At 49.6% G+C, this 142,113-nt stretch overlaps 5 long non-coding RNA genes across 11 annotated transcripts in view; 3 read left to right on the forward strand and 2 right to left on the reverse strand.

Annotated features, from left to right (window-relative positions):
* Positions 1-4,549: 4,549 nt before the first annotated feature.
* LOC310898315 lies at positions 4,550-11,684 on the reverse strand. 2 transcript variants are annotated; one of them, XR_014583191.1, is made up of 5 exons: positions 11,549-11,684; positions 10,507-10,635; positions 8,497-8,616; positions 8,119-8,220; positions 4,550-7,498 (listed from the first exon to the last, which is right to left on the reverse strand). It is a non-coding gene; the product is annotated as an uncharacterized lncRNA (long non-coding RNA). The 2 variants fall into 2 exon arrangements; XR_014583192.1 differs by having other exon boundaries at positions 4,550-8,220.
* Positions 11,685-11,714: 30 nt separating this feature from the next.
* LOC310898311 lies at positions 11,715-61,082 on the forward strand. 4 transcript variants are annotated; one of them, XR_014583187.1, is made up of 5 exons: positions 11,715-12,816; positions 41,681-41,742; positions 48,216-48,260; positions 48,820-52,476; positions 60,933-61,082. It is a non-coding gene; the product is annotated as an uncharacterized lncRNA (long non-coding RNA). The 4 variants fall into 4 exon arrangements; XR_014583190.1 differs by lacking the exons at positions 48,216-48,260; positions 48,820-52,476; positions 60,933-61,082 and adding an exon at positions 42,210-42,284 and having other exon boundaries at positions 11,718-12,816; XR_014583188.1 differs by lacking the exons at positions 41,681-41,742; positions 48,216-48,260; positions 48,820-52,476; positions 60,933-61,082 and adding an exon at positions 13,693-16,777.
* A 16,161-nt stretch (positions 61,083-77,243) lies between these two features.
* On the forward strand, positions 77,244-92,266 carry LOC310886001. 3 transcript variants are annotated; one of them, XR_014575074.1, is made up of 4 exons: positions 77,244-78,106; positions 83,429-83,654; positions 88,159-90,312; positions 90,573-92,266. It is a non-coding gene; the product is annotated as an uncharacterized lncRNA (long non-coding RNA). The 3 variants fall into 3 exon arrangements; XR_014575076.1 differs by lacking the exon at positions 77,244-78,106 and adding an exon at positions 79,094-79,727; XR_014575075.1 differs by lacking the exon at positions 77,244-78,106 and having other exon boundaries at positions 79,094-83,654.
* Positions 90,296-93,577, reverse strand: LOC310886007. The gene is made up of 3 exons (XR_014575077.1): positions 93,441-93,577; positions 92,261-93,242; positions 90,296-90,454 (listed from the first exon to the last, which is right to left on the reverse strand). It is a non-coding gene; the product is annotated as an uncharacterized lncRNA (long non-coding RNA).
* Positions 93,578-136,049: 42,472 nt separating this feature from the next.
* The window catches only part of LOC310885637, a 17,295-nt gene continuing 11,231 nt past the window's right edge, over positions 136,050-142,113 (forward strand). Inside the window, exon 1 of the long non-coding RNA XR_014574862.1 lies at positions 136,050-137,473. This is a non-coding gene — a long non-coding RNA (uncharacterized lncRNA). The remainder of the gene's footprint in view (positions 137,474-142,113) is intronic.

The raw sequence follows: 142,113 nt of genomic DNA on the forward strand, positions 1-142,113 counted from the left end.
GGAGCAGCGGTGAGGCGGCTGATACAGGCAGGGACACCGCGAAGTGCAGCACACTGCCAGCCTCGTGCGCCATCCCTGTCACCAGACTGGAGTGTAAGGAGTGCTTCTGTGCCCTTCTCAGCGAGAAAGGACCACTGAAAAATGAATACAAACAGTGACAGACCACGGGGATTGTTAAAAGAAGAGCTTAGATCTATTTGTCATGAAATCACCTGGTGTTGCTGGGGCAGAGCTCTTTGCTGAGACCCTGAGATGGGAAAAGGACGCAGGATGAAGGAACGTTTGTTCGTAGCAGGAGCTTAAAAAAATGTGCAGTGAGTTCCTTCATACTTGATATTGGTTTTGAGCATCTGGGTACATAGATTTTCAATGGAAGTAATTGACTATGCCAAATTATGAATTTCAAGTAATGTGGCACAGAGGTGATTCTGGATGAAATGAGAGCTCATTTTCACAGAGGAAATGTTGAATGCACAACTCCCAGTCCTTGTAGTGACAGTGAGCAAAAGGCGGTTAAGAAAGGTGCTGGGAATGGCTTGTGGCACCCATTCCCATACTCAGCCACTCCTTTTTAAAAAGCACGGTTTCTCAGTGTAAGGTGTGACTCCCAGGAACCCGCCACAGCAGCCACTGCTCAGGAGCTTACAGCGGGAGAGGGAAATCGCCTGGAATGCCTCTGTGCATCCTTTCTAGCCCGTGAGCTGGCTGCCCTCCTGAGTCGCTGCTGGGGAGGGCTTAAAGCTGTGATCGTGATCCCCTGGTTTAGGGTGAGACCCTGGCTTAGCGTCAGGCACGAAAACCCAATATACAGCGCTGCCCTAGGGAGCGCGGTTGGTTGGCAGCATTAGCAGTTAGGTGGCTATATTAGCATTTTAATCAAATAACTAGATATCCCAGAATTATATGTTTGAATCTCTGTAGGCTAAACATAGCTTCAGAGGCAAATAATTTCCATGTAATTTTAGGGTGGAGAATGTCCTTTGGGTAACAGCTGCCTGCTCGGCATGGGCATTAAAGATCCTGTGGCACTTTATTGAAAGCAGAGGTTTGTCTCAGAGGCCTGGCTTAAAACATCCCTCAGCGTGCTGGCTGCCTGCCCCGCTGCAGTGCTGACACCCAGGAGGGCATGCAATGCAGGGGGAGGTACTGCAGCTCCTGCTCACACTGCTGCTTGTCACGGGAGCCCTGGCAGAAACGTGGGCAGCTTGCCTGGGTCACAGCTAGGATGACTTTGCTGGCATCGGTCTGGGCATGCTTGCTCATGGGGTACCGTGGGTGTACAAGCCCTGGGAAGAGGAAGATCTCTGAGGAGAAGGAAAAGAGGTTGTCCAGTCACAGGCTGGCCCAAATCCTGCCCCATCAGCCATGCCCGCTGGCTGGCTGTGCTGACCTGGGGCAGTCCATTGCTTCCTGCAGCGGAGGCGTACCTACGGGCACGGATCCAGCACGGAAAGCTCTCAGGAGTGCATTCAGGCCACGCTAGACCCGATCTTACGTATTTTCTCCCCGGTTTTTCATAACGTCAGAGATTTAAAAAGTTCTAATGATAAACCATCTGGAATAGGTTTCTTTTCAAAAGAAAAGAATGAAATAGATGTGAGTTGGCAGGAGCTTTCAGAGCGATTTCCCCCACCCCCCTCTGTTTATATATTATGCAGAGAACTCTGCAGGAAAATGGGATACACGAAGTTGAGCATTTCATGACAAGTTGTCACATTCTGTGCATAAATTTCTGTAAAGTGTTAGGCACCAGTGGTGGGAGGAGATATTAGGTCATTCACTGCTAATCCTGGAAAGTTTAGGGGACTTTGCGTGTCCTTTGAGAGCGTCCCTTTGATGGAATAAACATCACCTGCCCAGAATGATTCCTTCGTGGTGCGTATAATCCATGCATTTATTCGATGAAGGTACCTGTAAAACAACAGCAATGACCCAACAACACTCCCAGTACTAATATCATTCTTATCCCCCTTTTCATCTTTATGTCTTCCAGCTTTCTAGTGCATAAAATAACAAGAGCTAAAAGTAATACTCAGTCCCTTTTCTTCTTAAAAGCACATTACAAGTACTAAACTTAATTCCTTTTCTGTCTGTTTTCAGAAGGTTAACTCTGTTTTTTTGCAGATTTAAGCATTAGAAGGTCTTTGAGTGACAGATGTTAAGAACCTCTGAACATCCGAGCCCTATTAAACACTCCCCAGGTGCACGTGAGGGACATATCAGAACCAGCAACAGAATTTGGATGGTCCCAGCTCCAAACTTTGTGGTCTAATCACACCTCTCTCAGATGCTGTTTGCAGGTGATGGCGGAAGGGCACTGCATTTCTGATGGTTCGGCGTTTGCTGGGGAGGCTTGCTTTAGGACACAGTTTTCCTGCAATGATGAGCTCCTGTATTACTCCAGCATTATTCCTGAGCAGTGCTTGGCACCATTGTCTTTGCTCCCTAGGAGGAGGATAATCTAGCACTGAATCTAGCACTGCTGTAGGGGGTGAGTGGGGATTTTTTTTTTTCTCTTAGCATTATTAGGACATAGAGGCAAAATTTCTCTTTGCTGAAATTAATTCCTCGTTCCCCTTCCCCCACCCTATTTCATGTAAACTCGTGAAAGCAATATGCTTTCTGAAGGTGTGTTTGGAGAGTTATTGCTTAAACCCACAGGGAGAGCACGTCTCTCACATAAACTGTGGTTGATGGTAATCTGGGCAGTACTTGTACCGTTGTACAGGCACAGGCCTGATGCTGGCATGACTTGCTAAAGTCCTCAAATCTGCAGTTTGCCTGGACATTTTCAGTGGTAGCCTCAGAAAGCAGTTAGTACTGATAAAACTAGGAGCACTGCTCTGTAGAGCCCAGGAAATATTTCCCATTGACCTGATAAAACCTCTGTCAGGTGGAACACCCCTGGGTAAACCTCAGCGGTGCAAGTGCCCTCTCCACAGCCTGCCCAGCCCATGGAAAAGTCCCTGGTTCAGGGGACTTCCAGGAACACGTATAGCATTATGTATTCAGGCTATTCATATTGCAAACAAGGCAGAACTGCTCAAATAACCCCAGAAACGAAGTCCAGTCCCCTTGGTCTGTTGGTTTGTTCCCACCACAAAGATTAAAATACAAATCTTGATCGTAATATCAAATCTCACTGCCTCCCTGCCATGCTGTATTGCCTGGATGAGGAGGAAAGGGGAAACTTTGTTTTAATTCCCTTCAAATTAATGAGAGACTGAGATAGCTCATCCAGACAGTAACAGGGGTTATTATGTTTCATAACCACATCCAACCAAGGATGTGTTGTGCAGAATTCAGAGTCAACAAGAGTCTCTGGTATCAGGGTCAAGTCAGTACATCCTCTGTAGCCAAAGTAATTCGGCTCAGCATGCTACCTATGTAGGAGAGGTGGCTGTGTGGCCATCAAATCTCAGGTCTAGGAGAAGGCTGATAAGATGCTGCTCAGTGGCATACATGGTAGTCCTTTCCAAATTCAGATTCTCTGCGCTGTATTTTCTCTTTGCACATCTCTTATCATGAATGTAAGTGCTTTAGCTTTCCACCTCCTATATATATATAAATTTATATATATATATATATATAAATTACCTTAATTTTTTTCTTGCTCTAATGATATAGATGAAATATTTAAGCTCACCCCTGCAACTCCCCTTGGGGCATCTGCCAGAAGGTTTGAAATCTGGGTGAGGGATGATGGAGGGGCATACACTGTTAATTAGTGGGGGATGGCAGCCCCCTAACACTTTGACTCATGCTCTTGTTGGCGGCTCCACAGTCTGACTTTGCAGGAGCCGATTCATGCAGGCGACTGCAAATAACTGGACTCCAGCAGCAGCTCCCGTTCTGACAGAAGAGAGCCAGCAACCAGCTTAATATCTTGCTGCAGCCAGCGAAGTCCTCCGGTGAGGAGCAGCAAAGTGAAGAAAAACAAAACCCATTCCAACCGCTGCCACAGCAGACAACAATTGAGAGCAAAGAATCATTTTATTGCATGTGGAGGGGGGGAATGAGGGAAAGAAAAGAGAACGAGATGGTATTTTTTACAACTAACGGTTTAATGGTTTCTTTCCTTTCTCTCCTTCCCATTAAAGGGGACAAAAATACACAGAAGGAGAATTCCACAGATTTCCATTCTTCTTGTAGGAAAGGGCTGTGCAGCCGTAGTTTCTTCCTCACATTAAGTTTTCAGAAGGAAAGTCAGTTCCCCTTTCTCTGGCTCCTCATAGCGGCATTTTTCTGGCTCCAGCAACCTAATAGGTTGATTGCTGAGCCTCTTCTGTTTCAATTACTTTTGATTGATTCTCAGGTCTGTGTCAGCCACTCAGTGCAGCCACCGTCCCAGGAACAAATCTGCAGCGGCTGAAGATGAAAATAGCTTCCATGACCACTTAGGAGGGGAGTTCAAGCATCTTTTCTAAGTATGAGGTTGCTGTAGCCTTCCCTCCAAATTTTCTCTCTGGCCAGGGCTGCTTATGATGAGGTTCCTGTTCCTTACAACTCGCTGAACAGCGCTTAGCCTCAGCCACAGCTAGGGAGGAGGGTGAAAGGAACTTTAATGTTGTTTGGCTGCTCAACCTGTGGTTTCTGGAGGGCACTGCTGTTACCCCACAGAGAGAGGCTGTGGCCTGGCAGAAGTCCCTCTAGGTTTAGGGAGTAGAGGGGGACAGAGGGAGAGGTGGGCACAGAGACTATAAGATGAGCCCTGGGGCCTTGGTTTCTTGTTCCTGATTTTACTGAAGGAGCAATTGGAGAGGGAAAGAAGAAGGGAGTCAGGAAAAGGAGCGGAGGTGACGGTGACTGGTTCCTTACAGAAACAGCCACCCTCTGTAGTCGCTTTTTATGCATCTGAGTCTTAGCAGCAGCAGCAGCCTCAAGCCTTCAGGCTGGCATAGGCAAAGGAGTAGTGAGGACACATCTGTATTGCTGCCCTGGCTGAGAGCTAATCTGGCTTCTTACATAAGTCAGAGCAGACTGAGTACTAAAGCAGTCTGGAGAATTGGGGATACTTGTGTCAACAGTAGGATTATATTTCTGTATTTTTAATTTCCTACTGTTGTTGTCCAATTCAACTCAGCATGGGATCACGGAATAATTCAGATCGGACAGGACGCGGGAGGCTCAGAGCAGAGTCAGCCTCAGGCCAGACCAGGCTGCTCAGGGCTGTGTCTGGTCAGGGATTGAAACCTCACAGGACACAGCCTGTACAGCCTCTCTGGGCAGGCTGCTCCGCTGCTAGACTGGCCTCACGGGGGATTTCTTTTCCTCGTATCTACTCTAAATGGCTCTTGTTTCAATTTATGCCTGTTGTCTCTTGTTCTCCTGCCCTGCACACAGGTGAAGTTCCCAGTTCACTTTTCTTGATGACCATCCTGTAGATGTGAGCAGGCCTCATATTTGCCTTTCTCCACTTGTCAGGGGAATCCCCAGCCCTCCACAGGCTTTAAGAGATGTTAGATTGGCCTTCAAGGACACAGGCCAGCTCTCTTGGTACTCCTGGACGTACGTGTTGGGTCTTGCGGACTTGAAGGGATCTCAGGCAATCCCCGACTTAATGCCTATCCACTTGCTGGTAATTTTCCTCCTTGAATCTTGCTTCTAAGCTTAGAAGCTTGGTAGACCTTGACAACGAGGACCACAGAAGTGAAAGCATTGAGTACCTTAGCCTTATCTGCGTTCCCTGCCACCAAATCACTTTCCCTATTCAGTGGGCCCACATTTTCTCTGTTCAAACTTTTCTGCTATTGCAATAAATGGCGTGGAAGGCTTTGTTTTGGGAGCTGTGGGTTCTCTTGTGGGTTGTGTGTGGTCTAGAAACAGCCCTCACCTCTACTGTGAAAAGATGGCGTGGGGTAGTAGAGTGGTGGTAGGGGGTGAATGTGCTGACAGATTTCATGGGGGCCTCTTCCTCCCACCCTGAAAGAAAGGAGGGGTGGTGCCAAAGGTGATCCAGGACCCTGCTCCTGCCCATGCTGAGAGGGCAGAGAGCCCAGGAAGGTGCCCAGGGGATTCAGGGGTCCCACCACAAGTGACAGCCACAGCCCAGGAGCTTCCATACCATTATCCCTCCTGTACCTTGGGGGTAGGGGACAGAAACAGACCGTGAGGGTGAGTTAATATGAATGGACATGCTGTGAAAAATGGATACTAAATTATCCCCCGATCCAATAAACCTCTCAGCCCACGCGCTCAGAAAAGCCTTGGTGAATAGACAGGCCTCACGAGTTGCGCAGCGGCTCAATAAAACCTGTCTCTGCCCTGTCAGATCGGGAAGGGAAACAAATGGCTGAATCCGGGGCCCTGCGCCGAGGAGGCCTCGCTCCTGCAGTGACAGCAGTGCCTTGCCTGCAGCCAGAGGAGAAACACCACGGGAGCTGCCTGAGGGTTTCCTTTGCTTCCCAATAACCTCATGGAGTGGCATTTTATGGTCCCGTACATGACTACTTTGGATCATAGGTGCCATAACAGCGTTTGAGTGGGCCCCAGCAGAGGGGCTGTGGTGGGGGCAGGAGAATGGAGGGACACGCCAGCCCCGCCACACCATCCAGCTTGCTGAGAAGGCCAGCAGCAGCTTTCTGGGTGGCAGCACCCTTATGGGGCTGCGTATGCCTTCACTGTTCGGCTTGGCCCAGTCTTTTCACTCAGTGTTGGTGTCCTGCCTTGATGAGACCTGGAGGAAAGGCACGATCCCACCATGTCAACACCAGTTTCTTCTGCTGCCTTTGATAGTGGCTCTTGCACCTCTACACATAGGTGTAAAATGATTCACGAGCATGTCTATGTGTTGTGTCTGCACTCAGGTTGTGTGTGAGCTGTTGCTCATACTTAAACACTGACATGGGTAGGGATACTGAAAATAAGAGATGATGATGTGCTCTCAACCACCAGCAGTTCACCTCCTGCCAATCACTACTGCTGTATTTCCTCCCCTTGTCAAAACCCGGGGAGAAGGGTTAGATGTGTGGTTCACCTGGAGGACCATCAGTTCTGAACTCTTCTGGGCAGGCTGCTCCGCCCAAGCCCACAAAGCTCAGAGGACGACTGGGGAATGGGTGAAACCACCCCTTGTGCAAATCCTCTGTGAAGGCTAAGCAAGCCCATCGCAGGATGTAGAGCAGGTGATTTGTGCTGGCAAAGCTTTTCAGCCCTGCCCCTGTGAGTGACCTACTCATGCTCACCCAGCCGGTCGCAAAGCCAGAAATAGCCAGGGCTGCTGGGGCCCTGCAGCCGGTCCGTGGCTGCTCTCCAGCTCTGACTGCTCACACCAGCTTGGTCGTGGGCTTCTTGCTGGTGGAAGGAGAGGTCTGCTCCCTGAAACGGCAGCTGAAGACACAGATGCTACACATTTTATATCATTGTTTTTGATACTGAGCAAATATGGCACAACTGGTTTGCCTCCTTTTTTTTTTGTTGCTGTTGTTGTTATCAGAGCCTGAAAATAAGGCTTCTATTGACACTGCAGTGATGGAAAGGAAGGGCTTGTCCTGCAGTTCTGGTTTAAAAATAAAAATAAAAACAACTTAAGAGAAACAGCTTGTGTCCCTTGTGAGTGGATGTAGGCTGTAATTTCAGCTCAAGTTTCTGCCATCATAACACTTGACAGCAAATGCTGTAGTCATGAGGATCCAGGCTTGTAAGGGCATTAGCAGTCAAATTTTCATTGGGTTTAGCGAGTGGCAGGTGCCTAAAAACCTTTACTGTCTGATCTGGGGTCTCTGTGACTATACCCTCAGAAATTGTTTGTTTGGATTAGATAGGTGGTTTCCTCTACTGTTTTTAAATAAGACTGTAGAAACAGGGCTCTCTGAAACTTAGCAAGTAATGGTAACAGGCCTTAATGTCTAAGTAATTATTAGCTACCCACAGAATAAATGGAAGATTAAAAGGAAGTAATCTTTTTTCTTCTTTGTTGCTTACTATTAATGGCTTCCTATTCTACATACTAAATGATTATTAAGACAGTGTTCCCTTGCAGAAAATCTGGAGCATTACAATTTGGTTTTACTGAGAGCAGAGAATAGGTTAACTTAAATGGGAAAGGCAAAATGGTAATAAGTTTTCATTTACAGGGACTTTGTCCAGGTCTAAATCCAAACAGTGCTTTTCACATACCAGTAGTCATTGGTGGCACTTGAAACTGAAGAGAAGAAAGCCTTTGTGTAAGAGGCAAGGGCATGCTTTGCATTCAGTTCTCTGTGGACTTCAACAGATTGCCTGTAAGAGTCCATGAAAAGCAGCATGGAAAACTAGTTTCAGTATTGTCATAAGCTCTGCCCCATGACTACTGAGGGGGGCCACATCTGCCTTAGAAAATATGCAGGGTCTACCAATTTAAAAAGGTTGAAAACCAGGGCACTATGAACATCAGGAAGAAAGTACTTGGCATCCCCTCTGACATGGGAAATACCAGATACGGGGTGAGGAGCCATGGCTAGGATAGTCATTGCCATGTAATGAGGAGGGAAAAATTCAGTCTTTCCAGCTCCATACCTCATAAAATCCAACTGAAATCAATCCAGGATTTTGCCAGTCATGAGCTATTCAGCAATCCCAAGGTCAGGCCAATGAAGTCTCCATCTCACATCATCATCTGCTTTCTTTATCCCTGTACTGCAGACAGGAAATCAAGAGACAGAGCTTGATCACTGCAATATAGGCAAACATTTGGGCCCAGACTGCAAAGTAATTAAGTGTGCATTAAGGCCCACTCCTGTTTAGCAAAGCCCTTATGTACATGCTTTAAGTGCCACTGGAGCTAGAAACACACAAAGAAACACATTCCTTCCAGGATCAGTGCTAACTACAGTATAAATATTTAGGAATATATTTAAAGGCTTTCTGGGCTGAACCCAGCTCTTACTGCTCAGACAAGTGCTGGAAGAACTGGGATCTTGCAAGTTGTTGTTGCAAGTTGGGGTGCGTGGACGGTGCTGGAGGCAGAGAGCTAGCATGGAAAGGGGGGCTTTCTGTGGCAGCAGGAGAGCAGAAATCAGTGAAGAGAGGGTAGCCAAAGTCTGAAGAATTGCAGGTATACTTTATGCGCATTTAAGGTTGAATTTTCATTCCGAGACTGTCGCATCTATGTACGGGATGGTTCTGGGAAACTGAAAAAGCAGAAGCCAAAACAATTCGTTCTTTTCTACCATGATATATAATTTCCTTCTCTGATAGAGCCTCCTGATTTCCATAGAGGAGAGGAGAGATGGGAAGGACTTTATGTAGTGTTTTGAACTCTTAGGATGGCATTCAATTAAGTAAATCAAAGGCAGGGTGGTTTCAGGGTTATATCCCCCCTATATTTAAAAGCACACATGTATGCTCATCCGATTAATATTCTCAGTACAAATGGCAAACAACTGCTTGAACTGCTTGACGGGGAGGAGGGACAGGTCCCCGCCCTGAAGATGAAATGCAAAGAAGGGGATGGTGCTGCAGGGGGGAAGGAACAAGGCATGAGCCAAGGCACTGTTGTTATTCCTGGCACACTCTGGAGCCTCCATCCCAGCCTGTGGCCTGCCTTTGATGTGGATCATTCCTTCTTTATCTAACAGCTTTCTTCCTGAGGTGCTCCAGAGCCTTTCACGCTCCTGGTTTTCATCCTTCCTCTCGAGGTGTTCCTGCACTGTCTTCTTTGAGGGCTTCTCTCCTCCCTGCTACAAGCCTTCCTCAGGACATCGCCTCAGTCCCTCTCCCCACTTCTCACTTGGTCCTTAAGTGGCTATATCCTCCCGCACACTTCAGCGATCATTTCTGTGCTGACAACTCACAGATCTGTTTCCCCAACACTACTCGGTCCACTCTCTGGCCGTTCCTGAAGCACCTCTTCCTTCGTGTTCCCTCCTGCCTCCCCCCAGGAATATTTAAAGCCTCTTCCCAGCTCGCCCCTCAGTCCTCTCCCCTCCTGCGTGCTGCCATGGGACTTGCAACAAGCCCCCCTACGTGCCCCAGAGGCTGAGCAGAGGGGAGGCAGGCAGAGCAGGGAGGTCAGTGGGCTCTCTGAGCCTGTGCCACCTGGGGAAATCCTCCCTCTCAGAGAGCCTGCCTTCCTTCCTGCCAGTTTGTCCTGGCTAACTTGCCTGGAGGAAAACTCACAAACCCTGCTTTTCAGCTAAATTTCATGCCCTTCTGAAAGAAAGGCCTCTATTTAATCATTCCAACACAGTCTAAAAACCCTAATTCCTTCAACATAGTTACAAACAGTTCTGATTATTTGTAGAAAAGCCTGAAAAGCGTTGAGTGTATTTTATTACCCATGAAAGGTGCCAAACTGGCAGCCACAGAGCCTTGTCCTCTATTTATCTCCAGAGCTGGATGGTACAAGCAGTACGCTTTCCCCAGAATGTCTCTCTGCTCACATTTTGAAAGGCACATGGTGACCTACCACCGCAGGACGGCTTTGGTACCCTCAGTTCAACCTGCTCCTTGTTCAGTGCCAGGGACACTACTGAAGTATGTCAGGCTGTTAGTGGGAGCAGCTGGGGAAGCCCCAGAGGGACTTACCACAAAAACCGCTAGGGGTGACTTGGTGTGTGGAGCTGTGCCTGCTCCTGTCTCTTCTGGCAGGCCAGGTCTCATGCAAAGTTGGTTATGATCCATGGAAGTGCTGCTCGAGGAGCTATGGATAGCCAGCTGGGGATGTATGGAAGAAACAGATCACACACTTCCTTGTTAAAGCAATAAATGCAGTAGATTTGCAGGGAAAAAAATGGAGCTTCATTTTTGCTACCAAAAGAAGGATTAGAAGATTGTTTTTGGGTACTTTTCATTGCAGACCTTAGCCATTGCTGTTCTAAGCCCACAGAAAAGCAAGAGCTCACAGGTACCACCTGCACTTAAAGCATCAGAGGTTATGGGCAGCCCAAACGTGCTCCTGGCAGCACATCCCCTCTCAGAGGCCAGGTTTAACCTCTTGCAGAGGCACCCTCCTGGACGTGCAGAAGTACAGCACTCCACCTCTGCTTTGCAGCAAGTGCCACTGAAGTCACGCCACAGAGAGGTAAGTAGCTTGCAGGATCTCTGCTATTTTTCTTCTTTGTGCCCTTCATCCTGCACCCGTTTGCAGCAATACACGCCAAACACGCAGCTGTGCAATGACATTTTCAAATCACACACTGATTTGCTAGGGTATGCAACAGAAATATTAAGCACTCATTGCTTAGGCCAGGCCAGGCCTTGTATTTTCTTTATGTGCACCGATGCTAAGAGTACAAAGAGGCAGAACTTTAAAGCTCTGCCAGTTTGGATGGAGTTGCTTTTTTATCCCAAAATGAAGTGTAGTCTGGGTGGAGGACTTGCTTCTTTGTCAATAATTAAACAGCTTTGCACTTGTTGGGGCAGCCCTGAATGTAGGTATGAGGATCAGCCAGCCTTGACCACAAGAGGCTAAAACATTCTGCCCGTCTGCACTATAGATTATTTTTTTCTAATATTTTCCAAAGAAAATAAGTCCTTTTACTATTAACCCTGTCAACTCCACTGGTGACAACAGACCTTTACAACAGATGGGGCACTTACCCTACTTTAGAGAGTAGAGTCTCCCTACCTGGAGATCTTTAAAGCCTCCTGGGCATGGTCCTGAGCAACCTGCTCTGGGTGGACCCTCTTGAGCAGGGGGTTGGACCAGACAATCTCCAGCCCTTCCTTCCATCCTCAGCCATCCTGTGATGCTGCGACACCAGGTAGCCATGTGCACTGAAGGAGTTGTCTGGGTTTGGCCTGCTTTGAGCAGAGCTTCATGTGAGGGTGCTTCCTAAAAACAAACCAGGCACAGGTGGTTTCTGCTTGGCTGTTGAGCATTGAGGTGGGATTCAGCTGCTGCTAGTGATGCTGGGACAGGATTACAAAACGACTTCAGCACAAATGAAGGGGAGGGATTTCTGTCAAGGGTTCAGGTTTATATTTCCCTCAGAGTGCATTTTTGAAGGACAGTAATGAAAGATCAATCAGTATTGCCCGTTTTGGAAGTTCATCACATCTTTGAGGACATTGTTGGGAAGTCCCATTGAGGATGAGCACAGGAGAGTGTTGCTAAAGAAATGAGAGAATATTTGGCCTCTGACAAAGGCCCCTACTTAAAAAGAAAAAAAAAAGTAAGAAAGAAATGCGAGGTCTTTATCTCTGGTCCACAGCACTCAGGGCAGAGTTTCAACTGAAGAATCCTTTGCTGTCCTCTGCAAAGGACATGATTTATTTACTTCTGAAAGCTGATGGGCTACAAGTCACCACGAGGTACCAGGCAGGGTAGCTGGATGTTTACACAAATGTGAGGGGACAGTCCTGCAGGATGGAGGAGCAGAGGAAGGGGATCTTTCTGCCTTGTCTTCAAAGTTTACCTTCTCTCTGCACCTGACAGGTAAAGGAAAGGCTGGAGTCACAGCACTGGAAAGCTGCCTCAGCTGAGCTGCTGCGCCTGTGGTGGATGCCTGTGTTCAGAGGAAAGCTCTGCTGGCCGGGGGGATGCCTCCCCTTGAGTAAATGCTCTGAAAAATGCATGGAGAGAGTTTCCTGTGGTCGTGCTTTCCTCTTCTCAAGGCCCTCTTCTGCAAATGGCCATCTGCAGATGGCCGGAAAAAAAAAAAAAAAGAAGAAAAAAACCTCTTCTTCCTCTCTGCCCCTCAACACATTTTGTCTCTTTTTCATGCTGGTTCCTGGTTATCTGACCACAGTCCTATGTGTGCTAAGCCCGAAGCAGGACCAGCCGAGCTGAGGAGGCTGATTCCAGCTCCCCGGAGCAGAGGGAAATGCTGCAAGGTCCGAGCACAGCTCCTCCCCAGAACGACAAAGAGCGAGGGCTGCTGCTAACCGAGACAGGTGAAAACCAGACCTTTCCTCTCCCCCTGATCCCCCCCTTTCCTGCTTTCTATTTCTCCTCTTTATTTATGTTAATGTGTTCTGCATTGGAGCCATAATTAAATACATATTCATATAGAAAATGTACAAAGCTTCTGCCTGTACTGTGAAGCTCTCTGGAGCTTAACTGCTTGAGACTTGTCACAGGAAAATATTTCTCCCCATGAAAAGAGGCTTCCTACAGCTGGGCTATATTATTGCCTTTTAATATTGCTGGCTCTCTCTACCCTGGGAAGGGTTCTCTGACAAACTCCTACTGGAGATACAGCTTTTGCCAGTGTAAGTTACACCAGTTTCCTGAAGAAACTGGGGCTTTCATTGCCAGAGGTATCTCACTGACGGTTGTAATTTGTTCCCACACTCTTTGCTATGCTGGCAAAACTTGAAAGTGCGGTTCGCTGTTTTTCTCTCGGTGCCTTTTCTCCTAAGTTAGCTTTTCTATCCTTGTGCTTACCCCAGCTGTTTCCCTGGGCACATCTGATCATCTATTGTCTTCACAATAGCTCTAAGTAATGAGAGGGGTGGGAAGATAATGCCGCTCGGAGGGTCTAATCAGATGCTGGTTCCCTGTAACCGAGCGATATCAAAATCTGGAGCCTGGTTCACTTCAGAAGGGAATGCAGTGGTGGAGGGGGCCAGGACAGCAGGAACAGTGTTTGGGAGCTGATTTGGGGTCAGTATGGCACAGAAGGGAGCAGAGGACAGCGTGGGTGGGGGAAGCACCCAGCAGAAGGCAAAGGCTGGTGACAGTGAAGGCAGCTAGCGGTGACAGCAGCTTTATCACGACAAGACAGACCGTGCTAACCATGACACGTCAAAGGCCGTTTCGCTTCCCAGGATCTCAGTCCCATGTTGGAAGCAGTTCTGTTTGGATCCGGCGAGATGACTGGCATCGTTCACAAGCTGGCTCTATCTCGGGCATTTTGCATCCTTAGACGTACACTGCACTTTATGAGTTGGGAAACGGAGTCCTCGATACGTCAGTGACATGCCAAAGCTCTAGCCAGTGTCGCCAGTACAAGCCCAGTATCACAGATTTTTAGTTTAGTTTGTGCATTTATGCTCTAACTGATAAACCATTCCACTTTTTGTGCTGATGGGATTGAGGAGCAAGGCCTGGAAGTATGGAGTGAGTTCCTGGAGACTCGTACAGATTAATTGCTTAAAAAATCCTGAGTGAAGTGTGTATTTTCATTGTACTGCCTGAAGAACGGAAGGAACCCTGGGATTACGGATCAAATGTGTGCTGGGTCCAGGACAACTGGATATTGCATCCTAACCCTTCCTTTCCAGCAACCAACCTATCTGAGAAGGTCGACACCCTCCTCTTTCCCTCTGTATGCCTCTCCTCACTTCCCGTAGTCTGGCTCATCCTCTGGCACACGATGCAAGCCTTGGCAGAAGATTAAAATCTTTGTGTGACGAGGTGACGCGCCAGTCCTCCCACCCCATCAGAAATGTTCCACGTGGCGGTCCTCCATCCCGAGGGAGAGCTCCCGTGCTGTGTGGTGGATCAGGTCAGAAGCAGCAGCTTATTACGGAAGCTCCCTGCGTCACCCATCCCCTGGTCCCTGCAAAACCACGTACAGAACCTGGATGCTCCCTGCGCAGGAATGTACCAGGCTCCAGGCTTGGTGCTGCAGGAATCAGAAGACGTTGGGAGAAGCAGCTGAATTTTAGGGCTTCATGAGCTGGTTGATGAAAAGGAAGCGATGTGCTTTTGGGTAACTCTTGGTGTGAGGCGCTTATTTTCAGAAACTGCACAAAGCCCAGTTCCCTGAGCAAGACAGCGGTAGATCAAGCCCGAGCTTCACAGTCATTTCAAGCAGGCATATATAGGTACTGCTACTGAAAGCAGGGGTCCCACACACAAAAGAACAACCAGGCTGAGTCAGAACAAAGCCACGTATCCTATTACTCTTTGCTTTGCCGGTCACTAGCAACAGCAGCTACATAAAATGTTTCAGCACCTGATGCACTGCTGCAGGCTGCCCTACAGCACGGCTGCAAGAAATCCAGGCTGTCCTGGACTTGAGACAACGGGGTAGGTTTTCTTTACACCCAGAAAGTTGGCAAGGCACCAGAACCAGCACAGGGTATGTGCCCAGCAAGTCTGAGGAGTTCGTACCGTATGCCCTTCGTGCCCTACAACTTTTATGAGGTTGCCTGTAACGCAGAAGCGCGTTAGCAGAGCCTGCAGTTGTTCCACATCTGAGACAAACTCATGTGTGAGTTTTTCTTACTCTGGAGAACAAGATCCCTGTGAATGTGTTGGAGTCTTAAGCCAGTCACAGCACCAGAGCTTGAATGTTCTGCCCTCTGTTGAGAGTTCCCCTTTGAAAAACCCAAACAAAACCCCAAAACCACAGTGGCAGTACACAGTTGCTGTAGTAAGCAGAATAAAACTCTCCTGCTGGCTGCCCTCTCCTGCTCCCCAGAGCTCACTCCCTTGCTGGATGCAAGAGCATGTGAGCCCACGCGGTGACCTGAATGAGGGAATTAGTCTGGATTAAAATTAACCAAGAAAAAAAAAAAAGTGCGTCTGTGGGATCAGTTCTCGTGAGGCCAAAGAGGAAGATGACCTCAGGGTGAGAACTGGTGGCAGGAGGCAGGGGATGCCGGGACAGCTTCGTCTGGCTCAGTCTGTGATCACCAAACCGTAGTGTCAGCTGCTGTCCCCTGCCAGGGCTGCGCTGTGAATCTGCTGCTCCCCAGCCTCGCACCAGCCTACAGACCGAATGGCCTTCTGCAGCTCAGCGAACGCGGAGAAGTGTCTCTGCACGACCCAGTTGCTGCTGGTCGCTCAACGCTCAGAAGCACGAACAGCTCACCTTCTGCTTCTGCCCCAGCCACGGTACATGTGGTCTGGAAACGGTCCATCTGGGCCGTGCCTTTCCCTCTGGGTAGCTGCTGGCAATGCAGAACCTGTGGTTTCCCTGTCTGACTGGAAGAGTGGGTTACTCTCAGCCTTTTTAAGACGTCTCTAACTGAAGCGGTTGCGCCAAGGACCAAATGGGAGTTGGGTGGCAGGCTGAAGCCACCATGGCATCTTCCCTGAGCTTGTGCTACGGCAAAGCAGAGCTCAGTTGGTTGAGAGAATCTGCCCCCCAAAAGCTTGGTGCTGCTGCAGGGAAATAATACAGGGTGGGGCAAAAATACTGCCTGGTATTTCATTTTTTTCACCTCATTTTTTTAGGCATTTCAGACATGCAGACGACACAAGCAAGCTCGAGTGTCTATCAGTGCCCACATGGGTGCCTTGTAATCAGCCTTCACCGTCCTGGTGGTGCTTCCACCCCCAATGTGCAGTCCCAGGCACAACCCCTTCATCTAGGCTGAGCCTGAGGATGTGAAAGGCTTGTACCGTATTTCATACGAGATGGTTAAGGATCAGTTTCTGAGAACAAAAGCAATCAGGCTGCTCGGACTCTTGTCTTCTTGCTGCCCAGGTGAAGATAATCAATAATTCAAACTTAAAGCAAGCCCAGTAAGACAGGGAACTCCACTTGCTCCTCCTCTGGACTTGTTAGAGCACCCTGGTCTGAGCCTTCGCCCTTTGGTTTGCTGCGCCACGCTGTGCTACCCCCCAGCTGCTGGCGTCGTGTCCTTGCCAGGTATTCCTCGCAGTGCACAGGGGCATCACACAGTCATCCGGGTGCTCTTGTTTAGGGGTGCTTTAAAAACACAGTTTAGTGCTTGGGATTTCTCTTCATGTTTGTGTCTCTGGTGCTACTGCTGGGAGCACAAATCTTCCCTCGTGGCAGGCATTTCCAGGGCGAAAGCATCTGAGGCCATGACTGCCTCCATTTTTGGTCTCTTGCTATGCTGAGCACATTGCCGCCCCTTAAATAATACTAAAAATAAGTAATGATTATTATTAATTCCTAGGTTCACTGCTTCACTGGCCAAGGTAGATAACAGTGGTTATTGGTGAGTCCTGCTCGGTCCTGCTGAGAGAATTCAGTGCGGAATGAATTTCCTGTGCGGGAAAAGAAGGATAATCAATGACGCACATCAATGGCTAGGGATGGGAGCATCTCACAAAAAAATGATCATGCCCTTCAAGAAGTTTCAAGCACTGTTAAAACTGGAGGTGAGGGGAATTAAGCCTTCCCTCTGCCCCCTCCGCTTCAGAGGAGAGTCAGAGGAGGAATCAAACAGTGCAGCTCCCATTGTCAAAGTTACCTCTGGAGGTAAAAAAGCACCTCAGGATGCACGATGGGTATAAGGATAACCTAGCAAATGCGGAGCACAACGGTGGTAAATTTTTTAAAAAAGTAAGTAAACAAGTGAATAGTCTTGTGAGTGTGTCTTCCTGGAACACGCATTTAAAGAAGTTTCCAAACCCCAGAAAGTCCACGTTTCTCCCACCTCACACTTGTCTTGCTCTCCTCTTCATCGCTCTCAGACAGCAACAGAAACCCCCCACCTTTGATTTACAATTAAATTAAGATTTACTTTGGTAAAAAGCGGCGCTTTTCCCCGCCTGCTTTGTTTTGTGCCTCCAGGCTGTGCAGACCCCTATTGCTTGCTGCGCGAGAGGCAGCGTCACACGGCTTGCGAGGAGCTGCAGGAACTGAAACCAGTTCTATGATTTATAGCACTAATAAGGCTCAACTGCCATTTCTTGTGGTTTCCTCCCAAGTTGTCTTTGATAATTTCTACTTGCGCTGTGTTTATTGTTGCTGCTGCTGCTAGGGTTCGGTTGGCAGGTAACTGTTGCGCCGTTTTTGCAGGGTCTGCTCTTTTTGGCTCTCTCTGTTGCGTGGTTATTATTAATAAACATTTATGTTTGGGGAGTGCCAGGAGGGGCCGGCGAGGCACCGGCCCCCTGCCTCACCCCTTCGTGCTCGGTGCTGCCGGAGGCACGAAGGAGGCGCCCTGCCATGGGGTGTTCGCAGCCGCACCTCGACAAGCCCTCCGCTGCACGGAGCAGCCAGCCTGCGGTGCGGCCATTCGGCCCCGCTCCAAGCGATGAGGCTGGCAGGGACCCCTGGAGACCACCTGCTCCAAGCCCTGCCCAAGCAGGGCCACCCAGTGCAGGCTGCCCAGGGCCGTGCCCAGGCGGCTTTTGGAGACCCCCAAGGAGGAGACCCCGCAGCTCTCGGGGCAGCCTGTGCCAGGGCTCCGTCAAGGCGCGGTCACCTCTTCTGCCATCAGTGCGACAAAGTCGGTGATCACCAGAGGAGAGGTCCTGAGGACAGTGTGCTGCTTTAATATAACCTTTTCGATTGCCCCAGCATGAACTTCCAGGGCTGGCGCTTGGATCCCTCAGCCTGGCCAGAGCAGGTCCCAGCGGTGGGGCTGGTTCCCAGCCGTTTGGAGGCAGGACATAGTTGGTACCAAGAAATCACAGTGGTAGAGAAACAGGGTCCTGCTGCTGCTGGGGAGAAAAACCCGTGTCAGGGGAGATTGGACGAGGAAGGACAGACTTCTCAGGGAACGGCGAGAGTAAACGTAAGCTGCCTCCTGTGTAGTCTGCTGGCTGGGTGAGAGAGAGTCCGTCTGTTCCCTCTAGTTTGTGTTTTTCTCCTGAGCTCACTTTTGGACTACTCTCTGCCTCTTTTTGTAAACTTGGCTCAAGGAAAGGCTGTGAAAACAACCAAACATTATCACCCAAGGATACTGGAGAGTCTTTGCTGCCTCTCACAGCTCTGCTTATATAATTTGCCTGGTAGCACAAGTGTGGAGGGCTACGGGTAACACCACGAAGGTGCTGATGAAGAGAGGCTGTGCCGTTTTTCCTTGCTCCTGAGCAGTAGCAGCAGCCTGTGGTTGGATGCAGCTCTGTGCATCACAGCACAGCTGTGTCTGGGTTTTCCCTGCTTCATCCCAGGCTGCACGCTGTGAGAGGGCACTGGTGGAGGTGGAATTACGGCAGGCCTGTCAGGCCACACTGGCTGAAAATTTCCGTGCTGAGGAAGGGAAATAAGGAGATGGGCACAGAGACGAGTACAAAACTCCCTGCTATTTCTTACCTGCCACGATCTTCAGAGCCAGCGAGGCCAGCATATTGCACATGACAGTTGGCCTGTCATCTGTACCAGGGCCACAAATCCTTTCTTTGTCAGCCTCTCCCATCACCAGGACCGTTTCGTTTGCCAGCTATGCAGCAGAAGGCTATTGCATGTTTGCCTGAAGGGCATTGGAGGGCCCTCAGCATCAGGTTTATCAGGGTGATGGTGTTACCTTCAAAGCTAGGCCACCCTAATGGCAGAGAACCCGAGACTTGGCATTGCCTTGTGCCCAGGAGAAGATAAAACCTCAGAGGAAAAGAAAATTAAAGGCATTGAAATATGAAAGCAGCAACAGAAGTTTCATAATGCAGCTTTTCTTATCTGAGCAAACTGCATACATCGGCTTTCTGGAGCCTGTAGTGTTTCAGGACATGCTTGGGTTTGAAAGGCTGGTGGGAACTCCTTTCATTTTCTGTGGTCTGATTTCTCAAGACAGGATGGTAACTTCTCTTGGAGCTTTCCTTGGAAAAGGCAAGGCCCTTGGCCAGCGGTGAGCCCCAGATCCTCTGCCACAGAACCTCCCTGCTCTCCAGAGCTACATCCAGGCACAAGTCTGGCTGTGGCCACAGCTTCTCACTGAGCCAGGGCTGGAAAGACAGCTCAGTTAAATCAACAACACTAGGACCACGCACTTCCAATATCAAGGCGGTTAGATCCATCTGTTGCTTTTTGGAAAATAGTAAATTATTGCTTCATCCCCTGCTTCATACACACACACACAAACACCCACAGACTTCACAGTCTGAGGATCTGCTGCCTTTCCTGCTAGAAGGGCAATTTCTATTCTCATTTTCTATGCTCATTTGCCAGTAAAACCAGCTCCTCTCTTAGGTGAGGTTTTGAAATAATTCTTACAGGCAGATAAGAGGACCCGCACTTCTAATACTTTAAAATAATCTTCATGACACTTTGCTGGGGTTCATTACTCTTTTCTGCTATCCCGGTGAAGATGAAGTGGAACAACCAAGGCCATTCAGGAAGTCAGCAACAACATCACTGTTCATGGCCCTCTAACTTGTCTTCCAGACCACGCAGGCGGCTCTAACCTGACCTGCTGCTGTGAGAAGCTTCACTGCGCCATTTGCACCATCTGATCGCTCACGGCACAATGAGGCGTTTGAGTCAATCTGTAGGTTGTTTATACTTGAGAAAAGAGCATTCACAGATGAGGTGGAGGGTTTTCCAGGCATTAGTACATACAGCAGATCAGAAAAAAGGGTAAAACACACAACTGCAATTCACTTTAAAACAAAGAAAATACTTTGTTGGGTTTTTACATTTCTGATCCCTTTTAAAATTAAGTAATGCTCCTTTTTTCTTTTTTCTCTTTTTTTTTCCTTCTTTCTTTTTCTCTCTTCCTTATAGACTTTTCCATCTTTGTTACTGAAGAAGAAAGAATAAGAAAGGGGAGGGGAAAAAGGGTCAGAAGACATTAGGAAATTCAAGTGGAACATGAAAATAAAAAATGGGTGAGATTCAGCTGCCTAACCTTAGGCAACAAGAGATATATGAGATACTTCAGGATTCCCTTCAGCAGCAGCTTTACAAAGGCATGGTATCTGTTAGGTCCTCTGTCATGTCTGCAGCTGTGCGCAGACGTCTTGGATGCTCCAGCATGTCTAAAGGGCAGCAGACGCCCTGGCTTGGGCAGCAAAATTGTCTTGACTCCTTCCGTCTTTGTTGAATAAAGCAGGAATTTTCTGAAAGATGCAAGGAATTTTAAGGAGGCAGAAAAACACCTACATATTTTGAGGGACTAAAAAGTAACATTCTCCCTTGTGCAAGTTTACGAAAATCTTAGAGTCAGTGTCAAGGCAATAGCACATGGCATGCCAGCCCAATTGTATTTGCTGCCATCTTCTATATGCACGCCATTAGCTGGCAGGCATACATAGAATTGAGGTTTCCGTAAGCTCTTCTTTTTAATGTAAAATTACCCCTCAGTGTGTTGAACTCATTTGTACCTTTAAGTTGTAAGGTGTTAAATAAAAGAATCTGGGTTTCTCTGTCAAGCTCTGTCTCACGTATATTCACACCATGAGGTATTGTGTATACGATGTTCGTAACTATCATTTTAAAGTTGTGTTAAAAATGTGCTTGGCGGTGCTCATGACAGGATATTCACTATTTGCCTGAAAACCTCATAACTTATATAAGCATTTACCATCAGCCCAGTCTAATCTAATCATAATCAATACCGATACTGTGGGATCTTGTAAAACATGACCCATGTGGCAAGTTCTGCCACTTGCTAATTATGCCCTTGGAGGCAGCAGTCAATAACTCCCAGGGGTTAGATGGTTCCTACTTAGTCAGGTGTTTTCACGGAGTAACACTGACATTCAATAAGGACTTCCACAACTGCAGAAAACTTTACATCCTGGCATACAAATTAGAAGGTGTGTGAAAGATCGCAAGCATTTGGAGAATTGCTTTGAAATAATAAAGAAGCCGACCATAGAGCCCTGCAATGCAGGCCTTTAGGGAACCGATGAGACAATTTTTCTTTTTTGAAAAAAAAATAATTAAAAGAAGTTTGTGTTTCATCTAAAACCAACACAGCAGCCTGAACTAGCACATAAGTCACTTTAAGTACTTCCTTCAAAAAAAAATGGTCAAAACCTTTGGCTTGGGTACTTCAGTGTGACTCCACAGAAGCTCTTCCAGCATCTGACAGGTGAGAATTTGTCCAAATCAGTAAGTTTGCTACTATTCAGAGCAGATAATCTTGTTCTTTCCTCCACATTTACTATGAAAACATTTGTGGCATGAGCAATTCATGAAATACAAAAACTTTAAAGGAAAAAGGATGGCAGAAAATATAAACTCACCGCCTTTTCCTCTCCTGGAGACCCAGATGCATAGAAACTCGTTTATCATTTTGTTTCAAGCTGTTGACGTAAGTGAATGAGTCTTGTGTGGAAAAAAAAAAAAACAAAAAAAACCCAACAACAACACATGCTGTTGGGTTTTTGTGCCACAGTTTGACTTTGTATGTCAATTGGTTTAGAGGAGCAAGAGGGTAGGATGGATGGATTGTCTATACCATATACACATCCCAATATTGTGTTATCAATGTTATTGTTCTTTCCTAATTTCATTGATTTACACACTTTCAGAAAGTGGATAATTATTAGTAATAACAATTAGTAATCTAATTGTTCATCTACAAGGGATGAAGGAAAGGGCCCTGTAAACAAGGACCAGGACTGTTCTGCTGGTGAGAAAGCAATGGAAGGTTCACAGGAGAGGCAAGGAGAGGAGGAACATTGGTGCCCTGCGTTGTGATCCTTTAAGACCTGCTCTGAATAGCAGCATGGAGTTCCCGGAAAGCCCTAGCAGGAGTCACCCGCCCACATCCTGCTGGAGGGGCAGGTCCTGGCTCCATGCTTCACGTGAGACAAGATGTAAACTCATGCCAGGTTCTGAACACAAGCCAACTGGCGCAACACGTCAGCCATGTGGGTACTCCTATGCTAATTGCTTCGCTTGCATCTCAGCTTACGTTCAGAGGATGCTTTGTGTCATGCTTCAGGAACTTATGAAATGTGTGCCACTGTGGTTGGAGATTGTTGCCTCTCAGCAAAGAGACAAAGCAAAACTGTATGGGCATGTACTCCCGGTCTATTGCAAATGCAAAGTATAATGGGTTAGTCTCCTCCACGCCTGAAACTCATCTTACTTTGCAGTACAAGAGACTGGGAGCTTGCACGTGTCCAGTGACCCTGTCTCAGCTAACAGATATTTCTTTGCTGAGGCGTGGTAACATTTTTAGCCATTCTAACATGGTTATAGGGATAAGTCTGGTCATGCCCTCATATGTCTTTCCTTGCCTTATCTGGTTAAGGCAGTGCCCCTTTCAGAACAGAGACGAGCAATGTGACATTTCAGGTACTACAGCAATCTTAATTGCAAGTCATTCTAGTAGCTGAGGTGACTAATGTAATAAATACGCACACGTGCATTGATACAGACAGCACTCATTGCAAAAATGACTTTGCCAGTCATTTCTCTAAACTAACTAGCACATACTATGATGTGTACTCTGCTGTTGGAGTCTTAGCGGTGCCCCTGAATGTCATACAGCCGGGCCCCGCTCTTAAAAATAGCAGCAAGGTATGAATAAGTGCAGTTTGGTTCAGCAGGAAAGAAGAAAACATCACCACTGTAGGAACGGATGAGTTTGGTTAGGTTTTTTTTTCTCTTGCTGTCAAACTGCAAAGAAATAGCCATGTTTCATAATGAAAATTGCATTTAATTCAAAATGAAACATTCAAGCACCCAAAAGAGAAGTGAGAGGAAGGGGTCAGATTCACAGGGGGAGGGTGGAGGTGAGAGGGCCGTCCCTCTGCAGCCTGGTGGCCAGGTCGTTAGGGAACAGACATGCTCATTTCAGGGGAAAAAGTAGGCTCAGTGAGTCAAAGATGCTAGCATGACCCCGACACTCTGCAACGTTAAACACTTAAAAAGGTTTGGGGTTTTGAATTCAGAGACCTCAGCCTACTTGGTTACCATGGCAAACAATCACCAGTAGAAGTCTTTTAACCTTTAATTAAAGATACACAAAAAGGAGGAAAAACAGTTTAAGCACTTGAAAAATAAAGTATTAAGTAAGACTTTCCTTTCTAAAAGCATCCATTATTCCTCTCCCCTTAGTTGTCAACAGTTTTTATAGCAATGCATCCCTCCCTTTATTTAAGTCCATAGCAGCAGTAGCTGTTCTTGGGGAAAGAGGGACACTCATCGAGACGGACTGGATCTGTTGTTGCTACTCATTTTTGGACTCCCCTCTGCCGACTTGTAGACACATGTATGGACAAAGGGAGGGAAAAGGACAGCAAAGACAAAAAATATGACTTCCTTTTCTGGTGTTGACTTTTATTTGCAGCTTCACTGCTAGAAAGAGACAAGCACGACACATGGCCTTATCAGCCCCTCTGAGATCTAGGAAATATGTACCAGTGTCTGTCTCATTTAGACATCGCTTTCCCTGACTGCAGTTCGCAGCTCTGTTGCGCAACCTCCTGTCCAGGATGGTTTGATTAAATGGAAGGTGAAAGAGAGAAAAAAGAGAGAAGCATTTGAGGAAACTACAAAGCAACTAAGAGAGGGGTGACATTACAACCCCAAACCTCATCTTCCAAGTGGGTTTCCAGGACTGAGCTGATGTTGGTGGAGCTAGCAATGCGTTTCCTGGCCAGAAACTCGCCAGAAGGTCTGACCAGATTGAGTAACTAAGTGCTAACAGTGTCACAGTGGAAACTTAGGTCTCAAAGTTGGCCATGACAACTGTAAAGATTTCTCCTTTCTGTCCATCTGTCCATCCGTCCAAGCATCAATACCAAAATGGATGCCCCCAGAGGACGATGAACGTGCCAGCAGTCACCATTAGGTCTAGCTCCTGGCACACAAATTTTGGTCCATTGATTTTGGCATCAGATCATGTACATCAGGCCTGATTTCAGCACAGTCCTTGGCTGATATCAGGAAGACTTTCTGTTTGAACTAATTTGGTCTTCCCATCTTTAACTTGTGCTGACTTCTACAAGTAATTTTCTTTAACAAATTGAGCTGTATTTTCTTACCATGGTGAGTTTTAGCATACGGGTCTGCCTGATGTAGTGCTTGTGTAGGATGTGTAATGCCCTCTTCTGCTGCTGTGCCTGCCCTTCTTTCCCAGGAGAGTAACACAGCCATGACAGTAGGGGTATCCTAGGAGAGGCACTCTGTCAACGGTGCTCTCATATTCCTTAATAGTGCAATACTCATTAGCACAGACTGGGGAAGCCAGATGAACCATGTCCACATGAAGGTCTCAGCTAGGGGTCTGGAAAGACTTTCTGCACAGACCGGGACACATCAATGGTGGGGAGTAAGAACAATCCACCTTAGTATGCAGCACAGCACAACCTTGTGGTATTCTCCTGGGAGATAAGTGATGCTGGTTCAAGTTCCCCCAGGCAGAGGAGGAAATTAAACCCAGGACTCCCACATCCTTTATGAGTGAATAAAAAGTGGCTGTCTTCCACTCAGCTTTGTGAATATAATCCTGACATTTTTTCCAGGAAAGCAATTTGGTAAGTCCACGCTGAATCCGACAATCGTTTCAGGACAATGGAAAAAACATTTTTCAATGAGAAGAATACTGGCTAAAAAAAAAAGTCTCCCGAAGGTAGTGACAATAAAACAACTAGACAGACCCCACTGCTCTGCCACTTTATATCCAATAGCTGTGGGACAGGGAGACTCTAATGCTCGCAGACAACGGAGGGACTTATCTGGCAATGCGAAATCTTGCTAGGAAAAAAAGATTCTGCAGGAGTAATGAAATCCTCTGGGAATGGCAGATGAAACCTGAACACCAGTGGGACTGCCTTGAGTTCTGACACAACTACTGCGGTGTATAAGAAAAGTGTAAAGGTGTAAAGAACAGACCCACTCTACAGGCTGAGATGTGACCAATGTCCCAGTTATTATTAGGTACTAAAGGCCTGAAAAGGTTCAGACTCCATCTTCGTAAGAGTTTGAAGAGGGAGTTGTATGAGGCCTTGCTGACAGCTGTAAGATCGAAAAAGAAAGCAGAGGGAAAGGGGGCATTTCTTCCCTGACCTTCCTTAGTGGTTGCGCAGAACTGTGTCTCTGACGGCCATGTCCAACACGGACAATAAGAGCTGACAGAAGTCAAAATCTGAGCAGCGAGGTGTTCTGCTGCCACAGAAAAGCCACCTGGAGAAACAAAAACAAACGTCAAGCAACGGTGGGTGGGAGAGCTGCTATTGTTTCCCCGGTAGCCTGTCTTTCTGGTCTTCTCCTGAGAGAAGAGTGGGTGAGCATGTGCATGTGTGTGTGTGTGCTGGGCTGAGAATGGGCCCAGGAACAAGTAAACAAGGAAACTTTCAAGGAGCAGACAGTGTCCTCCTGAGCCTCGCCATGAGCAAGCGTGTCAGTGATGGCAAACAGTGTCAGCTGGTGGTTACTGCTCCACCCTGCACTTCCCCTGTGCTGAAGGAATGCAGCCGCAGACGCTCCTCCTTGCTGCTCAGCGCTCAGGGCTGCGGATGACTAACCGGTGACCTTGGCAAGAGGCAAAACTGAAGTTGCAGCCGTGTGTTCATTGCCTGCTTTACAGAGGCAGGATGCAGCAGTAGACACGTTGCGTGAATCTTAAGGGTATCGCATCATGCAACTGGACAGATTTCTGTGTGTTTAGACAGGGACAGAGGGACTACATGCCCTCTTCAGGCACTTTGAAAGGCCTTGGAGTACAGCTAGGAATGAATCCATCCTCGGTAAAGGTAATATTTTATTTGTATTGGTCTTATATTGATGTAAGGCTGTTTGATTCCCCCCTGTCTAGACAGGACCTGAGTATTTTTTCCAGTGTAACACCATGGAATTGGTATAAGGGCTGCCTGGAGACATACAGAGCCACGTCTGGTTGTCGAATGCATCAGCAGTGCCGTTGAGGTGCATGAGATCCACAGGAGGCAAGGGCACAGGTACCAGCCTGTGGAGACTGGGCAGCATGGAGACCAGTCCCTTTATTTTCATGTTCCTCCTGAAAAGGGGACTTCATCAGGTGAGACGTAGAGTGAATTATACTGCAGGTGGCCAGGCCACTGTGTAAGAGCATGTATCTGCCTACGGAAAAGCAAGGTGGCCCTTAGCAAAGGGTAATGGATCTAGAGGTTGTATGGAGGCTGCATGTTTGTTCTGACACGCACCATCCTCACCTTCCTCCAGCCAACACGAGCTCATGTATACACTTCTGTGCACATGCGTGCTTATGCACAGTCAGGTGTAATACAGAGCAAACAGGGACAGGAAAAAGAGACTTGTCTGGCCCCAGTGGCCGTAAAATAGAATTGCTACCTTACTGGCTAACACAGGCAGTGGCAGCAAGGCTTGCTTTATAGTGTCTGCTCCTAGTGCTGCGCACTGGGTGCACTAAACGTTCCAGGTAGAGAAGGAGCAGAGAGTTTCTGAAATTGCCTGCTTGATCAACTTGACATCAAATCTGTGCAGGTACAGCAGCAATAATACCTGGTGTGCTCAGAGCCCCTTACCTTCTCTGTGGACGGTGTTGTCACTGCTTTCCCTGCTGCCAGGCTGGGATACGGGATGGAAAATAAAGATTTGTGCTATCAGACTGTACATCAACACCTTAAACCCCTTTGAGCCCACATGAAGGGCAGTAAGGACAGCAAGAGTGCTGATGTCCTTAGACAGCAAACTACAGCTCTATGAGCGGCAATACACAGAGACTAAAAACTCAGCCCTGGAGCCTGTAGCATAATCCCTTTGATCAGTAAGACCGGGGTTACTGTAGGGTCAGGGTTGACACAAAACCAACCAATCAAGCAAGACCACCTACGTATTTAAATTAACCTTTTTCTTTGGGACAATGCAATTTTCTTTAAGGACTGATTTCTTTTCTAAGGACTGCATGGAGCTCTGTGCCCCTCTGTTTGCCTCTCCACATCATTGCTGTGATAGATACAGCCATTGTTTTTCAGGTACTTAGACCCATAATACTGTAGGTGAGCAATGAGTGAGGTTGCCAGAGATTTGTTTTAAAATAATCTTTTCAGTCAAGGAACTTTCTGATAATTACTATGTGCTTTCATTAAATAAAAAAAAAAAAAAAGAAAAAAAAGAAAAAAAAGAATCAAAGAAACCAAACCCCAAGTGTGTTTAAATCTTACATGTCATTTTAAAAATGCACAAATATTCTTTCATTTCTTTTTTGCAGAGGGGTAGCAGAATCAATTTGCCATGGTTATGCCTCCTGCCAATTGTTTAGAATTTCCAGGATTTAATCTTTCATCCATGTGTGTATCCACTATTTACCTTTGAATGAGATAATGCATAATGCATTGGGCTTTATGGAAACGAACCATGAAAACCTACTTTTTTTGAAGAAGAGAAAGTTGCGCTTTCCCTTTATGGCCTAGAAAAATTAGCGCCACTGTTACAACAACAGTGAAGACACAGGAACATACAGGTTAACTTAGTGTGAGCTTAGAAGATGTCACACGTCAGGGGAAGCACATACAATGCAGTGGTCCTGGATTCTCCCTCTACACAAGGATCAATAATGGTGAAGTAGCATCAGTGCTGTAGCTTGAGCACACGTGGGATGTTCACCGTCTTCTGCCCCTGGATGGGACTCGATCTTTGCTAGTGCTTAAGAATCTCAGGGAAGCTTAGGAATTGTACAGTAACACGGTCAAAATGTAGAAGGAAGGTGCAGAAGGCTGTAAATACCTAACACCTGCTATCAGTAATAGGACAGAGGGCCTTGTGGGTAACAGGAGAACATAAAATGGAGGATCATTCTGAACGATAAGTAGCTCCCAATCACTCTGTGGGTATTCTCCCAACATCATTATCTGTGGTTTGAATGCTGCTTTCTGCTCTACCTACAGCTGAGAATTAAGTAACTGAAATGTATGCTAGCTTTTTTTTTCTTTTTCTTTGTGAAGAAGAGGTAGCAGTAGCTTTGATGTAAATCGGGTGCGATGCTATCTCATGCTCTAAGTGTCGGGTCTGTCTGCAACCGTTAGCAGAGAGAAAGCAACACTTTGACATGCCTCTCCTCTCTATCTGCTTCACACGCATATACGTACATCTACGGAGCCTCAAAGAGTGAGAACCAGCAGAGGTCTTTTAAGAGGTTTTCCTGTCTAAGGAGCAGTGGGTGTGAGCAGTAGATGGCCTTTTATGGGGAATTTTGTCTCGGCTTTCTTCTCATGCTCAGATTTGGCGTTGTTTTTTTTCCTGGTGTCAGGTGTTTCTTCCCAAAAGCTTTCACTAGCTAGAGCTGGGATTAGACTCTTCCTGAAGCACACGCACAGGGGAGTTGCTCAGTTCTGGCCTATCTGATGATATCTGGCTAACTGTGACAGAAGCATAAATGAAAAGCAAAGAGGTCAAGGGCGTGGAATTCACTGCATAGATTGGATCAAACTCCAACACACTGCACTGCACCAGGAGATGGAAAAATTGTCCATAGCTCTCATCCTCTTAGTCAGTGGTCAGTCCCCTGTCCTTTCTCTACAGAGAGGCCAGAAAGGCAAAGGTAGCAGCACCAGGAAGCTTCAAAATTTGCCTTTAACAATATTTCCCTCATTGTCCTAGGTGAAGAAGAAAGCTGTAGTGTGATGAACATCACAGACATAGATTCATAGAATCAGAATCACAGAATATCCTGAGTTGGAAGGGACCCACTAGGATCATCGAGTCCAACTCCGGGCTCCAAACATGACCACCCAAAAATCAGACCCTATGTCTGGCAGCGTTGTCCAAATGCTTCTTGAACTCCATCAGACTCAGTGTCGTGACCGCTTTCCTGGGGAGCCTGTCCCAGTGCCTGACCACCCTCTGGGTGCAGACCCTTTCCCTAACACCTAGCCTGACCCTCCCCTGTCCCAGCTCCATGCCGTTCCCTCGGGTCCTGTGGCTGTCCCCAGAGAGCAGAGCTCAGCGCCTGCCCCTCCGCTCCCCTCGTGAGGGAGCTGCAGGCCGCCATGAGGCCTCCCCTCGGCCTGCTCTGCTCTGGGCTGAGCAAACCAAGGGGCCTCAGCCGCTCCTCATACGGCTTGCCCTCTAGACCCTTCACCATCTTCATAGCCCTCCTTTGGACACTCTCTAATAGTTTTACGTCCTTCTTATACTGTGGTGCCCCAAATTGCATGCAGTACTCAAGGTGAGGCTGCACCAGCGCAGAGCAGAGCAGGACGATCCCTTCCCTCGACCAGCTGGCAGTGCTGTGCCTCATGCACCCCAGGGTACGGCTGGCCCTCCTGGCTGCCAGGGCACACTGCTGACAGAAGGAGGGCTGCCTTACAGTTGTCCCTCTGGTATCAAAACCATGTTGTGCTACATTTTGTTGGAAATGCTATTCCTTTATTTTTGAAAACTGTAAGTCTGTGTGTCTTTCTCTTCCTGGTACAAACCAGGGAGAACTGCTACAGTCACTGATGGAACACAACTGGAGAACCAGTGTAACAGTGAAGAGACTCAGGACAACGGAGTGAATTAATCACCTTGTACCATGGGACAGATGGTCCTGATGAAGGTGTATCTTCCACTGAGAAATCATTCAGCAGTACATGAATGTACTGTTTGATGTCACCTCATCATTCCAAATCAAGAATTTGTCTTTCAAAACAGCTTTTTATGTAAGCAAAGGCCACATGTGAATTTTATCCAAGACAGGAAAGTTACCCTGACTGTCCCCTCACTGCAGAATTGTAGCAGGTGACTCACAGATGGTCCTTTTTTCATCCGTCAGACTGTGGAAAAGATGGGAACACAGCCAGATCTGTATTGCACACAGAGGAATTCTTACATCTGCATATAGCCCTTCTGATTCCACAGGGGATCTGCTCAGGCCCCACAAGCTTGGGTGACTTGGGCTTGAGAAAGCTGAGTGTGGTAACCTCACGTAAAGGAGTGTAACTTCTACAGGGAGAGCAATTGGTGAGGGACTGCTAAAGGAAAATATGGATCTCTGGTTCTGGCAGGAGATGAGAGTAACTTCCTAGAAAGGTCTCCCTCCAGAAGGCAATTTAAAAAATGATTTTGGAGAGAGATACAGCAATTTAATTTGTCCCTGATGAGGGGTTTTGCAGAGTCTCTTGCAATTGTACACATGTTGGCTGGACAGCCTTGCCTTGGCAAGTGCCCTTCCCTGTGCCAGAGATGCAGATAGCTGCTGAGTCTTCCATTGGACTTGAGAGGGATTTTAAAAAGGTTGTGCCTCTTGAAAGGCAGAATAAATTGTGATGGCCCACAGAGAGGTGATCTGGCAAGGCATCCCTATTATGCTTGAAAACTGACAGTTGCAGGCAGTGATAGGACAGGGACTGGTGAATGGTCAGATTAAGGGATGTGTCTTCACTGGGAGGAAGTTTGTGATGAGTGGGAGAAAATTTTGTGGAGAAACCTTCAGAATGCTGGGAAAGGCATTAGCTGCTGCACTGCTTTTGTGCCAGGTCTAGAGAAAGGGGCTGGAGTGAGTCTCCAAAGGACAAAGTTCAGCCAGTTACAAATATTCATTAATATCACTCAGGTGTTTTGTCAAGGTGACCAAATAGCTTTGTCCAGTCCTTCTTCTGACAGGCTTCCTCCCAAACATCACATTTGAGAACACTCTGTTTAATACCAGGTGTTTTCCCTTCTATGCATGAAAATAAGTTAGTCATGCTCTCTAAAAGAGGGCTTGCAAGTATCTGCTCCTTGATGCTACAAGCAACTTTATGAAACAGAGAAAAGGTGGGATACAATGGTGTTCAGAGCTCACAGATCCACACGAACCAAAGAGACCAGCTCAGATGCAGTCTTAGCTAGAAGAGTACCTAGTACTCCCCTCTTTTTGCTTTCCTATATGCCTTGGCTACTTTTCTAGTAGCCAACACCTGCCCTACAAATGGACAACAGTATCTCAGTGCAGCTTCTCTATGTACTAACCACTTGCTCTTTCTTACCTTGCTGGCAGGGAGTGGGTAGTGGGCAGGAACACATTTCCCAGGGGTGTGAACCTGGAGTAAGTAGGAAATAAGACTGTTCCTGGAGTCCTGAAAAGAGAAGTTGTTAGGCTTGAACCCCTCCATCCCATTGTTGCCTTGCACTAGTCAATGACTACAATGCCTGGTGTCAATCAAGAACGATTAATGAACTATGCATGTTTACCCTTGGTGATGCTTGTAGTAAGTGTGTTGGCTAATGCTTGGATTGAAACAAAATGCAGCATTTAACGGACACAGACACTTGCATTGAAGATGAGTCACAGTGCATCGTTATTTTTTTTTTTGAAGGGGGAGGACAATTTAGCCCTCAATGAGTGAAGGAGTTGCTGATTTAGTCAAGTCAAGAACAGGATGCGACAACTCGGTCTAGTGCATTGACATTTGCATCTCAGAGTGAGAGTGCTTGTTTTCATTGGAAGAGCAGCAAGACTGCCCTTTGAAACATTTAAAGGTAATTAAGCTTTTAGAGGAGATGAAGTGAATATATTTTGATAGAAAGTTTTGAGTCTCTCTGGACTTACCAGAATGGCTACAGAAAGACTTTAGCATTTCTGTGTGTACATCTTTTTTAACTGTGTGGTCTGTTTGGGGAGTTGCATATAAATATTTATATTTGTATTTTACTTTCACCTGACATAAGAGTGATTTCAAGGCAACTGGGTAACAGCAAAACATTGCTATCTAAAATTAAAAGAATGTGTCCTTCTAAAGCAGGTCAGCTCATGTTAAGAACAAGTTATCAGAAGGGTCAGGAGAGGAAGGTGTCTGACTAGCATTGACTAGGAGGCCACTAGCATACAGCAGATAAAGAAAAGGCACTCTTGAACGTTGAATTCCCAAATGAATTTTACAGAAGACAAAAAAAGTAAATTTTGTCCCATAAGTGCACCCTTTCCTTCCTTCCTTTGAAGTCCCTTGGGACTCCAGTACTAATTGCTGGCGGCTAGTACCTTGCAAAGGGGCTGAACTGTGTCAGCCAAGGGAGGGAGAAACATGTCAGGGCTGTGTGGAAGAATCCCTGGGCATGTCCAGTCTCCAGAAACAAGCCCGACCTGTATCTATTCCTGGATTTAAAAGCACTACAGAAAAGCGTTACACAGGCAGAGTCTAAATGCGCTAAAAGCTAATTGTCAATGGGACACAACGAAGGACTTAATTCTTTAGTAATGCCAAGGCAAATATGTATTCTTCCTCTAAAGACAATAAAACAAATGCTTTCCTTTTCCATAAGGGATGCCACAACCCCAAGCAATCAAAAAATTACCCATGCAGCACGTGACCCAAACTAAGGTCCATATTCTTCCACCTATCTGTCTCTGAACTTCCATATGATACAGAAGCCTACAGATATACATTATGCATTTACAATTGGGTAGGATCTGTGCCCCTACCTGGAGATCTTTCTTGCTGTACCCCTGTTCTGGTGAGCTACTCCTGGAAACCAGTGCCACAGCATTTAAAAACAGTGATACTGAGGCATTTGTGAGGAGATATGCAAAAATGGCTCACACGATTGGCCAATTGTCACTTCATTGCTAATGCAGATAGGTCAAAGCTTAATTGGTCCATGGTTACTCTGTAGAACTTTACAAAACTTGCTTTAATTCTAATTCCAGATTATCAGGTTGCGTTAATCTTAGTGAAAGCAGGAATCCTAAGGAGGAGAAGCTGCAGGTACAGGGCTGTTCTAAGTGCTGGTGCATCTTATCCTGCCCATCTCCCTATCTGGTTGACAAAGGATTTAAAACAGTGCCAGATGTTCACATCAGTGGGTGAACAGTCACCCAAACCTATCTGGCCTGGGACAACAAATGGCCCTGACTGCAACCAGTCCCCATCAGGAGAGCAACTCCGCAGCAGTGCTCACAGGGTCATGCCAGCCAGGGTCAGGAATATTGTTTGCAAAGTGTCCTGAGTTCAGAGAGAACCTTTGGAGAAAATGCAACTGGGACTGCATTTTACCAGCTGCCCTGAGCACAGATAGATATATTTTTATCTGGAAGCCTCTGTCAGCCAAACTGGCTTCCTGCACCCCTTGCAATGGCCAGCCTGCTCTTACGGGCAGGCTCCTGGTACAGCTGAGGAAACTGCTTTTAGGACTGCAGTATCCCAGTACTGGCCTTTTGCCCAAAATCCGTGGTGCAAATCTCAGGCCTGGCTTGAGCTGGCAAGAGGAAAAATGTCTTATCATTTCCCTAATGATCTGGAGCTAAACATAATCTCCTTGACAAAGGTGCTAATGCAAACGGGGCCTAGCATCTCTTTAACGTGGTTTGTAAAACTGCCTTATACAAACCAGTTTTAAAGAACTTGGCCTCTGGTAGCCAAGTGAAACTGCTGTTGCCTCTCAGGCAAGAAAAGTGTTTATAGGCAAAGTTTTTTTTTTGAAAAGTATTAACATGATTTCCCAGGCCAATGTAGACAGTCCCCCCAGGGCTGAAATCAGCCCTGTATTTCTCAAAAGAAAGCAAGGATAAGATGGATGTTCCAGCTGACTAAAGTTTTCGGAAGATTTTAATTAACTGGAAATGAACCATAGAGACACAAGGCGAAGCACCGTGCTGGGCCACCTTGGTTTGGGGAAGCAAGGCAGCTGTGTCTTTGCAGTGCCATGTATCTGCTAGCAACTCCTGCCTTTAAAGACCCCAGAGCAAAATTTGGTAACCCAGGTACTGGGCCACCCGCTACTGTGGGCAGCTCATGGTCCTGAGCGAGGAGGGCTGAAGCTGGGATGAGGTCCTTTACCCCTCAATCCGTGGTCCCAGGCCTTGGAGCAGCAGAGGGCAAGGCCTGTGGCAGGCAGTAGCTGGTAGATGTCAATGCTGTGTTGTGAATCTTCATGTGTGCCATAAAATGGCGTATGAGAGGAGTCATACCTTGGTGCTACCTGCCTTGATAGCATCTTTTCGTTAAGTGACATTTGCCCTGCCCTGGCACTCCCCCACCCCATTTTAAGGAACAAAAGAAGAAAAGAAAGGCAGCACGCATTCTGATGCTGGGTCAGTGGATATAGGATGATTCAAATTCAGCACCTTCCTCCGAGCTATGTGGTACCCAAGGGACAGTATCTCTGCTCCTTCCTATCACTCTATGCACTTGTAGGGGCTTATGGTATTACTGCAAAACACTCTGGACATGCACAGCATGAAGAAACAAGTTGAAAGGTACATTTGGATGCACCAGACTCAAATCAGATAAACTCGCAGGATTCACGTGGCCTCTGACACCAGGTGATTGCAAATGGTAATAAACACAATCCAAATTTAGGTTGGCACATGCTTTCCTAGCAAGGGGGGAAAATAACTGCGTTTTAACAGACTAAGTGGTTAGAGAACTTTGTTAATTCAGACATAAACCTGTTAGCATAAAATATTGCCAGAGGTCTGAAATGGCCTCAGACAGTTTACATTTTTCATCAGGATCGCTGTTAGAGACAACTAACCCTTTCTCTCCCTAAGAATAATGTTGCTTTTCCACAAGGCAACCCAAAAGCCAATCTCTTTGTACACAAGAGAAATGCCTCTAATCTAGACTTTATTAGACTGATCATTATATAATGGCTTTAGAAACTCTGGACAAAATAGAGCAGTGGGTTTAGCTGATGGTAATGTCAGATTGCTGTCAATAATCCGCAGCAGATGCAAACGTGTGACCCTTTTTTCCCTTAATTGTTGAATATTTATTTTTATCTTATAATGTTAATAAGGTTTATTGTGCTGCAGAGAGAGCTGATATCACATGACCTTCATCTTCCTGACTCACAACAAAACCAGAAACATTACACTGCCTGTCACGTCCTGTTGTTTAATGATAATGTGTAGGTTAGTTGCTTTTCTTCTCCGCACAATATTATTTATTCCTTTCGGACTGCCTTCCCTTATTTGGAGTTGCCATCATACTAAGCAAAAAAGCGTGACTGAAATAGGAGGTTCTGGAGCACCTTTTCAATATGAGCAGTGGGAACAACAACAACAACAAAAATATATATGTAACTAGTTTTTAGACAGCACTTGATCAGTTTATAAATGGTATAAAAAGACGTGACTGCCAACAAGAGCAGGGGACTGGATGTGAAGAAGTAGGAGGGACTGAGCATTTCAGTCTTCCTAAATAAGACCTGATAAAAGGCTGAGTAACCCCAGTCTCAGTAAACAAAAACAGACTATGTGAAGGACGTGGGAGGTAAAAAACAGACAATCTTCATTTTATTTGGAACAAAATTAGCTCTACTCATGTAGATTTGAGATGGCGGGAACCCAAAGTAAAGGTTTGCATCTGGTCCTCTATTTGTACTGTGCTGAGCCAGGATCCCCAACCCAGATAACTCATTTTGGATCGGCTATGTTGGTATTGCCTAGGACATAAGAGCCAAATTGATACAGACAGAAGAATGCAATAGCTTGGAGAGCTAGACCATAGCTTAGGCTGCACATTTTCACAACGCTGCAAGGAAAGGTGAGGCTGGTGCGTGGGTGGATTAACTGGATCTTGATTTCACACACCCAGGAACGAATGGCTGTAGTTCCCAAAGCAATGTGCATCATCGCTGCATCCAGGAACTGCTTCCCACTCCCTCCACGGCAAGGGGAAAAACAAAGCGTGCTTCAGGCCCAGCATCAGCTGCCAGTCCCCGGAGCAGAGCAACCAGTACATCGCGCCACTCAATTCTTGGCCCTGTGTCTGAACTAAGCAGGGGTGTGGAAACCCTGCTTCAGAAAAGCAAGCCCAGGGTGGGGGACACTCAATTAAGAAGCACGGAATAGCTGGGAAGTTCAGCCCCATGGGCAGCTGACACCAGGCTCCGCATGCAGCCTGGCTGTGAGTGGTCCCGCTGTAAGGAACAGGGATAGTGGCAGAGGAGACCTCCGTCTTCTACGGGCAGGCAGGACCTGGCTCCGGCTTTGCATCGAGAGCTTGGCAAGGGGCGCAGCTGGAAACTCAGAAGATTTAGTGTGCTGTCTGTGCCAGAAATCTCCAGCCACGCAGTTCTGAACACAAACTTTGTATACCCCCGAAACACTGCAGGTAGGTATTTTTTGGTTTTGTTACATGTTTTAAATGGAGTGAGAGCCCTCAGCAATTCCAGCACATTCCCTTTGCAGGTTCATTAATGAGACCTATGGGAATTAGATCAGGTTCTTCTTCACTCTGTTATTTGGACTGTGAGAAAAAAAAAATTGCAGAAAGGAGAAGCTATTTTAAAGCCAGGACTTATTTTTTTCTTTTTTCGAAGTTGAAATGTTTACCAGACTTCTGTTATTTAGTCCAGATATTTGGGATATTTATTAGAGTTGTGCAGAGCCTCTAGATTTTTATTTTATTTTATTTTATTTTATTTTATTTTATTTTATTTTATTTTATTTTATTTTATTTTATTTTTGTGTGTGGCTAATTTTACTTAGATTTCTGTGAGCAGTTATTTACACAGCTTTTTTAAACATTATTTTATGCATGAAAATAATGTTTCATACTGTAAAAACATTTTCTTTTTAGTCCACGTGGTAGTGAAACAATGTAGTACTTTTATTTTATTCATAGTGTTTTGTGTTAGTGAAATGCACGTTAAGGTGCACTTGTGAATTTGGCAGTACATCCTGATCACACTGACATGAAAACCAAGTCTCCCTCCCCAGTGGTTTTGCACCAATATAATTTTTGATGAGAGGGATCATTTTTACTAGGACAATAAAAGCTTCACTACCCCCAAGCCTGGTTGCAGTTATACCAATAATGAAAGTGCTGTATCTGGCTCTGGCTGTCCCCCAAATACTGGTATCAGTACTCCTCCACTGACTCTAAACTGGCATAGGCCAGGCCTTGGTTTTCAGCCTGCTACATCGATACCGATGTAGCTAATGCACGACAGATGTCATGGTGAAATCATAGATCCATTGAAGTCACTGGCAAAGCTCCCATTCGTTTAAGTAGTTGCAAGGCTTTGCTCACCACAATTTCGGCTCCATGTGCAATATCCAAAACACAGGTCATCCCTGATTACAGCATAGCTGATTCCTCAACCCAGGAACGAGACAATCAGAAAGCAGCAGTGTGCACAGTGTTTGGACATGCTCCTGTTACCAGCACTTCACTGGCATCCTTGAAGGTTTTCATACGGTGTGCAAATCCAACAGGGGCAATCGCCACAGAAACCCTTCTGCCCACATACATGTGGCCTCAATACATCGCTTTTCTTCTGCCGTCCTGCAGCATCCGTGTGACACCCACAAAAGTCACTGCAGTGGGCAAGCAAAGCTTTAGCTAGTTATGAAGCAATTCAGTATTGAAAGGGGAAGGAAAAAGAGGTGGTAGGGCATTAACTTTCACCTTTCTACTGTCTGCCTAACAGATACTTGGTGATTGAAGACCGAGAAACCTTGATGCTGCTGTGTGGGGTTTCACCGGCAGTGCAGGCTCAGGATTCAGCGCTCAGCTCTGGGAATCACAGGGAAATCCCACTGCATTTACACTTCCTGAGACAGGAGATGGGCCCATGGGCTGCCTGCACCACCTCTGTTTCTGTGCTTCAGAGCTGCATCTGCTCCCATGCCGTGTGTGTGGTTGTACGAACAAAAGCTGCTTGTGCTGCGGAGCTGCAGTCCCAGCTCTGTGCTGTCTGCAGGCACAGGGAAAGCCGCTCCATGTCTCCCTTAGGGAAAAAAAACAACATAAACACTGGTCTGGATTTTTTTGGCGGCCCATCACGAAGCAGTTTGCTTACCATTAGTGGCACGCTTGAGCTCTCTGGGAATACATGGGAGGTGGCGATTCCTCAGTGAGGATTAAGAAGAAATGGCATCCACTTCTGTATGAACCTACTATCTATCCACTATCCACCACTAAGGATAACTTATTTTTTCACCCAAATAAACCCAGCAGCATTAGGGACTGCAACAAAGGAAAAGATTAGGTCTTCAGCAGAACTCAGAGGCAACAGCTTAGTGCTGTTGGAAGTTGTTCCAATTGTGCAATTGGAAGTTCAGTGGAGGGACGTGATGACTGCTTTCCCAGCCCCACTATTTCCCAGGAAACTCTGTAACAGTGAGAACTCTGGCTAAAGAGTAAAACAGGTATCATCACGGCATCACGGTCTCAGTTGCTTAATGAGATGGGTACAAACCTAAAAAATGTATCCTTCTCTGTAATCAAGCACTAGGACTTACATCCAGCAACAGAATATAGACCACAGTCCTGTTTGGAGACTCCAGAGCTAGAAGGGGAAGACCCTAAAAAAGATGAGTATGTCTTAACAGTTCAGGAAGATTGTGGCTGAGGTGAGGATGAATCCACGACAGGCCAAGGAGCAAAATGACTAAGTACTGGAGAACATGGTGTGTAGTGACAGACTGGCGGAGACGCTCCATCTGTTTAACTTAACGAAGATGAAGTTGAGAGGATGACTTGATCACAGTCCCCGAGTACTGACATGGAGAACAGAAATGTGATAATAGAAGGCTTTTCAATCTAGCTGACGCAACGGTAATATGATCCAACTGGAAGCTGGAAGCCAGACAAATTTTGACTACAAATAAGGTGCAGATGTTTAACAGTGAGGGTAATTAACCAGTGGAACTAATTACCAAGGACTGTGGGGGCAAACACCAACATCTTCAAATCGGGATTAGGGTTTCTTTTTGCCCCTGAAGGATGTGCTCTAGCTCCTTCAGGAATGAATTTTGAGACATCCTTCACTGCCTCTGTTACTTGGGAGCTTGGGCCAGGCACTCAAACTGCCCAAGTCTGCCATTCGGTCACAACTGACGGTCCCTTGGTGTGCCTGGACACGGCAGAAAAAACCCACAGCTCCTGCCCAGACAGGCTCACCCTCTTTGTCATGTCCCCTGGGCTCCTAAGTAAGGGGACGAACGGGTAGGAGTGGGAGGAGAAGGCTGTGGGCAGTGGAATCGTAGATCCCCTTTGTGAAAGCCTGTGCATTATCTCCGTGATTCAGTTACTCTTAAAAGACACAAAAAGAATGAAAGAATTAAGACTGCAAATGCAATTGTCTGCCCTGCTAAAAGCATTGCAGGCAAAACGAGCTTTCAGGAAAGGTAGTGACAAAGTGTGCTTTGCGCTCCCCTGGCTGTGGTTGTGTGAGAGCGTTGTCCAAATGCTTCCTGAACTGCGGCAGGCTCGGTGCTGCGACCACTGCCCTGGGGAGCCTGTCCCAGTGCCTGACCACTTCTCAGTTAAAAAGCAGCCTTCACCTGGAGTGAAGTTGGCCTGGGGATCATCATTTGTAGCAGCCCACAGCTCCTGGCCCAGGGAGGCCTTCTAGAACCTTCTGAAGCCTCCCAGAACCATCTGACACCAGTGGAGACGGCGCCATCGGGCCCTGCCATGCTCAGGCACAAAGCAGCCGAGCGGGCCCTGCAAACCCCCCGCTCGCCCCTCGGCGTCTCCCCCGGCCTCCGTTTCCCCGTGCTGCCTCCCCAGGGAGGCCGGGGCTCCGCGGGGGGTAGGGGCGGGGGAGGGCGCCTCAGCTGCCTGCTCGCACCTGCCGCCGCTCGCAGCCGCAATTAGTTGCACCCGGTCGAAGCCAAATTGAGGCCCCTTTCAAACCGTAACTCTGCGCATTTTGTTTCCAAAGGGAAGTTCATCTTTTATGTGCATGCAAAATGGATAACACCCAAGGAACTTTTTTCCTTTTTTCTTTCTCTCTTTTTTTTTTTTTTTTCTGTCTTCTGTCAGTCAGGCGAGGATTTGCTTAAAAAAAATACTACCGTGGCGGTGAGATGCAGTGGCTGGAGGTTTTAGTGATCCTTCTTGTACAGCTTGGGAAAGATCGATTTTTCAAAGAGCCTTGAGGGCTCAAGTGTGTGTGTCCTGCTCCTGGGGAGGGGCGCTTTCTAGCGAAAGTTAAAACCCAAATATGCGCTAGCTTGCAGCAGCGAGAGGGGCATGGATGGACATGGGGGGGGTCCTGCCCCTTTGGGAAGCCAGGCCCTGCCTGTCCCCTCTCCTCAGGCAGGTGGGCAGGGAGAGGCAGAGGATGGGTGGGGAGACAGGTCCCTGAGCTGCTGGTTGTTCATGTCACGTCATGTCACGTCCCGTCCTATCTCACTGCATCACACCACGTCACGTTACTCATGTTGGCGGTGGTCAGTTGCCGTCCTCCGTGTCAGCCGCACGGATCAGCACAGCTCGCCTCGTCGCTCTGCAGAAAGCCTCTCTGCCGCGGTGTGGGTAGGGGCTGCCTGATGAGGGGCAGCTCCCCACCAGTGCTACGGAAAACAGAGGAAGAAGGTGGCTGCTGGACGCCTTTGTCTGGAGTTTTCAGCGCCCACTCGTCTGCCTGCTCCCCCTTCTTCCCTTCTCCCTCCAGACTCCTCTTTCCTTCCATTACCTCTGTTCTCCCCCTCTCTCCTCCTCCCCTCATACAACCAACTCTCGTAGGCACTCTGTTCCCTGAACTATTCCCCCCTCCTGTAGCCTTTCCCTCACCCTCTGGCTCTTTCCCTCCTCCCTTACTCCCCCTCGTTGTTTTTCCTGCCTCCGCATCCACACTCGCTGATGTGCGTTTCCCCCTTTCTCGGGATGCTGGTGCTGCTGGTGCTGGCAGCGTGGTGGTCCCCGGCCCTGCTGAATCAGTTCCTCTGAAGGCAGAGCTCCCCTCCAAGTGACTGACAGAAGGTGCTGATTCAGTAGTGCGTGGGGGATCCGGCAGCAACCGCATTAAGAGGATTTACAAAATAGATAAGAGGCAGCTCTGAGCTTCCCTTGGTAATCGTGCAGCACACAATTCAGGACTGTACTGGGAATTTCGGCGCAGCTGACAGGTACACAGCGCTGATCCAATTGTCCTTACAGCCGTTATTAGCCAAAATAAGGGGCAACTGGAATTACAAATGATTTCTGGGTAAATGCTTAGCTCTGATTCTGAATGATCTCTCAGCAATAATCCACACATAATCCTCAATGCAGAGAGTCTGCTTTAAAGGCAGCTCCATGTTGAGCAGGCCTCAATAATGCATGGATGTCCTGATTCACAAAATAAAGGAGGAGAGAGAGAAATAAGAAAGCCACATTTGTTTTGCAGCCTTTTTTTCTGGGTTGAATAAAATTTAGGGAAGTGCATGACCACATACTGTTTATTAAGAGAAGATTACCTGCTTGGTAATTATTTCTTTGGGAGAATAATTTTACACTGCAATGACCATGTATGACTGTCTCAGGCGGGTCTGATGTATCTAGAAAGTAAACAAATGAATAAAAATCTCCTGTAATGAATTGGTTTGTGATGTTTATTCCTCAAAACACTTTTTTTTTTTCTTTCAGGGTAGAAAGTCAGAAAATGGGTAGCTGCAGGGACTTGACGCAAGGGAGCAAGTATGCTGAAGGTTAGTGTCTGCCCCTTTCTCCTCTGTACGTGCTGCTGTGAAATACTGCCTGACCCGGTGGCACTCACCCAGCCCCATTACCAGGACACCAGATTGCCCTGCAGTCCTTGGTGCACTGGTCAGCCACACCGCAGCCCCATGAAGCGAAGCAGGAAAGCATGCTGCTCCCCGAGGCACAAATCCCCAGAGGGGAACAGGTGCCTCTTGCCTATTTCTGGGTCCGTATCCTCTGGGAGGTTTGCTGTGTGCAGGGCGTGGGGAGGCTGCAGACAGGACTCGGGTCACGTCCATGTGTATGAAACCAGTACCACAGACTCCCAGTTTGTACTGGAGTGAGACCAGAGTAACCCTCTACTCATTTTGTGTCTCTTGCGTGGGCATGAGACCCAGGGCCAGGTCTTCAGAAGGTCTAATTGCTCTTAGCACCCAGTCTAGCACTCATGCCTTGGTATTTGTCTCTTTTTAAGAGTGCTCTTCCTACAACAACCTGATTGCTGGAGAGTGAGCACAGAAGAGTTTTGAGTCTGCAACAATTACTTGTGTGAGTAATCCCTGGGTAATCCCGAGAGGTTTTACCTGGCTGACTAAGGACTCTGAGAGTATCACCAATCTCTTTGATATATCCTCTAAAAATATTTTTGGCCCATTGCTTCCTCTAGGACTTCCAAGGCTGCTGGAATAAGTTTTGTAATCTCTGGTATACCTTAATTAGCATCCCTGCAATGTTTAAAACAATAGGCTCAACTCTTGGCTATACAACAGAGAAATGTTGGAAATGATATCTGTTCATCATGAATCATATTCTTCCAGATACCTGCTACAGAGGGGAAAGCAGGCACTGCCAAATACCACTGAAGAAATTTAATCTTTTCCTGCTAGCAAATTTTGAAAAAGCAAATAACATTTTCTTAGTTTGTTTACTCATTTGTTCCTTAAAAGAGGCAAAGGAATCTGTGAATCAGACGAATTTCCATCTCAAAAATTGCTTTGGCAGCCAGTGGCTTGTAATTTAAGATTAAGTGATTGAATTTCATGCAGCCTTGCTTAAAATTCATTACCCCACACACTGTCGCCATATGCTTAAAAAACCAACAAACAACAAACCCCAAATGTCTATAACATTACTATAAGTCAGTCAAAAAATGTCCAATCAGCTGGGAGGTCACAAAATGTACTTAATGAAGACGTTGTCTGCATGACTGCTGGATTTTTTCCCTTCATAGCGTTCACAGCCTATCAGAGAGTTCCCATTCCTATGCAATGCCAGTGCTGGGCTCACTTCAATCAGGCTGCACAAATCAGTGGAGCAGAAATGCCTCCTTCCCTCCATCACCTGAAACCAATGCTGATTCATCTGTTCAGACCCATTCCTCCTGCCCCTCCTCTGAATTTACTGATTGCTGATTCATTTTTTTTTCCCCTTTCCCCCTCCCCCCCCCCCCCCCATACTAAGCATCCCATGCTGAATGCAACACGCTTCATTTCCACATCTCACTGAAAGGGAATATGGAAATTAATTGGCTCAGGCTGCTAGCAGCCTTTTACACGTGCCCGTACCCTCTGAGAGGTGCAGTGCAATTGCTTTTCCATTGTAACTCCCCACCAGCCACCTATTTCCTTGCGTGAGCACGCTGCCGTGGCTGCTCTCAGCCCAGGTATCAGACATGGATGCCCCCTTCCTCTCCCTACTGTGCAAGAGGGGGGGCAGCTGGCAGGGCTGTCCTTGTGAGGGCTGGAACTGCCCCTGTTTGACTTAAAATAGGCCAGATTTAGTGAATTCTCCAGCTTGCGGTAAATAGTGTGTGACTGGTGCTTTGGCAAGGGCTGCAGAGCGATGCTGTACAGTGCAGTGGCACTTCAGTTGAAACGGTTATTTGTTGTCTCTGCTGGGAGCAGGGCCCAGCTGAAAGAGAGCAGCCAAGAAATGTCCTTCAGCCATGGGAGGAGGGTACTGGGACCCTTGCAAATTGGAATATAATCTGGCTCTGCAACTGTGCTCTATCTCAAACATTTTAATGAGTAGGTTTCTATCTTCCACTGGTTTCATACCAGGTTTTCTCAAGGGTCTTTCTCCTATTTGTGGAGAATTTGAGTTTCCCGGGTGAAGTTGCCCTGGGTCTTGAGTGCTGGAGTGCTATTACTACCATTGCAGAAGTAAGTTGGCCCTGCCGTCCCATGCTGAGAACAGCACAGACACTGTTCTAAGGAACTGCCCCATGTTCTCGTGGAACTTTTCCATCTCTGTGAAAATAAGAAAGTTGGGGAAAGGAGGTTTTGTGACCTCTCCGTGTCATACATGGGTGAGGCCCAAAAGGAACAAGATCTCTCAGCCAGGCAGGCAGGGGGGTAAAGTCAGAGGGGCCAGGGGCACCTCTGTAGCAGGGGAAAGGAATGGAGACCCACAGCATGGAGATACAACTGCCAGAGGGCTCTGGGAGTGCTCCCGCACTTGCCAGAGGGAAATGGGCTCCTTTGAAAGGTGGGTGTTGCAAAACCATCCCTGACTCAGTCCCCTGCTGGAAGGGTGAAGCTGAACTCTAATATGCAGGAGAACAGTGGTCATTTTGTGCTGATTGTTTTTTCTTTGGCAGCACTACAAATAGTGGCTTTTAGAGATCTGAAGAGGGACATCTGTGTCCAGAAGCTTGCCTGATTTTCCCATCTATAATCAGTTGGTCTAACAAAAGATATTGTCTCTACACACAGATTTTGCCTTACTGATGTCCTTTGACCATTACAGTGATTACAAAACTGCTGTGAGGCTGTTGGGGCATTTCTCAGGAGATCAGTGGCATGAACACCACAGGAATAAGAATATTTAGGCAGAGAAACTCTCACCTTGCCCTTAGCATCATCCCTTGCATACTCATCTCAACAGGCTGATGGTGTAAGCCCCGCTAGGCCTTGGGATTGTACTCGTTTGTATTTGTAGGAGCACAGGGAATGACTCAGACTGTTACAGCACTGTAGGTCTGAGGCTGCCTGTGATGTCTCTGGCACGACGCCCATCTTTCTCTTCCACGTTTGAACAGTCTCTTGCTCAAGGAGCCCTGGCCTACAAGAAGGACTACTTCCTATTATTAACACAATAGCCAGAAATGAAAGAGCAGGCACATTTGTAATGTGGTATCATTTACGGAGAAGACATGATCTCAGGCACGCTGGATGTCAAAACCGGATGAGAAACTTTTCTTCTAGTTTTATCACAGTTTCTCCCAGAGCCACTGCTGCTTACATTCTGGAAATTTACAGGATGAAGGATTTTGTCATGATATCTAATTCTAATCTGAAGTGATTTACAGTTAAGTTGGAAATCAAGCTTGTACATATCCCCCTCCAAGTGGTTTCTATGACAGTTTCTATTAACCATAAAAATGTCACTTGCTAGGAAGTATCAGCCTTCTTACAAGCTTTGCAATCATCACTACCAGATGCACACTTACTGAATGGAATAAATATTCTTGTACAATTAGCCTGAGATGCAGGACATATCTGGCTATCTCTCTTGCCTCCAAAGTGAAGTTTTCAAAAGCAAACCCATACATCAAGAGTCTGTCTGGATTCTCTGAAGTTCGTCAGATCTTGCAACGTTATAATGCTTTATGGACAAAGCACACTAGTAGGTAAACTTAGGCTAATGGTTTTGGTCCATGTCTTCTTCTTTTCAGTCTGTATAAGCTACTCAAATACCCGCTTTCTGTTGTTCTGATCCAGCACAGAAATTATTTAGTGTCTGTTCTGTGGTTCATAATGTATTTTGAAACACACTAATGGCTCAGTGGCATTTCCTGCTGTTGCACAATCACAGTAAACCTGGTACTGTGTGGATGCACTGCATACACTTTGTCCTCATCTACCCTTCAAGGAAATGACACACAGCCTTTCTTGAGACTGGGGTTGTTGATGACTTCTGCTGTGGGATGTGTTAGCAGTGTTGAGACAGATTTTTGTTAATCTGGTCCTCAGGTATTAGCCGACATGTGAGTCTGGGTTTGCATCATGCTCTGCTAGAGATCTGAGCCATTCCACTCAAGGTCTCTGTTATTGGCTGGGAACTCAAGAAATTAGCCTGAATAATGAAGGAGGCATTTGATCAGCTGTTCTCATAAAGTCCCCACCTGTTAAGCCATATTCTGAAGAGGAGTCATAAGGAAAGTTGGACCACCATTGCTGTGTTTGAATCTGAGGATTGAAATCCAGGGGGCCACAGAGCTGAGCTGGCGGATTTGGACTGCACAAGACACATTACCCTTGCAGCAGAAAGAGCCTTACAGCAGAAGAAGCAAGATGTTGCTTTCCTCGGCCTAAAAGATAAAGTCATGTTCTGCTCTTATTTGCACCAGTCTGACTAGTGAAGTTAGTGGATGTTGTCTTGTTGGCTGGGGAAAAAATTACTGTGATGCAGTTTGCAGCTGGCACACTAAATGGAGATATCAACAAGTTCTACAGAGCATCTGGCTGTCTGGGCGAAGTGAGCTTAGAGCCTGGGTGTTTCTGATACAGCGAGGTGAGAAAGAAAGCATTTGGTCACATTTCTAGAGTAGGAAGACTATATTTTTAAAGTAGCAGCTCTGAGAGGGACGCATTAACTATGACTTCAAAAAAGGTTGAAACTATACTAACAATAGTTATTCTGGTGTGAATGAGAGCAAATGTACTCCCACATCTGCTCGTAAGGTGAGCAGAGCCCTACCACAAGCGCAGGAAGATGTATGTGGCTGCAGGTGGGAGCTTGCGTCCTGCTCTTGGGCAAGGCTCATGGCAGGAGATAAGGCAGAAAACGGGAGCGTTTACTTCCTTCTCTCCTCTTTGTCTGCTTTGCAAAGGCTGTTGTGAAAGCAGAATGGGCTTAAAATGTCTGGAAGAATCATTTGTGACCTGTCAAACCTGCTCTGTAAGGAGAAGCTGAAGAAGCTCCTATGCAGCTTAAGAAAAAAAAAAAAAGTATGACTTCAGCACAGGCAGAGGGAAAGTATTTCTGAGACTAGGAGGCCCTTTGTCTTTTATCTATCACATAGATGTGTAACCCAGAGCTAAAAGCCACTGTGCATCCCTCACTCATGGAATTTAGAAATAAAAGTTACAATAAAGAATATTATACAATTCTAAATACTGTTGTCAGAGGGAAAAGTGCCTGTGGTCTGCTCGTGACTGCAGAATCCATGATGAATACCTGTAATTTTCCTCTCCTGGAAACACTGTTAATTGTTTTTTCACGTGATAAAATTGGTTTGAAGTGATTTCACTGTCCCTCGAAGTCTTGTGAAAAGAGAAAGCAGATTGTACTAGCATGAGAAAAGATGATGCTCACAGATGTCTAAGAACCAAAAAGCCAGAGATACTCTCTAAAGTTGGTGGGATGAGGCTGCTTTTTTCACTGCAATGTTAATACATGCACCTTGGAGACTCTCATCTCAGCCAGCATCTGATCATGCTCTTGCATTACATCCAATGGCTCAAGAGCAAAAGCACCAGCTTGTATTCAGCACCATGTAGCTCCAAAATCAATGTCAGCTAAGCATTTTCATTGCTAACAAGCTAAAAATCTTCATGGATATTATTTGGAATAGAACTGGATAAATAGCACTGGAGGACTCTGATGAACATAAATTTTCCAAGCTGTGAACCCTTCTTCCCTGACAGCCAGATGAGAGGAAGGACAAAAGCCATTTTTTCGTGTTTTTATCTCTGCTCTCTTTGACGTGGCTCTTGAATGGCTGAATGTCACCAGAAAAAACAATGACTTAGCAAGGACTTTGCATAGAAAGATCCAATTTAAAGAGTGGGATTTGCAGTCCACACTAAAAGAATACATAGAGTTTCCAAATTCCAGCTCAGTGAAAGCCTGGGAATTAATTGGGCCAGTGGGTAAGTGGCCTTTTCCATACTTCAGAGAGATAGCAGGTACACACACACATGCTGTGTGCAAAGGCACTCGCTGAAAACATAAAATTGAACTAATATCCCTGAAAGGTGCCATACTGATAAAAGTGGGAAGTAAAGACTTTCATCTGTGGAGCAGGTATGACAAAGGTCCTGGCAGCATGAACTTCTCTGCATAGTGAAGAACACAGGGACCGAGTTTTGTTTTAACATTTACCTCCATGAGGAGAGAAGGGACAACTCACTAACAACGGGATGATCCCAGCTCAGTCCACGACTGAAGCGTTATCATTATCATGCATTAGATTCCCCGTAGCAAATGAGGAATTGGAATTGAAATAAAGTATTGAAATTGCAGTAGAGGCTCTACATGACTTTCAACTGCATCGTAAAATATATTTTAGATGGCTATAATAATAAAAAAAGGTTTAAAAACCTGGACAGATCAAGATTTCAAAAAAAAAGTTAAAATAAAAAATCCAAACAACCCAAGCCCTCTCACTCTCCACTTTTAAAACAAATGCGTTCATAGCCTTTGACTGTACAAACAGACTTAATGCTGACTTTGTTCCCCTTTGCTTGGTCCACAGGGGAGCATGCAGAGAAAATCAGGAGTTTGGCGAGGCTGTTTGTTGGTAAGCCAGACCGCAGCATTTGCTATAGTGGTCATAGATCAGCCTGCTCGTGGAAAGGGGCCCTTGTCTGAAGATTCCCCCTCATGTCCCATTGACTTTATGGATAGTCCTCGGGATCTTGTCTGAGCACATCCAAATGTTTGTACAGCACCTGATGCAAACAGGCTGTCGTCCTGCTTCATTCGTCAAATGATAAATAACATAATAATGCTATAATTGAAGTTATTCACACAGACAGTAATCATCTGGTGATTCAGTATAGCGCAGACTTGCTAGGTGGAAGACTACACTAAGCTTATGCAGAGATTTCTATCTCGCCCATCAGTTTTTGCACGCTAAATATATTCTGAATTTACGAATGCTGAAGTCTTAAGGTGAGATTTTCTATGCTTGGGCTCAACCCAAAAATGATTCATTTTCGTAATGCCAGAACAAAACCGTTCAAGCACTTTTGAGTTATGTGAGACTGAAAGACAAGGTATTGATAATGTTGCTATTAACAGTTGAATCAAGACTCCCTGACAGCACATATAATAATATTTTTTTATTTATTGAGCAGGGAGCAGCAATACAGGCGGAGGCGGAAGACAGGAAACTTCGGAGAGTTTATGCCTGCTAGCAAGCAACACCTGATCCAGAAATCAGGCTTTGGCGATGTGCAGCGCACGGCAAGTATACTTGAATTAATGCCTGAGACCTGGCTGATACATACCTCATAGTTAATCTGGTTACGTGGGGTTTATTTCACAGTCGGAAGTTCTTGCACTGGAAGGGAGTCCTGCTGGGGTTTTCTGAGCACACGACTGAATTAATGAATGAACGAATGCAGCTTGCCAGCCCAGATTTAAATTGCTTACTAGATCAAAATCTGCTCGTTTTCTCTGTCCTTTTTTTTTCTTTTTTCTTTTTTTTTTTTCCCCAGCCTCTCTGTCTTTCATTTCATTTATTAACGTATTTAGGAAAACAGATCAAGAGCACAGAAAGTGCCCGCGGGCGTCACCAAGGCAGCGAATGCAGATAAATGGCTGGGTTTTGTGCTGGCCTCAATCCTGGCACGAGGCTTTGAGCCGCACTTCTGGGCAAGAGGGACCCTGGCAGGGGCTGGCGGTGTTGGCTGCGGGTGTGAGGGAGCCGCGGCCACTGGCAACCCCTTTCCACAGCCCCTGGGAAAAGGACGGCATTAAGAGCTCTGCTTTGAAAGGGCAGGCAATAAACCCGGGCTGCTTTGCGGGAAGGGTCACGTTGTTTCTATCTTTCAAATCCATGCTGCCTTGGGAACTAGCCAGTTGTCAGATTTTAATGGGCGCTTGCAAACAGTGTAATATTTTGATTTATTTGGCCACTGGGCAGATCTCCAGCCTGCCGTCTTGACTGCGGTGTTTGTATTTTAATAGGAGTTTTAAGAAGGCTTGGTTAGGGGTATTTAAGGTAGTCCCTGAGCTTTCATGTAGACTTTCTCAGCCCTAGTCAGAAACACAGCACTGCAGAGATGTGGTGGCAGGCTTTTAGGAAGCAGAGAAGCAGGAATCCTGTAGGGGTGCCCTCAGTGATGCCCTCCTGAAGCCTTTTTTTGGATGAGTGAGCTCATCTCCCACTGCCCGTAGCGTCTGATTTCGCATCCCAGTGCCTGGACTCCTTAACGCCGTGTCCAACCATGCTGCGCAAGGCCGGGATGAAGGCAGCCCTCGCTCCTCCGCAGAGCAGCGCGCTCCACCCTGAGCAGCTTCGGCAGGGCATTGGGGAAGGCAGGACGTCTGCTCACCCCCCCGAGCCCCCCAGCACCAGCTTCGCAAGGGCTGGACATCTCCCTCCGAGCCCTGGCGCTGGATGCGTTGCAAGGAGGTAACGTATGGATGCACAGAGCTGGAGGCAGCGAGACGCCTCCCCGGACTCCGGTCTGCATGCTTATGAGCAAAGGGGATGGGAGACAAATGTCGCTCGTTCAAGGTGAAGGGCAGCGGTGGCATGAAGGAAAAGCCGCCTGTGCTCTGTGCCGAAGCCTGGAGACCCTCCTGAAGATTCACGGCTCTTCATTTTTAGCGGTGTCTTAGACAGGAATTTTAGAGCTTGTGAAAACAAGAGGCTGATAAATCCATGGGGTTAATCACAAGAGAGCCTGCCAATATATCCAGGTGTCCTGAGCTGCGCTGCCAGTGCTCTTCCTCACCTTCCTCCCCCTGTGCTGCGGACAGACCCTGAGGAGGGATGGATAGCTGTGCTGCATGGTGCAACGCAGGAAGCTGGCATCGCGATATTGACCAGGTTTCCTTTGCTCATCTAGAGACTCGACTGCGAATTTGAATCCAGGTCTCCAGAGGTACAAGCCCAGCGTGCCCACACCGCTCTGCCTGCTGCCGCGGACTCTCCCTGCCTGTTTGGACCCTGACCCCACTGAGGAGGATGAGGCAGGGTCGGCACCAATGTGCATTTCTACTGCACACCATCCCAAAGGGAGCAGAAGCACTTCAAAATGAAAATCTGCTTTGATCTGTGGGACTCAACTCTATTAAATGAGGAGCTGAAGAAGTCACCTCTTTGGACTTTGGAGGGCCATGGTGGCCACGTAATTAATACTCTCCGTGGGGCAGTTCGGTCCCTGAAAGGGCAGCCGCAGCCCAGAAGCAGCTAAAGCAAGGATGGTGGGTGATTTCAAACGGCACCTCGAAGGCCCAGCATGTTGGCAAACTCCGCAGCCATTTGGTTCACAGTTTCATCACAAAGCCCTTTAGAGACAGCGAGCTGCACATGGCCACCCCTCTTCCTCATCTGCCTCCCCTGTGGGCACACAGGGAGAAGAAGGGAAGCCTGGGCAGCGCTAGGTGGTGTGCCAACAGCTACCTGTCCTCCAGCAGCTGCCCTGGGAGGGGAAGGTGTGATCTCGGCGTGCCGCAGTGATCCACCCAGGAGGATGGGAGCACGAGGAGAAACATCAACACACCTTGGAAAAGGGCAGGCAGTGCCCAGGCGCTGAACAGTTGCGAAGTACCCCATTAATTCAGGAGCAAAGAGGCAAAAAGCAGCCCGTCAGAACTTCAGACTTCACCAGCTTGCTGTACTGAGCATCCCTTGAAATGCTAATTAAAACGAGCTGGGGGAGAGGAGCCTGCTAACAGGATCACAGCCTCTCTTGGATCGAGCAATAAACATGTAGTAGGCATCCATGTTTCCCTGTATGCATATTTTCCAAGCCGAGCTGACTGTAAATGTTGCGGTTGTGTGAAACCCACACAGAGCAGGATGCAAACACAAACTAGAAAGAGACGCGAGGCCTACTCACGAAGCTGAAAGAGGAAAAACATGACAGCCTTTGACATATAAATAAATAACTGCCTGAAATGAGGGCTAATTAACTTGCAATAAACCAACTTAACCACTTAGGGGCAGCGTTAACACAGAGTTAACATGCAAAACAAACCTGTGTGTTCTCACCTGGTTAATTTAGTATGCACCGTGAATATTCATCGTGCACCAAATACTGATCCATCAACACACTGAGTGATGCGGTCTGTCAAACCCGGGAGCGCAAGATAATAGGGGTAACTCAGCTGCTGCTCACACAGGGTTGACTTTGATCATTTGGTGTCTCTAAACACATTCATAGATGTAGGACTTTGCTTCTTTTCCTCTGTCAGGGTCACGGAGTATGTTCTATACGAAGATTAAACCTAAAAAAAAAAAAAAAAGATAAAAAAGGGCTTCACTTAAAATAAACAGAAAGACGGTGAAATAGAAAAAAAGCTGTCTTTGAGAAATGCTGCTCTTGCATGCAGGAGCTGAAAAAAAAAACACATTTTGTCTCCATGGCCACATTCAGTGTCACTTCGCTTTCACACAATATGTTTCTTTCTCTTGTACACATTCAAAATAATCCAGGTTCCTTGGATTCATCCCTCTGAAACATTTCCTTGCATTGAGAAAGAGCTCAGACCCACTTCAGGTGTGTTTACACTCCCCGATCAGAACAAGTAAATAAAGGAAAGGCGTTTTCTTCGCGTGACTTGACTAATTTTAGTTAGCTCTGGCAGGTGGAGGCAGCAGGAAAAAACACCGTAACCTGTTTCTTTTATTTATTTTATTTTTATTTTTTTACATCCTCCAGGCACTGCCACTGCCCTGGCCGGTGCTGAGGCACCTGTGTGCCAGCTCCTGTGGTGCTGGGGTGCCCGGTGCTGCCTGGTGAGGAGCAGCAGAGCCTTGCGGCCTGGAGCAGGTGCAGGTGTGTGATCGTGTTTCTGGTGGATTAGCCGGGGCGCTCGGTGGGGAACGTGTGCCAGCTTTGTGCTTTGTGGCTGGGAGAAGACGGACGATACCTGATCTGGCATGAAGTGAGCTCGGTGCAGGGAGACGATATTGAACATGGCATGAAGTTAAAGTGGGGTGGGTAAGCAATATCTGATCTGGCAGAAGAAGCTGCTGGTACAAAGTTGGCCTGTCAGAGCCATTAAAACAAGTTCCAACCAGCAGAGTGAGCGCCGTGTGGCCAAAGCATTTTGGTACCAGGGAGCCCAGAGCCGAATTTACCATGTTGCCCAAACCTGTGCTCACGAACAGAGTGGAGAAGGTGTGACCACCCTCACCGACGTGCCTCTGTGAGGAAAGACGTTGGGATGTGTGGGGAGGCGAAGGTACAGGGATGTCAGATACGGACCCTGTCCAGGATTAACTATGCCCTGGCAGCAATTGCAGAGTGGATTCTGCCCTGGCAAAGGGCTTCCGCCATGGCTGGTGGTGGTGCTGGGGTTGCTGGCTGGGGGTGATGTGCAGGAGGAGAGGGATGTGCTGCACTGCTGCCAGCACCGCTTCTGCTGAGGGAGGGGATCGGGCTTCAGAGCTGCTGCCCTGCCAAAAGCATTAAACTGACTGAAAGGCACTCCCGCGAGAAAAGGAAGCAAGCAGGCTGTCAGAAGAGAGAGAGGAACAACGAGCCCACTGTACAGGATCAGCCACAGACCACCCTTCTCCACCAAAGTGATATTTCTTCTTTCACCTGCCTCAAGCGGATGAAGAAAGCCAATGTTCAGGCACTCGCGTCCTATAAAATTTTCTTCCAGGACAGCCAGCGCAGCCCAGCGCCGCAGTTCCTAGGAACTGGAAGCAGAGTGGTGGGGCTGAGTCGCCATGCGTTATGCTGAATATTTACCCCTCATGCACGCTATTTTATTTTAAATCTAGCGTGTAATATGCTTTGCATCTAGCATGTTGCTCTTGTGTGTTTTTCCCTTGCCCTGCCTGCCTCTTGCTGGCAGCTGCCATCGGGAAACAAAAGGCAGCTGCCAGTTTGAGTGAACATCTCTCTCTCTTTCCCTTCTTGCTCTTGGAGCTGATGCAATGCCACTTCACGGGCTGGGTGGCAGGCACTGATGTGAGGGACTTTGCTGTCCTCGGGATGCTTGGGCATGCGGTGCCTCCGAGACTCGCTGCCAGAGCTCGCAGCTATGTGTAAGCTCCTGAGCCTGGCTCGGCAGTTGCCAAGAGGCAATTGGCTGTCGTCCTGCCAGCGCACCAGCTCAAGCTATCTCCGCTGCAGCAATTGCCCATTTCACAGGATTTAATGTTGCTGCTTTTGGCAGAGCTGACAGTTTATTAAGCACCACTTTGGCCTTCTGCCCCAAGGTGTGTAATCGAATGCAGGGATTTCTTGCTCCAAACAGCTGGTGTCCCAAAATCAGATGAAAAAAAGCCTGAAAGAAGAGGTTGAACTGAAGCAGCAGTTGGAAGACGAAACTCTCTTGTGTCAAATTAAAATACTGTGGGGAGAAAGAGGGAATAGACCCTCACCTAGACCCTCGGGCCAGCTGTGAACCTAGGATGCTGCTGTCCTTGGGCCAGCATGTGAGCTGCTGTGCATGTCGAGGGAGAGCATCTGAAACTCCCCCAGCATATTTATCCCTTGGCACCTTTTACAACTAACTCCGTGATCTTGGAGACTCTGGAGACCATCTGAGAGACCAGTTCAGCTGTTTTTTCTGGAGCTGGAAAGTATGGAAGAGATGTTTCTGCTTTTCTTGGGGAGCCTTTACCCTGAACTATAATCAGAACATGCTTTGGGAAAAAAAGTTGAACTCTTGACTGCTGTAAATAGCCATGGGTGGGATAATGCCTCTCAGAAGGGAGTGCTTCCTGCTGGGAGAAGGGCAGAAATGAATTGAAGTTCACTGGAGCCGCGGTCATTGGCATAGGCTCAGCATTTCCTTATCTCTCCCGGCTATGGCGGGGCTGGGGAAGAGGTGAGGCACACAGGGCAGGAAGGCTGTGAGAAACCAAGCAAGACCCCAAACGATACTCTAAAAGGAAAAAGTCAAGCAAATGCACGCCACAGTTCCAATCAGGAAAGTTAGGAAATGAGATCCGAAACACCCCAGGAGTCTGGTGTGTGCTGGAGAAGCATACTGAAATAAATTCTCATGCAAGCTGTATCACCATGATTGTCAGAGAAACTGAGCCCCACTCCATTTCCTTCACGGCAATTTTCTTTCAGACAGCTCCTTTCTTTTTTTCTTTTCTTTTCTTTTTTTTTTTTTTTCTTTTCTTTTTCCATAATAGAAATGGGTATCCCCACGTCATGCACTGTAAGCTCTTCTGCTGAAATTATGTGAACTGGGGGTTTGTTCTGAGGGATAGTTTGGGAAGATCCTCGTTTGCCTGTTTTGCCTGATAATAAAGTCCAAAGCAGACATTGCTTTCTTAAAGCAGAAGCTAAGTGAGGAAAAGAAGTTGCAGAGGACAGGTCTGGAGTCCCTGAGGAGCTGTCAGGGCAGGGGAGAAAACACAAATGCAGGTGGGGAGGTTGTGCTTTTTATAAACAAAGAGCAAGCTATGCTTCCGAGGTGAAGATGACTGCCTCTAGATTAAGGAGGGCTGAGAATAAACAAAGAATACAGGTTCATCGCCATGAGCAAGAAAGGGCATCTTGCGTTGGTTCACGCTGCTGACTTGCTTCTCAGATAGGCAGGCACTCACATAGCTCCTTGCACTGAAAGGGTGTGCTGCAGGAAAACAGAGGCAGAAAAAGGGAGGCATGAACATTCCTGCCTTGGCTGCCATAGTTCCCCTTGCCTGAGCACATGGATGGTGTCCACAGTTTTTTTTCCAGTTCCAAAAGCTAGGCAGAAAGTACGGTTTATGGAAATGTCTCCAGTTTGATTGATCTGAGCCACCTGCTAGTCAGTGGACTGTGAAGCAGCAGCAGTGTAAGTTAACGGCTGGGTTCCTTCGGGCTGCACTGTGGATCCCCGATCTTGTGCTCCATTTCCCCAAAGTTGTGCTGCGAGACCATCAGCAAGCCCCACCCCAAGGATCAATGTTGCTGGTACGGGACATGGGGCCCAGACCCTCTCTAGTTTACATGATGTGTTCGATGAGAGGTGAATCATGGTCCTGCTCTGAAAATCCAGCTATTTATTTTAAGTCCTGCAGCACTGATGAGTTAACACAGCTATGACCGAGAGTGAACGAGGCAGATCCTTCCCCTTTGTCACCATCTGCACTGGCAAGTCAGGGCCAACAGCTGGGCCAGATCCTGCTCCTGAATGCTATCTTTTGCCATTGCTTTGGCTTCTTCTGTGCTAGCTAAGGAGCTTTTCCTAATCTAGGTAATTTCTTACTAGCCTTCCCCTTTGCAGAGCTCAGTTTAGTAGCTGCCCTGAGAGCTCCTGCTCCACATCTCTGCCATTGCAGCTCTGCCCTATGGTCACAGTTATTTGAGTTTCCTTTCCAAGATCCTCTGTCCTACAGAAGGGCCTCCCTGGCCCCTTTTTCTTTCTTAATATCCCCTTTCTGCCCACTGGCACTCTGCCTGTGCCTCCCTCGTGCTTTCTCCCACCCTATCCTCCTGGTGTGCGCTCTGTCACCTAGGACACACGGGCTACTTCTGGCCCAGGCAAAGAGCAGCCCCAGGACCCTAAACCAGGATGTTTCATCCTGTGACACGATGACCCTGGGCATCTCAGGGATGATCTCAGGCACTAGGGATCAGGAGGATCTCAGGAGGATCTCACAGAGCATGGGGGGGGTTATTCCCCTCTGGGTTTTGGCACACTGCAGTCAACAGAAATCCTCCAAGTCTTCGCCTTCTGTGAGCCTGGACCTCTGTGCATCTTGGAGAGAGATGCTGCTGAAAAACAGGTGAACAAAGCCACCTGCCTCTCTCTGACATTCCTTGCTCAGAGAGAAACTGGCTTATGTTTGACTGATCCCCCCTGCAAAAGGGAGAGAAAATCATTCCCTGCACTCAGAGGAAGAGTCAGGAGTGACAGTGAGGGTGAGTCAGACTTCCACCTCCTAAAACAATTCAGTAGTCATTCCCTCACAAGATCAAAGAAAAATACTTCTACAACCCTCTTACTTGCCACACCTTCAGCTGAAACTAAGGTGTGTACCTGACAGTGTAGAAATAGCCTCTGCTGACCTCCATCCTGGGGGATGCTTTTCAGTGGTACTGTGCCGAGCAGGGACGTGTGTGACACAGCAGAGACCTAGCTCGCCCTCCTGTCCCCTGCCATGTTCCCAAGGAGCGATGCCGGGATGCTGGGACCTGCTCTGTGCTAAGCCCTCTGTCCTGGAGGAATCAGCAAATCATGCTACCTAAATGCTCCCTGTAACACAGCCCCATGCAGCCGTTCCACGTGCCAGGGTCGAGGCCTGAGCCTTGGTCTTGAGTTTTGAGGCCAGATCCCCACACTTGCGTCGTACCTTTCTGTGTTTTCAGCTTGTAGTCAAGGCGAGCCAGGAGCAAAACTTAAAACTCATGCTCAGTCTCAGGGAGAAGGATCAGGGAGCATTACAAGCTCTGAGGAGCCCAAGCAGTATTGCGGAGGACAACTGAAAATGCCAAATGCCTCAGTGCCGGAGGAGATCACAACCATCCATATTTATAGCAGGACTGACAGCAGTGAGCCATGCCAGCAGGGCCATCCCGGGGCCCTCCCTCCCCTGCCCACATGAACCTCCCTTCCAGAAACTGTGGCTATGGCCTGGGATGTGTAGCTGGGTAAAGCTCAGGCAAGCAATGAAGCTTAAAAGCCTTGACAACAAATCAAGAAGAACAGACACGGTACAGGGTGTAACTGTGAGTTTTTGGGGTCCAGACCATATATCTAAGGCAGGTTCACTTCTAAAAGGTCCCAGCTAGGGGAACCTTTCTGGGGGGCTTGAAGTTTGCGGTGAAAATGTGCTGTCACTCTGAAGTGAGGATGTCACTCTGTGAGGATGTGGTCCTCCCAGAAACAGAGTAACAGTGAAGAAGCCAAGTCCTGGTCGTTTGTACATCTCAGCAAACCATGGAAATCCCTTTCATTTTTTTTTTATCAGTAAAAGGCTCTTCTTTGGGGGGGAAGGGTAAGCTGGGCTGGCACACTGTTGAAGCCTCCCTTTTTAGATACCTTATGACGTCCCTTTTATCATGTCTCCCCCTGACCTGTCAGACCTGTCTGCTTCTTGAAAATGCACTGGTGAGGCTGAATTTCAAGAGCCAACTTGCGCCTGTTACTTGCTTATCATCCATCAGAGAGGAAAGCAGAAAACGGGGATGCTGAAGGCTCAGATACAAGCAGCCCGCGCACGTGCGGTGCAGGATGATGGCTTAAGAGGGTCAAAGCTTGCTCTCCCTCAGCTGGACTCATGCTCTGCACAGCCTGGGACGTGTGGCCTGATCTCTCAATGATTTTGGCCTCAGTAAAGACTCAAGATCTGGCCTGTGGATTTTTCTTTAAGAAGATGAGAGGGAACAAAACCACAAAGCCTCCTCGTAAAAAGCCAAACTTCCCGAGGCAAAGCCAATAAAAAGCCTCCCAGCTGTCCCCACTCCTGCAAGCCTGCACGGGCTCTGCAGGCAGCAAAACCCTTTCGCACTGCCTGCGGGGTGCCGGGGGCCGCAGGCCATCCCTGCCCGTTGTGCCTGTCCCGCGTGAGGTGCCTGGCGGAGGGCTGACTCAGCGGCAGGCAGCGGTTTGTGTAACCTCCAGCAATCCATTATTGCAAAGGGGCTTTCAGGAACTCCTCCGTGCCAGGCGCAGCGAGGGTTATTGATTGAGGAGACAGTGTAAATGCACAGAGAGGCTCCATCCATTAGGGCCGCTGCTCTCCACCAATTAGAAAAAAATCATTACTCAGCAGCCATCAATGGGCTCTGCGCAGCGCTGGAGTGCATGCATTCAATCTATCTTCTCCCACCTCCCTGAAAACTTAATGACAACTATTAGAGCTCCGCTGAATGCCCGGTGTGTACAGAAGCAAAAGATTCATTTGGTAATCCTAGTAATTACAACACCATAGGAGAATACATGCTAAATTGAGATGAGGGTGCAAGGGGGGAAGACACTGAATTCCTGTGTTGTGAAAACGCTTGGTGTGCTCAGCCTGCCCCCAGTCCTTCCTGCTCACCTGCTGCCTGCCCTCCTCCCGCAGCCCTCGGGTGGTCTTTCCAATGTGCTTCCTGGGTCTGCTTTTCTGCTTTTTTCCTCCCCTCCCCAAAAGGGAAAAACCATTTTGTGAAAGCAGATTGGAGTGGGGTGGCCTGGGAAATACGCGAGGCCGCTGGATGAGGCACAAGCCAAGCAACGCTGTTTGACAGCATGTCCCTGAACGATGGAGGATATGAATTCCCCTTAGCGAAGGCCCAAAGAACCGCTCCGGAGCCTCGCTGGCATCGTACACACAGGGTGTGATTTATTTTCTCTGCCACAACCCCCTCCTTGCCCCCACTCCAGCTGTTTCATTTACAGGAGGCATAGCGGATGCTGAGGGAGACCCTCCTCTGCCTCCTTGCTGATGCATGTCACACCAAGTTACGAGGAAAGCAAAGTCCCAGGAGGGAGTTTTTGGAAGAGCTCAAGGATGGATGCGACGTGTCATTGAAGTTGAAAGGCGCAGTTACTTATAAGCGATGGTGCTGCTCACAGGCCTCCTCTTCTCCAAGCTGGGAAGAGGTAAAGTCCTCGTTACATGTGGGGCATTGCTGGTATTCATCAGCAGTCAGGGCCCCGGGACTGCTGTAAGTAATGCTGGGGTACAACACCGCACCTCCCAGCTGAGGAGCATCTGCCACACCACAGACAACTAGGCATGTGGCAGATTTCTTGAGGATAAGAGACAGCTGATAGAGGGAAATACTGTTCCCCTTTCAGCATTCTCCCTCTACAGGAGCTGGCCCTGCCAGGCCCAGCCCGCACAGCACCAGCCGGTGTGAAGGGGAGCGCTGCTAACACAATGTCCTGCCAGTGCCTGCCCAGCTCAAGGCCGCTGGCCTCGCAGGGGGTGATGAAGTTGGGTCACCACGTCTCTGGCTAACCTCCATATTTCCAGGCTCAAGACTTTATCCACAAGCCATGTGAGAGGCCTCAAAAAGAGCCGAGAGCGACCAACATTAGATGTAGGCCTTTGCTTGGGCTCCTTGGCTTGGACGCGTTGTAAGAAGAACGTGGAAGGTACTGCAACACCCAACAGGTGGAAAATACATCAAAGGGGAAATGACACACACAATCATAGGACAATTAGGGAAAATAATGTAAATCTTAAAGACTCTAATCAGTTTTTATTTTGGTTTTAGTCAGGCGAGGCCCTTTAAGTTCGGCAAGATTTAGTAAGCACCGACTGAAGGCCTCAGACTTCAGCTGATTGTTAAGAAAAATTAAACCTCCCAACTTTCTCAGAAACAAAAACAGAAAAAGAAAGTCATTAAAGTAGGCCATTGGGGAGAACTGTTTTCCTCCTTTTGGGTAGGTCACATGAGAAAGGCACTGAGAGAGAGGTCACCCTTCTCCACCATGTTACACAGCATAGGACAGCCACAGGGAGCCCTCTCCTTGCTGAAGGCCATATTTGCCTTCAAAAACCTCAGATAAGCAATGTCTTAACACCCATCTTAATGTTATCCAGCAACAATGATGAAAAACCACGTGGCTACAAGCCTCATACACAATGATACTGCAGCCAGGATCTGTCCCGCAGACTCACACACCCTAAGTCAAATAGTTGGAGTGACACAGGTGAATAGATTACACGACAGGATTATAATCCTGTAATGTCAGCAACCTGAGGTGACTCACACTCTGGCATGATGACCCTTTCATCTCTGTCACCGTGCAGATTTTCATGACAGGATATATTAAAGAACAAGTCCCCCTGAACAAGGGAAAAGGATATATTGTGGTTTCATACGGGGACTGGTTGCCAGACTCTGTGAAATGGGAGATATGACAGTTCAAAAAGGGCATTCACAGGTTGGAGAAACCCTCTCTTAAAGCCATTGCTGGCTGCAGAAACCTGTAAAAAGTGTAAAAGAAATGCAGCCAGCAACGAGGTCTCCTTTGCCAGTGCCACTGGCTGTAACAAGAAGTAGAAACAATGAATTACTATGGATTTAATTCTGCATTTGAGTTCAGCCAGCATGGAAGATGAACTCGAACCACCATGTCCCAAACCATGTGGAGCATTCCCCAGGATCTGCTCAGATTGTCCAGTGCAGAGAGAAGGAACTGACTGGGGACCAGGCAATTTCCTGTGCACCTGGACACGCAGGCTTCTCAGACAGGCAAAAGGGTATATCTCAGTAAAAGTCAGTGACAAGAGCAGTATGTGGAAGGCACTGGCAAGAAGAGAGGGTTGGTTTCATCATGAGATACTCCAGTACCTTCTTGTGCTTGCTCCTGCAACACAGACTCTGCTTTTTGGCAGGGGAGGGCTCCTGAGACAGGGATGCTGGAAAAGGAAAGACCACAACAACCAGCTTGGAAGACAGTCACCCTCATGGCCCCAAGCAGGGATGACTTCTGTTCAGCCATCCCTGACCTTGAAGCGTCCATTGGGAATCAGCGCCAGGAAGGGCAGCACGTGAGTCCATCTGATCTTATCCTGCTCGCGGGGAAGGTGCTGGCAGCTACCACACGTGCTGTGGATCCAGCCATCTGCTGCTGACGTGGGGTAGCTATGCGGAGGCCCAGCTGGCAAACAGGCTGATGGCCAGCCGGCCCCTTATGTAGTGAGGAAGATCTGCAGGTTCAACACAGATGGCCCCAGGAGATGGTGGCTGTTGGCTGAATTATCTTGATATGGCAGTGAGTTTTGCCTGTACCCATGGGATGCAACGGACCAAGATCACAGGTGGCCCAGGTGAGAAGCTCTGTGAATTGGGCAGGATGCTATCAGAGGACCAAGCATGATCATGGCCCTTCTTTTTGTGACCCAAAGCCATGGTGGCTGCTAAGGTGGACTATAGGGCTCACTATCTGATTGCCATAAGTTGGGGAAATGATTAAATTGAGCAGGCGGTGCTGGGTGCCTGATATATGCAAACATGCTTTTTTCCAAACCTTGACCACTGTCCTACAAGCTTCCTTGTGAAGACCTCAGCAATGCGTAGAGGGGACAAGGGCAGGTACTGAGTTGATAGCCATTTACTGGCCATTTACTACAAACTGCAGGCTTTGGAGGACAGAAGAGGATATATTGGATCCTTTGAGCAGTGGGGCACTTATTGTATTTCTCTGGCATTGGTGCGCAGAGAATGGTGTAGAGGATGATTGCTTAGAAATACATTTGCTAAGCTATTTGCTTAAACTACAGAGTCACTTGGGCACCATCAGACAGAAGGAAAGCCATGAGCTCTTTCGCCAAGAGACTATTGATAACGCCCTTGAAGAGAAATCTTAAAGCTCTAGGACCATTTGCTGAGTGTCCTTCTCCACATTAAGTATGATTATTGTATTTAAGGGGTAAGGACAGTAAGATTTAGGGTCATAGTTAAAAAAAACTCCAACCCAATAAGGACACAAAGCCAAAGCTTGAGAAGAAGCATGCATGTTACAACAAATACACAAAATATTGCTATTTTACAATTTTGCCAAAGTTAAGACTGATTTTTTTGACACTCTGAACAAGACAATGTCTCCAGCATATACCACCAGAGTAAAAATAAGCTGAGATATACCTCAGTGTGTGCCTCAGGATAGCAGGCAATTTCATCTCCAAGATTTTAATTCATCCTAAATGACAGACACACATCCTGAATGTCTTCTAATAAGATGACATTTGTCCAAGTTGTGTGTCTGCAATTCCGTAGCAGTTTGAAGCAACGGAAAAAGAAATATGCAGAGGGGCTGCCTGCAGATATAAGACACTGTTTTGAAACCGTACAGTATCCTTTGCTGTTTTGCAGGATGTGTGTATTTTCATCATATTTATTTACATTTGGAAAAGAAGCCCTCTTGATGGTCCAATCCTGCTGCATTTGGAAATACTTCAGTCGGAGCCTCTCTGGGCTTCTTTTCAGGCTTCTCTTGCCTTTCATTTTTAACTATTTTTTTTTATGGCATTTTAAATGTTTCTTGCTTGTTATAGGTGGTTGACCTGCTCCTTCTGGATCCCTGAACCAGTTTTGTTAGAGGAAACACCTGACTGGCAGATAGGACAGGAGCCTTGTTTTGGTGGGATCCTTGCTTAGGTGTCTTCCCCTCACTCCTTGCAGTATTTATGAGCTCTCTTTTAGCTGCAGTGTCTTTCCCTCCCTCCTAGAAAAGTGTGTCCTCTTTTCTATAATTTCCTTTCAACACCTACAGAGCGCTTCCCAATCTGTCAACTGTTTACAACTCCCTCTGTGTGTCTTCTCTCATCCCCCACCGTTGTGCTTTTATCAGTCACTCCTTGTCTTCCCCAGCTCCATTCTTCTGCTTCCTCATCTTCTGCTTCCCTCCTCCACCGTCACGGCGCCCCTCTTTCATGTCAGATGTCCCTCTGCTTCCACCTTTACCCTCCGTGCTGTGACTACGTCCTGGTGCTAACTGATTTGCTGTTGTGTGGCGGTGCAGGTCTTCTCCTCCTCACTTGGTCCCCGTCTGACACAGCATAAATGGCTCTCATTACTTTGGATTGCAGACCACCCAGTGCCCCCGGCTCTTCTCTGGCTTGGGGGCAGGATGTAGCCCCATTGTTCCTTTCAGACTGAGCACCACTGCCTTGATAATATTTGCCTCTTCCTATCACTCCCCCCCTGCTCTGCAGATACCAGCTATCATTTCTCTCATATCAACCAATGGATTAGCATAAACCCAACTGTCTTTACCCGTATTTACCTCGGAGAGATTGTTGCTTCTATTTCAGACCTGACGAAGGGCTTGCGTTCCCAAAAGCCGTGCTGTTTTCCCAGCTGCACTGCTTTGTTTAATGAAAGATACTACCTCTGCCTACAACTCGTCTATCCTTTTCGGCTAAAGACATGCTGAGGTACAGTCTCCCTCCCTTCATCCCTGAGACACATCTGCTTTCTCTCCTCTCTCGCATTCAAAGAGATGTTTTCTCAGAAAGGAGAGGCTTCTTGCCGTCTCCCTGGAGGCAACATCCTGTTCTGTCTCTGCTTTCAGTGAAATCCGTGTTTCTGGAAAAGTCCCTACCAGGCTGCCATGAGCAACAACAGAGGGCCCACCAGCTCCCTGGAAAACCAGACAAAGAGGTTCCTTCCAGTGGTGATACGGGGACTACATACCCATTTTCCAAAGTAGTGGACTGGAAAGTACTGGCAAACTCACACCAGTGTTCCCACAGTGTTTGAAGTAGCAATTTTTTTCATTGACAAATTGCATTTGTCAATGCAATTAGACCAAGGCAGCATTACAATCTGAAAAGTCTGCCCTACCCAGCGCTGCCAAAATTACTAGGTGCCGAGGCCACGAAGTCCACAAGACTCATCTCGTGCCTCACTTGGCATGTCTCCACTGCAGGATCTGCTGTGCTGCTGTGTTTCCTGCCCCTCTCTCCAACAACAGGGAGACTTTATCTGCATGGAGGGGCCTTATCTGCGTGGAGGGGTCCATGCATGGCTTTCTCTCCACCAAGCGCTGGAGCAGGGCAGAGCTGCTGTGTGTGGGGCAAGCAGGAGACCGAGAGGGGAGTGGATAAAGGAAGGGATTGCTCTAAGGAAGGGAGTTGCCAGCGTCTGTGGGTTGGGGTGTGAGAGAAGGGAGAGGCAGCACCAAGCCCTCCAGTGCTGTTGCTCCACGGGCTCTGCCACAGATGCAGTCTCTCAGTTTCACTGCCCTGGTGTAACTGGACCAACTAAGCAGTAAAGATCAGGTGGGGATAAAAAGAGAAGCTCTGGCCTTCACTTGGGCTCCTGCACCTTCCCAGCTCGAGCCCAGAGGCTCAGTAGAACCGCACCACTTGATGCTGCCGTGGCCCTTCTCTTGGTATCAGTGTCATGAAAGATTCAAATGGCATTGTCCACCTCCAAAGCTTTTGCAGCGTGAATCAGTTTTCCTATGTGTCTGACTTGACACACATTCCCTGACCACTTGGAGGTCACAAATTTAATTAAACCTCTGTGAATAGTAGCAGACCTCACAGAAATAAAGGCCTTAATCCAATCAAGCCACATTTGTACTCCCTGTATTGCATCAAGCATGGTCAAAGCAGAAGGGACAGACCGTGGCGAGCTAGCAGGGCCCCAAGAAGTTCCTCCGTACACTGCCAATTATGGATGATAATGTGATTGTGACACTTGCAGACAATACAAGCAATTTCTCAAACTGGAGGTCCAAGGCTTGGTATTGTCGTGCCCAGCTAGCGCAAGAAACACGGGAGAGATCACAGCAAGCTCTTGGAGTGAAATGGCTATGGCTTTTGGGAGAGCTATCATTTCTCGGGTGGAGATTAACTTTAACAGCAGCTGGTACGAACCTCTCACCGAAGTCACAGGTTTGCTCTGTAGTCATCAGTTATGGGGGAATCTCATCCCTTCTCTTCCTTTCCTTTTCTGTTAAAAAATAAAAATAATTAAAAAAGGAGAGGCAGAAACAGCCTGTTGCCCTAGGAAGTGCTTTTAATCAACCTGTGCAACGCTAATTAATTTTGCATAACGTCTCATGCTGCATTCCACCCCGGAGGAGGCAATGCTTGATGTGTGGGCCAGGTGATTCACTGGTGATCGGAGGAGCCAGCTGCATTTTTTTTTCTGAAGCTGCCAGCAAAGTATACTGAAATTTTGAGAGGAGGAAAACGTAACAGCGTCTTCACGAGCTGGTCATCTTCAACCCACACACAGGTCGACGCTTGCAGAGTTTTGAAATTTTAGCAAGGCAGCACGATGTCTTTGCTAAAGATTTCCCAGCGTTCACCCCAAGTACAGGATTCCTACGAACCCAGTATGGTAAATATTATTTCACTGATCAGATTAAGGAAGATGCAATCTGTAAGTAAAATTGCACAGCGCTTTGAGGCATTTTCTGTGTGAGAGGCATGTTGCTAACTGCCAGAATATTAGCAGATTGGGCCTTAACTGTACACAGTTAAGTATACATATATATATATTTAAACAAAGCTCTGTAGCGAGAGAGAGAGGCATACAGAGGCAGGATGTGGTTCCTGATGGCAGGTTCTGGCTAGGAGAAAAAGCGCTTGAAGTGTGTAGCAAGGAGATGTTGAAGGATCTTAATGTCTGAGACCTCAAGGGAACCTAGGAACAAAGAGCTGTGCGCTTCACAAAAGTCTCCATCCATCCTGTTTAGGAACAGGACCAGAAAATGGAGTGGGAATTGTTATTACTCCTATGTTACCCAGGCTGTGGGAGCAAATTGCAAGCATGCTGATGATCTCTGTGCTTTAATGCTGTACAGAGAGTAAAAAGATAGTGCTGGTCCCAAAATGTTTGTAATGAGAAAGCAGCAGGGACACTGGAGGGCAAGCACAACTTCTGCTTCGTGGTTTTTGTCGGTAGAGCTGAAGTTTTGCTGCACCTTTCCTTGAGCTGGTGGAGGAGGGGGAGCATGTGCCGACTGCTTTCATCGGAGTCACTCAGGTTGAAAAACGGGGCTTTAAAAGGGAGCGAGCAGGAGAGGGACGGAGCCGTAACATTTCACAAACCATTTCACTGCCTGATGAGCAGCCTGGGATCGGCAGCGGCGTGCACGAGGTGGCTCCCTGATGATTCTCTTCCAGGGATCTGCCCGGGAGAAGGCTCCTGCCGCTGGCCAGACCGAGCACCGAGCAGCCACGCTCTGCTCCTGGTGCTGCTCTGGGCTCTCTGCTACGCTCGAGTTCAATAGGCTTTGCCCCTGTGCTCATTCGGCTGATTAAAAGTCATTTTTTTTAAGCCACCAGCTTGTGAGCCACAAGGATCTGTTCGTTATTGCTCAGCCGTGCTGCGAGATGCTGTCTAGAAGTAATTAATTGGGCAATGCTTTGGAAACGCGGAGGAAAAACATTTTCAGGGGAAAAAATAATGCAGAAGGGGGGGAGGGGGGGCTCACATTTTCCCTTTGAAGTGAGGATCTTTCACTGAGAGGGAGGGAGGCACGACCAGAGGAACAAGCTTGCTTGTTATTTTTACGATGTTATTCTCCACAGCTGTATGGATAAACACGTAACTTCAGCCTGTTTTTTCCGCCTCATTTTAAAAATAACCACAGGAGCGGGACGTTGTTAATGAGAGTTGGTGGCAGGGCGTATTTTTTCAGGAGGGGGACGTCTGCCCCTCGTCCAAACCCTTGCTGTCAGCCGGCTCACGTGCAGGCAGTGTCCCTGGGAGGTGCACGCCGCCTGTGATGGGAGGGTGAGGGGCTTCTGGTGCCGCTTGCGGAGCGTCTGCTCCCTTCCAGCTAGACCTCCAGTCATCCGGGATGTTAACAGCGACCAAAGATCACGCAGGGAAAAATGGTGGGGACCCAGCAGCTGTCGGGAAGGCTTATTTATATCCACGTGGCGGGAGCTCGGTGACGTTGGCAATTCCCCCCGCGGGGTCCCTCGCCCAGCTCAGCATCAGCTGCGCTTTTCTCCCGGGCTGCGGATGGGGTTGAGCGGCACTGAATCCAAACCAACCTTTTAGACAGAGCTTTTGGAATCAGCAGCCACCAAAGCTGCCTTAAACAGCACAAATCGCCCAGGCCACTGATGTCCTGCCTGCCACCCTTCCTCGAGCCTGCAGGGCAGATGCAGTCGCCTTGCCCCGAGATGGCAGCGCTCAGCGGGTCATTCTGGAGCCACCCTTCTCACAGAGGGGTGAGGACGGGGTATAACAGGAGCTGTCAGACAGCTGGAGCCAGAGGGGGACATGTGGGCAGTTCTGTACAGAGATCAAATGTGCGTGGATGTATCTGTGTCTCCAGGCAGATTGGACACTATATATTCCAATATACACGTAAAGGCACGGTATATTTTGCATGCCTTTAGCAGATTTGGAGCTGCGAGGCACACAAGCAATTGACTTTCTGTTTTGCAGCATGGAATATGGGCAGCAAATTCAGGGAAGAAAATGGAGCGTGCCCCTTATCACGCAAAGACCCCCATCTCCCATGAGATGTCTGCCAGAGATGGCTCGTACCCAAAGGCGAGGCTGCAGAAACTCCTGGGAGAAGAAGTGACAGCAATATAAATAATAATTAATAAAAGCATCTAATAAAAACAGTCTACTGTCACTCCCAGCGTCCACCCACTCTGAGGCGATCCAGCACCAGGGCTTCTGGCAAAGCACAAGCAGCCTTGTCATCTGTGGCCCTGAGGGAGAGGCAGACGATGTCCCTGTGCTCGCAGGGGTTTGGCCCGGACTCTCTTGTCCCACCAGCAGCTCCCGGTGACACGGGGCTGCACAGAGGGTGACAGTGACGGCTCTGGCATGCTGGGACACCAGACGGGGCCGTGGGATTGTCGAGGTTGCGAGTGATTTGGAGTACCTATGGAAAAAGGATGAATCAGCGTCGGAGGAGCAACTGAAGCTCCCCAAAAAGCCAGGAGGGAAGCGGCGTTGGTCTGTGAACGTGCTGCTTTAAAGGCTCGCCGCGTTCCTGGCCAAGAGCGCTTGGCTGGGGCGGCGAGCTCAGGGCTGCTCTCTGGGCCGCGCTTAATTGCGCTGCGGTGCTTTCGTGCTATTTTAAGAAAGACTCTGCTCTTGTCAAAATTACCAGAGAAGCAGGCATTCCCACACGTCCCCGTCACTGCAAATGAGTGGGCAAGCCTCCTAAAATATCCGGGGAGGGTTCAGCCCCCCCTGCCAGCAACCCCCCGGCGCTCTGCCCCCCCCATAACTAATCTGCCGTCGTTGGAGCGCGCTGGCTGGCGGTGATGCTGATCGGGAAGGGCAGCTCAGTGAACTGGCAGCGAGGCGATGCGAAGGTCACCCGGGGATCCCCGGCCGCGGGCGATGGGCAAGCAGCCGCTCCCCCCTCCCCAGCCCAGGGTGGGGGGAAGAATGGGGTGAAGAGAGGGCAGAAGGAGAGAAAGAGCACAAAAGAGCACGAGGCATTTAAATAGCTGGCTGCTGGGACGCGGTCCGGGCCTTTTTAGATGCTGGGGCTGACACCTCTGAATGAGTTGACAGCGCCGGAGGATTACGCTGGCTAGCGACTTGCTGTCCCTGCCAGTAGGCGCAAACAAATAGCTGACTGCGTCGCGGCCGGCGTTATCAAAATGGCTTTAAAAAGGCAGTCAGCTTGAGTCCCCCTCTGCTCATTAGAAACTGTGGTGAGTCACTCACTGTGAAAAGGCTCGCCACCAAGTTGCTTGCTCCCCTAACCCTCCTTTTCTGCCCTTCTCACAAATAAATCCCTTATTCAGCCAGTCCGTCCCCCGCAATCAAGTAATTCCTTATGCCTGCCACCCACTCTGCCCGGATTAACCTCAGGTGGTCACTCCATTGCAGGTTTCTTGAAAGGCACTGCCTCCCGGCAACCTCTTTTTGCTTTTTATCCCTAAGCCTGGGTTTTAAAATCCCTCTGTGTATCTTGAACCGGCAAGGCTCTTTCCCCACGGGCTCTGCTAGCGGTTTAATAGCCTCTTGTTTCTCTTCAGTGCCGGTGCTAGCTGTGCCCAGCCCTACTGATGCTGGCTGCGTGAAGAGCACTGCTGGCGAGGCCGTGGCTGCTGCCAGGCACCTTTTCCACCCGCTGCTGCAGGGGGATCCTGGCTCCTCGAGCCCACAGGGCTGCTTTCCCGAGCCCCCGTGCCCGGTGCCACCCTCCTGTGGGGAAGTTTCTGCTGCCTCTTGGCTCTGTCGGGCTGTTCATCAAAAGCACCGGGATGAGTACTGAAAATCGAGGAAAGGAACGCTCTGGCCTTAATGTGCTGCTGATGTTATCTCAGTGTTTCAAAGCTCCGGCCAAAATAAAAAGACTTTCCTTCTGCTAGGTGCTGCCAACGCTTTTGTAAGGAATCGCTCCCCAGTGACCATTGTTTGGTGTAAGCGGGCAGGGAGGACTTCCACGTCTAATGGAGTATTTGAAGATGCAGAGATGCCTCTGATTGGATTTCCAGAAAAAAACCAAGGTCTCACTCTCGCTGATTACAGGAGAGAAAACTAGATCAGAGGGAAGCATTAGAAATGCCTTTAAACAGAGAAATCAGCGAGGCTTCCACGTTCACTGAAGAGGCGGTAACGTTTTGGGGGCGTGCGGGGAATCTGTTTTGTACTGCAAAGCCTCGGCTTTTGGGGAATTATTTCATCTGTGTCAGCGTGTGCTGCGCTCCTGCCTGCAGTGTGCAACAGTGCTGCATGCAAAGGCTCCGCTACAAATCCCCGCGCGGCTCTCGCTGAATCCCGGTGACAGCGGGGAAGGCGAAGGTGCTCCCTTTCCCTCCCAGCCGTTGCTCGGGATGGGTACGGCGTGTGCTGCCAGCCAGACATGCTGCTCTGTTACTCGTGCCTGAGCTTTGCCCGCAGCTAGGAGCAGTCAGAAGAGCTGCATACGGTGGCCTGGGGAGAGCCCTGGCGTGCTGCTGCAGGGCAGGCACCGCTCTCCTGCCGCGGCTTTTGGTGCCCTCGGAAGGCGGTGCTCGGCGTGCTTTGCGTTCACGGCCGCACGCTGAGCGCTGAGGTCCTGCCCTGGGACCACACAGGGGTAATTTGGACTCGGGCTTGGGCCGGCACGTGAGAAAATCCCCTAGCAGAGGGAGCGGGGATGGTGCATGGCAGCTGCCTGGTGCCTTGGCCGGGCGCCCCCGAGTGTGGCCGCTGTGCTGCGGGCATGGGGCGGTGGGCCCAGGGCCACGGAGGGAGCAGCCACGTGAGACCCCAGCGCAGGCTTTCTCTGGGGTTGAGAGGGATTAGCTGGTATGACAGCTTTTTCTTCAGCTTTTTTTTTTTTTTTTTAAGCCGTTGCATTCTTTCTTAATGTGCGTTGCAGCACAGCTGCTCGCAGCGATTCAGAGGGCACGCAAGGCTCAGCTCCCAGACCCGAGGCTTGAAAAAGAATTACAAAGCACCTTTTTCCATAGCTGTGTGGACAGTTTCCATAGCTCCCTCACTGAATTCACACCGAGGAATGACGGTGCCTTACGTGAGATGTCCCCTCCATCTGAGACCCGGTTAGATGCTGCAGCCTCCCCAAAACCAACGGGATACCGGCCCTACCAGTTCGTGGTTTGCTACCATAAGACAGCTGGACCCGTTTCAGCCCAGGGAGGGGAAGGCTGAGTCGGGAAGCGGCCAGGCAGGCGAGGCGGGACGGGCTGCTGTGAGACCTTCCTCCGCTGGTGAAGCAGCTGGGGCTGGACCGGTGCCCGTGGATAAACGAAAGCAGCTCCACCACTGCTCTAATTTATGCCCGACTGCCAGTGGCCCCGGGGCTTTTCTGTCAGCCGGGGCTCAACCAGCTGTGACAGCAGCCTCCTTTCAGCCTCAACTCTGCTGCTCGCTGCTGTTGCCAGCGGCTGAGAGGGATGCGGGTGCGGATGGCCCCAGCATGGGTCCCTCTGAGCAGGGCCCTGCCATCTTCAGGGCATCTGTGCTGCTCACCCTGGTACCTTCTCGCCAGGTCGGAGCCCGTGTTTCAATCCTTCTGAGTGGAAAGATAATCCTCCTCACCCGGTACGCGTGATGGTGCTTCGCTCTCTATATCTGCCCATATGATGCAAGCAGCAAACTCCCTTGCAAACCACCCACAGATCACTCTGGAGTCGAAAAGCCCAATCATGAAGACTACAAAGAAAAATGAAAAGCCCCATTTGAAACTCAGAAACAGATGATGTACGGCAATTTCTCCCGTCTCTCTGCCTTAGCTGGAATTAATCAACAATCTCTGCCTGCAATTGCTGGGAATAATTTATTTCAAGAAATGCAAAGAAAGAGCATTTAGGATAAATATTTAAATTTCGTCTTCCAGCCCATCCTATTCTCAATCATTGTTTGTGTTCAATTCAGTCAGCTATGCATAAGCTGATGCTCATTCTAGTTGCTCTGGATATTTACATATTTTCTTCTGTACTGAATCTCTGATCCCTAGCTCTTTCTTGGGTGGGTAAAGAATTACGTAAGTAAAATCCCCTCGGGGATTGACTTCTGGGCAGGAATACACAGGGGTCAGCCAGGGCATGGAGGAACCCTTGCAGATGGGGCTGGGGACTCCATCTGGCTGGGAATACCTGCCCTTGTTACTTACTGCCCGTCTCCCCAGGATGGAGAGAGGAGTGGGATTGAGGGAGGAGGAACAGCATGAGCAAGAATGCAAACAGCTTGGTTCTGGAAGGTGTTTGTGTGCCAAGTCACAAGGTGCGCATAAAAAATGGGATTGGAGTTAGTTGTAAAAAAAAAAAAAAAGCACAAAACCTTTACTGTGTTGGGAACTATTAAAAATGTTTTGCTGTTCTTTTTTTTTTGGTTTTTGATAAGAAAATTACTTAAACTGAGCTGTGGGAATAATCAAACAAAAGAGCATAAACTTCAAAGACAGTGCTTAATACCTTTAGAACTCAGGAGGTTGAGGAGAGGAAGAAGTGAGCACGAACTATTAATTTTGACCTGACTGCACATGCGTACGTATGATGTGGGTTTCCCCAGCTCCCTGCTGCCATATATCTGTAACCACAGCCCGGACGGCCCCGGCTGAGCCCCCCGTGTAATCTGTGTCCCGTGAAGGCTGCGCATCCCCCTTTTGTGAGCTCTCATTAGCTTGCGCCAGCAGCCCTTTGAACGGGGGTTGGGGGAGAAAGCATTATATAAACTTTAAAGACAGCTCATCTACCACGTGCAATTTGTATTTTACACCTCGTGAATTTTAACAACTGGAGTTGTAACTTCGCCATTAACCCCCCGTGCGCCGGCACTTCTGCCTTGACCCCTGCAAGGGCGGCAGCAGCGGTTGGAGGCTGTCGGCACGCTGCTGTGGCAGGGATCGTGCATCCAGCCAGGCTCTCCTCACATTCTGCAGCATGCGGAGCCGGAGCCAAGGTGCAGCTCTCCCTGCCTTCTCCTCCAGCTCCGGCACCTCAGCAGCTACCTCGATGGAGCAGGAATTTTTTCTTTTTACTAAAAGAGCTCAGTCACCTGCTAAAGCCTTTCCTTTCACGTGCATCCAGGCTAAGTATTAGAGTGGCGAATGCCCTCCAGATACTGCTAAATGGCTGCTTAAAAATGAAATAACAAACATAAAAGCTCAGATGGCTGCAGCACGGAGTTAAAACGCACGGCAACGCTGGCAGGTTTTGCACATAGCCGTGGCTGGACGGCTGCACACTTGATCTCCTGAAACTATCATTTACTCTGCCATTAAAAATCTTTATTGTGACTCTAAAAAACTCCTCCAAACCCTTGGGTGGAAGCAGAGGGAAGTTGGTTTCCGTAACACGCAGCCGCACGTGGAGGTGAGACCTGGGACCTCTGCTCCACGGTGGTGTTTCATTACGGGCGCTGAGGTTATTAAACCAATTTCCGAGCACTCGGGTGTGAGGTGTTTGTGGGATTTCCCCAGCTGAACAAATCAGCTTAGAAGTCTGCAATTCATTAGGCAAGTTATCAGGCAAAAGCTGTACGCGCTCTCTCCTTGCTGTGCCTGCAGCCCCTAACTTCCAGCTCCTTCAATACAGCGTGGTGCTTTTTCCAGTTTGATACTCACAGGAGCCAGGCTCAAAGCGGCTTTTTCGGTGGCAGAGTGCCCCGGCTCCTTGCTGGGTTTAGTGCAAGTCCACTGAGCGCACCAAAACCGCTGCTGTGCTCCTGGGGCTGGCTGTGCCCTTCACGTTCAGCAGTCCGTGGTGCTCCACGGCCCTCAGTGCAGGCTGAAAATGGGTGAAGGGGACTCAAAACCCCTGCCTGCAGACTGAGGGGGGCTATCGTCCTTCCTTCCTTCCTTCCTTCCTTCCTTCCTTCCTTCCTTCCTTCCTTCGGGCAGGGGATGAGCCGGGGCTGCGGGGCTGGGCTGTGCTCAGCGCTCACGCTGCCGCTGGGTAGCACGGCGAGGCCTTTTCTTGCAGGGAGGCCTTTGCATTTGCAATTTGAATTTAATCCCCTGGGCTAAAGATAGCTCCGGCTCGCCTATTGTTCCTCCAGCTGGCAACAGCTTTATTTCTTTGATGCTTTCAGTCCTCGGTCGTTTCCAAGGAACTGGCAGAGACGCTTTCAATGCGGAGTCTGCCCGGCACCCTGTCACGCTGGTCACCGCATCCCAACCTCCCGGCCCTCCCTTAGGTCTCCCTCGGGGACTGCAGGGCTCCCTCCTGCTGCCACGGGCCTCGTCTGCACATACCCCTGATGCTGACCTCCCATCCCCGCTGGTTCAGGGCTGCTCCTCGTGGCTCCCCCAGAAGCAGGACCTTCCCCAGGAGCAGCCCTGGCACAATGTCTCGCTCAGGTACTTAGCAATTAGTCTGATTACTGTTACTTCACAGGAAGGAGTAAGTGGTATGTATGGTCCGTTCCTACAGGCTTTGCTGTTTGGGTTCGCCTCTAGCCCACCCTTCCCACGTGTCTATTTTGGCAAGGCCGTATTCATCGCTTATTTCTGTGTGGTGTCAGCCAAGGAACCGCGTGTTCTGCAAGGTCACTGAACGCATGCTTGACTCTGAAGCAGTTTGGACAATGATTTGAAGCGGATTAATGTCAGTGAGCTCTTATCTGCGATAATGCTTAGCTTTGTATTTCGTACATGTGCATCACACACACACATATCGTATGCATCGTACACATTACGCTGTGTATGTGATTTGGTATCTTGTAATCACGGGGAAAATTACAGGTGAACTAGGTGCTTTTCCAGAAATTGAATTTGGGATTGTTCCCTGCTAATTCACGTTGTTAATTAGCTACAGCAGGTAGCCAATAAAGCAACATAAATGATTTCAGGTTCCTTAGGAAATGTGCCAACATGACCACAAATACCAAATCAGACGTGGAATTTTCACAGTGCCTCCCGGTGAAACTCGTTCATTAAGGAGTAAAAGCCGGGAGAAATAAACGTGAGATGCTTGCAGTCTGCTGATGGACATTTTGCAAACTGGAATAGGGAGGATGTTGGATTAGTAAATCATTCTCTGGGCACATCCGTAATTCACATGCCACCCGGTGGGAAGGGTGGGCAGATTTCTGCCTGGCTGCGTGCAGCAGAGTTCCTCACAGCCCCCGAGCCCCAGCAGTGATTTTCTGACTCTCGTGGGAAGCGCTGCTAGTTCGTACCTCCGGTCTGCCACTGAAAGGATTGCCATCGTGAGGCACGGAGCCTCCGGGAGCCGTGCGGGAGGTGAATGCAAAAACAAGCAAAGAAAAAAGTCAGGCTCCTGCAGCGTGCAACGGGGACGCTTCCTTTCCCACAGAAGAAAAAGCCATTCCTATGTGGAGGCAAGGCTGCAAAAATCACACGCAGCACAAAGGGAAATCTGCTGCTGGATTGCTAGGTAAACAGAAGGGAATATCTACAGACTATTTCCTTTTTTTTTTTTTTATTGTGCCATAGAGGACTGCATCTGTGTGCATGAAATCAGCGCTGCTCTTTAAATACTTTTCTCCCCTCAACCCTGCCCCAGTTCAGTGCTGAATGGGGATCTTAAGTGAAAGCAGCAAAACACCAACTGTTCGGAAAATTGGCCATGAAGGAGCGCAGCTATTAGGCATCAGATGCCTCAGCAAAGAGGAAGCAGGATATGGGAGGTTTTCCAAAAGTGGGTTACCAAGGAGCCTTAGAGATGGACAAACACCAAAAGCATCAGTTCTCCACTCGAGTATTTGCATCTGTTTGCTTTGGGTCTTGAATGGCCCGAAACCACAGGACTGTGAGTCGCAGTGGACTGGGAGCACATGCAGCCTCTGAGACTTGTCCCACACGGCTGCTCGGCTGCTTTTTTCCAGGTCCTAGGAGTGTCAAAACCAGGGGAGTGAGCTGTTGGTGTGTGGTCATTCACATCAGACACAGCCCCATCGCCATCAGTGTGCTTGAGGAATGCATGTGTCTGTGCTTCACAGGTTCTGCTGTGCTAGGTCCATGGGTAGCCACAGGACTCCTCGGACAAGTGGACCCACCTGGCACCCTTAAAAAGACAAATAGCACATTGAAGCAGTTTCTTATCATCGCTGTTACATGGGGAAACTACAGCCTCCACGTGAGAGGATCTTAATGCTCTCATTTCAGGGAAGAAATAAAACCGTCTGTGAAAGCAAAAATTGACCCTGCATTTTATTTAGAGCAACTCTGATAATTTTAATTGCACATTCCCTTGGTGGAAACTGAAAACTACTCCACCATTTTGGTTTCAGCTTCAGTCTGGTCAGTAGTAGACACAAAATCCAGAGAAGGACATATGTGACATAAAGAAAAGGAAGGTCCCTCTCTGTACTGGCTGGAGCTCAGGGGAAGATCAGGGCAATGGTCACTGCTAGCATGGGGCCAGGGAGGGGATAGTGTACAGCTTGGATCACCCAGAAGTGATTCTTCTGCCCACAGTTTCCCAAAATCCAATGGTGCTGCAATTTTCAAAAGGAGCCCAGGGAAAAGTATCTTATTCTCTTTGGGACTAGTTATGGGAGGCAGTAAAGCTGCAGTGCTTTACTCCCCATATGACTGTGACAATAAAATGGTGACATGGAAGCATCCAGATGAGGGGGGACACCACTTGAGACAATTGGCTATTCAACAGTGTGTACAGCCCTACCTTCACTAACCTCCAACCTAGAGGTACTTACATCAGGAATACAATCCCGATTGTTAGCAGGGACACCTTTTAATCTAAAGGGGAGTCATCATATTGCTCGTGGGAGCTGCCCTGGGGGGATCAGTCCATGATGTAATTCTAGCATCGGGTCAATTAGGAGAACACCAAACTGAAAATTTTGACAGGAGATTGTGGATAAGCTGCAAAAGAAAAAAATGTTACCTAAAAGGAGATGTTCTTTGCTTTATTCCAGGCTGGAGTCCCAAAAGACAAAACTGATGGAAAACCTACCTCTCATTTATGGGAAATGTGCAAGCAACTAAAAGGGAAAAATAGACTATGAAAGTAAATTAGAGTGATGGACAAAATGATTGCATCCTCTGCTTCCTGTCTTTAGCGCTGAAAGAGTGCTGATCTACACCCGCAAATTAATAAAAGCAAGAAAACTGCCACATGAGCCCTGCGGAAGGATTAATGAGTAAGGGCTGACCCCAGGCCATACCTGGCAGATTGGACCATTCCCCAAAAGTTAGGGTTTGCAATATGTGCTGGCGATGGTAGATATTGCCAGATGGTGACCAGAAAGCCACCGTAAAGGGCCTTGCTTGTGAAGCCAATGGTTAGGTATTCCCTCTTCTGTTCCATCAGATAATGGTTCCCATTTCACATGATAAATGGTCTGCTGAAAACAAGGTTACATGGATTTATCATACACCTTGTTATCCTCGGGGAGCTGGTTTAGCAGAGCGTACTAATGCATTGCTAAAAGAACAATTGTGAAGTCTTTCAACCTGCCCGCACCTTGCAGAGGTATCCAACAGTGCTGACACACGCTAATAAATCTGAATAGTAAGGTAAGGAAGGGTCCAGCCTGACACTTCTCACCAATTATTGTTAAGGCACGGCCACAAATGCCAACCATTTTGACTGAAAATGAAGAGCAGTGAATCTTGGCACAAGATGGACAGACCTGTTAATGCCTGACTTCATCAGGCAAACTGCTCCCTGCGGAGGTCCTAGCCCAAGGGCCAAGGGCTGCATTTTTAATTTTGGAACTGTTTGTTGATATCCCTAAATATGTCCTACAATGCTTGATTTCTAGAACAGAATAGAGTAGAACAGAACAGAACAGAATAGTTCAGTTTGACGGCATCTACAAAGATCATCGAGGCCTGCTGCTTGACCACTTCAGGGCTGACCAAATATATATATATGTGTGTGTGTGTGTGTTTATGTATGTTACAGAATGTGGATATTGATGCTTTGCCTGGTAAAATCTCACCATTGCATTAGCCTGTAGCAACATCTGATGATGACCTGTAGATTACACCACTGTAGCCTGGCATCCCATTTCTGACAACTAGCTATTCTTTTCAAAAGCCTTCTGGATATGGTCCTGGACAAGTAGCTCTGGGTGGACTTGCTTGAGCAATGGGGTTGGACCAGAAGACCTCCAGAGGTCTCTGCCATCCTCAACCATTCTGTGACTCTGTTGGGTGTCAGCATAATGTTGTCTTTTTGAGGAATGTCATTTAGGACAATGGACCTGTGGTGGGAACTAAATGTTTAAGCAGGTACAGAACTGTGAGAGGCACCCAACGGATGGTCGGGGCTCAAGGTCACATCTTAAGCCTGCATTGTGCGGGTGATAGAGAACTGGGGATACGGACCTGACAGAGAGTAAGAGGTGGTATCACATAGCATTGGACAAATGATACCACAACAATATCAGTATTCCCTGAGGGATGGCCAATTATGATAGCATTAAACCACTCCTGCAGTAGCTGTAATCTCTTGAGTTATTTTTGTAATCTATGTACCAGACACGGCCAAGCATATTTGAGTAATGATATGCAATACATCTTTTCAGATCCAAACCAACAGTGGGTACAACTGGGAATGAGAACAAGCTAATGCTACTGAACGCATAGTGTTTGAACGTCTAACTGCAGCTCTTTTTACATGGGAAAGTGCAGAGGAAGAAGGAGACCGCCGTATCTTCTGGGACTGCAATACAGGTATGTATAAACCTCTGTGTGTCCCTTATCTGCTCTTTACCCCAAGTCATGTGTTCCCTGGAGGCGAGGAGACATATCGGGAATGTTAGGTCTCAGAGGATCCATCCTAAATATAATAGACTTTCAGGTATCACAAACCAGGCTGCAATCAGTTGGCCAATTAACAGCCCAACAGATTCATGGGTTAGCATCTGCCGTAACTGAATTGCAGAAGGCTGATTTACAGCAACAGCAGCTGGTTCAGCAGACCTGGATTGCTGTAGAAAAGGGGTCCACCAAAGTGCCTACAGGGCCACAGGAGCAATTAGCACTGGCCTCAGCTTGTCCAAGTACACATCTCGTGGCCCTGATAGCACTGAAGCAAGGTTGGATTGCTCTAGATGGATGCCAATGGCCCAGCATCGCATAGCTGGAACCACCCGCAGAGTCAACGGGGCAAATACTGAAAAGCCAGGCAGGGTGCTGTGAGTGTTGCTGCATACCTGTGGGTCCACTGGATCGATGCACCAACCGGGCTTGCTATGGATGAGGGGTGGTCCTCCCAGAAATTCTGTCCCAGTGACAGTGGTGGATACGTGCATGGAGCAACACCACCAGTGGTGCTAATTAGGTGCTCGTGGACATCCCGGGATGCTGGGAGCAGGAACCTTGGACATGGGTGTATGTGGGAAGACGATGACCTTTGTAGCCCAGGACAAGACCAAAGAATGCGTATGTTGCTCGCATTAAAAAAGAAGAGGCAGTTCCTACAAACTGGAGCGAATCCTCGTGTATGATATCTGTACACCTCCCTGATGAATAGGGGGACGAGGAATGCAGCCCCTCCCGCCCTGCGGAAATGTAAACAGAGGAACAGTGGCTACTGTGGGAAACCACGTGTTACACCCAGTGCTCAGACATCACCACTGCAGATTTAATAAACTTCTTCCCAATTTGGAGCATTCTTGGATTTGAAGTAGGTGGGTTTATACAAACTATTATCCGACCCAATTGTGATTTGCGATTACATTTAAAATTGTTATTGCAGAGGAGTCATGAACATGATAAAGCTGAAATATGTGCGCTCCGTCAGAATAAACAGCTCATACAAATGACTAAATGTTTAGATAATGTTGCAAAGGCGAGGTGGTGGTGTATCTTTAAGGGAATAAGTCCCGATGCTAATGCTCCTACATATTTGATCACGCACCCCAGTGTTGCCCTGCTGTCAGTTGCGGCGTTGCTTACTATTGCGGCGATTACCCTGTACATGCATACTGCTTGTATCGCTAAGCAGCTTGTTAATATGCATGATAAAATGACCCTTCGGTAGGCAGAAAGCACGGCTGTGCTCGAGAGCAAGGGGTGAGGTGTACTGGGCACCTGGTGGAGGACGTGGTTTTGGAGGAGTCTCGGGCAAGCTGTGCCTGCCCTGCTGGGCACCATACTTGGGCTGGAGAAGCTCATGTGTTGACCCATGTGCACAGGGGCATAAGAGAATGTGTCGAAGTGCCTCATGCTGGTTGGTGTCAGAAGAGAGGATTTTTTTTGTTGCCTGAGGTAAAAAGCACCATGGTGTAGGTGGGAGACCAAAACCCTCCACGACGGGATCTTGGCAGCGTGCTGTGGCTGTTCACCTGGGGTATGTAGGATGCTGCATGAAAATGGGCTTCCAGCATCTGGAGGGATGTAAGAACTACTCATTGCCTACATTCCTCTCCTTGTTTTATCTTAGTAATAGGGTGATTTTATTATTATGCTACCTGCTGTTGTGCTTTCTTACCGATGTATATAGAGACCCCCGTGCCGAACACCCTTGGATTCCCGCAGAGGGAAGATGCTGACCCAGGAGGGGCTGTTCAGGGGCTCGCAGCCTAACAGGGTCCCATTAAGGCTCTGGAGGAGAGCTCAGCCCGTGAGATGCTGTGTGCAGTGTGCAGGCAGCCGTGTAGGCAGCTCGCTGCCGCTCCGTGCGTGTGACGGGAGCGAGGGTGGGAAGCCGCGACGGCGGGGATGGGGAGGGGGGCGAGGGGGGCTGGACAGCTGGATGCAGGCAATGGGGATGCTGAATCAACCCTCCTACCTACAAGGAGAAACAGCTGCCGCCGCCGCCGCTGCAAGCAGCGTGTGTGGAGAAGCCGTGCTGCTTGCTTCCCAGCCGGGCAGGATCCAGGCGTGCCGGGGTGACTCACGCTGGCTGCCGGAGCCGGGCCTTGGTCCCGTGCCAGCAGCATGCTCCGGGGGGAGACCGCGGAGAAAAGCAGGGTAATTTGCAAATCCATTAAAAAAAAAAATCGTTGCTGCACGGCGGGGTCTCGAGGCAGGTGCCAGAGTGTATTTACAGCAGGTGCCACCCCCGGGGGACGGCTCCCCTGTGCCAGGCGAGCTGGCAGGCTGGGTGTGCAGGGAAGGGCTGTGAGCATGGAGCACATCGGATCCCGTGGCTGTCCCTGCCCAGGATGGAGCTGCATCGGCTGCAGGACCCGCCGAGCGATGAGCCTGGGAGAGGCGGCGTGGCAGCGCTGCGCCGCGAGCTAGGAAAAACCCCACTAACCATAAAATGGCATGGAAGGCCCCCAGGAGTCTTGTAGAACAGGATGGCGGAGTGTAATGAATAGTCAGACATATGGTAAAAATGAATTAATGTCGAGTTGCCATCCACTCTGCCATTTTTTGCTTTCAGTTTCCCCGCTGTGCTTGTCTCCTGGCATCACTGAATCTTGATTCAGGGAGAGGCAGCCAAGTAGCTTCCCTGTGAAGCCAACATCGTATCCTAAGTTGGCCAACAACTTCACAGTGCTGTCTGCTGGCTCCATCTGGCTGGGAATCTCTCTCCTGTCCTGGTGGAGAGTGACCAGCCTCTGCAGTCCAGGTCTGCCTCTGCTCCCCTCCAGCAGGGATCCCTCTACCCTCAGGAGATGCCCGCTGATAGGGAGCACGATGCCTTCGAGCAACAGCATGTGGGGTGATCTGCCCTGGGGAATCACAAGTCCCAGGTCTAAACAATGTCCTGGCAGAGCAAGAAGGAAACGTTCAGCCTGGTCCAGGTGGAGGAAACTCGTGGGAATGACTTTTGAGAGCCTGGTGCATTGCTATAGGTAGCAGTGGTGCACGTACACATGTATAGATGCACACGTGCTTATTTTCCCCCCAAGAAGCAGAAGAGTGCCGTGTGCCATAACTAAGTCTATGCCCTCTGGGGAGAGGCTCAAAACCCTGCAGAGCTGGTGTCAGCCCAAGACCTGGTCTAGAAAAGGGCATGAATATTGTGCCCGTCCTCTGCCCTCCTGCCACAGCCTCTCCTTCCAGAGATGTCTCTTCTGCACTGCACGCAGGGCGGATGGGCTTGCTCCAGACAAGCAGACCACTGCTTTGCCCTCAGCTGGAGCTGTTCTCATCCCCGTCCCAGCCTGTAAAGGCATCAGGAGGAGAGCAGAGGGGCGTCTTGGCACTGCACCGGCTGAAATCGAGGCTCCTCTTTTTCAGTCGAAACTCCTCCCTGACACAAAAACAGATGTTTTGGTACGGTTCCTATTATTGGATTTCTTGGAAAAAGGGAGTGCTCGTAGGGGCTTAAAGGACAGGAAAAAGAGGTTGGGGAACTTGCTTTGCCGCTGACTTCTTGTGTGATTTGAGGCAAATCACTCTTTTTTTTTTGTTTGTTTGGTATTAAACTGAGGAAAGAGGAAGAGGGGAAGGGGACAGTGCCATTAAGCAACCTTTGTGGAGCAATTTGAGACCCACGGCGGAAAAAGCTGCAAATGCCACACCACGCTCCCAGCCGAGCCGTGGCTGCTAGGGCCGTGGCTGGCAGAAAGCCACGGCGCCCAGGCCAGCCCCAGCAGGCTGCTGCTGCGCTGCAGGAGGCGTCCCTCCCATCGCCGTCCCTCCAGCTGCACGGCCAGGGGTGGCCCCCACCTCCCGACATCGTTTTGATTATCCAGCAATCGCCTGCGACCCCGAGATGGTTTTGCTGCAGACGTGTTTAGTGCTTATTTTCTCGGCGAGGCCGTTCAGGCAGCCGCCTGCTCCTCTCCTGCCTCCTTTATCCGGCGCCTCTGCGCTTTTTCCCCTTCGCAGGCATTCTGCTCCTGCCACCGCCGGCAGCGATCAGGCGCAGCGGCAGCTGGGGAAACAATTGGGTGCCAAATTAGAGTGGCTCTTCAAGTAATTGACTGATGGATCAGTGCTCCTGCTTTAAAAATAATAATAAAAAAAAAATAAAAAAAAAAAAAAAAGAAAAAAGGTTTCACAGCATGAGTCACCGGTGCGCCGCGCTCCTGCCCGCGCTCTGCGCTGTTTAGCAGGCAGCACACGGCGGAGGTCAGGGGATGGAAATGTTTTACTCCTCGCTGTCTCCCTCTGGGGAAAAGCCCTGCCCGGCTCTGCGGGGGCAGAGGAAGGGGATGCTTCGGCGGTGTGACCTGGCTGCGCCGTGCTTGGCTCCCCTCCTGGCAGGCTGCCGCGGCTGGAGGTGGCTCCGGCAGCCACCGCGGGCACCCGCTGCCTCTGAGGCTTGCCGCAGGCACCAGGCAGCTCCAAGGGATGCTCCCAAAGGAGGAGATGGGGCGTTCCCTGCAGGACTGGCCTGACCCCGCGTCCTTTCTCGCTTCTTGGTGTCCTGGCGGGCTCTCACCCTCACCGTGGGTCCTGTTGGTGTCCTGGGCAAGCAGCCCCAGTCCTTGGGGACAGGTCACCCTGCCTTAACAAAAGACCATGCAGATGAGTTTTTTTTTCCAGCCCCTTCTTTCACTCCATCATTAGCATTTTAACAGCTTTCTGCCAAGAAGGAGGGCTGGAGAAGAGGACACTGAGATTCCACATCATCCCAGGACTCCAGGAACTGGGGCTGTAGCAAAAACACCCAATATCCCGAGGACTCACAAGAAATATAAATGATTTCTGAACGTTAAGCAGTGCTGTGTGGACAGTCAAAAACAGCAATAAGTTACCCTCACTCACTTCATTCCTCACCCTTTCTAACAGAAAGGAGAAAGATTTCTACATGTTGCAGGTATGGCCATTGTTGTAAGTCAACTTGTCATTTAAGAAAATCAGTAAGCAAACAAATCTACTCCGGGGGCTCAGCCAAAGCCCCCCTGGGCTGTGAAAGAGGTGCCTTTGGGTTAATGAGTGCTGTGACTGGTACAAGGGTGAGTGAGGATGCCCTTCTTTACTGTGTTGTCCCTTGTCTTCCAGTTCTGCTTCCAGAGGGGCGAGGGATGCAAAGTTCAAAACAGGCTGGCCCTTCCTCACTCGCCAGCACCAGTCTTATGCTCTGGAGCAACACTATCGCTTATCTACAGCAAAAGACCAAAAATTCACCCTGAGTTTTCCTTACAGAACCCCGTCCTTGCCTCCTGAAGCCAACACAAGGAGCACAAGAACATCACCGTGCCCAACACGTGGCCTGGGGCTGTTCCCAGTTGGCTTCCCAGTGGGTTCACAGTGCTGGAGCACCGTGCACCCACCCCACCACTACCCGCAAGCCCAATTTTCAGGCATCTCCCACCGCCCATCGCAGTTCAAAGTGTTTTGTTTTAGGCTTTCTCTGGCCTGTCAGAGCAAGGTAGGTAATGCGGGCTGCGGAGCCGGGCAGCCGAGCGCAGCTCTTTGTACTTTCCCGTTTCCCCATCGCTGGTGTCTATCCCTTATATATTTTTCATGGAAGGCTGTGCTGATCGTGCAAAGGCGCCTCCTTGCCTTCCCTCGGGTCTGATTGTTTTCTCTGGTTTTGTATACAAGGGGGTTAATTAGAAGTCGGCATCTCCCCCCCCCTCCCCAGCAGGTGTGGAAGCCGGATGAGCAGTGAGATTGGGGTAGGGCAGGGAAGAGCATGGAGAGGGAGAGCGAGGTGAGCACGGCTCCCGGGCTCCGTCCTCGGCACGGAGGAGGGTTTGCATCTCTCCTTGCCTACTTTGGCATGGATTCAGCCCAGCAGAAGGGCATGCATCCATCCAAAAAGAGGCTGTAGCACATCTACCCCATCAGTGCCCTGTTGCTGTTCCTGTGAGGATGGGGGTGTGTGTGTGGGAGCACTGCCCCATGCTCTTTCCTCCCTTCCCTTGGGGCTCGGCTGGGTCCCGTTTTGTTTCTTGCTGCTACTACTGTAATAAAAAAAGTGGCTCGGCCAATTCTCCTGAACCTGAACGCAGAAGGAAGGAGACAGGGAGTGAAAAATGTGAAATCACGTAGGAGTTTTTTCTTTCCAAGCCGATGCCATCACCCGGAGTGGGGCTGGGACCCTGCGGCCACCCCCAGCAGTGATTGTGGGGGGAAATAGTTATTCATGCTGGAACTGGGAGCAGAAGAGCTGCTGCTCCCATCTGAGACAGCTCGTTACCGCCCCGAGTTTGCTTAAAATACAGCTCTAATTACCTGTTTAAACAATAGCTCTGTCCCTTCCTTGGTCTATGAAGACTGCACACATTTTAATTATCCGGAAGACCTTGGCCATTCACCTTTCAGAGGTATTTAATGCTTCCAGTCAAATGCCTGCCCTGATGCACTCTGTTACCATGCCACCTCTCGAACTCTCACTGGCGGAAAACTGCAGGGTACCGCTGGTGAGATGACATTCTCAGGCAGGATTTTTTTTTCTGCATAATCACGGTATTTGGGTTAATTTTGCTTTGCTGGGCACATTAGTCTTTGGCTCCTAAACAAGAAGACTCAGGGCCTCCCCCCGCCTTGCCTTTTCCCCTGTGCATATGTGAAAAATAGGCCTTAGCCTGCCTCTTGATGTGTGATAACATTGTAATCCTGTAAATGGATGCTGTTCCTGGGGCAGGACCGCCTGTTTTGGAGCAGGCGTAACCAGAGCAGAAGGGGCTCTTCTTTCCCTTTGCCCAGATGTTGTTCCATCCATCCCATCCCCACAGAACCCCTTATTTTCGGGCGTTTTCCTAATAAGCAGTGGTCTGGGAAAGGCTTTGGACTGGAGAGCAGCACAGCAAGGGTTTCTGCTGATCCCATAGGCAGCATCTCTGGATCTTCACCGGTGGGCAAGAGGAGCATCCCTTGCCACGTTGGTGCTACAGGGCTATCCCGTGCCAGGCAGGGGCAAAGGCTGGTGTTCCCCGGGCCATAAATGGTGGCAGCAGGGCTTCGCTTCAGCAGAGCGTGCGAGAAGGACTGGGGTGCTCAGGGGAGGGGAGTACACGTGTTTGCATTCAGAGAGGAGGAGGAGGACAAATAGTGTCTGGCCTGTAAGCCCCTGCAAGGCTTTGTCCACGAGGCTCAAAGCAGCCGGCTCGGAGAAACCCCGGGTAAACGCAGCGAGCTGCCTGCAGGGCCTGGAGCTGTAAATCTCAGCAGCCTCGATTTACAGAGCTCGCAGGGCTTTTCACAAGGTTGGAAGAGCGCTGGGGAGCAGGCAGAGGAACACCTGGCTGCTTCCTCCTGCCGACACCGCGGTGCGGCCGCTTGGGGTTTTTTCCCCTTCCCTCCAGGAGTTGGTAAAGCATAACAGAGCCTTTCGGGGACGGAAGACACTGCTCTGATTTAGGGTAATTGCCCGTGTGTCATGATTCAGCAAATCAGCCGAGCGCTCGCCCGCCCCTGGACGTGATTAACTGGACGTGATTAACGGTAACGACGGCAGGGATCTTCCACGGTACCCGGGCATGTGCTTCCCTGCTGCACGAAACCAGGCTCCTAGGTACCGCGGCCGCGTGCCCGTCCCTCCCCTCCGAGGAGCAAAGGAAAAGGGGGGATAAAAGGGGGGAGGATGCATCTCCAGATGCCCCAGTTTTTTTTTTGTGTGCCTTTTTATTTTTTTTTTTATACCTCGTAGTCTTACCAAAGCTAAGCAAAGGATCCCTTTCATCCGCTGGCCTGTTTTCTACCTTTGATGGCTAGCCTTTCATTTTACTTTGAGGCATCCCCCCTCAAAAAGCTCCTCGCTGCCTCGCCAGCACATTTGTTCCTCCCCGGCCAGATGCAGATGTGACCAATTTGCTTCCCCGACACAATGCGAGGGGAAGCGGGGGCGAGGAGGCGAGGGAGGTCTGTGAAGTCGATTTGTGCGGCAGAAGCCAGCGAGCAGAGCGCCACGCTATTTATTCGCTTGCTTCCACCGGGGTCTTCGGTGTCCCAGCAATGGTAAATCTTAACTTTCATGCTATGGTGCACCGGGATGCAATTTACTTCAAAGACAGCATAAATCCCCGGCTGCCGCTTATATCACAGGGCCGTTACATGAAAACGGCTTATGTGCTTTGGTCCCGGGGACAGGTTTGCACTTTTCTGCATGGATCTAAGCTGACCGCCCTGTGGTTGCCCTAAAAACCTCAGGGCTGCCAGAAAATAGGCTGTCCTTGCCCCTCTGAGCCATCAGATGGCTCAGCCCTGCTCTGCCAGCGCTGGGTGTGCTCTCCCTGCCCTATTATCCGCCCCTTGTCCCCAGCGATCTGCTTGGCAGTCCCAGACAGCCGCGATGCCCGGGAAGACTGGCCGGGTGTGCTAGCTGAACAAAGATTGAGCTGGAAAACATCCAGTGAAATTTCTAATAATTTAATTTCTTGGCTGAACGTGGGAATCTAGACATTTTATGAATATTGCTTTCGGAGTGAAGGAGGAGGAAAGAAATCCCTTCTGCCCTCTGTAGTTCAACCATATTAATAATGTCTTATTTGCAAAGCTGTTTATGCATCCCTTCCCTTCTGCCGGGGTGCTGCTGTTTATCTGCCCTCATCAGGCCGCTGCTATTAGCTGGCTTCATCATGCAGCAATGCTTCATCGTTAGCCAAAGTTGCTTTATCTCGGCGAGAGGGAAGCGAGCCATTCCTCACGGAACCACCCATATTTCATGGCCAACTAAGCAATATTGCAAAAACATTGAGATTCCTCAATTTCCTTGATCATATATAGCAGACGCTGATTTGATGCTAGGAGAACTGATTAGCACAACCCTTCCTGGCTAGTATGTCACGGCGCTGACAGCACGGAGGCAGCGAGCTTGTCCAGCAATAGAAACACTATTACCAAGCGCATTTTTCATGTGGGGAGAAGGAGCATTTTGAGCTGCTTCTACGTACTGAAAACAAATTTCCAAACGCCTGCATAGCAAAGTGCCGGGGTTATCACCCACTCCCGTACAACGTTACCTTCAGACGTGTTATCGCCAGGAGTGTAAAATCCCAGCTCCTCTCCCGCTGGAGCCCCACTGTCATTAATCGAAGGCTTGCCACGGCTGGGGGCCTGTCTGCCTCCCAGGCAGGGCTGTGAAACCACGGGCATTACCGGGTGATGCTGCCACGCATGGGTCCCCCTCGCAGGGGTGGCTGAGCCACCACGGCGGTGGGGGGGCCGAAATCCGGTGCGTATAATTTCAAGGAAATGGATAGTCTTGCCGAGGCTAAAAATCGAGATCAAAAGTTCAGGGTTAAATTCAGCTGTCAGGTCTAGATAAGCTTATCTCCAAAAAAGTGGCTTAGGCGAGATCTGCTCCGGGCTGAAATGCTTAACGGGTGACCCGCGGGATGCTGTGCCGCTTTAGCTCCCAGCAGGGCTTACCTCTGGGCCCGCGTGTCCCCCGCCTGTACGGTGCTGAGGCTGCGGAGGGGATGTGGGGAGGATGGTGGGTCAGGACAGCTGCACTCCCACCTCGGGCCCCCATTGATTTACGCACTTTTGCTGAGTTTCTGTGTCCCAAAGAGAGGGGTGAGCAGCGAGCACCGTGTTTGTGTTATTACACAGAGGCCTGCTTTGGCAAAAAGGGCGAAATTAGAGAATTTTTTCCAAGTGTTTTATTTTATTTTATTTTATTTTATTTTATTTTATTTTATTTTATTTTATTTTATTTTATTTTTCCCACTGTCTGAAAAAAAAGCACGTCTGTAATCAGCTGTGGGAGCGGAACAGCCCTCTTCATTTATTTTAGAGCATCCTTCAGGCGCGTCTCGTTAATAACCATGCTCCCCAGGGTGGGAAGGCACCACCTGGAAAACCCAGGGGCATTTTGTTCCCGGATCGGGTGCCTCACTTCATCCCCTGGGACACTGGGGAGGGGACGGAACGAGGGGAGGCTGCACCTGGAGGGGTTTCCAACCCTGCCTCCTCCCTCTCGACAGCTGCCAAAGACCGGGGAGTGTTTAAACCTTCATGCACATGGATGGGCTGAAGATCGGGGAGTATTTAAACCCTGCCCTTCATCCACACAGATGGATTGAAAGCATCACCAATTGGAGGCTCACAGCATTCGCACGCAGGCAAGGCACAGCTGCTCCAGTCTCCGTCGGCAGTTTTCGTGGTGCACGGACACGACGGGTCTCTGGGAAGGGCAGTAAATGGGAAAAAAAGGTCATTTGATCAATCATTTTGCAGCCCAGTGGCACAGTGGCCTTTCTAGGGGAAAATAAATCAATCTCTCCAACCCATCCCTGTTTTTATAGCCTACGCAGAAGTTTCTGGGATGCAGCACGGAGACGCGGCTCCTCATTAAAGGGAGAGGTGCCCACTCACCTAACCAGCCTGTTGCAGTGGGAAATTAATGATGAAGCAATAAGACAAGCCTGGACGGCTGCCAGCATCATGAAACAAAGGTGGAGAGAGGGAAAGACGAGGCTCCTGTGGGGTTAATGGTGCCCAGGTACCCACGAGGGGCCAAAAGTACCTGCTCCTGCCTATTGCCACCTCCCAGCCCCCTTTGAAGTTGCCCCATAACCACTGGGGTGGCCCAGGGAGACAGCAGCTCCAAGGGATCCCGTTGCCCAGGTTTTTCTGGCAGTGTATGACTTCTGTGCAGGGAGGCAGATCCATGCATGCAGATACGGGGCTGTGATAATGCCATATTTCAGCCAAAACGCAGAGCGCGTTGTATTAGAGGTGACAAAGAGAGGTATCCAAATGCAATAAGGTGAGTCATTGCCACGGTGCTGTTGCTATTAAAATGATCCAAAAATGTTTGAGAGGCTGAAAATTAGATGTTTCTTCTCTTTAAGAAAAAATGCAACAGCTGTTCCAAAGGTCTGGGAATGCTTGCTTAAACTTTTAACATTCCCTATGCTCTTCCGTTCCTTTCTTATTTAAAGGTAGACTATGAAATTTTGGGAAGAAAAAAAAATATTTTTTAAAAACAAACTTTCACAGTATCTAAGAATAATGGGAACATTATCATAGCTTTGCAAACCCAACAAGACTTCACTGATAGTTTCACTTAAAGAAATCCAGATGCGGCAGCAACTAGTCCCTTAAACGAAGCTGCCTTCAGTGCTGTGTCCAAACCCACCATGTGTGAGCATTAAACTGAGAAAGTAAAAAGGGGACATATGAAATAACCTATTTCTTTGCTCCTCAAACCCTGTAGCTTTTCAAGTCCATCAAATATTGCTGCGTGAAAGGCTCACAAAGGTTGTTCCCTCAGCTAGTCACTGATTTACCCCAATGAAAATTTAGGTTAAACCAAGAAATCCTAGGGAAGAGATTTCTTAAAGACAATTTGATATTGTTTTCTTTGCACTTTGAGGGTCAGAATTTAATTTTTTTTTTGATGGAAGTGGAAAAATAGCTTGCTATGCTGTTATGGGAAAAAATGCCACCCTATGTTGCTAAACTTGTCCTAAACCCAGAACATTTGAGAACTGTTGGCAGGTGCATCTGCTAAGCTGAATTTCTGCATCCCAATCACCTGTCCAGGTCTCTGAGGACTCAGCGAGGTGCTGCAGAGAGGATTTGAGGCCAAAGCATGATGGGACACCCAAAAGAGGGTGGTGGGACAGTCGTAAGAGGGAATCCCCAAAGAGGTTTGGTGTGGGGACATCAGATGGGGCGCTGGAGCAGCAGAGGTCTCTTCACCCCCTCCTACCAAAAATAAATGGGGAGTGGGGAGTTTAACTCCAGATGGACCTGGCTAATCCCTGCTTAGATTATTTCAGATGTGCCTGGGATTAGGGAACGCGTTAGCATGGGCTGATCATGCCCAGAGGACGGTGCTTCTGGCTGACTCCTTAATCCCATCACTTGGCTCCCGGGATTTGGCTGCCAGGGCAGACAGCCCCGAGTACCCTGCTGAGCCCTGGGCTGGCAGGGGCTTTTAGGGTACCTCTACTTTTGCTCTTCCTTGCTTCACTCTTCCCCTTCCTTCTACAGAAAGCAGGCAGAAGGCTGTTGGCGTGTAGAAAGCACAGTGCAAAGTGATAGCCAGGACCAGGCAGAGCCGTGTTAATTACCCCAGTTTTCTGAAAAGATGCTGCAGCGGAGGATGAAAGGGAAGACATCTGACTGACGTGAGCGTATTTCTTACTTTTGGATGAGAGAGACTTCGGGAAGGGCTTGGGCGATACTTCTGTGCGAGTGTAATGGTGGGGCTGGGCATGCTGCTCCTCGTACAGCCTTCTGGGAGGGTAGCTCCATCCGCACCTCTGCCCCCTGGGGAGAACAAGAAGCCATGGGACAGCTGCAATGGAAACCCCCATTTGGGGGGAAACAAGAAAAAGAAAAAACAACAGGACCGTACATATATATATATATATATATTTTTTTTCAGGAGACATGAAACATTCTTTTCACTTTTTGGAAAAAGGAAGAAAAAAAACACAAGAGGATTCTGCTAGTAACAGATAAATAAAAATATATAATAACAAAACATGAAGGAAAAAAAATGATTTGCAAAATTGTTAGGGATTTTGAGTTTGGGAAGAGAAGCAGAGGCCTGCAGGGATGACACGCTCATGTGGCTGGCATCCACCAGCTCTCCTGCCAGGAGGAAAAGCTCCTACTGCAGATTACGCAGCAGTTTGTGCAGCCGAGCTCCAGCAGGACCACAAGCCTCCGGCAGCCCTGCTTGCAAAACCCCAGAGCACAGCCCCATGGTGCCTGGCCCCCTCAAGCATCCCCAGGGGCTCCCTGTAAAAGCAGGTAGCCCCCCGGGGTACCCTGGAAAACCAGGCTGCCCACAGCCTCCCCTGGCCACATCCCAAGCTCGGGCAGTGCCCAAAATCACCACCCAGCCCCGTGCTCATGCTGAGAGGGACAATTGCAGAGGCTCCCGAAAGGAAGGCAAACAAAAAAACAAAAAGCCTGCCCCGAACAAATAAGTAAAGGAGCAGCAGTAACAAATAAACCCGTGCACAATACAAAAGAGACAATAAATAAAGCCAATTAGCCCACAGGCTTAGCGCTGGCTTATGCACGGCGAGTCTGGCAGAAGGGCAAACCCGAGTGCTGCTGGCCACAAAAGCATCACTTCTTCCTAGTGTAACAAAAATAAATAAAACCACCCCAAAGGAGCAGCAGGGGCTGATGTGTTGCCAGGAGGAAGCAGGGAGCAGAAGGGAAGGTGCAGCTCTCCATGCCCTATGTGCAGGATGTGGCACCTGCCCTGTCCTCTTGGCCCTGGCCAAAACCTCCCCATTGGTGCTGCTGGAAATGTCACCCCTTCATCCTGCCTGTTATCTGCGCTCCCCCAGCTGCTGCATCCTTCCTGGTCCTGGTTCTCATCCCCATCCCTGTCCCCATCCCTGTCCCCCTCCCTGTCCCCATCCCCATCCCCATCCCCACTCAGCAGCCAGTAGCTGCCAAAGAGGGCACAGGGAGCAAGCTGATGGTTCAAGCATTTAAGGCCAAGGTGATGAAGGGATTAACGCAGCCTTTCTGAGACCTTGAACTCTTCCCCTAATCTGGATTTATAGCCGTGTACTGGCTGCTGAGGCCATTTACTGCCCCTCCTTCATCTTCCAGCCCACGTCACTTGCGAGAAAAGCCCTTTTTGGCACCCCGAGAGCCCTCTCCACGTAGGTACTCTTGCATATCCCATCTTTAATAAAAACTGCCTTAAAACCCCAGTGCTTTGGGACCCAGATACACAATATGCTTCTGTGCTAAACATGCCACGGTGTCTCTTAACTCCTGACAACCATTATCCAGCTGCTGAATGAGCCTTATTATAAGCAATTTTTGTAAATCATATTGAAAGCATGAAGTCAAGAAGGGGAAAAAAAAAAAAGTAAAAAAAAAAAAAGTATCTCAGGTCATGAACTGCAGCAACACCTGGCAGGTTGTTTAAAAAACAAGGAAGAAATGCTGGGGGAGATGTTGACACAAGATCCTGGGGCGATACATCACAGACATCAACATGCAGGTCCCACCCAAGCCCGCGGCAGGGCTCGCCCACCTCCCCTGCTGTGTGTGTGTTCCCCCTCCTGGAGCCCCAAAAATATAGCTCAGACTGGGGACCTGGCACCTTTTTTTCACCGAGAACACTTCCAAACCGGGCACGGCTGGGGCAGGCGGGGGGAAAAACGCACGGTTTGGGTATCAGCGTGGAGGTAGCTTGCAGCTTTTCGCCTCTGCCGCGCAGCGAGGCAGCTCTGCCGCCTCGCTATTGCTGACGGCAATTGTGTGAGCCAGTCCCGGAGCGGTGGGCTGGATAAATTATGCATGTCCCTGGTGTGCTGGTGCTGATGTGTGCTGCGCGGCTGGATCAGAGCCATCGGGGTGGTTGGAACGGGCTGTTTTGGCCGTCGCTAATCAAAAGCCCTCCAGCAGCGATCCCGGAGCACATGGAGATGCACTGGGGAGCGGGGCTGGCTATGGGAAGGGCTGGGGCAGGCGGGTGGGTGCCATGTTTCTCATTTAAGCTGTCTCCTTGGGCACTGCTGATAACGCCTGGCAATTAGCAGCGGTGTGCTGAGGGGAAATCCCAGCAGCGGGAGGGAAGAAGGCACATGGTGGGAGGAAGGCACACGGTGGCGGGGCGGCTCCTGGGGGTGCTGGGGTGCACCGATGCAGGGGTGAGCACCGGAACATCAAGCAGAATCAAGGCCAGCTCCTTGCGAGGGTGACAAATTAAAGATCAGTGCTGCCACACGCAGGGACACGCCGCCTCGCTGCCTGCAAGGCGTGCGGCACATCCCCGACACGTCCTCCGGCTGCACCGGAGCGGAGCAGCCCCTGCCCACGCCACAGGGCCGGCTGTCACACCGCTGGCCCCACGTCCCTCGCCGATATCCCCATCAACCCGCTCATTAGTGTTTTGTGACGTGCAGCCTCCTCTTCTCCTGAAATACCACAATTATGCAGTGCGCTGCCTCGTCCCCGGCTCCTGCGCGGTGGCGAAACAAAGGCGAGAGGGAAGAGGCAGCGCGGGGAAGCAGGCACGGTTCGGGTTTCGGGCTGAAAGGGAGCCGGGAAGGGAAGGCACTGGCTCGGCAATGAGCTGTAAAACAAGAGGAGGTTTTGGTTTATTTAGTGTGAGGCCATTTTGGCCAGCGCAAGGTATCTATCAAAATGGAGACAGAAAACAGTTCTGCTCGCAAACGCCGGGGCCAAATTGGCTTTGAGACTCGAGTAGTCCTGAGCCAATTAAAATGTCATAATAATGCAACCTCAAAAGAAAAAAAAAATAACCACCAACCTGGTGCCTGCTAGTTATGAAAGATATGCAGGGAAAGAAATCATTCCCCAGCTAGGCATGTTTATCCAAATGGCTCTCAGCGAGGAAATCACTAAGTGGAAAGAGAGGGAGGAGGAAAAAAGGCAGCAGTGAGCGAGGTCCAAGCCTGCAGTGTGCTCCACGTTTGCAATGCTGTGCTGGTGCCCCGAGAGCCTTGGCAGGTCTGGGGAGGCTCTGCCCGTGCTGCAGGACCAGGGATTTGGGGTGGCTTCATTGCAAGCGACGGTGGTAGCCTCTGCTGAATTTCCTAGCCTTGACGAGTCTTTGGGAGACGGGTGTCCCCCAGGTATATCAGCAGTAATGGAAAGTGCCAGTGTCACTACAGGCACTAACTCATCATCCTGACGACCCATCGATCCCCGGAAGAGTGGAGTGGAGGGTAAAATAAATGCGGTTTGCTGGGATGGGAGGGGAGGAGGAGAATACTGAAGGCATTTCTCCTCTCCGGCCGCTGAAACCGATGGAAAACCAGCCAGGGACTCCCGCAGGCACACAAGCGCAGCCTGGCCCTGAGGAGCATCCCAGAGCCTCTCGTGGCCTCCATGGCCAGAGGGGGGGGTCTCAGCTCCCTGCACCCCAGGGTGGAGGTGGCACGGGATGAGGAGCAGTCTCCCGGCTGCTAACCCCGGGGGCTGCCTCTCGCCTGGGGGCCGGCTAGCTGCCACAGCCAAGCACCGTGCTGCAGCTAATTAGCCCTGCTGCAAGGGAAGTTAATTAGCTTGGGGAAAACACCGTGCTAATTTGCCTAACCGGCTTTGGGGACTGAGGTTAACCCTCCGAGCAGGACGGGGCGTACTCCTGGCGGGGGGCTCTGCCTCCTGCATGGGGAGGGGGCCGTGCCCGCGGGCTTCTGGCTCCTTTGAAGGTGCTGACCCTGCTGTGTGGAGGCCGTGCCCTCTCAGGTCCTTCTCGGGGAGGGCTGCCATCCTGAGACAGCCCCGAGACCTCCGAGGTGCTCGGCAGGCAGCTGAGACTCCCTGCCCTGGGGTGCAGCGGCTGCAAGGGACGTGCAGGGTTTACAATGCACGCAGCTATGTCCTGACCCAGATCTCACTCTTTTTTTTTTTTATTTTTTTCCTCTTTATTATTCTGCCTTGCCTCGGGAATGGTGCTAAACCCGGAGGGACAACCCAAGGAGAGCATTCAGGCTGTGGGAGCGGATCCCAGGCTGGGGACCGGCCGTGGTGTGGGCATGGGGAGCTGGGGACAGGCTCCTGGCTCGGAAAAATGCCGCTCCCTCTCTGCAGCGCTGAGGCTAACATTTCTGATGTCTTTACAATTGCTAAATGTTTTTGGCATGCAAGCACGTTGCTGTCCTCCGCTCCCTGACCCTGCTGGAAGCCGAGCTCGGTCCAGCACCACTCACAATGTGTGCGAGGAAGAAAGAGAAAAAAAATCATCATTGCGAGCTTGCAAGCCTGTCTAAAAATAGAGGTTAAACCGCTCCCTAGTAATTAGCCAGAAGATGGGTTTATTTGCAGCCATGCAATTTCAGCAGCGGTGCTTTTGGCAGGGGGAGCCGGGAACGTCCCGGCAGCTCTGACCTTCAGGGCGGGCTGTGCTGGCCTCCCCCTGACGATTTGGGTAACTGGAGCAAAAAGGGCGATGGTTATCTCGTGGATTTTGTGGCTCTGCAAGCAGGGCGAACTTGCCGTCCTTTCGCCTGCCCCGTTGCTGCGTGCCCAGCCCGTGCAAGCAGCGGGGGAAGCAGGCTAATTGCCTCTGGAAGGGGCACGGCGATAACAGCCACACTCAGAGAGCCATCAAAGACGTGGGGTGGCAAACCGAGAGCACGGGGGAAATCCCCTGCCCTCCTCTCCCCGCCTGTCTGAAGCGTTCCTCGTGCCGCGAGCAGGGAGCGCGCCGCGGTGTTGATTTGTGAGCATCCCCTCCACCGGGACACGCTCAGCTGGAAGATTTACTGGCTGGGAGGTCTCCCCAGGAGCCAGCTTAAAGCCGGCGGTTCCTGGGGCTTGCTCTGGCACGGCGCAGCAGCTGTCAGTGCTGGGTAAAAAGCGAGGAGCAGGGAGTGCCCCGAAGCGATGCTTTATGGATGCCCCTGTGCTAGCGTGAAACAGTGAGAGGACCAGGAGGGGGGATAGGGACTGCAAACACAGCTCATCCCATCCTGGTGCACTCTTCTCCTGTGCTCGAGTGCTGGGCTTTGGGGCTCTGGGATTTTTGGGGTGTCTGCCGGGGCGGCCTGGCTCCCCCGCTGAAACTTGCCTGCACTCCCCAAAATGACACAAGGAAGGGCAGGGGATGTTGTGTAAACCGGGGCTGCTCATCCAGGCTTCTTTTAATGGAAAAGAAGAAAGGAAAATAAAGCCAGCCATAATGCTGCCTTCAGCAGCAATTAGCGGAGCTTCGTGTGGCAGACACGGGAACACCTGGAGCCCTGGTTTGCACAGCACAGCACCGGGTGCAAGGCTAAGCCTGGGTTTTTAGGAGTCATTATTAGGAATAGCTCTGTAGGATGCACGATCCTCCTCTCCCCCTCTGCTGCATTTCGCTCCCCCTGGCTGCAGCAGCACCGGGAGGATGCTGGCGGAGAGGCTTTTCCCGGTGCTGCTCGTGTTTCAGAGCCAGTAGAGTCCCGGAGCAGAATCTGCTCCTGGCATCCTTCTAGCGACGTGGCTGGGGCGATGCCAGAGGAGAATCTAGCTGGGGATTTCTGCTGTTTCTTCATCATGAAAGAAGTTGGAAAAAAAAAACCCACCCACAGCCGGCAGAGCCCAGCAGAGCTGCGCCCCCCGCAACTCCAGCGGCGTGTGCTCGCCTCGGGCAGGCGGTGGCTGCCCACGTTAGCACTTTGCTGTTTGTAGGAGGCACACAGGTTTCTCCATCCCTTTCTGAACTTGTGGTCCCCTCCAAGCTATCGGACAGCCTGCTGTGAAGGCCTGGACTGAAACAAGGATGCTTCTGTCCCCAAAAGCCAGGGGCCTCTTCTACCTCATGGGATACTTTGCAGTGGGACACGCTGCATCGGAACAGGGACCGGGAGTCTGGAGGAGCAGCACCCAGCTCTTTTAGGACCATTTGCATCTTTCCCAAGGCCGCAGCCCCAGGCTCTCCCAAAGCCACCAGCACAGCCCTCCTTTCTCCGCGTCCTGACGGTGGGGCTGCAGCCCTGGGCTTGCTGCCACCACCCCGGAGCTCAGCGTGGGTTCAGGCAGGCGGACGGGGGCAGACATCCACAAAGGCAGAGCTGCCTGAGGCGCTGGGAAGCTGCAGGTGACCGCAGAAAGCCTGAGGCTGTTTGCCTTCCCTGCGCACACACACACGTGTGCATGGGTTGTGCTGCAGGGCAGGAGCAGCAGGAGAGCAGGGCAGCACAGGCAGCCAGGCAGCATCAGCCTGGGGGCGGCAGGAGGAGAAATAAATGATCCTTGTGGCCAGCTTCAGGACTTTCCCTGGCACACGCTGGACAAAACTAATAAAAATAGGGCCTGAGCAGAGCAGGAGTAGACTTGCTGCCTGCTTTCCAAATCGCTGCAGCCCAGACGGGGAGAGGATCACTGGAGGAGGCATGCTTTCCTCCCCGTGCATCCCTCGCAGAGCCTCCCACAGCTCTGTGTGGGGATGTGGGCAGAAGGACAGGACTGCTTTGGTGTGGCTGGATGGGGATGGGGCTAAGCTTGAGACCCCAGCCCTGAGCCCCAGCAGCAGGATGCTGCCTCCTCTGGGGTCTCACCAGGCACTAGGCAGCTGCTGGTGTAGCCTGATGAGAGCCCGGAGCGAGGGGTGAAGACTGGCTCAGCAGTGCTGCGAAGTTTTCGGACCCTCCAGCTGTATTTTGGTGCTGTCGAGGCACAAAAGCAGGAGGCCAAATCGCATTCCTTGGCCTGGGAACCTAAAGCTTGTGCTGACCTGAGGGCTGCCTGCCCCATGCATCACTCGGCTGACAGCGGAGTTATTTTTTTTCCGACAGGATCCAGAAAGCAGGTCACTCGGCATGTAAATCTACAACAAATCTGTCTGCGGCCACTGAGAGGTGGCAACATACGGTACTCATCAGGCGTACCCGCAGCAAATGTCTCTGCACCGTGCATGGGGGAGAGGAGCGCTGGCAGGTTTTTGCATGGCACAGGCAGGAGCAGGGGAGCTGCCACGCCAGAAGCTGCCGTCCCGTCTGGGGGTATTTCAGCCACGATGGCCTCAGCAGGATCCAACGCCACGGTCCTGAGCAGCTGTTCTCTGAGAGCAATTAAAACATAGTAGCCTGATAGCAATGAGCAGATCAATCAAACCCTCAATGAGGCAGGGGACCCTGGGGCTTCCCGCATCCCCTCCTTCTCCAGGAGGCGAGCACAGGCATGTGGGGTGGAAAGGGTTTCACACCCAGGGCAAATTGCACCCCTCCAGCAGCCTGTCTCCCTGTTCCTGATGCATGAGCTGAGCCTCGGAGAGTTAAAGAATAGCAGCACTTGTCTTCACGGGCATTGCGGGACAGAGATCCCAACCCCTTTGGCTCAGCCGCCGAGGGAAGTTTCCAGCCAAACCCGCCAGGGCTCTGGAAACTATTAAACCCCACAAACCCCAGCTGGCTTTTATGCCTGCCCCAGGCTGCAGCCTCGCGTCCTGGGTAATGATCCCTCGCGGTGTGCCAGCTCACCTCCCCTTCTCCCAGCTCGGCGCCCATGCCCCTTTGTTCCGCGGGTGCCGAGGGCTGCGAGCCCGTCGCTAATTACTGCAGCGGGGGCTTCCAGCTCCGCCACCGACGCCAGGGCTTGCGGCGGGCTCCTGGCGGACAAAGTTCATCCCCCTGCTTATTTCCTTCCCCGAGACCATTATCTCTCATTTACATCTAAACTAGTTTTTCATGCGGGTTTAAATGCTGCCCCTCCCCCTGCAGGCTCGGCGCGAATGGATTAAAAGTTCCTTCTCGGGATGCTCGCATCCTGCACACTTTCTTTTCGCTCCGTATTTAAATCACACACTGTTTTGAACTGAACCTTTTATTTCTTCCCAATTATTATTTCTGGTGTGTTTTCCAGAGCCTTACGACATGGCATCTGATTATACACAAAGCCTGGGAATAAAGCCCCGTTCCTTCCCTTCATTAGGGACACAAAGGATTGCTGTGCGAGCCAAGCAGCACTCGGCACACTAGCACAGCTTTACACCCCAAACCACATCTCAGCTCTCCGCAGAGCAGACTGGGGGCTGCATCCGTGCCTTCCCGTGCTGCCAGCAGCCTTCCCAGGCTCCAGCCAGCTCCTTCCCTCCCTGAATTAACACCCCATTATGTGGTGCCAGCGTGGTCACCCCCAAGCTGCTGACCATGGGCTCTGGACCACAACCCGGTGCAATTCTCTGCTAACTCTTCACGACTGGGTCCCCCTGCCTGCCTCTGCGTGGGGGACCTGGGGAACTCGTGGGGAAGCCCAGCACACTGCAGACCCCACAGCCAGAGGGGCCTTTGCCAGTCACCCTTAAGCCTAAATTAATGAGTGTGAGGAGATGTGGGCTAAGTGATAAGCCCAAGGGCATAAAGGCAGTCAGTGGCAGGCACTGCATCCCTCCCAGGCCTGAGATCTTGCAAACAGGTCATCAGGAAACCACCTGAATTGAACCAGAAGTAGAGGAAATCGCCCCCTCCTCAACGTTTCCCTTATTCAACACCCTCAGGCAGACAGGAGTAACGTTGGCTGCCTCTTACCAAACACAGGAGGGAGATCTTTTTATCAAAACGATGCATCACCGAGCTGATCACCTGCAGAAGTCTCTTTATGTGAATGTTATTGATCCTGTAGAACATTACGGGACAGCATTTTCAAAATAAATGACTCATTTGTGTCTAGTTTTAAGAACGCTTCTGATCCCTAATGAGAGGTTTGGGGGTCACCTGTGGCAGATGAGAAGCATTTGGAGTTGCAGGGGTTTGGGACAGGTTTCAAAAGCAGCACAGGGACTGTCAGAAGCGATTTGCCAAATGTATGGAGGATGGGAGTCACATCAGTGGTCTCCTCAAAGACTTCTTTTAGCTCAGAGAGGCTTTGTCTAACAGGCTTTGCACAGGTCTGCAAGGCACGGATGCGAGGCCTGCCGTCCTGATATACCGTGCTTCTCCTTTGGGACCGCGGGCAATTCAGGTTATCCCTGTCTCTCTTAAAATCCCAATCTGTAGAACAGAGATATTGCTGCCTGCAGTAAATGTCTGCAGAGTGCTTGAATGGGAGGGTTATTACCATTAAATATCCGTGCAGCTCTCACCTCAGCTGCCCGGGGAAGTAAGGCTGCAGCAGGCTGCTCCGCAGAGTGGTGCTGGGGCCAGCACGGGCTGGCAAACACAGGCAAATCGGGAGCATTTCAGGGTGTTTTTCTCCAGATATTCAACATCTGATGTGCCAGGCTGCTGCGGGCACTGGAGGCTTGCCTTCATTTTAAAAATGGCTGAACCAGGCCACGCGCTGCCTTCAGAGCCCATGTCCACACGCCGGGCTGGCCTCTCTGGCTTGTGTCAGATAGAAACGAAATTAACGCCAGCATCCCAGCGGTCCGGGTCAGGCCACCCTTCGGAGGATAGACACATCCAGGGAGGTCATAAAGCGCTGCAAAACCCACAGACGAAACCACTAATTGGATTCTTTCGGCCGCGCTCCTCCTCCTCCGCCAGTCTCGCCCTTCTCGAACCGCCCTGCGCTGCTTTTAGACTGCAGAGCCCCAGCCTGTTTTGGGAACGGCTCCGAAGCTTTGTGTTACTAATTCTGTGATTCATATTGTTTGTACTGGCAGGGAATGCCCCGCGCGATATTTTATCTCAGCCAGTCTCCGCCGGCTGCTTAAAATACCCGCAGTTGTTGTTCCTGGCAGGCGGGTCTGCCCCGGGTCACGGCGCGACGCTCCCACATCAGGCACAAGCTCATGGCCACCCCCGAGCGCTGGTGGTCTACAGCAGATGGGAAATCGAGGGCTGGGGGAGAAAGGGAGGCAAACTTTTGGGTTGGCTGGGGACAGATGAAATTAAGGCAGCTGGAAATGGGGTTGTCGTCCTCGCTGTTCCCAGCGCCGCTGCAAGAAGCGGGCAGAGGGGAGCAAGCACAGGTACAGAGCATGGCTGGGGAGGCTGGGGGGGCTCTGCTGGCGTGCTGTGCCCCAGATCAGCCACCAACATTCATAGCTGCTGGCAGGCACATCGCAAAGGGCACGTTTCTCACCCTCCTCCTAACCGCTGCACATTTAAGCCTGAGCTGCCTCGCATTTGAACCTTCGCAAATGCCTTCTGCAGCCCTCCAAAGCGCAGCGAGCTGGGGAGAGAAGCTAATTACGGCTGCCCGACAGGCTGCTAAATATTAAGAGCCCGATAATGGTGCAGACAGGGGGACATCAGCCTCTGAATGACAAAAGCCGGTAGCCAGTGGTTACAGACGGAGGGGCTGCAAAGCGCAGCATTCGCTGCTGTGGCCAGGGCCATGTACCAGGTTCGGGCAGGAGGGCTATGGGCCCTGACCTCCCTTCCTGCCCTGCCTCTGGGAATTCTGCTGGCACACCTCCATGGGCAGGGGGGGAGAAAGAAAAAGCCACAAGCCGAAAAAGCCACAAGCCCCCGGTGCTCAGAGGTTGTTTGCTCTCGGCCCTGGCGTGCAGCACGGTGGCCGCGGCACCGGCAGCTGCAGGGGACAGGCACGGCCTGGATCTTGGGGTTGGGCATGTCATTGGGAGTCCCAACCAGTCCTGGACACAGTTACAGGCTCTAGATCTTATGGGAAAAACAAACAAACAAACAAACAAAAAAAAACAGGCAAAAAGGGATTTGAAATTCACCTAGATCCCGCTTCCCCCTGAAAATTTAATTCCTGCAATTGTTACAAGTAACACGTACGATTACTGTAGCTGAAAGAAATGACAAAAAGCGTTTCGTTTTCTCAGCTCGTTGGGCTTCTACATCTGGCAGCGCTTTGCGCGCAGGCAGCTTCACCGCTTTCCCGAGGTGGATCGCCTGGAAATGGAAGCTGAGGAATAACAGTGCAAGATGTTTCTTAAACTGTTCTGCAAATGCTTCTGCTTCTAATGACCAATAGACAAGCTAAAGCCCTTGGCAAAAATGATAGGACAATAAATAACACATCAGTTTGCGGTGTTATTATAATGGCGAGGAAAACCTCTGCGCTCCTTATTTAATATCCAGACACTACCTCGCAGCACAGTGGAGTGCAACGTGCTGGAAGGAACCTTCCCAAAGCAAAACTGTGCTGCCACCTATTATTGTCCCCAAATGGGCTGTCAGGAAGGGAGATGTGGCTCCCTCGGGTGCTTCCCACCTTCCCTGTGGACCAGTGCAGCCCATCAGAGCTTGATGTCCTCGGAGGGAGGTGATATTAATACTCTCCTGATCTGATCAGGTGCTCAGGATGCTCTCTGACTTTTGGGGTCCCAACAGTAGGGTGCTCAGGAAGGATGTGAGAGTGGGGGCCTGGAACATGTTCCGCATGTTTCCCTTAGGGCCTCTAAACCCTCGCCAGCTGCCCTGGGGGCTCAGTGCATTCACTCTGGGTTAACCCACGCCAGCTAAGTGATCACGATGCCCCACATATGCTCCAGGGCCCGCTTACAAACACCTTCTCCCATCTCCCTGGATGAGAACCCAAGCAGAGGATGGATCCCAGGTGTGGGGCTCTGGCTCTCCATCACCCCCAGGTCTCCAGGTCTCAGCAGCTCAGCACGGTCCCCAGCGCCTGCAGACGGATCACGCCTCCCTCAGATGGACGGGACAAAGCCCTGCGTGCTGGCTGTGGCTTGATTAGAAATTTTTGAATAAAATGACTTTTCCGTGAGACAATGCATGCTCATCAGGGCTGATTTTTTCCCCAGGAGCAAGCAGCTGCTGTATAAACCTTCACAGGGAAAAAAAAAAAAAGATGGAATTTCTCCTGAAAGCCAGAATTTGGAGGAGGATATAGTATCAGCCCTGCCTGGCCATCAGCCAAAGATTAGGATGAGGAAAAGACTGAGTACAAATCTTCCAGATGAGCAGAGCTTGTACCTGAACCTGGGTCTCCAATGCAGTAAATGGATGTGTTGGGCCAGCTCAGTGATGCAAAGCTGTCACGAAGTATCTACTTCTCCAAGAATCTGAGTGTGGGATGGGGAAGGAAAAAAATAAAATAAAATAAAAAGCATCGAGAAAGGCTGAAAAAAAACAAAACAAAAAAAACCATAACAACGAAACTGGAAGCTGTCATCGGACGAGGAAGATTTTCAGCTACGAGCCTACTCTCAGCTATTCTCACTCTGAACTACTCAGCTAACCCCCCAAGGGGGATCTCCAAAGTTTCCTTTTCTCTTCCTCCTTCTTTGAATGCAGACATTGTATTCAAATGCAATACAAACGTCCATATATTGTAATACATGCATTTTATTCAAAGTGTTTTCCATACAAACCGCATGTAAACTTTCTGCTAAACCTTCTGGGCTTTGTGCAGTGCACACACGACTCTCCGCCGCAAAGCAGAGATTTTACTGAGACCTCTTTGCATAAAAGTTTGCATCATGGAACAAAATTGTGTTCCGCACAGAGGCTCGAAAATGGCACAAGAATTAAGATTTTAATTTTAATGTGATCTTAAACGTTGGTCCCAATTAAGCATATGCCCAAGTCCCATTGGAGTTAAGCACATCATTTCTTTGCTGAACAGGGAAGGCTGCTGAATCAGGACTCTAGACTGTAAAATTGCTCAATTGCCTTCAAATTTCTGGGGAAAAAAAAATAGCGTGCTCTGAAAGCAATCACAAAATACATTTGGTATTCAAAGAGTATAAGTGAGTGCAGGGCTTATAATTAAATCCTTATCTACGAAGCTGCTACTGAGTGACTGTACATTCTGGGTAATTTTTAATGGCCTGAAACTCAAAAACCAGCATAACCAATTTTTATTTTTATTTTTTTTTTCAGAAGACACAGCTAGTTAGCTATAATTCTGCAACAAATCCATTACTGCAAAACAAGCCCCTGCTCCTGCAAGCATGAATGTGCTTACTTCTAGCCGTCCGTGTGCACCCAGGGAAGCCACAGCAGAAGCTACAGGCGTTAGCACCAAGCGTCGTGCAAGGGTGGGGTGCAAGGAAATACAAGGCTCAGGTCCAGCCCTGAAGTGCTCAGCAGAGCTCAGTCCCATGGCTTCGTCTGCCCAGGGCCTGGGGGAAAGTCCATGGCAAGGTGATGTGTGTGACACCACTGGTGACATTAACTGCGACCAGCCACGAGAGGGCAAAAGCTTCTTTCACCCTCCTACCCTTAATTATGTCATATAGTCCTTAATGATGCCATATTTCCTCAGAAATGTCTTGTCAACACTTTTTGCCTACGTGGGAAGCGTGGCTATGTATCAACAGCAGTTTAGTAAGTAAAGTCACCCCTTAAAGCAAGGACGCACAAGTTAAATTTCAAATCTTGGTAGATTTATTTATTTATTTGCTTATTTATTTTTATCACCTGGTAATTTAAAAGACGATGTGTCCAATTTTGCTCAGACTTCTGGGAAAATTCTCCATGTTCCTTCCACCATTTGAAGCCAAAATGAGTTTTGCATCCCATGACATTGTGGGGGCAAGGTTCAAAATGGAAACTGCGCGTCTGCCTGCTGGAGAAGGGCTATTGCCTTTTCAGAAAGCGCAGGCAGTGGACAAGCTCTCCCCCCGTGCCATTTTCTGTAACACCAGAGTCCTTGAGAAGGAAATTATATCACAGTTCCAGAAATAAGAAATCGCACAGCTTTATCTACAAACAAGCTGTACAAAAGGCTCTTAAGCAGGTCAAAGCACGGCAGGGACCTCTTGCGGACCTCTCCTCCTTGGGCAAGGGGTGCAGCTGACCCACACCCCGGAGGGGTTTGGGAACTGCTCCCAGCCAGGGAAGCTGCTGTCCCAGGGGGTTACAGAGCAAAAGAAATGTCACAGATACTTATAGAAAGGTGCTGTTGGGCTTCCAGGCCTTGCTTGAGCTTTCTCTGCCCCTAAACCCAGTGTGACTGGAGGGGTGCCCAGGGCTCGAGGGTGGCCAGGTCATTGCCTAAGGCGCAGGGACAGACGGACGGGGGCAGGTGGGAATCTGTCCCAGCAGCCAGGGGCTGGTGTTGCATCCCCTGGCTCACTTTGGGGATGAGATGCTTGAGCTCTTCTTTCATTATCCTGGGTCTTTTTTTTTTCCTTTCTTTTTTTTTTTTTTTCCTGAATTTTGCCTATCTGTGCATTTTATTGGCTTCCGCACGTTGGTTGCTAGGTAGCTCCCACTCCTACTCCCTTCTGCTCTCCCTCAACTCACTGCAGATCTCTCCAGTAGTTCCCACATCCTTTAATTACATTAATATCTGTTACAGTCAAACGAATAAATAAATAAATAAATAAAGCCAGGAACAAGCAGAGGCCAGTCAGCACAGCAGGCCTCCATCTTTGGGCTTTATCTTAATCCCTCCTTCCTGCTTTTCCAAGCAGACCCCTCGAGTCCTTCCCTTCTCCCGAGAAAAGCCCAGGCATCTCTTGAACTCATTTACGCACTTTGCCTCCGCCGTCTCCGCTGTAACTTGTTCCATATGTCTGCTTGGCCTTGCCTTCTGCCGCGGTTCCCTGCTTGCTCCCAGCTCCTGAACCCCTCGGATCGCGTCGCGGCGGCTCTTTGTTGACTTAATTGGATCATCAGCCTCCCTGCAAAGCCTCCCCAGACGGCCCTGCTCCCCATGCCCCAGCCTCAGCCCGCAGCAGGCAGGGAAATACACAAATAGATCGTGCGAGGGAGATGTGAAATATATGAAAAACGATCACCACAGGTGCGCTGACGGCTGTCTCCCAGCCATCGGCTGCAGACGGATGCCTCTCTCCAGCAGGGACCCGGGGCCACGTGCTTGGGGGGTGCCCTCCTCGTGTCTCCCTCCTGCCCTGCCACGGGGACAGCTGCCTCCCGGGGCTGCCGGGTTAAGAAAAGGCCGCCCGTGCTGGGAAGGGAGCGCTCTGCAAGGCCCCGGAGAGGAGGTCCTGGCTCTCCTCCAGGCTGAGGGATCAGCCAGCGGGCAGCGTGCCTCTGCCTCCTGCCCCACCGTGCCCGGAGCCCCTTCCCCTGCCCCTGGGCAGCTCGCGCTGCGGGTGGCACGGGGGGACCCCGGCACCCCCATGAGGATGGTGGCACGGGGCAGGGGGTGCCACGGCCATGGTACTGCAGGGTTTCCAACCCTCTGCCGTCCACGGAGAGCAAAAGGCAGGTGTTTTTACCGAGCTGTGGGAATCACCCAGCCGTGGTGCTGATAAAGGCCATGCGCTAGCAGCCAGCAGGGAAGGGGAGGAGAAGGAACTCAGAGCACCGTCTCGTGTTGCTCAGTACATGGCGTGCCCGCCTCGCAAGGGAAAAAACACTGAAGCTTGGGGAAATTTTTCTGCTCGCGGAAAGTAATAAGAGCCCTACCTATGTTTATCAACACTTGAAATCTCAATTGCAGCGTCATACTGCTAGAAAGCTTGCTTACTGTCTTATTTTACTTTATGATGCGAAAACTTCAGTGGGTGGATTACAGTGCGGTATGCAGGGAGCCTGGCTGCTAGCTGAAGCCTGGGGGCAGAAATTCCTGTCCCTTAGCCATGCATATCTCTGAGGCTCCAGCCGAGAAAGCATTCGTCCTCCCCTCAGCTCAGACAAAACCTTCCTTGTAGACACACAGCGATGTGTGTCCTCCAGCCCTGGGCAGGAGGCTGCCAGCTGTACGCGCCGCTCAGCGCACACTGCGGCTTTGTTCGCAAGGGAGCCGTGCTGTGCCGTGCCGTGCCGTGCCGTGCCGTGCTGCAGAGGAGGTCTCTCCCGGACAGTCCTGCAGCTTTCTGGCTGGCTGGAAACCATCTTCAGCTTTCTGCTTCTGAGCCTAGTCTGAAATGCTGACGGTCACTCCAGCTGGGAAGCAGTGGCACCGGGACACCAGCACCGAGGGCAGTCCTGAGCTGGCTCTTCTCCAGCTGGGCGCTCCTTGGTCTTCTCCTGTAGGCACACCAGCACAGTGGTAGGCACCATCGTGTGATGGTTTTGTCCCTCCTGTCACTTGGCAGCTTTGGGTTGCAAAGAGATCGGGTACAAAACCACTTTACTGAACGCCTGCTTTTTTTGTGTGCTCTCACCTTCCTGCCCCGTGCAGAAACAACAGTGCTGCTGCCCCTGCACTTAGTCACCACGTACCCTCCCCAAGAGCAACTTCTGCAAGCGTAGCCCAGCCATTTCTACATACCAACCGCATGCTAAAAAGTACCTTGGGTACAGCTAGGGTGCAGCAGGAGGATGAGAAATATGGGGCAGTTACGTAATCAGGACAGAAATAATTAGATAGATGAAATCCTAGGAGAAGTAATCCATCTTTTGCAATGAACTGGCAGCTTGAAAAATTTAGAAATCTTCATCAAACTATTACAAGCCCGAAGCATGCATGTGCTTTGTTTTATGGGTTCTTCACACATGCAGGACATGCAAGTATAATTAAGGGTTTGCAGTCCATCTTTCTGATACTGAAGTTGGACACTGGAGACCACAATAAATAACCTGTAAATGATCCTTCAAAAATGAATAGTCTATTAATTAAAACTAAAAAGACTCTTGGTGTATAAATCAGCGTCTACTTTATGTTGTCCCCTTTTGGTGCTGGCGGTCTGGATTAAAAACAGAAAACAGAGGGTTAAAGCACGCCTATTTGAGTCAACTTTTATTAACTCCGTGTGCAATAGGAAACCAGCAGGACTAGGAAATTATTTCATCTGGTCGAAGGCTAGAAGAGCGGAGGATGTTTTCTTCTGTGGAAAAGAGTGATAGAGGTGCATCAGTTGCCACGACGTGGCAGGTGTGCCAAGATGCTTGGTGTCCCTCTGTCCTGGCCATCAGCTGCACCTCGGTCCCATCCTCACCATGCCAGGAAAGAAACGCTCGGGACAGCGCCATCATCTCACACCTTCCTGACGAGAGGAAATGTGTTTCCCCTTATTTTTAAGCCTGTGGTTTGCCGAGCATACTTGTGCCTTGTTCTGCAATCCTCGCTAGCCGCACTGCGATGCGTCAGCCCCTCTGCTGGCGCCGGGCGCTGCAGCCGGGCCAGCCTCAGCCCGCAGAGGTTTGGGGGCTTGCTCCGGCCGTAGAGCCGGGAGATGGGCTCCTCGGTCCTGCCTGCAGCTCGCTGTTCCCCGTTTGCAGGCTCCACAGCCTCCCTGTCAGCTCCCAGGCTCCCTGCTCCCATCCTGCCCGATCTCCTGGCATGCCCGGGGCTCCCAGCCCTTCCCTCCCCAGGCTGCCGAGGGGCGTCCCTGCCGTAGCAGCCACGTCCAGCCTCCTGCCCGCCCAGACAGCTGCGTTGGACACGCGGACGCGGGTTTTGAACTCCGGTGCTGCCTGGGAAAGCCGTGCTTCCCAAGGCTCATTCCTGGCCGTGCTGCAGGGACGGGCTCGCTGCACCGCGCCGCGCTCCTGGAAGCGTCGGAGATGAGGTTAGGTTGGGTGAACCTCCCAGGGATTTCCGTGTCTTTTAACAGCTGGCTCCAGCCCCTGGAACATCTGTCCAGCTGGAGGAGACCGCGGGCCTCACGAGATTCATTTTTACATCATCTGGCCGCCGCTAACAGCACCCAGCCCCAGCCTGAAGGCCAAATTGCCCCCAGCTGCAGCGACCTCCCATCTCCCGTGTCGTGCTCCGGCAATCATCCTCCTCGTCCGCCCTGTGCGATTTTGGGAGAACTCTGCCACCATGGCAACAGTGGTGTCAGACGGACTGACACACACCCGTGGCGCTGGAGCAGATGCCTCCGAGTTTTCGCCATTAACAAATCCTTCCACTTCGCTCACCCTTTAACTCCTTGACTGCTGACATCCCCCTGCTTCCAGCAAAACCTCTGGGCTGTAGAACAAACCATTTGCTTTGCTTTTATTGGGCTAACACTGGAGGAGTTCCCAACTTCTTGATCATACTTGTGAAGTTAAAAAACTTGGGTATATGATGGGGTTGGGGACTGCGTATCAGCAGCCGAAGCAGCCTTTTATCCATCTCTTTTCGATCAGGTGTCAACGACTGGCTGGAAGTCACAGCCAATTTGTTTCCAGACCAGTTTGAAAAAGCAGGGCAGCCTCGGCCTGATGAGCTGCTGCACACCTCCTGCTTGGCCGCAGTGGGCCAACAAGCCTGGAGTCATCCTCAGCCTTTTTTTTTTGGAAAAATACCATCAGGTGAAGGTCACCGACCACTTGCAGGGCTGATACCCAGCGTGTAACCGGAGAGCTTTTCCAAAGAGGTACCTATGGGCTGAGGCATCTCCCCAGCTGGAGAGAAACCCATCATTCACTGCCTTGGCTGCTCTGGCTGCCACGGGTGGCACTGGGGGGCTTTGAAATGCACTGGATGAGGTGGGCCAGTGGCCAGTGGCCAAAAACCTGGAAAACCCATGCCTCTGACTTCTCCCTCCTCAGTTAAAAAGTGGTTTCAGTTCCTCTTTCAGAGACTTGGAGACCATGCTGGGCAAAGGTGGACTTCAGTCTTGCTGCGGCGGCAGCTGCAGAGCTCGTATGGAGAAGAGAAGAAAATGAGATCAGGCTGCTGAGAACGTGCATCTTCTGTGAGTGAGAGAGAACATAATGCAGACAGTGATGCAGACCTTAAAAATGCAAATCTTTGGGCTATAAATTTACTACTCTACCCAAGGCAGTTGTTAGTTTTTCCATATTTATTTATGATTCATTACAATCTGGATTTTTATAGATCTTCTACTTTAAGTTTTATATATAATTGAATGAGAGTCCTGGTATCTTTCTGCATGTGTTTATGTGGTTTTCATTAACTACTGTGCAATCTAAGAAAGATCTTTGTTAACCAAAAATAAGGAGCGTTTGTTAATGTTTAATGGAAACAATAACAATAAAATTACACAACGATAATTAAAACCACCCCGACCGTAAAAGCTCCTTCTTAATGAATCATATTAAGAGAGGGTTCAAACATGTATTTATGATCTGGGTTGTGATTTATGGGCTAAATCCTGCCCTCGTATGCCTGTGCGAGGCTTTCACTGATTTCCATGGGGGCAGCACGTGCAGCGGAAGGAGGCAAATTTGGGATGCGTGCTGATCCAGTGCTGCCAGTGAGGAGCGTTATTTCACCCTGACACGGAATATGCGGAACTAAAGCCAGGCCCTCCTCCCCCCGTCATTAAAGCCAGGGAGAATATGAGGCATGACGCCGCTGTGTGTCCTCACGCTCTCCTGGTAACTGGCTGTTGGGAGCTTTCCAGCCGGCGGCCCAAACTCCCAGCAGTGATTTATCACTAATTGTCGCAATGGACCCGGAGCAGCAAGCGGTTTGCAGAAAAAAAAATAAAAAGAAGAAAAAAAAAGAAGAAAAAAACAAAAAACACAATAACTGACGTCGGCAGAAATGCTTTCTCAGGCAGTTTGCAGGACCCAGCCTATCGCACAGCATTACATATTCAAGAATGGGTTTAAATCCACACCAAAATTTCCCTGTGCCACGCTGGGAGTGGAAAAGGTCTAGAAATGGGTGCAGCCCTAGCCTGCTCTCCTTCTGACTCTGATTTATTTCTCCAGCAGGGAGTAAATGGGCCATGGGGCAAGTGAGAATTAGACCCCAAACATTTCTGATTTGTTCACAAGAGCCAAGAAAGACAAACCAGTATTCATGAAACTAATAAGACTTTATGAAGTTAATGATTTTTAATTAGTCAGATATAGATTTTGTTATCTGGTTGATTTTAGGTCACCAGGGGATGGATGTGCAAATAATATCACCAGGCACGGTGTTTACAAAAAAAAAAAAGGCCATCTCTAGAAACATAACCGATCACCATCTAATCCGCAGAGACCAGGACCGCAATCCTATTTAGCAAACCCCCGATGGCTGCACGATAGCGCTGCGAACTTGAACTTGCGGGAGAATTTAATTATTTCAGCCCACAGGCCGTAACACGTGTGTCACACAAGCCAGGCTTTGAGATTTCATGTGCCTCCCTCTTCGCCTCTGCCTGACTGTGTAGCCCCCTCTCCAGCCCTCCGTCCTTCTCTCCATCCTTCTCTCCTTCTCTCCATCCTTCTCTCCATCCTTCTCTCCATCCTTCTCTCCATCCCTCTCCGCATCCCTCCATCCTTCTCTCCATCCCTCAATCCCTCTCTCCATCCTTCTCCCCACCCCTCCATCCTTCTCTCCATCCTTCTCTCCATCCCTCTCTCCATCCCTCTCTCTCGCTTTCCCTCCCTCCCTCAATCCCTCCCTGGCTCCCTGCCTCTCTCCCTCCATCCTGCTCCCCAGGCAGCCTGTTCCTGGCCGCCCCTGCCGTCCCCATCCCCATCCCCACCCAGCAGCACCTCCCCTGCCCGAAGCATTTTGCGGAGGGAGACCCGGACCCAGCTGCAGGCGAGGAGGGTGGGGGAGGTGGCAGGCCGCGCCGCTTGTGCCTGTTTGCGTATGTTGCCAGCACCACTCAGAGACTTATTTTTTAAAAAATGGAGCCCCCTAATGTCTATTTAAACCACTAAAAATATCCATCCCCTTCAGCCTTGCAGACCGAGCCCCGGCCCCTCGGAAGGCTGCTCGCAGCTCCTTCAATTAGCAAACACGAAGCAAGCGCCCTCCTTTCCCCGCACAATGCGGGCTGCCGCTATTATCCCTGGCCTCCCAATTATCTCTGAGAATCTCTCGCTTAATGAAGTTTCTCTCCCTCCCCTTCCCGGCTCTCCAGACTGAGGGAAGCCTGCAGAACCAATTTAGCGCAGCGTTAGGAGGAATGAAATGTAACTACTTTTTCATTTCTGCCTTTTGCCGTTCAGCCGGCGGCTCCCCGCTCTGTTCTCAGCTGTGTCCTTCAGAAGCGCGCAGATCAGAGCATGGAAATGCATATATTGTGGGTGCCGGGAGATGTGAATCACGAAAATGGAGACAATGCCTTCCCCTTGATCACAGTTTGCCCACTTTTTTATTAAAAGGGAGCCTTAAATAAAGCTCTCACATCTGAACACCTCCGAAATTGGGAATCAGATCTGGGTTTTGATTGTAATTCTGCCACCACCTATGACAGTAATGGGTCAAGCCAGACTTCGAAGGTGAGCCATTACCTGATGGTGCCCTGTCAAAAATCCAGCATAAATCAGCATCCCTGGAGCAGCTTCCAGCCATACAGCATTTGCCTGGCCTTCTTTTTTCCCCCCTGCATCATTCCTCTTTTCTGCTTTGTCCTCCCATCTGCGGTCATCACTGTATTTTGCTTTCTTTCTCAGCTTTAACAGGATGTCTGAATGATCCTTCCACTGCCTTTCCTATAGATTTTCCCTTTCCAGGCCATGTCCCTCTGTAATAGCTTCTACCTGTGCTTTTAATAGTATTCCTGTAATTAAGAGCAAAGAAGATCAAGAAGTCTCCTTGCTTTTTTTTTTCTTTTTTTTAATATGCCACGTGTGGCACTGCTGCACTTAATCCCTTGTGATGGCAACATCACGTCTCTTACTTAACACCACAGTTTTCAAGGAGAGAGGCAAAGGACTCCTTCACCTCGACACCCTCTTGTCCTCAATAATCTTAGCAAGGATTTGAGCACCTACCAAAATGCAGATTTCCCTGGTTTTTTTTTGTTTGTTTGTTTGTTTGTTTTTTTAAATATCTCAACCAGTCACCATGGTGCAGCTCCATGAGCCAGGGATGCACGTGGCAAGGTCCGAGGAGAACTTTGTGCAGCTTGAACCACCAGGCGCATGTAAGATGATGAAACTGGGATGGAAGTTGCCTGAACTTTTATAAAAACTGACTAAAAAATTTCTCGATGTAAGCCCTTTGGGGTTATTTGGGCAGGCAGAAAACCTCTTTCAGGAGGGGGAGGATAGAAAGTCACACTGAAATATTACAGCTGTGGGTCAGCTCTTCCCCTCCTGTCCCGTACGAAACGCTGACACTGTTCAAATCAACAAGCCCTGTGGCATGAAGTGGAGCTTCACTGCCCAGGCCACCCTCCCTGCTGCTATTCCCATCGCTGCAAAGGCGTGCTTAGGTGAGGGCATTAGGAATTACAGTTTTCAAAGCAGTTTCTCAAAGCGTAGCAGACCTATTCCATCCCAAATGCATTTACATTGCAGTTTATTCCCAAAGTACAGCACTTTGTGGTGCTCCCTTTCGGCACCGTTACAGGAGCAACCCCAGCTTAGGGGGGCAGCAGGCTGGAAGAGGAGTGGGGAGGCAGCAGCAGCAGCAGCAGTGCTTCCTGCTTTGATTCCTTATGGTGCATCTCTCCAGCTTGCTTACCCGATTCACAGCTCCATGCATAGTTTTAAAGGAACCTGTGCTCACCGCAGGATCTCACTTCAGCTACCAGGACTGGCTGAGCGATGCTCACCCCATGCACAGCTGCTCCGGGCATCTCTTATCCCTGCTGGGCCCCTGCCCTGCTCCACTTGCCCTCCCACCCCTCTTTGTGCCTCGGGTTGCTCATTTCCTCTGGGTTGCTTGTAATGTTAGCTCCCAAACTTCTTACCTGCAGTCAGACACTTGGCACCGTGGGAATAATTGCCCCTTTTTTGCCTGGGCTCAGCACAGCACAGAGAACTAAACCAGAACCAGGGCAAATTTTGTTTCTAATTTTGTGTGACCAGTTTGTACTTTGTTTTCTTCTTCTATTTAGTACTTTATTTCCAGATTATTATATCATATATGTATTACATTTATTATATTCTACCATTATGATATATATTCCCAGATTCTGCACCTTACTATTGAGCTTGCAGATCCCCCTGTGTCCTGCCACGGCCCTGAGTGCAGAGCTGACCCCTCCTGCTGCGAGGTGGGTACTCCAGAAATGGAGACGTCACAGCCCAGGTCCTGGCAACCCACACAAATTTTGGGTTAGGGAACTTCCCTGGCATTACCCTTGCTGAATGTGGCAGTGAGGGGTACAACTCAGAGCGTTGGGCCTATTGCTTTAATCCCATGACCATGACGTCTCCTTCTGTCATCCTCACTACCGTGCTGAATGACCCAGGGCCTAAAATGTAACTGGGCCCCCTTGCACATCCTTTTTTCAGCTTAAAGGAACCAAAGCAACAAGACGACTGCTGGAGCCCACCAGAGCTGACTTTTACGGAGTGAAAATTTATGGCGCGGCATGAGGTACAGCTTAAAGGCTTAAGGGGTGCAAAGTTTGCTGGGGCAGTGGCAGAGAGAGGCAGTGGCAGGAGGAGCCCAGGCTGGCTCGGGGTTAATCACATCCAGCCTCGTGGCAGCAATCCCCGAACCACTCCTGGTTCTTTCTTCCCAGCTGTACTGCCAGCAGCTTTTGAAAAGCCAAACGGAGGAACCCCTCCACAAACGCAGAGACAACCGGCAGCAGGAAGGTTGCCAACCTTTAAATGGTGCTTTGGGCCAGCAGAGCTTTTGGCAGCGGCTTACCTCCACCAGCTGAGCTGATGGTGTGCCCGGTAGCTGCAGCAAACCAACCTCCACCAGGCGAATCAGGACCTGGAGGGACAGGAGATACGCTCATTGCCAGGGTCTGAGGATGATCGCACGCTCTTAATAGGCAGGAACCGACCTCCCTCCCCTGGCCTGACTTGTGTTGTTCCTGCTCCCCGCAGGTTGCCCCTCAGAGGGCTGGGGCAGACCCACATCAGGGTAAGTTTGCACAGGGCCAGCAAAAGGCAGAGCTTTGATTCCTTTCTCCCTGGCAAGTACTGACACCCCTGATCCAAGGCCCGCAAACACTCAGAAGTGCTGTCGGAACGGTTTTCCCGTAGAAAAAGATGAAGCATTCTCTTCCAGCTTCATTTCGAGAGCCAGCTGAATCATTTTCTGAAACGCTTCCCTAAATATTCAGCCAGGGATGTGGAGTGCTTCTGCACAAACAGGCAAAAAGAAAAGCGCGCAGGGGCTGTGGCGTGCGGCGCACTGCCTGAAAGAAGGCCGGGTGCTGATATTGTCACCTGCTCCGGCTCTACCCCACAGCCCCGACCTTTGCTTTTGTGTAGCCTGGGTGTCCTTGACCAAGGCAGTCAGCCTCCGGATGAAATGTCACTCTCTCTGCCACAGACAGAGCACTTTGCAGGCTGGTTGTGATGCGTGGTCATTTGCGTGGTGCTCAAGGATGAAAGGTGCTACGCATGTGTTATGTATTGTTGATATTAACCCGGAGAGCTTCTTTTTTTCCAGTACCACGAACTGCAGATGTACAAGGGTCCACATAGCATATAGCAGTGATAGGCTAGCAAAAAGGCAGTCCCGACCTTTCCATTGGCTATTTTTAGTTCAAAACCAGGTCTGGAACTGAGGTTCAGCCTTTGCTCTTTACTTATCCTAATAATACAATTAAGACCAAAACCAGATGAACTGAGGGAAAAGTTAAGGCTCAGATCATATCAAAGACTATACCTCAGGCCCCATATTTAACATGCTGATACTTTTTCTCCTTGCTTTTAATCTATGTAAGTGAATTCCTCCTTCTCTTTACAGAAACCAGGTGTGCATGCTTTTATGCTAGAATTTCATGGCAGTGTGTATCCTGGTCAGTGAGCCCCATCTTAATTCCACAAAACAAAAAAGGAGAAAAGAAGCGAGTATTAAAATGGCAGCAGTGGATGGGAGTGAGATTCAATGCAATAGAAAGCAGATTAGATTAAGCAAACTGTTGAAAATTTATTCTTCTGGTTAATTTTATCTGTAAAATTGTCCTAAAGACTAATATTGTCAATTCTCATTTGGCTCTGTAGGACCCTGCATGAATCCAAATCCATCCTTTTTTGGCAGGCCTTTTTATCACCAGTGGTACAGTGACATCTAAGTGTCAGGAAGATGGGCCAGTCGGAGCATAGAAAATTGATTTGAGCAGCACCATCCCCCCTTGGCTGGCTGCAGATAAACAGTTCAGCTAATACGCTGCTCCCGACCTCGTCGGGGCTGCATTTGAATATGATCTAACACGGCAGCTGCTTCGCTGGCGATGGTGAGAGTAAAACAGTCCCCGAGAAGTTTTGTTTTGCCCTGGCACTAAATGTGGGGCAGAAGATTTAAAAAAAAAAAAAAAAAAAAAAAAGAAGCAGGTGTAACTACAAGGCTGATGTGCCTTTTGCTGCTTAGTGATTTATTTATTTTTTTTAGCATTGAAAATAAGGAAAGTAGTTTACGTTAGGCATAAGGGTGCAAAATCAGGCTATCTCTCCCAGAGCTTGCTCTCCAAAACACCTGAACAATCGATGTGCCAGAGATATTTCAGAAGCTACTTGCAAGTGTGCTGATGGCAACGGTGTTCAATACACTCCTCCTTTATAGGGGCTGCCTTCTGGGCTGCAGCCGCTCTCATTTCAGATGCTTTTCCTCCTGGTTTGAGGCCAGGGGACCGGAGCCCTCCTTGCCGTGCTGGACGCAGGCTCTCCGAGCGCTGCCACCCCCACGGCACCCGAGTGCCTTGCAGCGGGGCGCTGCGCCAAGCGACGAGCATCTGTCACGTGCGGCTCCTTCTTCCCTCAATCAGCCTCAATCAGCTCTTCTGCAGGCGGCACTCCCTGTCCGCAGATAGCAGGCAGGATGGGAGCTTCTCCTTTCCCGGCTTCGCTCTCGTATCAAACCGAAGGCATACTGCGGCACCGGCAGCCAGGCTGCTCGCACACGGTGCCCCTACTGTTTCAGAAGCACGGGCAGAGCACAGACCCCACGCTCTTCTCCAGCTGTGACCAGGATAACACCACTGGTGGCCGAGTCAAGCTTGAATTTAACCTCCTCTTCCAGATGAAGCTAGCGCCTCGCTCGCTCTCCCTGCCTTCGAGACAGAAAACAAGGCCTGAATTAAACATGAAAGCGGAGGTGCCCTCCTCGGTCATCACGCTCAATTCCTTGTGATGGGCGGACGAGGTGCCGTATAATCCCTTTCACAAACATATTGGGTTGGATCTTAAAAACAGTGAATTATTATCCCTCCCCCACGAAACAGCTGATGCTTCAGAATTTAGATGTGGGAGAAAGGCGCGCAAGGCAGGTTTTTTTTTTCAGCTGAAATTTCAGTAATAAGGGAGAAAAATTATCATAAAACTCCAATATTCTTCTCTCGCTGAGCAGCCAGAAAAGTTTGGATTTAAGATGTGGGTTGTTTTCCTTGTTAAAGAAACAGGCAGATGTGCATACAGAAAGTCACTTATGTGGGGTAACCTGTGCTGCTTTTCTACAATATTGTCTTAGATGGGCAGATAGTGAGAGAGAGACTATTGAATAGATGCTTTAACATGAGCATTGTGTGAAAAACTCCCTCATTTGGATGAGACATTTGGTCCCACACCTGCTCAGCTCCCACCTATCACACAGCATCTCAGCGCTGGCTGGGATTTCTGCAGGCTTAGGCTCACCCACTCGTGCTGGCTTTAGCCAACAGTCAGCCAAGAGGGGACAGTTTTAAAAAAAAATCAGAACATTTTGTGATCACATTTTGCCTCCTCATTTTAGCTGTTGTCCCGTTTCAAACCTTGCTCGTGTTTCCTGCTCAAGAAGGAGCTGAATGAGGAACTTTGCTTTTTGGGCCGAACCTGATGGACAGGTCCCTTCCCTCTCTTTCCATTTCTCACTGTAGATGGCACATCAGTGAAAACCTAAATGTTGCTAGAGCTCTAAGCATGGTTTCTGAGTGGTACCTGCTGAAACACAGGTGGCCTGTGCTATAGCCCTGTGCTCTGCTCCCACAGTCCATGTGGGTGGTGGCGTGGTGTTTCCCACCCCATTTCCTCTCCAGCAGGAATAAACTTTGTCGGTCTGCACTTGACGTGTGTCAGGAAGCTGCCACCAGGACCAGAGGGCAGTTTCAGGAGTGCGTGTTTCTGTCCTACCCATATTTCCCATGAATTCACGCCCAGGAGAATCACGTCCCTGGCATTTAGGGCTGATGAAGACATGACAAAGGTCATCCCCCGCTGGGATGCGGCAGCATCCTCCTGTCACCCGGAGATGGTGGAAAGCGCCCCCCGAGGAAGTGTTATCAGTACAAAAAGCCTGATCCTTCTCTCTCTGCTTGTGTAAGCGGGTGTAAAGCCCCAGCTGCTAGGGGTGGGGGCCGTGGGCTCAGTGCCCTGCGTTGTGCTGCCAGCTCCATGCTTGCGGCACCACGGGTGAGGGGCTCGCTCTCACACACGGCTTCCCTCCCCGGCAGAAGAAAGGAGCACCAGGCAAGGAAATCGGGGTTAATCCAGCCAGCCAGCTCGGTGGCTGGCACGGGTACACTTCTGTCCTTTGTACTGTCAGCTCGCAGCAGTATCACGCGCGTGCAGAGGGTGTTGCTCTGGGGCACTGGTGTAGAAAGAGCCAATCAAACCCTGTTTATCGGCTTTGCCTCCTCAAAGGCCGAGCTGACACAGCACCGGGGTTTTATTTTCCTGATTTAACACCAGGATTTATGGGTCGTATCCAAGCGCACGTTGCAGGGCACCATCTAAATACGTATTTGTCATGTCGGAAGGGGCCTGGGAGGGGAGCAGCGTGCCGAGCACCGCATAGTGCCTCGTCCTTAAGCCAGCTGCACGCAGCAGCCTGCCTGCAACAAGAAGAGCTCGCCCCTCGCATTCACATCCCTAGAGACAGGCTGGTGAGGGGTCTTTGCCAGAGACACACATCCATCAATTCAGCAGTCTGCTATCCCCGTGAGCACCGTGTCTAGAGGTACTGAGGGCTTTGCTGGGAACCCGAAGCCATCCACAGTCCTCCCCCTGCTCCTGCCTGCACCCGTGGCAGTGATATGAACTGCTCGTGGAGGAAAAGCTGGACGCTGCTCAAAAATGCACAGTGTTTCCTAGGTTTCAAAGGGACTGTGGCTTGTGCATGAGGTGCTGCTCCCCCCCCCGACTGTGCTCCGAGGAAGTGCTTAGCTACCCTCAGCGTGAAAGCCAGGAGCCGCTCCCAGATGACAGGGACGGGGCAAAAAAGGCTTCACAAGAGAGATTGACCTGAGAGGGGATATTCAGGCGCATACACTGCTGATGCATTTGGTCAGCTACTCAGCATCATCTGCTGTGGTTCCCAGCCTCCTCACCGCCGACTGGTGATACCTCCCTTGGCCGTCAGGCAGGCAAAGGATGAAAATGGTCTTATTGCCTTTGGCATATCCCCATAGCAGGATTCAGTGCAGCCTTTGCTGTTGAAGAACTGGTGGTTCACATATCGTGGCTCTCCTCTTTGTTTGCTCTGCTTAATCTGCATCAGGAGAGGCGCTACGCTTCTCCCCTTTTCCCCATGCTCCTGGTACACTTCCACGAGATGAGCAGTGGCGTTTGCCCTGTGTGTGGGGTGAAGTGGCAAGGTGAAGTGAACAAGCTCAGCCCGAAGCTGAGGAGCAGAGAAGCGATGAGCAGGCTGCTCCCCAGCAGGGACAGGGCAGGAGTGATTCATTACAGAAACACCGCCCCACCGTCCCAAATGAATGTCACCGTTTTCCTTATAGGAGAAGAGAGACCAAAGAGGGAACGTGACAAAGTACATCTCGTTGCTGTTGATCTTTAAGCAACAGTGTGATTAGCGGTGTCTTCTCTTTACATTTCAAAGAGTTAGAGCACGATGGCAGAGAGATAAACATCCAGAGGTGCTGGTCTGAAAGACATCCTTCTGACAGCACGCTACATCTGGTGCCTCCCACACCAGAAAGAACACGAGGTTTTAGTCAATGATGAAAGGGAAAAATCCACACTTTATCAACCATAAACAATTGCCTATTTGTATTGATTTTTCCCCCAGTGAGTCCGATCTTTGGAGCTGCACTCCCTGCCATCCTTGTACAGCCTGGAGACTGAAGTCACTTTCCCACGAACTTGCAGGGTCCCGACTCCTTCTCTGCTGGAAAAAATAAAACATCCCTCACTCCTCTCTTCGTCAGCTCCAGGACCTTGCATTTCTCCCCTCTGTCTCCCAGGAAGAGCTCGTTTGCCAGCAGACCTCTTCTCTCCAGAGGCCAAATCCGCTCCTGTGAGGCAGCCAAGAGCCAGCGACGAAGCCCGCACCCTTCATACTTCCCCACACAGAGAACATGGCACAGCTCCCTCACTCAAGAGTTATTGGCTATGACAGCTGCATCAGCTTAGACAGGATTAAAAAAATAATAGAAAAAAGGGAAAAACCCTCCCCACTTCTGAAATTACTCACAAAGTCACCTTTTTAATGCTAACACACACAAAAAGCACTCAGCCACCGATTTCAGCAGACCATATGCTGCCACTGCTGCTGGCCAGGTCCTAAGGGATGAATTTTTTTCTCCTTCAGCAAGCCTCCAGAAATGTCATAGAAATTTATATGCTTATTCACGGAGCCGATAAAGCAGAAAACCGGTGTTTCAGCTATTTTTGTTTTGCTTTGCAGATGGACAGTAAAAGACATAAATCTCCTTCCCACTGCTCTCGCGCCCTGCCTGGCTCCCCCTTTTTTGCGTGAACCCCCGGCCCTATCTGACTTGCCCATGGCCCGTAACCCGGCCCTCCTCTTCCCTTCAGAAGGAGCAGCAAGGCGAACCAGCAGGAAGCTCACAGTGTTGGCTGCTGAGCTCAGACACAACTTTCCGTGCAGCCACTGGGGCAGGACGCTTTTAAAATCGTCTTTGATGGAGCAGGAAGAGCAACCCACTAGCCAAAGCACTGTACCTGATCCTACCTTTCCCACACCAGCATGTTAGCTCTGAGAAAACCCATGTCACCCCCCCGTAGGGTTATCCGATGTACTCCCCGAGTGATGGCGTGGTGCTGCACTTCTCCATAAATGAGGAATGGGGCTCCCGAGGGGAGCCGGGCTGAGCACTTCTGTGCTGTGGACCCGGGCAGCGTTTCAGAGGCGTTTGACATTTAACCTCGGGAAAAGCAATGTGCTGGAGGGAAGGGAGGGCTGTGGCTGCGTCTCTCTCCCAGCTATACTTGCAGTCGTGGTGCTGGATGGAGCTTGCAGCCCTGGGCAAGCCCCCTGTGCTGCCTGACACCAGGGCTGGGGCAGTGGCAGGGATGCCTCGAGCAGTGCGACTTTGAGCCTTCCCTGGGTGTTTGGAGGGTGCGTGCGATGAGAATGGGAAAACCTGGGAGCAGGAGCTGCACTTTGCACTCTGTGATTGCTTGCTGAGACGGATGGAGGAGGAGGGCTGGGGGGGGCAGTTTTTACATTGATTTTCCATCTGCCCCTTTGGCCCGATGAGCTATGGGGAAAGCCTTGGGGCTGCAGCCTTTGTGTTTACAGAGATCCCCTCGCACAACAGGGCCCTGATCCCATTGGAGCTGTAGGCGTTACTGGGGTACAGACACCCTCAGGACCTGCAGCCACTGTGGAAAGGGGCTGCGTTCGACATCCATGCTGTGCTGGGAGGAGAGAAATCAGGAATCAGCCCAAACCCCGTGGGAAGGTAGGATTTCGCCTCTGTGCCTCACGCAAGAAGCTTGGCGGTTTAGGCAGCCCGTCATCCTGGCTAATAACGACAGGCCAAATATTTAGCTAAGATCTTACGATAGTGCAGAGCTCGGCAGGAGGAGGCCTGCAGAAAGCAGGAGCTTTCTCTCCAAAGTCTGTCTTCTCCTTATTTAAAACGGAGGAAATAGGTCAGCTGTCGTATCCGCCAAGGTCAGAAGCTCAATTTGTATTTCGGAGCCTGAGAAAGGTGAATGCACCAGAGCTACATCCGTGATGGAAACAATCACTCATTCTAATAAGGCTGGCAGAGGCTGGAGCCTGCCTTGTTCAGATACAATTATTACAGCCCGGGTGTCAGATTACCGAATCTATTAGCCTGGAATCAGCTGTTATTTCAGAGCCAGGCAGCTCTCCTACAAGCGGCTGCGATGGACACCATGCCTGACACCCAGGTCCAGCCTACCCCCGAGGCACGGAGGGGTGGCCGGGGACAGGACCACCTACACTGCCGAGGCAAAAGCCCATGGCAGTGACCTGCAGGAGCATCTATCAGGCGGTGACACCAGCGTTGTGACAACCCAGGAGTGCTGATACCGATTGACTCAATTTGCCAAGAGAGAGGAGATCCTACACTTGTAGTTACCGCGCAGGGGTTTGGCACAGGCTGGGTGCATCCCTCCCGGCTGTATCTGGAGAGGGGCAGGGCGAGGACCCTGTGCCAGCGCTGATTTCCTGCCCCAGAAGTGCCTGGGGAAGCCCAAATGGAGAGGGAAGGGAGCGATGCTCCAGTCAGCGGGGAGCGCTTTGTGCACGAGCTAACATCGGAGCAGCTGGTATCCAAGAAGAAATACAAATTACTGGTTAACGGAGCATTTCCACCCCAAAGCACAGCTTACAGAAATATCTGTGCTACTTGAGCAAGAATAAGAGGCCTGCCCACACCGTGCTGGTGGAGCCTTCCTGGGAGCCAGCCAGCCATCCTCGGACCTTAATTCTCCATGTGTGCACCGCTGTTCTTTAGTTTTATTAACATGAGAAATCATCATCAAATCCAGAGCCTGGCTTCGGGACAGGTTTCCCATAGGGCTAGGAGGACAGCAGTGTGTTGTGTGGGGTGTGTGTATGAATTATACAGCACACAGAGGCTGTAGGTGCCCATGAAGGACCACCACGATCTGGTTATGAAATGCAGCTGTGACTGAGGGGAACAGGCTCTCTGTTTGGGTTAATGATAAGGATTCTGCCTGAGGATAAAGAAAGTTGCTCTACCTGTGGCCAGAATGGCTATGGGCCATCCTAAGATCCCCCAGCAAGTGGCAAAGGCATGCCAGGCCAGCTCTGGAGGTCATTTCGCTGACTGCATGAGCAATGTTTCCATAGAGGGACTTATTTTGGCACCAGGACAGGAGAAAACAACCTGCAGGTTAGCGAGATGTGACCAGCGGGTGTTCATGGAAATCCTACAGTTGCCAAGGGAGGGCTGTGTGCAGGCGTGGGGACTGCCACAGAGGTAACCCCGTTTGCAAAGTGGCTTATTTAAAGTTCAGCATCACAGCAGAGAAAGGTGTTAGCAACAGGCTGACATCCAGAGGTGCCTGGGACAAACAGTGGCAGGGGAGTGGACAGCTTTGGCACCTTCCTAAAAATCCTGGCGCTTTTAAGAAATGTGCATCAGTTCAGAGAGCCCAGAGAAATGTCTTCTTGGGTCAGACTTGCCCGCCTATTGCTCAGGAGGCAAATCCCCCGCTACGCAGAGCACTGCCGGACGCCAGCAGTGCCTGGGGGAAGCAGTGCGAGATATGAGCTCTGAGAGGAAGATATCCTGCCCAGAAGATATGTACAACCCTGAGCCATCTAACGCTATGGCAGGGGCACGCAGCATCTTTTAGCATTTTCTTTTGAGGACAAAGCAGCCAAAGGTGCAGAAGACAAAGGGTGGGATGTGAGACCTAAGACTGGACATAGGTCATGGGGAGATAGGACAGGGAGTACCCCGGATCCACGGCAAAATCTTCTGCCTTACGCCCCAGCAAATAAAGTTGGCTGAAATAGCCTTTCCTCATGGCTGCATTCATCTAACCAAATGGCAGAGGGAGCAGGGCATCTGGCCCAAAGAGGCCTGCAGGGAAGGAAGCCCCAGCCTCACAAGTGCAGCTGCTCATGGGACGCACTACAAAGGCATCGGTGGGAACCTTACGGAACAGGTTAAGGCCCTTCCTTCTGCTGCCCTTGCAAGCAGAAAGGGAAACGCCAAAATCTGTGAGACTGGGAGCTGCAGGAGCTTTGCCTTGTTACAGCCTTGTTATGCCCTCCCCAGACAAGGGGGCCCTTGGGTGGGCTGCAGAGAGCGCAGTGCCTTGAGCACTGCTTGTCCATCCAACCAAAGAGTGAGGCTGCCCTTCCAGCTGGTGGGACACTCTGGGGATAACTGACCATTATACATTACTGTGCCCACAGGGGGAAGTTTTCCCTCAAGCCCAAGCACCGAGCTGTTGGCTTGTGTCCTGAAGCACGAGGGTTAATATCCCTCGCACATCTTTACCACGGAAATGAAAGAGAGAGGGTATTTTCTGATTCAATGGGAAACAAGTGAATAATAATTCTGTGAAGCCATGTAGTGGAAAGAGAGACTTTGAGCGCAACAAGAAACGGGATTTTAAAATTTCATCTGCACAGCAGAAGGTCCTGCCAATTGAACCGTTTCCAGTAAACAATCTGCTAAGTCTGACAGTTTGAAGGAATACCAGACTGCCAGGAGTGAATAGGCTGGGATTTTTAAGAGGTTTATTTTTCATCTGAGCACTTTTGTTTGTGAGCAACAGCTTAAAACCCCAAATGCATGTGCGGCAGCGCTAGCAGCCGGGCGGAGGGCTTCCCCGCAGCCACGGCTCCAGGAGGAGCGGAGGGAACGGGGCTGCGCTGGCGGTGCGACGTCGTAAGGTGTTTTAAGGCAGGATCCTCAGGTTCTGCTCAGAGCCACAAACATTATTTATTTATTTATTTATTTATTTATTTATTTATTTTCTGACAGAAAGTTTCATTTCGAGCCGCTAAGTCCCCTGGGGATTTCTGGATTTCAGTGACTAATGTTTCCTGACAAAAAAACACCTATGCAGGCTGCAATGCCCTTCCACTGAAGAGCAAGTAAACTGTCTCACGTGCGGCTCAAGCACCATTTAAAAGCAGCCTGCTTCTTCATCCCTCCACTGCTCCTGCTTGGAACCTGCTCTGGATGCTCTCTGCTTTCCTACCTGCTCTCTTTTGTAGAGGGATTTCTAACTGGATAAACAAGGAGCTCCTTAATCCTATTGCTGCCCCTGCCATAACCCCACAACATGCCCCTTTCACTAGAGCAGAAAATCACCAGGTCACGAGAATCGTCACTATACTTTCCCCAGTGCAGTTTAATAATTACCCCACTGAAAACTGGGGTGCTGAAGGGACTTGGCAGTCATTTCTTTTGCATTTCTGAGAGCAAAATGGGTAAAGGCAAGCTTGCCTCAAGACAGCACTGGAGAAAGTGTAGCCTGTCCAAGTCAGTGCCAGCAGAGATGGCTGAATTCCTCTTCAGCGTGCATCCATCCCCTGCCAAGCATGACATGTGCCACCAAACTCATCGCTGCCTGGGTGATCTGCCTGGGGAAGTGAGAGCTTGTCACCATCGGCACCGTGGGGGAAGACCTCAGCAGTGCCCTGTGATGAGATCCTTCTTGACCACCGGGTACAAGATGAGGGTGGGAGATGAGGAGCTGTGGGGTTAGAAGCCTCCCAGCTTCACTTTAACACATCTGAAGTGGTCCTATCAAGGGTTGCCATGGCCAATTTATGAGGTAGGTTATTCTGCATTGTATGTTCTTTTGGTCTTTCTTTTAGCTTGTTGCTGCTCCTTCTTTATCACTTGAAACATTAAGGAGGAATCCTGAAAAAAAAAAAATATATATATATATATTTGGCTGCAGTACACTGGAGTAGATGAGTTGGGATTTGATCTATACAACCTCACTTTCAAAGTACAGGACATGTAGGGCATCCCTGCTGCACCTCACCCCAGGTACTGAGTTAGTGACTAGCTTTCAAAAATGCCAAGCATTCAGCAGGAAGATTTGGAGAGAATTCCACAAAACAAAAAGAAATGAAACTACCAGGCCAGCAACTCCCCCTGTTTCCCAGATCTAATGTAAATCGAGATCACATTTTTCTAATTTACTTCCAGAGTCTCCCTTCTTTATGTTTTTAATGTGAATAAACATGGCTTTCTTTCAAATGTATTAGACAGTATATCCTTGCAATGTCACCGATCTGTCCCAGAGCTTGAGAGTCATACATCAGTGCCCCAAATCACAAATCAGCTAACTCACCATGACACTTTTTTGAAAAGGTGCTTTCTGCAATTGCCAGTTGTTTGGCACCTTTGGTTTCTGGCCTATGGGAATTTAACCCTTTCAGGGTTTTCTTTGTAAAAACAAAGGCGAGGAAGATTTCCAGACAAGGAAAGCCGAGGTTCTTACTGCACGTGCATGTGTCTTGAAGAAAAATACCACAAAGTATAAGGCAGACGATTAAATCACCAGAACTGGTGATCAGGAGCCACAAGCAATGTGTGGTGCTCTGCAGGGATGCACTGAGGCGACCTCCTGAAGGGATGCCAGTGCTGCAGCTCCGCGTGGGCCAAACGTGAGAAGCAGCAGAGTCATCAGCCCAGGGGTGAGCCTTCAGCAGGGGCCTCCTTTTCTTCCCCAGCTTCCCTCTGTCACTTAACCAGGACCCTGGCCCTGCAAATGCTTGATTGCACTGAGCGTGTTACGTACGTGATTAGCTCCCCTGCGCTCTGGGGGAAGCTCGTGCGCTGTAGTACACGGAGGGCTGGAGACGATAAAGGCAAACAAAGGAGCGGAGAAGCTAATGGGTTGCCTTCTCCCTCCTGCTGCTCCGGGGAAAGCTTTTATCTGTCGGGCTCTCCCCTCTCCTTCCTTCACAAACAAGCCTGAGGCCAGAGAGCATCCCCACATCAGGAAAAGCGCTTTGCCAGCAGAGGTGTATCAGCAATACTCCGACAACAAAGTGCTTTGACGCAGCTTCTACCAGCAAACCCTGCTGGCAGGAGCACAGCTTTTGGAGCGCAGCATCCCCTGCACTCAGGACGTCACCTGGCAGAGAGCAAGGGCACTGCTCCCTTGTCCCCATCCCGGCCTGGGGCTGGGCTTGCTGGCAGCTCCGAGGCATGGAAATGCAGGTCTCTAGCAGTAGGGTTTCCTGTGGAGGGGGAAAGGAGCTGATTTTGGCCTCCTGACTGAAAGCAATATACAAAACTTCTCGAGTCCTGAAAGGCTTTTCCAACACGTGCTACCTGCCTGGGTTTCCCTCACGTCCCACGGCCAGTGTCACTGTGGTGCTGAGACGCATAGCTCAACAAAATTTATATCTGGAAGCAGCCAGAACAGAGCTCAGACCTCTCCAGCTCCCTCATTATTTACTGCATTCTGCTTGCTGACTTAATAGTGTTTTGTCCTGTCCTTGAATCCTGCGTGGATGGAGTCAGAAAAAAAAATCAATGTGCCCTGACCAGCAGGCCTTCTTCCTGCAGCACAGGGGAATTTCCCAAGTGCGACAGTTGCTAATATTTATTTGTTTCCTTTAAGTTATTAGCATGATGGGGCTAATTGTAATGTTTCAGGTGCATTAAATCTCACTTTATGCACTCTTAAACCAGTCAGGGAAGAAAAAAAGCAGGAGTTATAAAAGCAGAGCACAAATAAATACTAGGCTCCAAAATGAAAGATAATGATGGCACAAATAAAAGGCACACTAATCTGTGCCTACCTTGCTTGTTTATAAAGTGCTACCGTTGCGATAACAAGGTACTAACGCAAAATGAAGGAGCGGGAGCAGAGAAGCTGAAGAGTTCTCTGCTGTGGCTTAATTAGGCGGGCAGCTCCGGCTGTATCATCACTGCTGTAATTAGTGGGCACTGCGGTGCCGGTGTGGTGAGGTGGTGGGGCAGGCAGGGCTCTGTCCCATGCAACAGCACCTGCCCGCTGCCCACGACGTGCTGCTGGCCACAGGGACTGCGTGCTCTCCCCTGCTGGTGCCGCGCTCGGGACTCTGAGGGTTAAAGCATTTAAATATGACATTTGACAATAAAAGGACTCATCTGGTATTCACAACTCTTTTATTCGAAGCACAATATTTATAGTCGCTAAATTGTCTTAAATCTAAGGCATAAAGGCTATCCCCTGACAAGGTCTGCAGACTCGGGGGATGTATGAAGGAGCAGGGCATCACCAGGGGACGGGGTGTGAGAGCTGTGCCCAGGGACCAGTTCCTTTCTCCTGGTTCCCCCCATCGCTGTGTGCCTCAGCCCCAGACGTGTCCCCAGGAGGGACAGCTCTGCAGGGTGGCAAGTGTTGCTAGCTGAGCAAGGCTCCCTCTGCCCAGGGAGGCTTTGCAGCTCTGCTCCTGTGCTGATGCTTTGCCAGCAGACAAGATCTGGAGAGCATTTTTCCATAGAGCCCTCCTTGGCAGGTGGAGAAGCCCTTTGGATACCAAGGCTGGGTGTCAATATTCCACAGAATTGCCTGCAGCTGAGCTGGGGCTGTTGGCAACTCTCAGCATCCTGCATTTCAGCCCATCGTTGGGCTTCCCCTATAGACTTTTCAAGCCCTCTGGCCCAGGCTCCCATTGCAGAGAGCACATGCAAGCTGCTGGCAGGCATCCGCTCATCTCCCACCACCTAACAAGCTGCTCCCAGCAACTATCCCACCAAATCAATCTCTTTCTGCCGGTCGCTTCCTTGCCTTACCATCCTAAATTTTGTTATCCCGCTGCACAAACAAAAGCTCAGCTAGGTTCACCCAGGGAAGAGACAGCAACAGCACTGCCACAAGGAATTATACTGGAGAGGCTTTTAAAGAAGCGGGGGATGCAGAGCTGGGTCCCCTGCCAAAGTAATTGTCCCTGTCAAAGTCCCAGCACTGCCTGGAATTAGGGAGTGGCTGGTTGACACCTCATTTAAAAGATGAGGCTCATGCCTTTAGCTCTGGCAAATTTGAGGTGCCCAAGATCAAGTCCCTTCCTGTACCGCAGGATTTACAGGCTGCTGTAAAACTGGTATGTCCCTCTCACCAAAAATAACAGTAATAAAAAAAAAAAAGAAAACAGAAAGATTCCTTTAGAATGCTTTTGCTCCTTCCAGGGACTGAGTGGAGCAGCCAGAAAGCGCAGAAAGCCCAGGCATCCCTCCATCCCCAGCTGTGTGCATGGCCCCTGGCCGGAGATGCGGCAGCAGGGTGCTGGCAGCAGGGCAGAGCCCTCCCACCCACGGTCCGCGCTGCCTCCTCTGGGGGTCCTGGCCGTCCTCACTACACAGACTCACGGCAGAAGCAGGCGTGAGCTTCATGTAGCAATAAGTGGACTGAAATCTCTGCTGCCTTCCTTGCATGCCACCGAGCTGCCGGCTTTGCAGTGCAGGCACAGCACGGACCTGGGCTGGGATAGCTCAGAGGTGAGAGCAGCCCAGGGGAGAGGGTTGTTTTGTGCCCTGCTTGCAGCAAAGCCTTGGCAGGAACAATCAGCTGGTACAAACTCCCCATCCCTGGGCCTTTATAAGAAAAGCAGGGTTTTTAGCACTAGCAGGGTCTTGCTTCAGCAAGAGGCTTTGGCCATTTCAGTGCATAGCAGATAAAAGGCAGAGGCTGGGATCTGAGCTGAACCAACCTCCGTGCTGGCATTACAGTGCCGAGCCAATCAATCTCCATTAGAGTTCACAGCCTCTTTGATCAATCTCATCTTTTAAAATACCAATGCTCCGGAAGACTTGGGAACTGCTTAATGTTCCTTCATTATTTTTCAAGCCATTAAAAACAGCACTATTAGATGCCAAATACTTTTTGTCTTGTTTTGAAGCGAAATGGGTAAGAAGTAGAATGCTAAAAAAAAAGATTAAAAATGATTAAAAATAACAGGGTGATGAAACTAAAACTATTTGCTCTAAAAATGTCGCTGTGTTGTGCTGCTGCGGGCATTATATTCATAAGAATGGGAGCGAAGTGCCCTGCTACCTGTGTCTGTGATGAACTGTGTGTGTCATTACAGATGGCTGCTGCATTAAATCTGGAAGGATTGCCTTCTGCTTGTGCAGAAACGACGGTTTCTTCTTTTGTTGTGCATTGCAAGGTGATTATTGTATAAAGCGGACTCAGATCAGATCAGTTTTGGTGCACGGGTTGGATTTTTGGGCACTTGCATATCTCCATTTCCAAAGAAAGGGAACAGTGAGCTGTCGATCTGACTGCCTGCTGGGAGCCCTGCTCTTTCCCCAGAACACCTCTGAGGTCTGCAGGGGTGTCCCTAAGCGTGGCCTGTGCCCTGCTCCCCCTTGCACGTGCTCGGGGTTAGGTCGCACCACATCCACATGGCTCGTGGTGCTTAAATCTGAGCTGGCTGGTGCTCTGCTGGCACACGTACGTAGACAAGCGCTGCCCAGTGGGCAGGAAACCTCTGCCTTCATTCCTTCCTCTGCTGAGGTCTTTGCCCTAGCAGCAGGCCGTATGTCAATGGCAGGCCTATGGGTAACCGATCCAAAGCCTACTTCTCGTCTGAGCCACAAGAAAGGGGCTCATATATCTAGCAAGGATTAAAAGAGATGAAAAAGACCATCTTAGAGCTGTGGTCTTTCCTGTGAGATGACCATGTGGTTTTAGGGTACTTCTTGATGAATAGGCTTTACTTGCAAGCCAGCTAAGTGTTTAGCACTGTTATGGATCTGTACAGGTAGGCACAGAGTGGACCTGAAGGTTAAATACTTTGCCCACATGCCTGACAAATCCACATCCAGTAACCACCAAAGGCCATTTCTCCCCAGGCTTCACTCTTGTGATGGCCAAGCTGGGACACTCCTTGATTTACTGGGTGTTTTCCACAGTCCCACCTTGCACCAGGACATGAAGCAAACCTTTATTAGCTGCTTCCCTTTCCACATTAGTCTAACCAAAAGAAACCAAAGATAGAGCATCAAGGGATGATGGGGGTCCATCCCCATCCCTTGGGGGATGCACTTGCAAGAAAAACAAAACCTGTTTAAGTGTGAGAGAAAGCCTAGGTGTATTATTTTTTTTTCGGTTAAACATGAATCTGTCACCATATATTTTCTAGGGAGCATTTTCAGGTATGGATGGATGTTTCACAACAGGGCCCAAGCCTGGGGCAAAAATCCTTTCAGCATGTGTAAAGGTGTAAGGTTTCTCTTCACCAGGCACACTCAGGCTTTCTTTTCCATTCCCCCTGCTGCGTGTCTTGCCAGGTTGGTGTGGAGCCAAAAGGGAGAAAAGGCTGAAATTAAAAGAGAATTTGGATGCTTCATCAAAGCTTATCCAAACCCCGCTGCTTTGCAGAGCAGGGCAGCAAAGCTGGCACTTGGGAGCTTCCTGAGCTAATGCTGGCAATTTCCTGCTGCTTTTCCCAACCTCCCCAGACATGAGCAGAAGTCTCCGTGTGCTCCTGGCCCCCCTCCAGCTGCAGGCTGGCAGCGCCAGAAGAGAGGTGGAGCTGGTGCAAGGGGCTCCCCATTGCTGGAGGGGCCGGGACACCTTTACCTGGTGTGGGACCTGCAGCTGCCACATGCAAAAATAGTTATGCAGACTGGGCTGGGCCTCACATGGGTGAGGACCAATGCAGGCACCTGTTGCTTCCTCCTGGAGTGCTTCCTGCAAGTGCAGCTTGCTCGGCTTGCTGGCTGGTCATGGACGAGTCTGCGTGGTCACAGCCTGCAGGGAGGGTGACGAAGCAGGGGGGATGGTGGCCCCCACCCTCCGTCGTGAGGGGGCTGAGGGTAAAAGTGAGGGGAAATGGAAACATCGGGGTGTGGTTGGGCCTCAGGCTGTGGGACCTACGTTTCCTGCCAGGAATAAATGTCCCAGGAGAGGAAAGGGTGCTCTTGTGAGGTGTTTGGACTAGAGGGAACGGCCTCAAGTTGCACCAGGGCAGGTTCAGACTGGAAATTAGGAAACATTTCTTCTCAGAAAGAGCAGTCAGGCATTGGAATGGGTTGCCCAGGGAGGTGGTGGAGTCACCGTCCCTGGGGGTGTTCAAGGAAAGGTTGGACGTGGTGCTTAGGGACATGGTTTAGTGGGTGACATTGGTGGTAGGGGGATGGTTGGGCTAGATGGTCTTGGGGGTCTTTTCCAACCTTAATTTTTTTATGACTCTATGATTCTATGCTCACAGCATCAAAAGTATGTTGCAGAGGCCTGGCTGAGATCAGCACATGACATTCGAAAAATGGAGCCCTAGAAATCCTGGAACCAAACACCTCTGAATTTTGGGGGACCTGAAGGTAATGCTGAATCCAGCCCTGATCCAGGTCCATGGATATACTGAGGGAGCCATAAATATGCCTATTATGTATGGATTACAATCTAGATGTTAATGCATCCTCTTTCTTCCAAATGGAGACATTTCTCTCTACTGCAGAGCAGTAGGGTGTTGAAATGGATTGTGTTATTACATACTGGACATAGCAGCAGCATGTATGGTAATGCTGGTAAATATTCTTGTCTGAAAGCATGGCTTCTGCCTGTTCACTGTTAAAAGCACATTTCTGACATCTCACAAACATTTCTTCTGGAACAGTCTCATAGCAATACCCAGCTTTCTCTGTGGAAGCCCAGGTATATAGCAACAGCTCCCAGAATGGCAAATCTGCCTTGTTCTTCCTTTAATTAACTTACTGCTTAAGGAAAAAAACAATGACACACATTTCTTGCAAGGGGAGATTAAGCAGAAATTAATCTCCAGCTGTAAACTGTGCTTTCAGCTTTGATTTGAAACTAAAACCTTAAAAAAACCCTAACGCCTAAAGCCAGCAACCTCAGACCATGCAGAGGTTCCCCACATCACTAGCCTGGTTTCCAAAGGTGATGAGCTGCGGAGGGCTCCCTAACCTTGGTGTGAATCATTTGTATTGGAATTAAAAAGAAAAATAAAAAGAATTTTGGGACAGACAGAGGACCCCAAATCTTGGCTTCTGCTGCAACTGTTACTCAGCAATGAGTGTGGTAGGGCGATCAGCATTTTGTGGAGATGCTGGAGCCACGAGCAGCTGCAGCCAGAGCCAGGCTTGCTGGCTGGATGCTGGGAGCTGGCTCAGGCACGGCCGCAGCAGCCAGGTCCCCCGTGAGCCTGGAGCAGGGCCGGGGCTGCCTCGTGTCTTTCTGGCTCGCAGGATGGACATGGCTTGCATCTAGCCGGCCCCAAGCACAGCTGAAGCAAGCATGCATCTCTCTGCACCTACACTCCAGCGGTGCCATGAAATTGCTGCAATCAACCATAGCGATTTACCCACCCCCCAAGGTACACCTATTTCAGATCCCATCTAGTTTGTTATGTTTTTCAGGTTTATGTGTTGAAGAAGAAAAAATGGGTCCAGTTCCTTAGACAAGGAATCCAGACCCAGATTCACAAAAGAATTAAAGACACATCTCTACTGCTGTCACCAGAGAGGTGCAAAGACACCCCAGGAACTAAAAATGATGGTTGAAGGCATACAACAACAAATATTAGAGTTCAATTGTGCTTTTGCTGCAGAAGGAGGCTGAGGCAGAGCTTTTCATGGACAGTGTCCAGCTATTAGCCCAGCAGCACATCCCAGGGGATGCTGTGTGACGGTGTCCCCTCGATGTGACTTGGCATCCCTGCAGTCAGAGTATGAGGGACACCACAGTCTCAAGGGGAGGACATCCCCTTGGGAAGGTGGAGTCCCCGCATCAATGAATAGCTAATATGCTAACATTATTTAATCAGTGTTTTGTATTTAACCACTTTGAGTGCACATTATATATATGTGTGTGTGTGCTCCTTTCCTTGGAAAATGGTGCTTGAGTCCCCTAGCAAACAGTACTTGAATTTCTCTTCCCCATAGAAGTATTTCCTTTTGGGAACGTCAAGATGAACCAGCTAGATATTAATGAAATTTCAGAAACAATTTCTTAATACTTTTTTCCTGCCAAAGCCATGTTCCAGTTTGAACTTCAGCTGCACTGAGTAATCTTGGCTGCCTGCATGCTGCATTTCACCACGCATAAATAATTTTCCAGTTCTCCCTCCCTCAGATCTTATGTCCCATGATATGCCTGGAATATGTCTGCATGGATGCACAGCATCATTTTCCATATGGGTCTGCACTCAGTTCCTTTTTAGTTTGAAAGAAACAATTGCACAAAATTGGTGTCTGAGCACGGGGACCACAAATGTTCCTTAGCATCCTTCCTGGGATTTTGTAGCTCTCAGATCTGGGCCACTACTTTTTCACCATACAGTCGCTAGTTCTTGGTGCCTGTGATGCTTGCTGACGTGGGCAGTGCTCTCAGTGCCAGCAAAGGCCACCTCCCTCCACCACCCGTCACACTGCCCTCCTCCTCCTCCCGATTAGAGCTGTCATCGGCACAACGCTGCCAGCCTCCTGACAGTGTGGGAAACGCCAGTACAGATGTGGGAAATGTGAATACAGATGCTCCTCTTGATCCCGGCCTCGCTCTTGGCAGCACAGCGCACCACGCTCCGTCCCAGACGTGCTGCTGGGCCAAGACACACACGTACGGTTTTATTTTTAATTCAGTGCTTTTCATAGCAGCCTCAATTTTGTAATTTCTGCCCTTCCCTTTCCCCTTCCCTCCTCCTCTTTTTCTGATGGAGGAGCACGCTCGGGTTACAACCAACCCGGGCACATCTCGGTATGCAGCTCTGGCTCTATTTTTACACCTCTTCCCTGCTCAGCTGCTCGCTCGGCGGTTTTTGATGCTGTAGGCAAGTTGGAAAAACAAGCACCCGCTGCAACTGTGAGCCGCACATGGCCGGCAGCTCCCAAACCGCTCTGCCCACCCCAGGCTCAGCCGTCCCCTCCCTGCGTGCTCCCTCCGGCCGCACCAAGCGCTTTACCCCCGGCCTTCAACCCCCCTGGGGATTCACGTGCTGGGCGCCTCGCGGGGCAGCCAGTGCGAGCATCCTCTCTCACCTCCCCCAGCGCCGTTTCTGTGCGTCTGGCTGCTTGCCCGCGCGCCCATGCCGAGCTGCAGTTTCTGGCTGCACACACGAGAGGCACCCAGCCCTCACAAGCCAGCAGCCGGGGCCAGGCAGCTGGGTGCTCAAGCAACCCTCGGAAGAGACCGTCAGGACCAGGAGCTCGAGCCCAGCCCTTTGCTACACAGGCAGAAACCCTTTTCTGTGACTCCGGATCTGCTGTTGCTGAGCCCACGACTCCAAAGCACTCTGCGCGGAGCGGGGGCTGGAGGGGTGGGGGAGAAGGCAACTGCAATGTAATTAATGCTGTAACAACTTGTTTCCCCCTTGGAGAATTATACCATTAGCTGCTTCAATTGTGCATGAAATATAAATTACATTACTCAGAGGCATCACGTCTAAGCAGACACAATCCTAAGTGACACGGCTTGCCACAGTTCATCATGCTCCCTGGTCAAAATTAACAGAAGCCCAGTTGCCTGAGGCTAGCAGATATTCATTCGGATATCAAAGTTATAACCACGGTGGTTCAGCCGCCTTCCTGTCTCGGGGAATTTCTCAGGGGAAGGCAATGCAACCAGGCTCTACCGTCCGACTACAGCAACTCACAGGTTTGAAAAGTGCTGGGGTACCCCTGGCAACTTCACATTTCGGAGCCCGGTGCTTTAACGATGCGGAGATGCTGCAGCATCACCTTCTTTATGCCTACCTCGGATTCGTATCTGATCTCTGTTTCTCTGCAGACAAAACTCAGCCAGGATCACAGAGATAAACTTTAAAGCTGTTCATAGTAAGACTAGGCAGGGGGCTTGCTGGGCTATAAAGTGGGCTCTCGTCAGCTGCCCATGGTAGTGACCAGGAGTTTTCCCCTTCCACTGAACCTGTTTTCCGGAGACAAGCAGTCAGTGCTTGTACTTTGCCGCTTCCTTAATTTTGGGGCTAGCAGTTGTGTAAAAGAAACATTTTATTCTCCTCCAATGCCCAGCTGTAATAAATGATTGCAGCCCTGCAGCCTCGATTAGCTCTGTTTGTGATGAATAATTTGCTCCACTGTTAGAATAGCATCCCAATTTCTTTCTGGTCACTTAGTATGGACCCTTAGAGCTGCAAACACTGAAAACACAGATGGAAAGGGAATTGCAGTTTCTCTTCTCTGTCTTCAGAAGAATAGCTTTTGCCTTAGTTTGCCTTTGCAAAATTGAAAACATAGACAAATCCCTGCCTTGAAAAAAAAAAAAAGGAAAGAAAAAAAAGAAAAAGAAAAGGGAATAAAAAGACAGTCCTGACAGCTAGTCAGAGAAGATCAGCCAATATCTGCTGATACAGGGCCAGATCCTGGAAGGTGCTGTGTGCCTTCATCTCCCATTTAAATCAAAGGGAAATGAGGATGCTCAGTACTTTCAAGGCTGGGCTTTTGCCATTTCAGCATTTCAGCAGTGACATTGTCCTAGAACCACCAGCACCGAGTTGTCAGAGACAGCTGACTGCAGAAGGTGGTCCAGGCTAGTTCCCACCCACAAGGCATACCTGATGAGCTGCAAAAATGACATTTTCTTTGTAGGGGACATATATGTGTTTGTTTGGTTGTTTGTTTCCAGTAACACACATATAATCTGTCTCAGCATCAGATTAAACTGTAAGCGTTGACAGGTCTTATCCAATGCATTATATATATATATATATATATTTTGGTTCCCTGTGACCTCTGCTCCTTCTTAAAGCAGGAAGAATATATGTATATGCAAAGAACTCTGTTCAAAGCCAGGAAACCTGTCTGTCAGCAGAAAGAATGTGATCCTGGCCCAAACTGACTTTGGATGGGAAGGTTGTTTTCTCAGTCTCCCGTCTCGCTCAAAATCCAGGCAACCAAAATTTCTGTACTCCGGAGAAACTGTTACTAAATTCAGACACTGAGCAAAATGTGCAACTAGGATGATTTCAAAAGGAAGGCTTCCAGCCCCCTTTTAATTTTTGATTCTTGAAAGGCTCAAGGTGCCTGGTTTCATCAGAAGGGAGGCAGAATTTAATACAAAGGCATAGTCTTCCCCAAACACTTTCTCTGCTGAAACACAAACTCCCTCTTTGTTCAGGGAAATGCACACTGCCATTGCGTGTGTATGCCGTGTAACCAAGGCATGAAGGTGGTTATCCTGGTCGCAGCTGGAAGTCACACATGTGAACATGCAGTCGCATGGGGCTGAAGGATATGGAGCTGAAGGCTTTAGTGTCATGGTGGGACAATCCCAAGGGGAGTGAATTTAATGCAAAGTGTGATAAGAACGCACCGTGCAGAGAGAGAGCTGGGCTACAGAGACCTTTCCAGGTCCTGAAATAACATCGCGCCTCTTCCTTCTTACGCTCACTGACTTCTGTGTAGCAGCCAGGAGGGTGGCAAAGATTTGTGGAGAAAGGGTGGGGAAGGATGGAGGGAAAAGGGGATTTTCAGCGGTGTTACTGTTATGAGATCCAGGCACCTGCCTTCCCACACGCATTTTGAGAAGCCTCCCCTGCCCCCGCAGCTACAGCTGATGCAAATGCATCTAAACGTGTCAATATTCGCAACACAGCACTTTAAAAAAAAATAGCTGGAGGAAATCAAACATGTTGCTTCCTGAGAAGACCAGGGAATATGCATTCCCAAGCATCGAGCGAGATCATCCATTATACATTTCCATCTATTCCGCTGCCTGCCTGCGTATCCCCGCCTGCCTACGCTGAACAAATACCCTCGCTCTGGATCCAGCACGGGAGAGCTGCATCCACCAAAGAGGCACACCTCTATCTGTGGCTTTGCTCTCCCAAAATATCAAGGTGTGGGCGCTCTTTCGGGGACAATTTTCTTGGCAACAGAAGATTCCGACTGTCAATTGCACTTCGGCAGCAGCCAATATGGGAAGTAGCGGTATAAATCCTCATTCTCATTAAACGTGTCTGTCTGACTGATGGACGCTGGTAGAATTACACAGCGGATCCAGATTTGTGGATCTGACAGTAATAAACCAAATTTTCATATAGAATACTTGTCTCGGAGGGGTGTTGGGCGTGCTTTATTTCCGTGAGTTATAGGCGCTGCGTGACATGGGAACGGGGCCGGTCACCGCCACGAGCCCAGCCGTGACAAGGGCGGGAGTGACCTCGGGGGCTGCACTCACTCCCCGAGAGATGGGCTCACCCACCTCTGCTATTCATCCCAAAGACCTTTTCCTACAAAAAGCCGCCCTTTACACTGTGAACCACTGCACTCTGCTGCGGCAGCCTTGGTGAGAACAGGCAGGGATGGGGAAACCGGGGCCAGGAGGGTCTGACTTCCTCTCCCAAACCCACCACCAACGCTCCCGTCACCGGTAACCTCTCCAGAGAGCTGCTACCACCAGGTGAGTGCCGCTACGGCCTGGCTGCTGACCCCTTTTCCCTTAAAAGCAAGAGCGAGCCGGGCGCAGGATGCTGTGGGTCACGGCACCTCTGCGAGGCAGCCAGGACACCTGGAGTTTTGTTTTCCGAATCGCTACAGCAACGGCCGGGGTTAGATACCAGAGCCATTAATTCATCTGCATGGCTGCCACCGGTGGAGTTGGGCCAAAAGGAAAGGTCTGCAGATTTTCCCAGCGCGGCTATTTCTCAATAATGTTCTCTGTCCTGCTGTTTCAGGTGGGTTAATAAAAGATATAAAATATTTCCTTGTCTTACTTTTGCACTTTGAGCTCCTGTTTAGCACACATTGCTCTTTTCTCCTCTCCCGCCTCAGCTTCTTCTCAGCGAATTTTCCCCTCCCAGCCCCATGCGGCCGAGGTGCTGACCCCGTAGCCCCAATCCCACAAAAGCACTATGCTCCCCCCACCATCTCTCCTCGTCATGGTGCAATTGAATGCCCTAAGCCCTCCTCTGCCAGGCCGTGAATCCCCATCCTGAATGCCTCCAGCCCACCCTGGGAGGCAAGCATCCCGATTTGGCAGCTCGCTTTTTCTGGCAGCTGTGGTGTCCCCTGCGCACTGGGATTCCTGCAAATGCATCAGCCAGCGGCGCTTTTGCTTTTTTAAAGCCCTCTTGACAGCGCTTTCTTCCCCAGTGGAAGCGTCAAAGGAAATTCCTCTTGAAGACATTGCTGGCCGTGGAAAATCAGCCCGGAGCGTGCTGAGCAGAGGGCGCTGGCAGAGGTCACGTTGCAGGACTAATCCTGCACCCACGGTGCTGGAGAGCCTGGTGACAGCAGTGTTCGAGGGGTGCAGGCTGTGGTGCCCCTGGAAGAGGATTAGTTCAGTGCCCTGAACAGATGGTTTTGAAGGGAAAACTCAGTCATTTCAGGATTGCTCATTGCAGCTGCAGATAAAAAAAGCTGAAAAGAGAGACTTAAAATATTATTTTGAAAGCTGGTCGGGCTTTGGGAGAGCACAAGCTGGCAGACTGGGCTGTGGCACCATTCTTCCCAGATTACCCATGCCCTGAGGTTCACCTGGCCTGAAAATAACTCCTGGGATTTTGCTGCTCCTCACATGCCAACCTTTCTCAGTCTTGAGGCAACACCAACATTTTTTTTTTCATGTTTTAGGATTTGCATTTTATTTACTATGTGTTTCACTGAACAGTCATTCTTTAGCTCAGATTTGTAATGCCTTGTAGGAGGAGGTTTCCTCAGTCTCTTCCTCCCCTACATTTCCTTTAAAAGTAATATTTGACAAAACTAAGCTGATTTTTTATGTATTCCCCAGGTGATCTCCCAAACTGATCATTTGACTTCTAAAGCCTTATCCCCCTTCCTCAAGTCCTGCATTACTTCCACAGCTCATAGAGATTGCTGCTCATCTGTAGTGTGATAGCAGGTATCTGGAAAGGCAGGAACAAAGAAAGAAAAAAGAAATATTGTAAAAATCAAAAACCTTTTCCCATGATTTCAGAGGCCAAGAAGTGGTCATTAGCCAGATAAAAAACATGTGTTGCAAAACTTCTCAGAGATAACTGTATTAGTGATCTGGAAAACTGCCCTGAGCCAAGCCCCACACAAAATCTCTCACAGCAATTTCAGATTTTGCATTGAAGAAAACGTCTCAATTCGTATATTCCAGCAAAATCCATTTCTGAATATTTCAATGGTCAAGGAGGTTCGTGGGCACTGCTGTGTCCTTCCAGCCACCCTCCCTCTCCGCTTTCCTGGTGGTCACCTTGTGAGGCTGTGGGGCTCAGCAACCTTCTGGGTGCTTCCCTTTGTCCTTGTCAGGTAAATTCAAAGAAGTGTAATGATATACTGGTGTTGCTGAAGCTGAACGTGCTGGGGATGCTATGCAGACCTGGTAAAGTGGCAAAAGGTTATGCCAGCGAGGCTGAGAAACTGCAAACTTTATCATGGGTGGACACAGGGGCATTGCAACCCAGGGTGGGTGTCTTCTAAATCATTTCAGGAAATCGGATAGGAGCAGCCTTTTACAGGGGTAAAACCTTTGGATGGGAACAAGGTAAACAAAGAACCTATTCTGCATCCTCCAGAGGGTGATGAGACTGCATGCTTTTACCCTTGAGGCGGATTATGTCCGGGTTTGAAAGAGACAAAGCAATTTTACTGGCATTTGCTCTTCCTTCCCACATTTTGCAGGAGTCAGGCGGCAGTGACTGGGACTGTTGGATATTAAAGGACTTGGCAAAGTTATCACTGATTGTGACATATTTATCAGGAGCTTGAGCTTCTCTGAAAACCCTGACTGCACCAACTGTATCTGCTACTTGATTAAAAATACTCATAATAATTCATACCCTCCCACAGCTTTTGCACTGAGCTAAGTGCTGAGCTGTTCTGTGGGAACTCTCCTTGACTGATACATTTCACAATGCTGTATGCGATAGACAAATATTGTTGTTACATCAAATACTAATTTCTTTGTTGATAAGCTAGGTAGAATTGTACCATGCTGCCATGAAGATGTTACAAAGTCCAGCCAGGCTGGTTTGCCACCTCTGGTAGCAACAGACTAAGATACAATTTAATTTGGGAATGCAAATTGTGCATTATTTGAAACATTCGGTATCAGAGCCATATATTTTTGTCCCATCCTCATTCGGCAGCAGTGCTTAAAGGCTTGCAATATCATAATCTAAACAGATGTGCGTATATCATTTCACACGAGCGGATTGGGTTTTTTATTGTACTTCCTGCATTTGCTGGGCAAGTGGAGGCTGCCAGCACAGAGCACAGTGAATCAAATCGCCATCACAAGAGCTCTCCCCAGAGACAAGCAGACAGCAGTCCGGACCAAAAAAGTCAGGCAGAAGTAATTGTCAACTACCACTGGCCATGAGCACGTCAGGTATTTCTGATGTGGCACCAAACTTTCCTGCTGACCTTTCAGTCCTGCAAGGGCTTCAGAGAGGCGACGAAGGAGGATTTGGGCGTCCCTTTTGGAGGGGGAAGGCAAATCCCCCTCCGTGTCATGAGCTTGTGCAAGGATGTGAGGCAATGTGGTCCTGGGCAGCCTGTCCTCGGCTCGAGCAGGGGGGGTTGGACCAAAGGATCTCCAGAGGTCCCCTCCAACCTCAGCCATGCTGTGAGCCTGTGGAGAGGAGTGGGTGGCTCCCAGCAGCTCCAGGAGATGGGAAGGACCAGGGGGACTTCAGGAACCGTGAGGAGCAGAGGATGCTTCTGGAGGCTCTGCAGCGTTTGGTGGAAGGGGAAGAACCCCAGAGGTGGCCCAGGAGTGAAAGTCACTGCTTAGTGTCTTTTTTGGACTGAGTCCAAACCGGAGCACTCTGCAGCTCAGAACCACCTACACAGTGTTAGCTAAGCTTGTGTAAAGTTAGAAACAAAAATCCACAGTGCTGAAAATGGGGTGGCTTATGTAGATGGATAAATATAGCAGTTAAAGTCTAGCTTTGGGGCACCTTGCTGAGGAGCTCTTGCCTTGCACGCCAACAACAGCATCCCCTCTGCTGATTTTCATCCCGCAAAGGACAACTTCACTTGGTTTGCACAGCAGATCTCATTTTTCTGGGGAGGAAACGAGGGAATATGGGAAGGAGCAAGAACTGGAGGGGACGTGTGCTGGGCAAGGGAGAATTGTGCTGATGTCCCAGGCTGGCCTCCTGCTCCGAGCTGACCCAGCCAGCTCTGGAAAGCATGCAGTGCACTTTATTAGTGTCCTCATGCAAGCTTGGCTCCTCGGCAGCTGAGCTCCTGCGAGGGGGTGGCAGGGGCACAGTGCCCTGGGGAGGCCAGGAGGGGGGTTGGCCTCCACACAAGGAGGCCCAGCCTCTGTCCCCAGCTCTGCTGCTAACGTGGGGGAGGCACAGCCTGCCTCGGCTCCCCACACCCAGAAAGGAAGGATTTACGGCCCTGACCTTCCTGGTGCTGTCAAAACAGCTGATGAAAAAGTGCTGTCTAGGAACTGATTAGGGACCGGTCCAAATCACAGCTATAAATCTAAGTGCCCCCAACACGGAGTTGCAACATGAAGGCAGATTTCTACATTGGCCCTTATGTCTATCACAGGCCAAATCTGTTTTCTGAAATGCCCCTTCTACAATGGTTTAACTAAACTTTTTCGAGTCTAGCTCCTAAATACATTAGTAGTGTGAGTGAATTAATGATCTCCAGCACTTCTGGAGTTAATCAAGAATAAATTGGCATTTTCAAATAGAGTCAGATTCAGCAGGTCTGGCCATAAATCGTTGGTGTGTCTGTATGATAAAAAGCAAATATAAATTTTCAAAAAAATTTAACCTTGCATGGTGTATAAAGAGAATACATAATATTCTTGAGCATAAATACATCCCAAATCAAACCCATTGTGTATACACAGAATACCTAATGGGTTTGCTCAAGACATTTACCTCAAGCTGAGGCCAAACTGGCAATCTTTTTATGACCAATATGGGTCTTCGCAACACCAGCTTGCTCCGCGCTCGTGTATATATAATTTTGCAGGCTTAGTACACCGAGTCCTCAAGTACACGTAGGAGTGCAAAGGATATATAACACCTACAGAGTATTGTAAGCTCCAGAGTCTGCTGTGGAAGCTGGGCAGCAGGGAGGGCCGGGGCAGAAATCAGACCCAACGCCTCCCCAGCAGGGAGGAGCAGAGGTGCGGCTGCTCCTCACACCGCCTGCCACACGGGGATGGGTGCATGAAGGCCATCGCTCACCTGAAATGCCCATGGCGAACCCTTTGTGAAAGGCAAGGGAAGTCTGTTCCTCAGTCCTGGCCTCGTGCTTCAGGTCTGCCGCTTCGTTAACGCCAGCCAAATCCCTCTCACCTCTGCGCTAACACCCTGTAAATGTAACTGCAATTCGCAGGAAAGCAGTGCGT

This window comes from Anser anser (assembly GCF_964211835.1).
Source record: "Anser anser genome assembly, chromosome: 1".
In the NCBI taxonomy this organism is placed as follows: Eukaryota; Metazoa; Chordata; class Aves; order Anseriformes; family Anatidae; genus Anser; species Anser anser.